This window comes from Podarcis melisellensis, assembly GCF_964234715.1.
Source record: "Podarcis melisellensis genome assembly, chromosome: 6".
NCBI lineage: Eukaryota > Metazoa > Chordata > Lepidosauria > Squamata > Lacertidae > Podarcis > Podarcis melisellensis.
Window position 1 is genome coordinate 257,479 of NC_138538.1, and position 139,540 is coordinate 397,018.

Below are 139,540 nucleotides of genomic sequence, written 5' to 3' on the forward strand. Positions count from 1 at the left end.
GCCATGCTCACATGGTGGCAGTTTTGTGACTGGTGCCCACTTCACAGTCTTAAAAGTGAACAAAGGCATTCGGCCAGAGATGTGGAAACTCAGATTTTGTTCTTCTAAAACCGCAGAAAGCACAAGGTGGGCTTCCTTCGGGGGCTAAGTGAGCACCAGGTGTTGTCAGAGAGCAGGTTGTGATGTGTGGGGTCATGGAAGGAAGGGGGCAGGCCTTGAGGAATCCAGCCTCTAGTGACCCAGCCTAGGGGGGGGGGGTGGCGTTTCATCCTGGGTCTCCCTGTGCTGCTCCCACAGCCACTTGACACAACCAATTGTGCCTCAGCTGGCAGTTGCCATTAATATACTTGGGAGCACAAGTTGTCTGCCAGAGTCGCTGTCGGAGGAACTCCATCATTTCCCCAGCGATAAGACTTAGTCTTTACAGAGCATTTCCTCTTAGGTATTCCAGGTGTGTTCCATGCCATCATTTCAGCAACCCTTGCAGCACTGCTGTGAAGGCAGACCAGGCTTCCTACCTCCACTGGGGGGGGGAGGGGGGGCTGTGAGGCCGATGGAGGCTGCCTGCCTGAGGCCACACAGTCTCTGGGGCCTGGGGTCAGCCTGGCCCTGGGCCCCCCATGGGCTCCAGGCAGACGTCTCCCTCCCTGGCACCTCCTTCAAGGGGCAGAGAGAAGGCTTTGCCTCCCCAGCTGCAGTGCCCTCGCCTGCCAGTTTCCGAGCAAGAGATGCTACCTGGTCCTGGTCCTCTTCTCTGGCAGCCAGCAAGGCTGGGGCTAAGGCAGTCGGTCGCCGCAGAGGCAGCCGCCTTGCACTGCCCTTTCCTGCCCCATGAATTAAGCAGCCCCTGTGGGGAGCTTGGTAATACTTTTATTAATAGTTAATTACTCCCTCTGCCTTGCCAGAGAAATGAGACTCACTCAGGCCTCATAAATCCAAGCAGTGATCCTGCAATAAAAAGCAGCAAGGAGACTTCATTCCAGCGGCTCCTTCAGCAGACTTGCCTACAGCGCTGGCATTTAGGGAATGACAAATGTCGGCACCAGGTGCCTGGGCGCAAGGGCGCAGAGGAGAGGGGTCTGGCTCCCGTCCAGGAACAGGCCTCCCTCTGCTCTGGGCTGGATCCATGGCAGGCTGCAAGTGACCTTTGCTCTGGGGATCCTTGTGGGGGGACAGCAGCCCCCTGTTGCACTGGCATGAGAAAATAGGATAGACTACTCTGGCTTGGTGAAGTTCTCCATCCTTGGGCCCAGAAACTAATAGGCAGCCAATGCAGTTGGACCAGGATCGGTGTAAAATTCTCACACCGTCTTGCCCCAACGAGCAGCCTGGCTGCCAAATTCTGCAGCAGCTGAAGTTTCCAAGAACAGTCTTCAGAGGCAGCCCCATGCACAATGCGTTGCAGTAATCAAACCTGGAGGTTACTAGAGCTCAGTTGACAGAGGTGAGGCTATCCTGTCCAGGTAGGAGCGCAGCTGGAAGAGGGCGGCTGGGAGCTGAGCTGGGGAATCCAGTCTTGCCTGCCCTGCACGACCCTCGGGGGTCTTCTTCCCCAGGCCTCTGAGCGCTTCCTGGCGCGGCTTCTAACGGGGGTCCCTGCCAGCTTTAGGGGGGCCTTGCATGGCGCTGGTGCCTCTCGCCAACAGCGCACAGTGGCCGGGGAGCATCCAGACCTGGAGGGCAGAGACGGCGGCCGCCCCATCCAGTCCAGGCAGCAGGTCAGACGCCACGCTCTGTCCGGTTCCCATCAACCTGGCAGCCCCGCGGGAAGACGGGGCAAGGGAGTCCCCGGGAGCGGCTCTGCAAGCCCCCGCCGGCCCGCGAGCTTGGCGACCCCGTGCTTAAGAGGGAGGCGCCGCTGCTTGGACGGGGGGAGAGGGAGGGGCGGTTCGGCTGGTTGTCCGGCGTCCGCTTGGCTCCTCGAGGGTTTCGAAGGCCCTTCTGGCGAGGTCGTCGCCACGCGGCTGCGCCCACGAGCCCCCCGACGCCCTCTTCCCGGAGCCCGGGGATCTCTGCGGCTCCGCGCCTGCTGGGGGAAGCCGGAGTCCGACGGCAGCCGCCCTGCGCGCCCGCCCCTCGGGGAGGGCGGCCGCGCCTGGTCTGGGGTCGCCAGCGGACAACCGGCTCGTCGCGGGCGCGCCTTGCCTCTGCCGAGCGAGCGCGCACGGCACTTTGGGGGGGGGGAGTCTCCCTCCCGCCCCGTCGAGGAGCGAAGGTGCCTTTGGCGAGAGGCTCCGCTCGTTGCCGCCCCCCGGATTTGCATAATCCTGCATGGCGATATGATAATGATGTTTGTTAAAGACAGAACGCAATAAATTAATCCCGTTAAGTTGTTGCTGCGAAAGGCAAAGAGAGTGATTTACGGCGGCGGTGCGGAGCCGCGTCGAGGCTGCGGCAAGGCGGGCGGACCACGGCGGGCTGCCTGTGCCGGGAGACCCCCCAGTGCCCCCACCCAGCCATCGCCCCCCAAAGGCAAGGGCGGCGGAGCCGGGCGCCGAGTCCTGAGACCCCTGGAGGCCCCTCCTCTCCGGGCACCCAGCCCCCCACCCGCCTGGCGGGGCCTGGGCGTCGCTGCCCGTCCAGCTCATAGATCCCACGGTTACAATATCTGGGCATCTCAGAAGCATCATTCCAAGGAATGGTAACCTATTTATTAAAATGGAAATTTGGAAGCACCTTCTTCCGCCAGGAACAACTTCGTGGCCTCTTGAGTTTGCCAAAGGGCCTTTATGGCAACTTACAAATCTGACAAGAGGGAGAGAAGGCAAGGAAAGGCAAGAACTGCATTGGAAAATGTAGCTGGTTCCTGCTACACTGGACCAAGGAGGAGCAAGAAAGAGGAAATCTCTCTTCCCTGTATATAGACATTGTAGAAAGTTTTATGCTCTTATATTACAAATTAAGCAGTTTATCAAGTTATATTAAGCTAGAAATGTGTAACATACTGTAAATATTTTTTCTATTTATATACATAGTATTTATAAAATCAGGAGGGAGGAAAGAAGACCAGAGAAGCCCTGCAGCAGCAGCAGCACCAGCACCAGTAGGAGGATGAGGCCAAGGGAGGCCCATCGAGTCAAGGCTCCTCTTCTCAGCCCGGTTGACCCTGCAAGTGGCCCCCAGAGGCCTCTGGCCCCAACAGGGGAGGGCCCCACACAGCCGTTTCCTCCTGACTTTGGCTAAAGCTGCCAGGCACCCATGAAATCTGGATTATTCTTTTAAGGAAAACACCCCCCAAAGGGGGAGCCCCCTAGCCAGGGTGTGGTTCTGCTGGGCATGGCGCCTTGAAGGTAGCAGACCTGGGCAGCGCACTGCCACCAGGGGGTGCAATGGCAGGTTCACTGGGTGGCAGGGAAGCAGGGACCGGGCCAGGCCTGCTCTTGCTCCTTGTTGTCCTGATCCGCAGGCCCAAAGGAGGGTCTGAATGAGTGGCTGGATGCAGGGAGACCAGAGGGGTCAGGAACGCCAGAAGGGAAGGACTGCTTTTGTTGCTTCATGAAAGAAAGGTGAGAGCTTTCAAGGCTCCCTACAGAGCCCGGCTGCCTTTACAGACTCCAGGCAGATGCCAAAGCAGCAGGCAGGTGTCATGACTCATCTGTGAGGTGCTAATATGTTAAGCATTACTTATACACCCAGCAAGCTAGGAAGTTGGCATCAGGAGCCCAGATAGCTCTCTTCTGGCTTGGAGGCCCCTTCCCAGCTCTCCAGCATCTCTCAGGTCAAGGGAAGAGTGTCAAAGCCTCTCCTCTCCCAATGAACTGAACCAAAACTAAGACTTGGAAGCGTCAGGGGATACAAACCTGTGTGAATTTATTTTTGCAGCAACTAACACTTTGTTTCAGGGTTATCTTGATGACCAAAGCGGCATTTACAGGCCTTCCAGGACATTTTCTCCTTTGGGTTCTAAGCAGCCCTCCAGCCTTCAGGTGCCAAGAGGCCATTTGGACCAGGGGCAACCCCTCCCTTGGCTCCCCCAGGACGGAGCGGGCCTCCTCCTCCACCAGAGCTGGGGGTGAGCAAGAGTGCCAGGTGGGGAGGTGGGCAAGCTGAGAGGGCAGCTCTCCGGGGCCTGACCTGGATGGGTGCAAAGGAAAGGGAGCACCAAGGACCTGCAATAATGAAGAGGCAGTGAAAATAGGGAAGTTTTTCAAACAAAGGTTGGCTGGCTCCTTTTCGGGGATTATTGAGTTGTGGGTCCTGCATTACTGGGGGTTGGACTAGATGACCCTTGGGGGTCCCTGGCAGCTCTGTGATTCTACGATTCCATGCAAGGTTTTCTTTCCAGAATGGAATTAACCAGGGTGCTTTTAGGGAACCCCATGCGCCCCTTGCCAGGTCTGGAGACACTTATGGGGATGTGGCCACAGCAGGGCAGTTAGTGCCAGAGGCCCCCTGCCCACCCCAAACTGTTCCTGGTGCCAGTCCCAAGAGAGGGGGCAGAGTGAGACCTGGAAGCCTTTCCTGGGTGCAGAAATAACTAATTGCAGCAGCAGGAGGAGGAGGAGGGAGGGAGGGAGTGCTGATTTACACCTCGTCAGGCCTGGGCGGCCTCCCCTCATTACCAGCCCTTGCCTTGTTATTTATTCCTGTCTAAATATTTCATTGTCTTAATTGTGACAATCCAGTGAGCAGGAGCAGTCGCAGTTCCAGGCTGGAGTGAGTGTCTCTGCTGCTGCAGCCAAGCTGGGGGTGCCTAAGATAGCCAGGGATGGGGGTGGGGGGTGAATTAAGAGGTCCAGGGAGGGGCATGCCTGCCCATGCCTGCCCCAAGTGGGCAGCTGGTGCAGGAGGCACTTTTCACCCTGAGCTTGGCAAAAGCGCCCCCCCTCCTGCAAGCCTGGCCCCTTCTGCATACGCCACAGGGCTACACTGTGGGGGGGAAGGCCTGAGGCTGCCCCACCCTGTTAGACACCTTCCTGCCCCCCCACCCTCAGCTGGTCCTCAGATTCTGGAGGGGAAGAAAGGGGGTCCTTTGGGCCTTAAAGCCATTTGCAAGCCCCTGCACCTCTTTCCAGGCCTGGCCCAGTCACAGCCTCCTTTTGTCTTCTGAAAAGCAGGAGTTAAGGGGAGTGGGGTCCGAAAAGGAGACTGGTCCAGCCTTGCCCAGTTTGGGTGCTGGATCCATTGCACCAGGCTGCTCCCCCTTCCCCATTTCTGCAGTTCCAGCTGCTGGGAGGGAGGGAGGCTGGGGGGGGGGTCTCCCATCTCCAGAGACAGCTGCCCTGCCCCCCTCCCTTCCCTTCCAAATGTTAATTTTATGGAGACCTTTATAAATCTTGCTGTTTCTGCTGTCCATGGGCTACATAGATTTCATCTTGTTGAGAGGTGACACTCGTGGCCTTTGGTAACAGGCTATCAATTTAATGCACTGAGTGTAATAAAAAACACAGGACCGTATTAACTCCCAATTACTCTGCTCTGCTCCTGGCATTAACCCCTTGTGGCCAGAACCTCATCTCTCCCAAGTTTGGGGGGGTGGCAGTGCAAGGAGAGGGGCTGTGGACTGAACCCTCGTCTCCTCTGTGGCAGGTTGGGGGCAGCCTGAGCCTTAGCTGGGAGGTTGTTCCAGAAGATCCTGGCCTGGCCGGGGTCACTGGGCACAACTTGTGAGAGCTGACCCCCCCCCACTGCAAATGCACACACCTTGGAGTCAGGGACCCCTAGAGCACCACCAGTGCCCCCACCCCAACATATTTATTTATCTGTGTGCTGCTGTTGGTAAAACAACAATGACACAGTTAACAACACACAGGTATACAATAAAGACCACGCAAAGATTCAAATGAATCACCTGTTACAAGAAGAGGTTTTGTTATTATCTGCATAAACCTGGCAGCATGGAAAAGTTTTCAGCCGGCATCTAAAGGTTAAATGTTTTTAAATGTTTGATTATGTTTGATTATGTTTTAATGTTCTGTTGAAAGCAGCCCAAAGTGGCTGGGGAAACCCAGCCAGATGGGTGGGGTAAAAATAATAAATTCTTATTCTTATTAAAGCAGCTCAGTGGGTGATGGAGAAGAACATCAGCCCTGTTTGTCCTTCTGCTATTAATAATAATAATAATAATTTATTATTTATACCCCGCCCATCTGGCTGAGTTTCCCCAGCCACTCTGGGCAGCTCCCAATCAGTGTTAAAAATAGTACAGCATTACATATTTAAAACTTCCCTGAACAGGGCTGCCTTAAGATGTCTTCTGAATGTCAGGTAATTATTTATCTCTTTGACATCTGATGGGAGGGCGTTCCACAGGGCGGGCGCCACTACCGAGAAGGCCCTCTGTCTGGTTCCCTGTAGCCTCACTTCTCGCAATGAGGGAACCGCCAGAAGGCCCTCGGCGCTGGATCTCAGTGTCCGGGCTGAACGATGGGGGTGGAGACGCTCCTTCAGGTATACAGGACCAAGGCCGTTTAGGGCTTTAAAGGTCAGCACCAACACTTTGAATCGTGCTCAGAAACGTACTGGGAGCCAGTGCAGATCTCTCAGGACCGGTGTTATGTGGTCCCGGCGGCCACTCCCAGTCACCAGTCTAGCTGCCGCATTCTGGATTAATTGCAGTTTCCGGGTCACCTTCAAAGGTAGCCCCACGTAGAGCGCGTTGCAGTAGTCCAAGCGTGAGATAACTAGAGCATGCACCACTCTGGCGAGACAGTCCGCGGGGAGGTAGGGTCTTAGCCTGCGTACCAGGTTGGGGAAGGTCCATCTGAAGAGGACCCCCGGGGCCCCCTCCCCATTATTGGACCCATTTCATAGGAACTTACATGGACACAGGACGATGCCCTGTACCAAGTCAGATAAAGGGTCATAGAATCATAGAATTTTAGAGGGGGGAGGGACCCTCGAGGGTCATCCAGACCACTCCCTGCAATGCAGGAATGATGGCTACATAATCCCTGACAGGTGCCCACCTCTGATGAAAGAGAGTCTGCCACCTCTTGAGGGAGACCCTTCTACTGCCAGGCTCCTCTTACCCTCAGAAAGTTCTTCCTGGTGTCTCGCCACCTGAGTCCATTCATTCAGGGCCTGCCCTCTGGAGAAGCAGAAAACAAGCTTTCTGCCCATGAAAGCCCTTCAGATACTGGAAGGTATTGCGGAAAAATCTAGGTGTGAGGCTGGTCAGGCAGAGCCCGCGGTCCCTGCGGAATAAAGGAGGAGTCCAGCCACCAACCGGAGCAAATAGCTGTAGACCAAAGTTTATTGCGCAATAGGTTCAAGAAGGAATTTTGAACCCCGAGGATGGGGTGACAAGGACTTTTAAAACTTTCCCACCATATCCCAGAATACAGTTTGTACAGCATCATTGCTACATCACTGACATGTCACAAAAGGGGAGGAGTAGACAGGGGTTACACTAGTTTTACCTTGGCAAACATGTCCAGACAAGTCCTTGGTACAGGATGAGCATAAGCAGACATGGCAGGGCAAGACTCAGGTGTAAGATTAGCATAGACAAATATGTCTTAAGTACCCAACACCCCAAAGTACAAGAGAACTTCCTTTGCATGTCTGGACCCCCTGGCAAGTCTGGGGATGGGATTAGGCTTTCCTTGGCCAACAATCAGCTCAGCAATTGCCACCTCTGGGAACTTCCTGGAGTCCTTTTTCAAGGTGGAAAATAGCTTTGGAATGGAGGAAACTGGCAAAGGAGTTGATTTTATATTACTGTATTTTTAAAGCTAGGTAACTTCCCTGAGCTGTCATGTTGAAAGGATACATTCAGGCATAATATTTGTAACATTTAACAACTTTAAAGATGTGCCCCCCCCCGTAATTTCCGTAACAAAGGTGACTCTCATGCCCCCTCCCAGTCTTGTCTTCTTCATCCATGCTGAGTGGCAGCAGTGGCTCTTCCAGGGTTCAGGCACGAGATGGTCGCATTCCTCCTTGGAGATGCCACCATGAGGGACGGAGGCCGTGACCTTCTACCTGCAAGGCAGCTGCTCTGCTGCTGAGCTGCAGCCCTTTTGCTTGCAGCGCCTGGAGGATGGAGGCCTGCTTCTGGGACAGGTGTCCCTGACCACCTGCATGCTTGGCCTTCCGGGGGGGGGGGGGCTCATGCCACTGAACTCTGAGGGACAGGCTGGCTGGGGAGCTGTGGGAGGGGCTAGTCCCCACCGCCAGCTTAAAGGAGGCAGCTGTTTGCTTGAAAAAGACCTTTCTTAAAATGAGAAGCCTCACTAACTCAAAAGAGAAATTTCAATAAAAAAACCCTGCAGTTTAAAACTTGTAGTGAGGAAGATGTCAAAGTCCAGCCAAGCAATCTACAGAATTAATTAAACCAATTAAAACACAGTTTAAACCAGCAGTAAAATATCCATTAATATCATCTATAACCGCCCAAGTTCTTAATGGGGAAAAGCTCATCTCAGCTAAAAGCAATGGGAAACGAATGAGGCTTCAGCTTTGGTTTAAAAGCTGGAACCGGTGTGGGAAACCAAGCAAGGGAGGAAGTTCCACCACCGGGGACCCAGCACAGAGAAGGCCCCGTCTCTAGCTGCTCTCCTAGGCGGGTCTAGCAAGAGGGGCCTCAGACTCCGCTCTTGAGGTTTTGGGCAGGGTGGCAGGCAGGTCCTTGGCTCAGCCCGGCCCCCAATCGCTGGCAGCGTCAGAGGTCAAGAGTGAAGCTCAAGTGACTGGCTCAGTATCAGCTTTGCATATCCTGGCCATTCAACCTGTTAAGGAAAAATCTAGGTGTGAGGCTGCTCAGTCACCCAGCTCCTGGGGCAGAGCCGGGGGTCCCTGCAGAATGAAGGAAGGAGTCCAGCCACCAACCGGAGCAAATAGCTGTAGACCAAAGTTTATTGCGCAATAGGTTCAAAGAGCAAATTTTGAACCCCGAGGATGGGGTGACAAAGACTTCTAAAACTTTCCCACCACATCCCAGAATACAGTTCGAAGGGGAGGGGTTAACCTTGGCAAACATGTCCAGACAAGTCCTTGGTACAAGATGAGCATAAGCAGACATGGGAGGGAAGACTCAGGTATAAGATTAGCATAGACAAATATGTCTTAAGTACCCACCACCCAAAAGTACAATAGAAGTTCCTTTGCATGTCTGGAGCCTGAGGCGAGTCAGGTGATGAGATTTGGCTTCCTTTGGCTAACATTGAGCCCAGCAATTGCCACCTTTGAGAGCTTCCTGGAGTCCTTTTGCCAGGGGAAAATAGCTTTGGAATGGGGGGAACTGGGAAAGGAGATTATTTTATATTATTTTTAAAGTTAGGTGACTTCCCTGAGCTGTCAAGTTGGAAGGATATATTCAGGCATAATATTTGTAATATTTAACTTTAAAGATGTGCCTCCCCTGTAATTTCCGTAAGAAACCCCAGAGAGCTCCTAGGTGACCACATTCTGTGACTCTTGCCATCTTCAGAAGCAGACCCACAGAGAGCCCATTGCATTAGTCCAGCGCAGAAGTAACTAGGAAGTACTTCCTGACAGTAAGAGCTGTTTGACAGTGGAATTTGCTGCCAAGGAGTGTGGTGGAGTCTCCTTCTTTGGAGGTCTTGAAGCAGAGGCTTGACAACCATATGTCAGGAGTGCTCTGATGGGGTTTCCTGCTTGGCAGGGGGTTGGACTCGATGGCCCTTGTGGTCTCTTCCAAGTCTATGATTCTATGAACTAGTGGTGGGCTAGGCCCACTTTCTCTAAAGGTTCTCTTAGCTGCTGCTGCTGCTGCCACCTCCACCTGTGGCTCCACAGAGGGCATGGAGCCCAGGAGAACCCCAGCACCACGTGCGCATGGGGGGGTTAAGAGGGAGCTTCCAGAGCCTGGATTTAGAGCACCTGCCTTGGAGGCAAGAAGCCCTAGGTTCAGGCTTCAGCATCTCCAATTAAAAAGGATAAGGAGGAAGATGGTGCCGAAGGGTCTACTCTGCCCAAGACCGCCCTGGAGAGCCTCTGCCAGTCAAGAGTTCACAATCCTGGGATAGATGGACAAATACCTGGTGTAAGAGAAGCTTCTAGGCAGTCCTCAAGGGCAGCCCCATGTAGAGTGCATTACAGTAGTCTAGGCAGGAGGTCACTAGAGCATAGACAACTCAGGAGAAGCCATAGCTGATGAATCAGCCTGAACTGGGAACAGATGCAGAAGCCAGTTGGACTCCTGAGGCAAGCTGGAATCCGGGATGACTCCCCAAGCCTGTTTCTTAGTGGGGAATGCAGGCTCTCACAGAGCAGGCCGTACAGCTAAGTCCTGTGCCTCCATCTTATCGGGATTCAGCCCCACCCAGACCCTGGTCTGACACCTTCATGGCCTCTCCTGAGTCATATGGCACAGAGAGCGCTGTGCCCTCAGCACATTGGTGGAGCTGCCCCAGCCTCCTCAAATATTTTATTGGGGGCTGAAGCCCCCTCGGCCCCTAAGAGTCGGCTCTTGTGGCTGTGGGGCCAAGCAGTAGTTGCCCAATCCTAACTTCTAGTGATGACCTTTGAGGAAGGAGAGGAACAGTTGTAGCTCAGCCTCCAGCTCCCACCCCCTGGAGTCTTTCCAGAAGGATGCCATGGTCAATGAAGTCATCCACTTGCCATGGATGCTTCTGCTGAGATTCCTGCATTGCAGGGGGTTGGACTAGATGACCCTTGGGGAGGCCCTTCTGACTGCAGTTCTAGGATTCCCCCTGCCTCTCTCCTGTTATAGGTCATTATTCAGGGGAACCAAGGTTATTTAGGTGCTAAAACTAGGCCTTGAATGGATCTAGACAATTTGCTTTCTCCATGCAGGAGTTATCTGTCAGGGAACCAATGAGAAGGGGGCATTTTGGGGCTTTATCCTAAAAGGCACTTAGGATCTGGAGTGAGGCATTAAGTGCCATTAAATCCATCTGGGGGGGAAAGAACATGGTGCTGTTGAGTTCAACATACATGGAACTGGACACAGTTGCTGAGTACCGTAAGTCCAAAACAGTCAAATTTGACCTCAAAAGAGGAAACTTCTAGAAAATGAGAGGATTTGTATAAAGGAAGTTGAAAGGGAAAGTGGAGAGGATCAGGTATCTCCAGAGTGCTCCAGGGTCATTGAAAACAACAGCAGTAGACGCTCATCTAGGCTGTTTTCTGCAGATCAGGAAAGGAGCCCCTGCCAAGCGCAAGAGGATGCCAGCATGGTTAATGAGCAGAGTCAAGGAAACCGAAGAAGGCAAAAAGGTTTCTGTCAAAAATGGAAGTCTTGTACAAATGAGAAGAACACAAAGGAAAGGCAAATGTTGGCAAAAAAGAAGAGCAAGCAGACAAAGGAGAAAAATGAGATCGCAGAGCAGCTGAATGAATTCTTTGTGTCTCTCGGCACGGCAAAGGATGGAGGGCAGTTCTCCGAGCATGAACTAACTTGCTTGGGAAAGGCTTCTGAAAGGCTTCTAATTCAGCGGTGAAAAGAAATTAAGTTCTAACCCTTAGTCACTAAATAAAAACACAAGCAGAGTCCAGATGGCATTGACCCAAGAATTCTTAAAGAACTCAAATATGAAAATGCTGGTCTTCTAACCAAAATGTTGCTACAGAATAGGGGGTGGGGGAGGGGTCCATGGGATGATATCCTGGGGTCCCTTCCAGGCCTGGGATTCCTGCATCTGCGATTTGGACTATAGGAGAAGGAGCTGCAGAGAGCCAGCCCAACCAATTTCTTTGTTAGGCTAATGGCCTTAGCCGCTCAGCTAAGCACCGCATTTTGCATGACTAAAAGAGTGGCCATGTTGCTGTAGCAACAGCCAAGTGATGCTGTTCTCTGGGGAGAAGGTAGGCATTTCTCACCCACCTCACCTGGCTGGATGCCAGTGATCCTGGCAGGGGAGCAACCGGCCTGGAGGGGGCGCTGTGTGTTTGGGATACTGCTGGGAGCTGGACAGACAGAGGCTGGTCTTGCTCTGTGCCAGACCCCAAAGCTGTGACTGATGGGGAGGCAACACCTGTTGGGGTGTTAGTTTTGTGAGTCCCTCCATCCTATGCTCAGGTTGTATCATTGGCATCCGTCCGTCTCAAGAGACAACAGAGTTCCCCTCCAGGAGGGAAGCCAAACCACTGCACTGGCAGCAATGAAGTGACCTCCCCCCCACCCCCCCGCCGAGGTGCAAGCCTGGCCAGTGTGTCTGGAGATCCTGGGCTGCCCAGACAACAAGACCCCCCACCTCTGCCTCGCAGAGCAAGATGTTTGGCACCAGCTGGGGAGATGCAGGAGTTGCCAGAAGAGGTCTGGTGGTATATATGTGTAAATAAAAGCATATAGAGTGGCACCTTGGTTTAAAAACAGCCCTGTTTACGAACTATTCGGTTTACAAACTCTGCAAAACCAGAAGAAGTGTCCCAGTTTGAGAACTTTACCTTGGTCTAAGAACAGAATCCGAATGGTGGAAGGGCACCAGCAGTGGGAGGCCTCATTAGGGAAAGCGCGCCTTGGTTTAAGAACAGTTTCGGTTTAAGAACGGACTTCCAGAATGGATTAATTTGTAAAACGAGGTACCACTGTATCCAAAAGGCATCACCGTCTCCGCACTGAAAGGAAACCCAACTCTGGGGAAGTGCAGGCCCCTCGGAGTCTCTTGCCCCTCGGGGTCCCTCCCCACTCTCAGCTCATTGACTCGGGGGGGGGGGACTGAGAGGGGAGAGGATCCCACAAAGGAGACTTTGAGAGCTCCTCTCTGCCCCTTGGAGCCTCTGCGCAGCTGTGGGGATGGGGGAATGATCAGTCTCACCTGCTCCTGGGGCTGCTTGGGGCTGTTCCTGAGCTGCTACTCACGTCCTCCTGCCCCCCCCCTTGGCCTCCCTCCACAAGGCTGGCTCTTGCACAATGCCAACAAGCATTAATACAAATGCTTTGAATGTGTTAACAATGCTAATAGTATTTCCGTACTAATTAGTAACGCTGTTCGAACGAACTCCTCTTTTAATGATATAAATTACCAGCCAGCCAGAGTGAGAGGCTGAAGCTAAGAGCCAGGCTGAGGGAGCATCAATGACCATGCGTGTGTGCTGGGGGTTTCCTTCCCATGGAACCAGCTCATCAGGGGGGTTTGGGGGTCTACTCTCCACCCCGCCCCCAAAGCTCACACCTCATAGAAGCCTGTTGAGCACACCTATCCCCCACCCCCACAACACAACTTGGGGAATTGTATGTGGGACCATCTCAAAGAAAGGAGGTGCTGGGAATGCCTTCCTGGGACAACTCAGGGCAAGAACCCTGAAGATCCTGCTCCTCCTGAGAGAAGAGCCTCCTGGATCAGGCCAACCTGTGGGAAACAAGCAAGGAGAATTCAAGCGCAACTCTCCACTCCAGACGTTTCCAGCAACTGGGATTCAGAGCAGAGCCATCCTGGCTGGGGGCCCCCAATAGCCCTCTCCTCCTCCCTGATCCCCCTTCTTTAAAGCCATCCAAGTTGGCAGCCATCCCTGTTTCCTGCAGGAGGGAGTTCCACAGTTTAACGGTGGTGCCTTCCTCTGTCCTGAATCTTCCAGCATTCACCTTCATGCCGGTGGGTTTTCTGGTAAGAGAAGGAAGAAAACTTTCCCCCATCCCCCCTCTCCATGCCATGCAAACTTTTATCAACTTCTATCTTGTTAAAACCAATTACAAGAAATGCAAACCTAAACACCTCTGCAGATAGAAGATGGGTCTTAGAGATCCCACCCCACTAAGAGAGGGCTGCTCTTTAACCAGTTTCTGACCCCTCGGAGGACCCTCTCCTCTTATTCCACAACTACTTGAGACCACCAAGACTCTTTTCCCTCCATTCCTGTTGGGGGGGGTGTTGCTGCTGCTGCTCTGCCCCCCGAAGCTGCTGTCCCCTTGTATGCACCTTGGATCTCATAGTCTCTGTTCTCAAGAGGTTTAGCCATGCTGGCAGCACTTGCCCCTCATGCCAGGTGGTGAGATTGCAGGGGGTTGGACTAAATGACTCCTGGGATCCCTTCAAACTCTACAATTCTGTGATTCTGGGTCCTGAGATCAATGGTGCCAATTTTACAAATGCATAATGTGTTTTACAAATGCCGCCACCCAAGTCATGCAGAAGGAGAATTCAGTCCAGAGAGGAAGTTTTTAGAAGAGGTTTCAAGGCCCTTTCTCACCTCCAGCTGGAACACTAATGTGGAAAGACCTTCTTTCTGAATGTGCTCCCTTTCACCCAGGTGGAGCCATTTGTGTACTCTGGCTGCCCTCCTGAGCCACTGGTGACCCCCCTCCAGTCCACAGCGCCAACCTTGCAGTGAGCGGCGTCTAAGCCCCCAGCCCCACAAGGAGCCCTCCCTTTTTAGCAGGCTGCTGTGCGCACGGGCTGGAGCTAAGGAACATTATGGATTTCCAGGGCGTTTGCTAAGCTGAAGTGACTATTCATGTGCACCAGGCCCACTTCCTCTGCCGAATCCGCAGCGCATCCCACCGGGAATTCCACACAGATGTGCTTTGCTCGGCTTAGCTGCTTTGACTCGGCTGCCACTTCTGTGCAATCAAAGGGGGCAGAATCAGGATCCCTGGAGGGAGCGCATGCACGCACGCTCTGCCAAGCACCGCTTGCACCCGTCACAGCTGGCGAAGGATGCGCAGGAGTCTCCTCCTGCCTGGTCTGACATCTCCCCTCGTGCAGACCGGGGGGGGGGGAGGAGGAGGAACCCCAAGTCCGCTCTGCTGCAGCTCTCTGTGTCCAGGTTGCAAGGAGGGCCCCCTGGCTCTCTCTGGGGCACCCAAGACCCACAGGGCAGCTGGAAACAAACCCTCAGCTGCACAGCGGAAGTAGAGGGGCAAAGTGCCAACAAGAAGGCACCTAACTGAAGCCATAGAATCCAAAAGTGTCGAGTTGGGAGGGAGCCTGAGCGTCCTGCAAGCCAGGAATCATGGCCAAAGAATGCCTGACAGGAGGCCACCCGAGCTCTGCTTAAAAACCTCCCAGGAAGAACAAGGTGCTCTGGCTGTGCAGTTGGAGCTGGAAAGGGCAGGAGAGGAGAGCGTGGCTCTTGGGCTTGGATCCTGCCTGCTTCTTCCCCATAAGGGGCAGCTGTTCAGCCACTGTGAGAATAGGAGACTGGACTGGGTGGGCCGCTGGTCTCCTCCAGCAGAATTCTTCTTATGCTGCTATGTTCTTGAACCCTAAGCACCAGGCAGTGTGCTGGAGAGAAGGCAGAGAAGCCATGGCAATTTGCTGCATTGCATGGGATTATACGTTTGGGAGCGAACTTCTGTTTGTCCTTTTAACATTAATGGAAAGGCAGGGAGCTGCAATTTGCCCTCCGGATGACGATACTGTATGGCTCTCGGCCGGATGAAAAGCTTGCCTTGGCTGTGGCGAGTGCTGGATGCAAGGTCTGAAAGCAGCCAGGCCCTTTTTAAGTGAATGCTTCTGCATCCATAAGGAAAATAGATAAAGGAAAACAGAAGACAAAGGGGATTCCTCTTCAAGTAAAAGAAAGAGCCTTTGAGGTCTTGGGCAAGGCGGCCAGTAACAAAAGCGGCTTCGGAGAGCACTCTAAACCTCTTGCTGGTCAGCTGGATGCGCGGGTGTCTGTGGGCACTAAAAAAATAAGTACATTAGGGACCCAGCAGTGCCCCCCCAGCCCTAGCCCCATGGACACCCAGTCCTCTGAAGGCCAGGCGCTGGGAATGAGCTGCAAGGGAGATCTGCTGTTGCCTCAGGTCCTGCTTGCGAGGTCCCAAAGAAAGCTCTGTAGGAGCAGGGGACACGGGACCAGGTGGGCCTTTGGTCTGGCCTGGGAGTGGGATGGGGGGGGGGGAAGCTCTTTGTAAACATGGTTGGCCAAGCCGGGCTACTGATACTGATCCACCTCGTGCAGTGGTGCCCACGTGGGCCGGCACTGTCTCTCCAGGGTCCTGCAGCCAGAAAAAGCCCTTTCTCGTATCCTGCTCCCGGAAATCCTGTGAGCTGGAGTGTGTATGTATGGTTGGGGGGGGGGACACGGAATGAGAGATCTTCTGCATGCAAGGCGGGTCCTCCATCCCTGAGCTGCCCCCTCCCCCCGGGCACTGGGGAGGGGGCGATGCGGAGCCAGAAGCTTCCGTGCTGACAGTCCCTTTTTGAAACAAGATGAATGAGCTGGAGTTGCTGAAAATGATTCTCATTTATAATCTGCCGCGTTCTGGAGCTCCCCAATTAATTCTCTATAGATACATAAATAGGCCTCGTGTTTATTTTGCTTCCAACGTAATCAACATTACACTTTGGTGCCCGTTCCTGTCAGAGCCTCTCTGCCGCATCGGATGCCTCACACACCTGCCTGGCAGGCCCTGGGGAGCCAAGCGCATGCTGCGCTGGCTGAAGGATGCCCCCTGGCACAGCCGCATGAGGGGCCCCTGGACCTGCCTGCTTCAGACCCCCAGGCCACACGCCACTCCCTGCCTATGGGCTCCACAGCCCCACAGGGGCAGCTGGCAGGGCGTGCCATTCACGGCCCCCCTTTCCTGCTTTGGGTTGGCACAACATTCCCACCTCCCTGCGCTCCTTGGCTGGGATGCCCCCAGAGTGGGGGCACTGGTCAGAAGGCCAGTTGGAGGAGGCCTTCTGGAGGCCCCTTCCTGCCAGAGGCCCCTTCCTGCCAGATGTTTGCAGAGTCAGACCCTGGGGCAGCCAGGATTCAGAGCCTGCTGTGGGGCTTCTCCTTGTCCCCCTCTCCACCCAGGGCAAGCACTGGCCTAGTCGGGGCCATAAAATTGCAGAGAGGGAAGGGACCCCCGAGGGCATCTAGTCTAGCCCCCTCCTATGCAGGAATCACCGCTAAGGAATACCTGACAGATGGCCCCTGACCTCTGCTTAATGACCTCCAAGGAAGGGAGTCCACCACCTTCCAGTTTCAACTCTACAATTCTATGACTGTGCAACTATTTCAATAGGTCTCCTCTGAGGCAAACTTAGTTGGATACAGCCTAGAGAACCTCTCCCTGAACACTTAGGCCACCAGGGGTGGAGTGGGACCCCGGACTGGCTGTTTTGCGCTGGCTGCAGAAGAAAGAGGGCAGGTGCCAGAGAGGCAGAAGACGCAGAGGCAGGAGAGTTTCAGGGTCTTTTCCAGGAAGGGACAAAGCATCTTCTGCCCCACGAGGAAGAAGAAGAGGAGTTTGGATTTGATATCCCGCCTTTCACTTCGCTTCAGGAGTCTCAAAGCGGCTAACAACCTCCTTTCCCTTCCTCCCCCACAACAAACACTCTGTGAGGTGAGTGGGGCTGAGAGACTTCAGAGAAGTCTGACTGGCCCAAGGTCACCCAGCAGCTGCAGGTGGAGGAGCAGGCAAGCGAACCCGTTTCCCCAGATTGCGAGACTACCGCTCTTAACCACTGCACCACACTGGCTCTCACACTGGAGGGAGGACAGTCTGGGAATATCTTCTGGGCTGTTTGAGAGAGTATGGAGGCTGAGACCTTTTACCTTACATATAATTTGTGGCCATGCTATCCCTGACATGGCCTGTTGTTTATGTGCTTTTTAAGCACATCTGCCTCATTTCACTCGTGTTTTTCCAGTTGCGTGATTTCCCCCCAACTGCTCACTTGAACAAAAATCAACCCGGGGAGGCAGTTGCCCCTGCCTTGCCCTTGCCAGCCGCCTTGCCTTTTCCGAGGGTGGCTGAGAGGACTTGCGAGAGCAGAGGCCTCTGGCCAAAGAAGCTGCTGGGCAGGCTCAGTTCCTCTCTTGCCCATAGGAGCTTCCAGATGAGCCTGGAGGAATAGCAGAGCAGGCTCTGAGCTGGTCCACGGAGGTGGCCCATCCTAGAGTCCGGAGAGAGAGAGAGAGAAGCCCCTCTTCGCAGCCTGCCCTATTGGCCAGGGCAGCCCCCAGCAGTTCAGCCTTGGCTTCCCGTTTCCCCTCCTTGCAACATGGGATGTTTCTTGAGACAGGGAGAGAGGGAGGACTGCTGAGCATTGCAAAAGTGGTTGGGGCAGCCCAGTCAGATGGGGGATGCATAAATAATAAAAATGACAATTAAATATTATTAAGCATTCCTGGAGGAGAGGCCAGTGGGAGCTCCTGGGCAGAATGGCTCCACAGTCAGAGGCAGCGATGTTTCTGAAGGCCAGTGGCAGGCAACTGAAGGGGGGCGAGTGTGGCTCTCTTGCTCGCCTCCTGCACGCTGCTCTCCCCCCGGCATCTGGCTGGCCATGGTGGGAGCAGGCGGCTGGACAAGATGGGCCCCTCTCTGGCCTCCCGCAGTCCGGCTCTTCTGATCTTCCCATGTTCTTCGGCCAAAGTGAAATGCAGAGATGTGTGCTGGGTGTTTGGTTCCAGGATTTGGCCTTCTGTGGCCAACAGCGCCTGCCTTGGCTTCCTTAGCCCTTTGCTCCACAAGCTCCTTCCACCCCAGGGCCTGGAGTCTTTTGGGGGCTGGGGGTCCACACAGCTGCTTTGCCCCTGGCTAACCCCTTGTGCCTCCCCACCACAGCTCTCCCTCCTCCCCTTCCGCCTCTTCTGCGTTTCTAAATCCTTGGTGGTTTTTACCATTTTATGTCCTCCCCCCCCCTTTCCCTTTCCCTCTGTCTCCTGCTTGCACCTGCTGGAGCCTCTCGGAGCTGCTGCCAACTCCAGGGATTACGAGTGAATAATTCAAACAGGACGGTGGGTTTGAAGTTTTGCGGAAGGAACTGGATGTACTGCCTGCGCCCCCCTCCGCCAGCCCAGAGCCAATGCAGGACTGCAGAATGCAGCAAGGGGGCAGGTGGGGGGCTCTGGCATGGTGCTCCCACGGAAGAGGGGTCTGCTGCTACCAGCTGGGATAGCAGCATCCTGGCAGATGTCCCCAAAGCACCCACAAGATTGGCTCTGCCAGCCCACTGGAGGCAGCGGTGCTCTTGAACACCAGTTGGTGGAAGCTGCAGGAGGGGGGAGTTGCTCCTGTGCTCAAATGCTGCTTGTGGGTTTATGCAACTGGTTGGCCACTGTGACTAGATGGGCCACTGGCCTGATCCCACTGGCGATTCTTCTGACCTCCAGCTCCAGGGCCCCTGAGGGTGTATGCCCAGTGGTTGAATGGATTCCCAGGAAGCCTAAAATATCCTCTTGCCTGAATCAAACATGGCATTCTGCAAGTGGGGGCCTCCAGAGACCCATTCCGTGGGAAGCGGGGTCATCAATTGTGGCCCCTTTCAGTGGGGCTGTGGCTCAGTGGCTACAGCGTCTGCACTGCGTGCCAAAGGCCCCGGGTTCAATCCCCGCTGGCAGCATCTCCAGGCAGTGCTGGGAGAGAGTCTCTGTCTGAATCCCTGCAGAGCAGCTGCCTGTCAGCGTAGACAGTATCAGGCTCCATGGGATCGATGGTCTGGCTCATAAGGCTGCCTCCCGCACCAGACTGAGCAGCTGCATGCTGTGGGTGTGCCAGACCTGGCCAGAAGGTTGGCTTTTGAAGGCTGGGCCTGTGTGAGGATGCTCAGGCTGAGGTGGGGGCCAGAGGGGGAGGGGGCTGTGTAGCCGAAGAGCCCTGGAGCCGCTGGAGCATCACTAATTCCTTCCATGTAAGCAGAAGCCATAGATCAATATGTGACAGCGCTGAGGACGCAGGAGAAGGCGGGACCCATCTGCGGGCACAGGACGGATCCTGAACAAGCCAGCCAGAAGGAGCATGGCAGGACCCCCCCCAAGGAGCATGGCAGGACCCCCCCCCAAGGAGCATGGCAGGACCCCCCCTCCATGCCACCCACATGCATGTATTGCACCTGAGAATCTCAGAGGGTGGGGGGCTTGTTTGCCGGAGCCCACCTGAGCAGACATCCCCACCTGCCCAGAAGAGTGGAGGCTGCCAGCAGCCCCAGGGAGGCAGGCAGGTGAGGGCAAGCCAGGAGCGGGGGGGGGGGGGCAGAATCCCCGGAGCCAGGAGTCAGGAAGAGGGCAGGAAATGGAAAAATCTGGACCAGGTAAGGAGGTGCCTGAGTGTCACCTGGAGCTCTTTGAGGAGGGGGTGGGGGGCAAACTTGGCAAGAGAAAGAAGCAGCCTGTGCTGCTTTGAGGGCCCATCTCCTCCCTCAGAGTGTTTTCCATTTCTGTACAGACATTTACGGCGCTGGCTCCGCCCAGCCCCAAACTGATGCTTATTTTTTAAACAACAGCAACAACACATGTGCATCCAGTGCTGGATTTATGTATGAGCTAAACAAGCTCTAGCTTAAGGCCCCACTCTCTTGGGGGCACCCAAAAAATTTAAAGGGAAAAATGGATGTACATTTCCAAAATATAAGATAAAAAACAAATAAAATAAAACCTACATACAGCAACAGTTGTGTGTTGTGTAGGCTCCTATGATGTTAAGTCATGGACCCCGCCTGCTTGCCCGCTCCCTCAAATATCACTGGTTTGCTCATTTCTATATAAAGGGTGCAAATGGCTTTAGATACCTATTAGGTCCATAAATTACCATCAAGCACATATTCAACAACAAAAAACAACAACAAAAACCCAGCAACCATTTGTTGTTGACAAAGGACAGCTGGACACAGAAAGGGCCCCATTCCCTTCAGGAGCTGAGGGCCTCATCAAACCTCAATCCGGCCCTGTGTGCAACTCTCTCCCTGTTGGCCACGCTGCCCAGAGGGGGCTCAGCTCCTCTCTCTTCAGAGCAGATCCATCCCGCTCTCCATCCATCTCCTCCTCTGACTTGTAAGGGGGGGGGGGAGAGGCATTCCTGCTCTCTTGGCCCAGGATCTGATGTGGGAGGTGGCAAGGATGCCCCCCACCTTCTGCATGCGGAGGCCAACTTTGCGCTGAGCTGGCTGAGAGTGTGACCATGAGCAGAGAGCCCTGGGAGGGTGTCCTGTGCCCCTTTCACCCATGGAACTGGACCTCTGCTGCCATTAGCAGGGGACTCACCTGCTGTGGGGTCAGGGCAGGACAACCAGCCCCTGTACCTTGTGCTGAAGACTTGCTTGCCCCATGATGGTACCATCCTGCACCCAACAGACCCAGGACTCCTGGCCCAGACTCTGCCACGGCAACCCTCACCAGCCAGGCATGGGACGGGCACCTTCAAAGGTGTCTACACCTTGTGTTCGAATTCTCTGAGGGGGACTATTTTTTTGGTATGTGAAGCAGTGCATGGTTGGGGAAAGTGAAGACTGCTGACTTTTAATAACCGGAAAGGGGCTCTCTGCCACAAAGGGCTTTGAATGGGGAGCCTGGTGGGCTCAGCCTGGGAGCACCGAGACCTTCAGAGGTGGAAAGGCAGGGCCTGCTCTGGGCTTGCCTAGGAGGCAGAAGACAGACCCTGGGGTGCCCAGGGAGGGAGGGAGATGCCACCCCTCCCCTTTGCCAGCCAACAGAGCAGGCTAGGGCTGGGGGGCTACCTGGGCGCATCCTTCCAGGCCCAGATGGGCAGCTCCCTGCACCTGGCTCAGCAGGACCAACGGGGAAGGAAGGAAGGAAGGGAGGGAGGGAGGGAGGGGGCCTGCTGGTGATGCTTCACAGCGGATGCTGGCACCGGGCACATCCCCCACCCCAAAGCCACAGGAGATTCAGCAGCACATTTTACATAAAGTTCAATTAAATATTTGCTTTGTAATTGCACAACAAATTATTCATAAAGGCCTAGGAATCTAATCATACAACTGCTCCGCGGAGCCAGCAAACGGCTTGGCACTCGGGGAGAATGACGATTGGGGAAGTCCTCTCGGCTCCCCAGTGCCAAATGTGGAACAGGCATGGGGTGTTTGTGTGTGCGCTTGCCAGAGAGCCAGCTCCATCGGAAGGACAGCGCAGGGTGCGCTGGAGGGGGTGTCACTCTGCCCGTCAAAGAGGGGGTGGGGTCCTGCCAGACAGAAATCCCCAAAGGGGCAGACTCTCCCTGCAGATACAGATAGGTAGCCGTGTTGGTCTGCCATAGTCAAAACAAAAAAAATTCCTTCCAGTAGCACCTTAAAGACCAACTAAGTTAGTTCTTGGTATGAGCTTTCGTGTGCATGCACACTACCCATCCCCACCTTATTTCTCCCTGCAGAATCTTTCTTGGAGATGCCAAACCCCAATAGTCGTTTAAGGCTGGGATGTGCTATCATCCCCTAATGAAAATGCTCTTGGAGATCTGGAGGAGACTAATGGAAGGATCTGAAAGAAGAGACAAGGCAGTGAGGGGCGACTTCACCTGCCCTCACATGGACTGGCTACAAGCATGTTCTAGGCAGGACAGAGGGGGCAGCCACCTTGGATCTAAACCCGAGTGGCTCCAGGATCTGGTGCCAGGCACAATTGTTGCTGAACCAGCTGGGAGCAGGGACCACAGAGCTATTAAACTGGATATATAAGTAAATGGCCAATTGCCAAGAAAATCCCACATGGTCGCCTGTGATTTCAAGAGAGGAAATGTCCCCCAAATGAGGAGATTGGTAAAAGGGAAAATTGGAAGGCAAAGTCAAGAGGGTCAAATCACTCCAAGGCTTGGGAGTTGTTTAAGAACTCAATCTGAGGAGGTCAAGTGGAGTGTAGACCGCAGACCAGGTCAGGCACCGGGAGGCCAAGGGGGCGAGAGTGGTCAACAGGCAGGGGCAGAGAAGCTACAGCAGGCAGGAAGGCGTCCTTAAAAACATGGAAGAGAACAAAAAGGAAGGGAAAGCTGAGTGTAGCCGGACCCACACTCTGGGCTTTAAGAAGGCCAATTCTGAAAAGCCAAAGGAGCTACTGGGTGTGATTCATAAATACTCAATGAAAAGGGAGTCCAAGAAGGATAGGAGTTTCTAAAAGGAGAAATACCGAAGGCCCAAATGCAGACAATACCAACAAGAAAGGAAAGTGGGAGGCATCTAAGGAAACCGGTGTGGCTCCATAAGGAGTTTACAGATGAGCTGAGAGTTAAGAAGGGCATGTATAAGAAATGGAAGAAAGGGGAAATCACAAAGAAGGAGTAGACACAAGTAGCCAACAGTTGCAGGGGGAAAGTCAGGCTGGCTAAAGCTCAAAATGAACTCAGGCTTGCAGGAGAAGTTAGAAATAATAAAAAAAGGTTTCTTTGGCTATGTCTGAAGTTAGAGGAAGAACAAGAAAGTGGTAGGTCCTCTGTGTGGGGAAGACAGAGAAATGCTCTTGGGTGAAAGAAAAAGCGGAACTACTCAATACACTTTGCCTCTGTCTTCACCCAAAAGAGAGTGATACGCAACCTGGCGATAACAGAATAAATGATTTCAGGAGGAAGCTGCAGCCCAAGATAGGAAAAGAGGTAGTAAAGGAGTACCTAGATACTTAAATGAATTCAAATCTCCAGGGCCTGATGAGCCTCATCCAAGGGTGTTAAAGGAGATTGCGGATGTAATTTCAGAGCATTTGTCTATTATTTTTGAGAATTCTTGGAGACCAGGGAAGGTCCCTACAGACTGGAGGTGGGCAAATGTTGTCCCCATCTTCAAAAAGGCAAAAAAAGAAAACCCAGGAACTACCAAGTGGTGAGCTTGACATCAATACCAGGGAAGGTCCGAAAAACAGCAGGCGGTCTGTGAGCATTTAGAAAAGGATGCTGTGATTACTAAGACCCAGCCGGGGTTTCTCAAAAATAAGTCATGCCAGACCAATCTGATTTCTTTTTTTGATGAAATTACAAACTTAGTGGAACGGGGAAATGCTGTGGACATAGTGTATCTTGATTTCAGTAACCTAGGCCCCCACAATATTCTTGCAGAGAAGCTGGTAAAATGTGGGCTGGATGAGATTAACTGTTAGGTGGATTTGTAGCTGGTTGACTGACTGAACCCAAAGAGGACTCATGAATGGTTCCTTGTCGTCCTGGGGAAAAGTGACAAGTGGGGTGCCACAGGGTTCTGTCCTGGGCCCATTGTTGTTCAATGTCTTTATAAATGACTTGGATGAAGGAATTGAGGGGATGCTCATCCAATTTGCAGATGACACCAAACTGGGAGGGGTAGCTAATGCTGCAGAAGACAGAATCAGAATTCAATATTGCCTTAACAGATTGGAGAACTGTGTGCAAGCTAACAAAATTAATTTCAGTAGGGACAAATGCAAGGTTTTGCACTTAGGCAGCAAGAACCAGATGCACAAATATAGGATGGGGGACACCTGGCTTACTAGCAGTGCACATGAAAAGGATCTAGGGGTCTCGGTGGAACACAAGCTGAACATGAGTCCACAGTGTGATGCAGCAGCAAAGAAAGTTAATGTTATTCTCGGCTGCATCAACAGAATTCTAGTGTCCAGATCAAGGGGAGTCATAGTCCTGCTCTATTCTGCCTTGATCAGACAAACATCTGGAATACCGTGTCCTATTCTGGGTGCCACAATTTAAGAAGGATGTTGAAAAGCTGGAAGGTGTGCAGAGGAGGCCAACCAAGATGATCAAGGGTCCGGAAACCAAGCCTGATGAGGAACGCTTGAAGGAGCTGGGTATGTTTAACCTGGAAAAGAGGAGACTGAGAGGAGATATGATGGCCATCTTCAAATATCTCAAGGGCTGTCACATGGAAGATGGAGGAAGCTTGTTTTCTCCTGCTCTGAAGGTAGGACTCGAACCCATGGCTTCAAGTTACAAGAAAGGAGATTCCGACTAAACATTTGGAAACTTTTTGACAGTGAGAACTGTTTGACAGTGGAAAAGGCTTCCACAAGAGGTGGTGGACTCTCCTTCCTTGGAGGTTTTTAAGCAGAGCTTGGGGGGGGCACCTGCCCTGGATGCTTGAGCTGAGATTCCTGCATTGCAGGGGGCTGGACTAGATGACCCTTAGATCCCTTCCCAGTTTAAGATTCTATGAATAAAAACTTTGGCAAAACAATAATAATGTGCAAGTTTTTAATATTGTGCAATATTGTGTTTTAATATGAATGCTGTGTTTTAATTGTTGTAACCTGCCCTGGACCTTAGGGTGAAGGGCAAGTAATCAATTGTAAGAATAATAATGAATTTGAGGAGTGCATTGCTAGAAACATCAAGACCAAGAACAAGGAGTTCTTTATGTACATTAGTAGCAGGACGTGGTTGGATTCTTCGATGACCAGGGAGTCCAAGGAGGACCAAAGGAGGATAAGGAGATGGCAGAGAAGCTGACTTTCTTTTTTAAAAAAATAATATTTATTCAAAGTTTAAAGTTACAAAAAAGAAAAAAAGAAAAAAGCAATACAAAATACAAAGAAAAAGAATACAACAATAAATAATAATAATAATAATAATAAATTTTATTTATATCCCGCCCTCCCCAGCCGAAGCCAGGCTCAGGGTGGCTAACAACACCAAAATAGTGCGACATTATAAAAACATTATAAAAATTAATTAAAATCAAGATTGATGGCAGCCATAAAGTTTTGTAAAGGTTGCCAAAGGAGGGAGTCAGGCTACGCCCTAACCAAAGGCCTGGCGGAACAGCTGTCTTGCAGGCCCTACGGAAAGATGTCAAGTCCTGCAGGGCCCTTGTCTCTTGTGACAGAGCATTCCACCAGGTTGGAGCCGCAGCCGAAAAGGCCCTGGCTCTAGTTGAGGCCAGCCTAACCTCTCTGTGGCCTGGGACCTTCAAGATGTTTTTGTTTGAAGACCGTAAGTTCCTCTGTGGGGCATACCAGGAGAGGCGGTCCCGTAGGTACGAGGGTCCTAGGCCGTATAGGGCTTTGAAGGTTAAAACCAGCACCTTAAACCTGATCCTGTACTCCACCGGGAGCCAGTGCAGCTGGTATAGCACCGGATGAATGTGATCTCGCAGCGAAGACCCCGTAAGGAGTCTCGCTGCGGCATTCTGCACCCGCTGGAGTTTTTGGGTCAGTCTCAAGGGCAGCCCCACGTAGAGCGAGTTACAATAATCCAGTCTGGAGGTGACTGTCGCGTGGATCACAGTAGCTAGGTCAGGGCGAGAGAGGTAAGGAGCCAACTGCTTAGCTTGGCGGAGATGAAAAAATGCCGCCTTTGTAATAGCTGCAATCTGCGCCTCCATGGAGAGGGAGGTATCGAAGATTACACCCAAACTCTTAACGGACGGTGCTGGCACTAATTGCGCCCCCGCAAGAGATGGAGTTGCCCTCTCAATCCCATATCGTCCTGTCCCAGCCAGAGGACCTCTGTCTTCAAAGGATTTAACTTCAACCGGCTCCCACGTAACCATCCAGCCACAGCTTCCAAGCATCTGATCAGTGTGTCTGGGGCCGAGTCAGGATGGCCATCCATCAACAGATAGAGTTGGGTGTCATCAGCATACTGATGGCAGCCCAGCCCAAAACTCCGGACAAGCTGGGCGAGGGGGCGCATGAAGATGTTAAAAAGCATCGGGGAGAGAATCGCACCCTGAGGCACTCCACACACCAAGGAGTGGCGCGATGACAATAACAGAAAAAGAAAAAAAGAGAGAAAAATGTATAAAAATGCATTCACTTAAAATAGAAAAAGAACAGATTAAACCTTTACAAATTTTCTTCCTTTACTTGTTTCCTTGACCTCCTCACACCTCCCTTTTTTGTATTCTAGTTCAGTTGATTATTTCAGCAAATCCTTCCAACCTTATTTTCATTTAAGTAATTTAATTTAATATATTATAATTTAACGTCCTCTCTTTCGTCAATTTCGTCAACTCATTTTTATTTAATCCTTTATATCATATCTACCAAAACTACCTAATTTTCTTTTCCCAACATCTTTCTAACAGTCCTTAACTTTACAATATTTTTGAAGATATACTTTAAATTTTTTCCAATCTTCTTCCACCGACTCTTCTCCTTGGTCCCGGATTCTGCCAGTCATCTCAGCCAATTCCATATAGTCCATCACTTTCGTCTGCCATTCTTCTCGGGTGGGTAATTCTTGTGTCTTCCAATACTTTCCGATGAGTATTCTTGCTGCTGTTGTGGCGTACATAAAAAAGGTTGACTTTCTTTGCACCTGTCCTGGAAATGGGAGATGCAGGGCCGATCCCAGTGCCTGAATTAATTTTTGCAGGAGAGGCATCTGCAGAACTGAGGCACATAGTGGTGGCGAGAGATTAAATTCTAGGTCTAATAGGCAGAATAAATACTGACGAATCGCCAGGTCCAGATGGCATCCACCTGAGAGCTCTCAAAGAACTCAGATGTGAAATTGCTGATCTTCTAACAGAACTAGGGAACTTGTCCCTCAAATCAGCCTCCATACCTGAGCCAGCTGTGAAAAGGGCATTAGGCCTCTGAAAGGCAGTTGCTGGGAATTGCAGGTGGGCAGGGGGCTGTTGTTGCAGGCTCCCCCCTGAGCCTTGTGGCCAGCTCCGTGGGGACGAGATGGGCCATTGGTCTGATCCAGCAGACTTGCCTGATGTTCTTATGCGCTGAGCACAGCAGCACTTTCCCCGCTTGTGATTCTGGAGGGAGAACACAGTCGCCATAACCAGTAGCCATCACTAGCCTTCAGCTTGTCTAAATGCCTTTGTGTGCCCCTGGAGTCAGTGGGCAGAAGCAGCCAGGCAACCACAAATGCCACAGGTGTCTCCGGAGAGGCGGGTCTCACTTGTGTGGGAAGACCAAGGAAGTAATGGAATGTCTTCCAGGAAAAGGAGGAGAGCAGAGTGGCAACAGGGGCTTGATGCTCTGGAAGCACATTCTTGGTGTGAGGCATTGCAAAGGGTGATGGGCAGAGCCAGTCGAGAGCTGTGGATGCACAACAGCAGTCACGGCCAGGCAGGTAGCAGGTAGCAGCTCAGCTCAGTTTGTGTTGCAGAGAATGTCCAGCGGAGGTGTGCAAGCGCTGTCTCTTCCTTTGGTTTTGATTCCCTTGGGAGCTTGTGGCCTCTTCTTCCTTGGAGGTTGTGAAGCAGAGGTTGGATGGCCATCTGTCTGGGAAGCTTGAGCTGAGATTCCTGCATTGCAGGGGCCTGGACTGGATGACCCTCGGAGTCCCTTCCAACTTTACAATTCTGTGACCACCACAAGAACCACAGGAGAGAGGCTGGCTTTTGTGGATAGGAGGGCTTGCTTGGCGAGGAATGGAGGCGGGAGGGCAGGGGAATCTCCCCAGAGAACGCCACTCACTGCAAAGTTCTTTCACACACTGGTGGGTGATCTGAAGGCTTAAAGGACATATACTGGGGACTGATAGACCTTCTGTCCTGCAGAAGCATGGAGGGCACAGTGAGGGACGGACGCCCCTCGCTCCCAGGCCAATGCTGGGGAGGCAGATTTGCCTTGGGTGCCTCAGCAGGAATCTGTGGGGGCAGAACCCCAAAGGGAGCCCTCTCCTCCCCCCACAAGGGAGCCCCCACTGGTGCCCCTGAGCAGCAGCAGGGAGCAGGAAGGGCCCTGCAGAAACCTTTCCCCAGGCGGACGCCACGGCTGGCGCAGCTGCCTCCCTGCTCATCAATCACGTGGACAAGGTGGGCGGGGAGGCGGGCACAGAGGCTGCAGATCCCCTGGCAACTAGGCTGGCTCCCCGTCCCCAGCAGGCAGCTCCCAAGCACGTCAGAAGAGCCTGCAGGATCAGGTCACCCAGCCCAGCATCCTGTTATCACCGTGAATGTTGGCCCAGTGACTGCGAATGAGAAACCAGCAAGCAAATCCTGAGCAGAAGAGCCCTCTCTCCTCCTGCAGTTTTCGGCAGCTGGGGTAATGTAGGAGGAGGCTGAAAGCCGGGGTCTTCATTGCAGGCCCCCCCCCTGTGTTCTGCAAGGCAAAGCAGGGAAGGGCTGCAGTGCCCCAGGCTGCTCTGGTGTGGCACCGGAGGCTTCCCCAGGCCACACTGGCATCTCCCTTCTGCCACGGAGCAGGGCCACTGCTGGGCTGAATGGAAGAGGGCCCTTGAGAGGCCTGGCAAGGTGCCCTGGGTGAGGAGCAGCCTCTCTGGGCTCTGGCTGGGCCAGGAAAATCAGCCCAGCTGCCCCCTGGCACCAATGCTGGCTGGGTGGAAGGAGAGCATGGCTGCAGCAGAGTCAGGCCAACAGGGACCCATCTAGCCATAGAATCATAGCATTGTCGAGATGGAAGGGATCCCAGAAGTCATCGAGCCCACCCCCCGAAGTGCAGGAATCTCCGCTAGATCATATACAACAGATGACCACCTACCTCTGCTCAAAACACCCAGCATCCAGTTCTCTCAGCGGCCAACCAGACACCTCTGGAAAACCAGGGAGCAGAAGGCAAGCCCTCGCTTGCTTTTCAAGAAATGACTTTCAGAAGCTCTGGGGGCTCCAGCCATGGAGGCAGAGCCCAGCCGTCCTGGCTAGGAGCCCGCCCTGGATTGCTCCAAAGCCATTTCCCTCTTCTGGGGGAGCAAGTGCCCTGGTCTGCCTCTGTGCTGCATGAAAAGGGGCTTCCTTTTAGCTGCCCTGAATCTTCCAACATTATTATTACTAAATGTAGATGATGTCCATTATGGGAAGAAGCCCCCCAGGACACAGCAGCCCCCCACCCCACTGCCTCCCTGGCAGGCACCCATCCCCCACTCCCACAGGGGCGGGTCAGGGGATGGGAGACCCCCCTTTCCTGGTGCCTTCTGGGGGCAAGCCACCACTCCAGCAAGAGCTCCTCCCTTCTGGCTGAACTCTTCCTCTTCCTCTACGGGATAAGAAATAATCAAAACACAATACAACACAACAACCCCCCCCCTGCCCTGCCTTCAGCATCGGGACTCCTCTCCACGCCTGGGGCAGGAAGGGCCTCTTCTGGGGTGTCTGCAGCCTCTGCAAACAGGCCTTGAGGAGTTCGTGTCAGGAGTTCAGTCAGAGCCGCTTTCCCAAGGAGCAGGAGAGATGAAAGCAGCCTCGGCAAGTTGAAGGAAGCCTTTGACTTTCAATTCCGGCAGACAAAGGAGCAGAAAACGAAAAGAGAGGTGGGGGGGGCGAGAGGAGAAGGCCAGGAGCAGCCACCACCCAGCAAGAGGACTCCTGGGGGTGGGGTCCTGCCCACACAAAGTGGGGAGCCATCCGTGGAGACAGAGCCAGGGGGCAGGAAGAGAGATGCCTTTGGGGTCCTCAGGAATTCATGGCAGCAGCGCCTGGAAGAGGAGTGGGTACGCGGGGGGCTGTTTGCCAAGGCTGCCTCCTCCTGCCCCACAGAGCTCCCCCCCCCGGAATGGGGAGGAGGGCCCCTTCCCAGAAGGCCCTGGCCAGGATGGCTCTGCTCGGCCTCCCCACCAGTGATGCTTCCGGGTACCATTCCCTGGAAGTCTTGCCCTCCAGTTCTGCTTGCAGGCTTCTCCCTCTGGGGCACCTGCTGGGCTGCTGTGAGGAGAAGATGCTGGATCTGAACCAGTCTCTGGGCTCTCCTGTTGAGGGGGGGGGAGAGGGGTAGCAAAGGGGACCACCAGAGCTCCCCCTGGACAGAGCTGCTCCCTCTCCTCTGACTGCCAGGGATATTAATTTGAGGAGGGGGTGCCTCATGCCCAGGAACGAGGGCTGAAAACATGGGGCAGCAGTGGGGGGCTGGGCGGGGAGGAGCAGCTGCTCCCTCAAATCAATAAAATGCAGTGGCTAGCGTGGGGGGGGGTGCAGCTCTCTGCCCCTACTAAAATCCACGGGTTAGGGGGCGCAAATTACTTGCCTTGCCCCGGGTGCTGACAACCCACGCTAAGCCACTGATAAAATGTAATAAAAATATATAGCAAACTGAGATTCAGACCACCCTAACAAAGGCATTGATTCCCCCCCCCCCCAATTCCTGGCTACCCTCATGGACTGAAGCGCTGCGTTCCCCGTCGGAGGGCGAGTGGCTCCCGCCGGGCCGCGAAGGAGACGCAGCCCAAGAGCGCGGAAAGGAGGCTGGGCAGGCTCGTTCTCCTTGCGCCCGCAGGGGGCGCTGCGACACCGGCAGTGAGCGGCCTCTCGCCTGGCCCGACCCGCTCCTGGCCCACGGCGCGGCCAGCACCGTTCACACGTGACGCAGAATCAACACTGGGCAGCCAAGCCGCGCTCCACTGCCGCCGTTCCCGCGTGACACGCGTTTACTTGCTTCGTCCTCAAAGGTAACTAACCCTGGAGAAACAGGCAGAGGTCTTGCTACTGGGCAGCTGCTCCTGCCGTTGGGGGGTCCGGAGGAGAGAGATTGGGGGCAGGGGGGGCGCCAGAGGCGGCTCTCGGCCACGGCGCCCATGAAAGACTCGGTTTCCGTCCCGCCCGACACCCTTGGGCGCTTAGCCCTCGAGGAAGCGCGGGCCGGGACCCCTAAGAAGAATGGCGGGCGTGCTCTTGAGCGCGTGCAGAGCGGAGGAGGAGGAGGAGGAGCTTGTCCGCCCGGGCAGCCTCTTTTTGCGCGGGTTGTTTGGCGACGGGGAGGGCGCCCGCCGCGTGGGCTCGACGGGGCACGAAGGCGAGCAGCGCGGCGCCCCGTGGCCGCTGGAGGGAGCCAAAGACCCGCCGTGGAAGCGCCGCCGTCGGCGCCAGAGGGCGCCAGGGAGCGGGCGCAGCCCCTCCGGTTGCCTGTGGAGGGCGGGCGGCGGGCGGAGAAGGGCCCCGGGCGGCGGAGAAGCCGGGCCGGAGCGCAAGAGGCTCTCTCCTCCGCCTCCTGCTTGTCCTGCGGCGGCGCCAGCCCCGGCCGCCCCACCCGTCCCCGTGGCTCCGTGCCGGGTGCCGCCCCCGCCGCCCGCCGAGCTCCCTCCTCCGCGCGCCGCCGCCGCCTTCGTCCCCGGCGGCGGGCGAAGCTGGGCTCGTGGATCCCCGGACCCGTGCGCTCTGCGCGCTCCAGCGGCGCCGGGGCTGGGCGAGGCGAACGGAGGGCTGGCCTCGCGCCGCGCCGACTGCAGCTCGCCTCGCGCTCCGCCCGCCGCCGCCGCCACCGCCACCGCGGCGCTGAGCCGGTGCCGATGCCGCCGCCACGAGAGGAGCTGTCGCCGGAGCATCGCCCGCCGCCCAGGTAAGAGCAGCCGCCGCCGCCGTGCCGGGAGGTGGGCGCCCGCCCCGTCGGGCAGCAGCGGAGGGCGTCGCCGCCGCCGAGGAGCGCAACTTTCCGCCGCCGCTCGGCAAACTTTGGCGCCGCTTCCGCCGCTCTCGTCGCCGGCGCTGCTCCCGGAGGAGACGGCCCCAGGCCCCTTGGTGGGCTGGGGGCGTCGCTGGGCCCCTGTCTCTCGGCAGCGCCCCTTTCGGGAAGGGGCGAGGCCCCTGTGGAGGGAACCCTTCGCCTTGCCCGCGCGCCCCTAGCCGGGCCTGCCGCCGCCAGGTAGCCTCGGGAGAAGAACCGGGCGCTCCGGTGCCAGGCCTTCGGGTGGGGCCCCGTTAGTCTGCGGGGAGGGTCCCCCGAAGCCTGGATTAAAAGCCCCTCTCTTTCCACTGCTGCTTCTCAGCCGGACCTACCTCGCAGGGGTGTCGCGGGGCTGGAAACGCTGCCTTCGCTCGCTCGGGAGCCGCGGCTTTCGCAAGCTCGCTTCTTGTTCCGACGGCAGCCACGGTTCGCTTCACGTCCCTCCCCGTCCCGCCTCCGGTCGCCCAGCAGAGGCCCTGGCCGGAGCCCGGCTGGTTGGCTGGGGACCCTCGGCCAGACTGGGGGGACATGGGCGGAACAGGGGGGTCCGCAAGCGGGGAGGGTCCTGGCCGGCTTGCCGTGGTTTGGATGCCCCTGCGCGAACGCTGGGAGCGGAAAGGAGGGGGCTCTTGCCGGGAGGGGTCCCTTTGGAATTCTTGCTTGCCCCTCCCGCCTCCCATGGGGTGTTTTTGGGCCTTGGAGGGAGGAGCCCTGCCAGCCCTCCCCTGCATAACCAGGAGCCCCCCCCCCCGCAAGAAGCATCCTGCCTTACCTAGACTCTGGGACGCCCCTTCACAATTCTTTGGGGAATGAGAGGTGGGGGGGGGGGTCTCCTTGGGACATTTGGTTCTCTGGACGCTGTGGGGCATCTTTGGGATTCCCCCTGCTCTCCGGGGGGGGGCGCACCCCGCAGTTAGGAGAAAGTCATTTTGGGGAGGAGTCCTTAGCGAGGGTGGGGCATCTAAAGTGTGCCCAGCCAAAGGTGTGTGTGTGTGTGGGGGGCTGACTGTGGCAGGGCCCACTCTCCCTCCACGCACCACTTTGGGGGGCGCTGGGCTGGACTGGTCAGCAGGTGCTCCCCCCAGGAAGGGGGCCACTGAGCCATTCTCTCTGTCTGCATGTGCTGTCTCTGGGGGCGAAGAAGAGGAGCAAGTCCTGGTGGGGGGGTCCTGTGGGCAGGAGGGCCAGGCAGTTCTTCACCTGAGCAAGCGTGGCCAGAGAGGGACCCCCGCCCGCCCCCGCTGGAGACTTCCAAGTCTTCTGCAGTGCCGCCCAGGTAGCACCAGGACCCCTCACCTGGATTGCAGGGGATGCTTCTTGCGGTGGTCTAGGGGGGATTTACGCCGCCCCCCCCCCGCCGCACGCACGATCCCCGTCCAGGTCTGCCCTCCTCTCCCCACTCCGTCCCCGCCTGTGGATGTTCCCAGTCCCCGCACGTGCGGATGAGAGGCAGAGACCGAGCCGTTCCATGTTTATTTTTAATCGGTTTCTGGTGAATTTGACTTTGATCTCCTGGCAAGGAGCTGCCGGGCTCTGCGGGGCTTCGGAGTCCGCTCGCTTCCCTCCGTCTGCTGGACCCTCGCGAGGAGACCCTTCGGAGCGCTCCCCGTCTCGGTAGGGGGAAAAGAGCACATTTTTTGAGGGGGGAGGGAGGCTGCTGCTTTGGCTGACCTGCCGCCGCTCCTTCCAGAGACACCCGCCTCGCCTTGAGGGGGAAGAGCGGCCCCCTCCCCCCCGCCTGGAGCAGCCCGTCGCCCCACAGCTTGTGGGGCGCTGGTGTCTGTGGGGCTGGGAGTTGGTGCTGCCGGGGCACGCCTGCTCGTGCACCGGCAGGCGCGGAAGCGGCGAGGCTGGCGCTGCTTGGGCGTGCGAGCGCGGCAGCGGGCGGCCAAGTTGGGTGCGGATCAACTCTGCGCGGCCGCGGGAACTCCGCGCTCAGCCGGGCCGCTCTCCGGCGGCTGCCCTGGATGGGTGAGTCCGGGTGAGTCCCGGCCGGGCCTTGCTGGGGGCAGGAGGGCGGCGGCTCTCTCTCTGGGCGCGGGGTTTGCCTTGCGAGCATGCCTTCTCCTGGAGTGGCAGAAGCGGGAAGGGGAGGCTGCAGCGCCCCTCCTGGAGCTCCGTGCCCTGGGGCTGCCGGCTTTGCCCCCTTCGGCTTCCGCGGGGCGGGCAGGAGGAAGTCCTTGACTGGCTCCCAGAGTCAGGCTCTGAATTTGAGGCAGCTGGGAAGAAAGCGGCAGATATAAATTTGATAAATAAGAAAGCCTCTTTTGGCCTGCTGAGGGGCTGTGCGCGCGTGTGTGTGCTTGGGCACGTGTGTGAGAGAGTGTGTGGCTGTGTCCACGCGCGTGCCTGCCCACACCCGCCAGACCCCCCCCCTTGCACAGTGTTGTTGCTCTGTTCTTTGCGCTGGGGGGCGGGATGCGTTGCAATGATCGCCAGTGTGAGCGCTGTGCTTGGCGGCAGAACAATGTGGTGATGGATCCGCGGAGCTGAAAGGAGCCTCCATCTTCAGAGGCAGTCGATCTTTGCTTCTCAGATGCTGGGGACACGCAGCAGTGTGTCTTTGTGCCCGCCTGAGGGCTGTGGCCCAGGGACAGAGCAGGGCCTGGCATGTAGAAGGTGCTTCTGGAAACCGAGACTGGAAACCCCGGAAGGGGAGAGCTGCTTTTGTGCTCAGGTCCATCTGGTTGGCCACTGTGAGAAGAGGATGCTGGGCTGGATGGGCCCCTGGCCGGATCCTGCAGGCTCTCCTTCTGTTCTTCTGCCTGGGTTCAATCTCTGCCCCCCCCCCCAGGCCCGGGAGAGACTGCTCTCTGAAACGCAGGGAGCCCTTGTTGCCAGTCTGGCCTCGCCTGAAGTCTGCTCCCTGGGCTCCTGTCCTCTTGGGCCTGGGAGGCCGCTTTCCAGCCAGACCACTCTTCCGCTCACAAGACCCAAGGAGGCACCCAAGTGGCTCTGGCCTGCTTGGCTGTGCCGCTTGAGCGAAGGTGCCCCCCCCCCGGCTGGGGCTGGAAGTGATCTCTCGTGGGGCGGGGAGACTCGCCCCTCTCCTCAGAGGGGGCTGGGGGTGCTTCTTGTGTGGGCGCAGCCGTGCCAGGCCGCTTCCCTGCTTCCTTCTTCATGCCCACCTGGGGCTTCCTCCCTCTGGGCTTCAGGCTTTGCAAGAGTCCCTCGGGAGCGATTCAGCTGAAGGAGGCACAATTGCCAGAAGCCACACGGGGAAGGGTCCCTGGGGAGTTGGGAGAGGCAGAAGCAGTGCTGGCAAATGCCCGCTGCTCCTCGAGATGGAGGGGTGGGTGGCACCCGGGGGGAGCAGGGCAGTGGGAGGGAGCAGGGCCTGCGCTTTGGTGCTGAGCCTAGAGGGTCACAGTTGCTCAGGGCCATTTTCTGATGAGCTGGCAGAAACGCCTTCCCCCTTCCCTGTGCAATTCTGTGCTTCCTCTCTCCTGGGTTCTCCTGTTCTGACCACTGGCAGATGCTCCCCTTGCATTCATGTTGGGTGACTTCTTGTTGCTTTAAAAGCCCCCGCATGCATGGGAAGAATTGTTCCTTGGGCGGGGCATGCTTCAGGCTCTCTGAGTGAATCAATCAGCGGGGGGGGGGGTAAGGGGAGCCGGAGCCTGCCCCAGACCAGGAAAGCCATGTGGGGGACCCTCAGTCTCAGAAGACTGCTGCCCCCACCCCAGCTGAGCTGGCAAGTTGGAGGCTGTAAATGCTTCTGAATCCCAGTTGCTGGAAACTACAGAGGGGAGTGGGCTCTCGCACTCCGGTCCTGCCTGAGGGTTTCCCGTTGGGCCGCTCTGGGAAGAGGACGCTAGACTAGGTCCCGCTGGGTCTTCTGGTGTTCTGCTCCAGCAGTGGGTTGTCCTGGGCAGACGGCGGCCGCTCAACCTCTCTCAGCCCACCTGGTCCCTGTCATTGAAGGGGTTGGACTGGATGTCCTCTGAGGTCCCTTCCAACTCTGCAAGTCTAGGTGCTGGGGGAAATGGGGGTGCTGAGCCGCTCTAGAGGCTGCAGGAGCATCCTGCAGGAGGCATTGAGCAGGAGAAGCGGTGAGGGAGGGGGAGGCTGCCTGCCCCCTCCTGCTCCGGTTGGGTCCTTGGCCCGCTGACGACCACGCTGGGCCCTTGTGGGTTATAAAGACTCTGCAGAGTTTCAGCCAAATGACAAGAGAGGATGTTGGCGCCGTGCCTGCTCCTGAATCATTCATATTGGGTGATAAATTTGAAGAATTGTTGCCGTCTTGAAGCGGGTGAGGAAGAAGCTCCAGAGCAGGAGGTCAGGGAGTGGCGAGTTCACAGGAAAGACTTGGGGTTCTTTAAGCAGGACAGGCTGGGGCTGGGCGGGGGGGGGGGCTCTCCTCCATCCCCAGGAGGGGAGCAGCTGCATGTCCCCAGCGTGGGGGGGGGGAGATCCCTGGAGAAGGCTCCAGGGAAGCTCCTGGTGAGAGCCTGGGGCTCCAGGGCACTGGGTCTCGCACCCCACCCAGCAGGCTGGCAGGAGCCCTGGCAGTGCCCGCCTGAGCAGGGCTGGGACCAAGAGCAGCAGGGCAGGGATGAGGGGTTGGGCCGTGGTGGGTGGACTGTGGGCCGTCCTGAGAAGGAGCAGGTGGCCAGGATTTTGGGAAGGGAAATCCAGTGTGGCTGATCTGAGAATGGCTTGCGGTTCTCCCATGAATCTCAAGGAGGGTCCGGGGGGGTGGGGGGTGAGAGACCTGGCCTTCTTGGGTGGGCCATGAAACCTCTGCTTCCACAGAAAGCCTCAAACCTGTGGCTTAATGGGCACATGTTTTGCAGCTGGTTGCAGGAGCAGCGCAAGTTGCATAATGCCTTGCAAAGAGACTTTGCAAGGCGTCTGTTCCTCAGGTGAAAGTTGGGGACCTAAATATGACTGTGTAGTTGATTGACCTATGTTGAGAGGCCTGCATTGCAGGGCGTTGGGCTGGATGACCCTTGGGATCCCTTCCAGCACTAGAATTCTATGACTCCACAGAGCCACGGATGCTGAGGGCCACATTAGGAACCCAAGGGCCAGAGTTAGCTGGGGAATTGATTGGCTGCCATGCTGTGAGCCCAAAAGCCCTCCATGGAAGGAAGGGGTGCTGGAATGGGGGAGCAGGCAGGTAGAAAGGGCAGGGAAGGGGAGGCAGGCTGGAGCAGGATTCAGGAGGCCTGCAAGGAAGGGCGGGCCTCCCTGGGGAGAGCGTTCCACAAGGGGAGCCAGCACAAAAAAGGCCCTGTTCAGAAGCCTTGCTGCCTCCAACAGTGGAGACAGAACATACTCATCCTGTCTTTATTTTATTTTATTAATAGCCCACCTTTCCCCCTGACAGGACTCAAGGTGGCTTGCAAGAACTGCTAAAAACATAGAAAAACCAATCATTCAAGTACAATTAAACATTGCTAGAATTAAACTATGTATAAAATATGTTTAAAAACCATTAGTAGCCATCAGCAACCCTCTCCTGTGCCTGGATCCTGGCCCTCTCTGACCACCCTGGTAGCCAAGTGCCTTCACTTATTCCTGAATTGCAGGGGGGTGGACTAGATGACCCATGGGGGCCCTTCAGACTCTACGATTCTAAGATTCTGAGGAAGTTTCATGGCAATAAGCATGATTAGGGTCAGGCTGCTGGAGAGCTGACAAGGGAAGAGCACCTGGAGCGTGTGGTGATGTTTGTAAGACGAACCCCCCCTCCCCGCGGCCCATTCCCTGGCTGAATGCTGCTTGCAGACCCCGCGGTCAGATCCCCAGTTGCCCTTGGCTTGCTCTCGGAGGCTTCGTGTTTGTTTATTGCGTTTATTTCTCACCCTTTTCTCCAAGGAGCTCAGAGTGGCAGACTTCTGGCCAGGCCTGGGGCTGCGGAGGGCTCCCTTTCCCCACTGGACTCTGTGCCGTGGGGCTCAGTGGCTCTGGGGCAGAAACTCTCTTCCAGAGGCCCCCTTTGCCCACGCAGCCTGTTCTCCGAGAGGCTCCCACACGGTGCCTGGGGGAGGCAGAGGGGGGGCAGGCTCTGCATTTGGGTGCCCCCTACCTGTCCTGTGAAGCCCCGTCAGAGCCTCACCCCCCCCACGCAGCCAGGGCTGGGCTGGCTTGCCTCTGGAAGGCCCCTTTTGTGGCGGCTGTGGCATCCCTATGGCAACTGCAAGGCATGCTCAGGCAACGAGCCAAGTCTTGCTGCTTCCTGGGCTGGGGGGGGGCGCTGCCAGAAGCCGCAGGTTCAGCTCATTCTTCCACAAACAATAGACCCACTTGGCCTCTGTCTCAGGAAGAAGCAGCTTTCTGCTGGGAGGGGTGGGTGTCTCTGCCTGAGTCTGTGCCCCTGGGACTTTCTGAGCTAAGTGCCCATTTTGGGGAGCAAAGGGACCGCTGCCTCTTTTCAACAGGCCTGTCCCAACTATGGGGCGCTGCCACCTGATGACATCGCCGTTGCCCCAGAAGTTGTCCCTGCTGACCTCTCTCTCCATTTCCCAATCCCTCCCTGTGTTCTGCTGAAAACCCAGGAAGGTGAAATTCTACAGGCCCCACCCTCTGGGCAACAGTTTCCTCCCCCCCCCAGGCCAGAATTGGGTGCCTGAGGACCCTGGGCGTGAAATGGGGCTGTGGAGGAGATGCAGAGGCCCATCTCTTGCTGCTATTCCAGAAAAGACCTTGTGGGTCTCCTCAGGGAGAGATCCGTCCTCCTGGGTCCGTAAGCCTCTCGTGGCCCTGGAAGGCCAGCACCTCTCTTGGTGAAGAGAGGGCGACTTGAGCCCAGCAGCAGCAGCAGCAGCTGTCCCAGGCCTATGCAGTTGCTGCTGTGCACCCCAGGGGCTCCCCCCCCCAGTGGCCGGGACGGGGCAGAGACGCCACCCTGACGAGGTGGTCCTGCCCTTTGCCAGCGCAGCCCAGCTGTCCTGCAGAGCTGGCGGCGGCTGTGCTCTGGCCAGGTGACCCGCAGCGCCTGCTAACAAGCTGCCCGGAGGGTCACTGGCCTGCCCCCCACTTTCTCGCTGGCTGTCTCGCTCGCTTGGGAGCTGATGAGCCAGGGCCGGGCCAGGCTGCCGCTGCCTTGCTCTGGGTAATTAGTGCTGGACGGCAGGCAAAGTCTCTCCTCGCAGCCGAAAGTGGATCCGTCAGCAGGCAAAGCTGCCCAGGCTGGGTCTGCTCCAAGGCTGGCGACGTGCACTGCCCCCCCGGGGGGGGGGGCAGGGAGGCGGCTGGAGCGGATGCTTTCCAGTAAGTGGCCTGCTGAGTGCGGTGCCTCTTTCTGAAGCTCTTGCCCCCAGCAAGAGGGAGGGAGAAAGGGGCATGGGTTTTTGTGGGGGGGGGCATTTGGGCTTTAAGTTCCCAGGAGCCTTTTTGTCACTCCTGATTCTGCAGAGGGGAAAAGGGGTTGGGGGGCAAGAGGGGATCCTGGCAGAAGCCCTTAATGAACCTTCCAAGGCAGCAAAGTCTCTCCTTCCTGTCCCATCCCTTGCAGGAAGCACCACTGCCCAGCTGTGGGGCAGCCCACCCATTGCAGGTAAATGCCAGCCCCCAGATGCCAAGGGCTCCCAGCTTCCCTCTTCCTTTCCCCCGGTGAAGCCTCCTGGCCAAGGGCTGTTTGGAGGGGGAAGGCAGGCAGGAAAAGGGAGACTGCCCCCCCCCATTTGCTCCAAATGTTTTCTCCACTCTCTGGGGCATTGTGGTTTGGGGAGGCACTTCTGCTTGCTCTCATTGTGATGCCAGTCCAAAAACCGATGCAGGAGCCTTTGCATATTATTCCAAAGTGGGGCCCGTTTCTCTTCCCACATTGGAACTTTCTGCAGAAGGAGGGTAAATGGCTGCCTTCATATTTAAGCAGTGTACAGTGGTACCTTGGTTTAAGAACAGTCCTGTTTAAGAACGATTCGGTTTATGAACTCTGCAAAACTGGAAATAGTGTCCCGGTTTGTGAACTTTACCTTGGTCTAAGAATGGAAGCTTTTTCTTTTTGTAATTTTCAAATCCTTAATAAATATTATTAAAAAAGAAAGAAAGAATGGAAGCTGAACGGTGGAAGCGCACCGGTGGCAGGAGGCCTCATTAGGGAAGGCGCGCCTCCGTTTAGGAACGGTTTTGGTTTAAGAACGGACTTCCGGAACGGATTAAGTTCGTAAACTGAGGTACCACAGTCTAAATCTGTGAGCTAGCAGGAGCTGCTTTGGTGCTGGGGATGGCTGGCGGCTGCGTGGACTCAACTCAGCCGTGGGGACTCCCAGCCCGGCTCACCCAGCCCAAGTGTGTGGGGGGGCTGCTCTGCTTCTGCATCCCTGCTCATGTCCTTGGTTTTTTTGATTCCTCCCCGTTTCAAAGTCAAGAACTTCTTCTATGAATTCCAGCCCCGTCCTCCAAAGGGGCTGCAATCCTTTCTGAATTTGCTTGGCTTGGCTTGCGGGCTCCGTAATGATCAGCCCTGGAACCAGGACACATCCCCAAGGAAATGCCTAGGCTGCTGCCTCGTGATCTAGCTAAGCTGTTAACTACCGTGGATCTAACAGTTGCCCCCCCCCCGCCTTTGCCGCTCTCCCCCTCCGCGTGGGGTCTGAGCAGGTCAAGGCCTCCGTCTGCCCCGGTGCTCAGGGCGCTGTGGGAATGCCGGGAGAGATGGTGGAGCAGTTGTGGCTGTTGGCGTGGGGGGTCCTCTGGCTTGGCTTGGCTCACCTTCCTTCTCTGTGGGGCAGCTATACTGGAGGACGCTACCCAGAAAAATGGGGTGATGGTACCCCATATGACTGTGTCAGCTGGTGGGGATGGTTGGGCTTGTGGCATTCTTCCGCTGCTTCTGGGGTCTTCCATTTCCCAGCCCCCCCCCCCGATATTCAAGAGAGACAGGAGACTTCTTGTGACCTGCCAGCCTTGGATGCTGCCTGCAGCTTGTGCCCCCTGGTGGCACTTCCTGGGGGTGGGGGTGGGCTGCCTGCCTCTCTTGCCCGCCTGTCCTGCCCCCAGCAGTGGGCACCCGAAGCTCCCCTCTCTCTGGTAGAGCTGCTGTGGCTGTGAGAGCGAGAGGAGGGGGGCTCTTCTGGGGTGCCTTCCCCTTCAGAGGAGGCCGGCTGCTTGGCTGCTTTGTGTGCAAAGAGTTCTGACGTTCTGCTCATCAAACAGGCTAAAGAGGGACAAGGGAGGTGAGAGCAGCCAGAGGAGGAGGAGGAGGAGGAGGAGGTAGCAGCGGCAGTGGCAGCCGCCTCTGGAACAAAGGGAGCCACTGCGAACCAGCCAGCGAGCCGAGGCAGCAACAACCTGCGGAGTGGAATTGCAAAGAGGCAGAAAGTGTGTGAGGCAGAGGCAGGCAGGACCGTGCGGGGAGGGGGGGCTGCTGTCTGGCGTGCATGTGTGCGCACAGTGCTCAGGAGGCAAGAATCGCCTCCATGATGCTCTCCCTCTGCGATGCCTGGAGAGGGAGGGAAGGAAAGGCTGCACCTCTGGGGGTGGGGTGGGGGGCAGGCAGGCAGGGGAGGGGGCTGGGGGCCCACCTGTCTCAGCAGACCCCTCTCTCCTGAGGACGGGGCTGCCTGGAAGGGCTGTCCTTTCCTGCTGGCATTGCCCAGGGGCCTGGCTGGGGAGGGCAGTTTGCTGCTCCCTTGCCAACACCAATCGGGTGGGCGGGTGGTGCCTGGGGTCACACATCTCTCTTCCACAGGCTGGCACCTGCCTGGCATCCATCTTCAGCCCACCTTCCTCCTCCTCCTGCTTGCAGCCTTTCTCCTGCCTTGCACACACTTCCTGCCCCTTTGCATCTCTGCCCCCCACCATGCTGCTGCTGCTGCTCCAGCAGCCCCCTCCCTCCCCTTCTCCCCCCACACCTACCTTTTGGTCCCCCAGCCTGCCTTGGGTGCTCTTGCATTTAGGATTTTCCAAAGTGCCCCTCAGATGGCTGTGACGGAGATCACAAGAGATCAATCGCCATCGCGCAGGACTCAAGGGTTCTGCTTTGTGAAGGTCCACCTGCCAGCCCCAGAAGGAGAAGAACACTAGGGGGCAGTCCTGGGGCTCAGGGCCGGGCAGAGCCTGTGCCAAGATGGCAGCTGCTGCCTGGTGGGCGCTGCATGGCAAAGGTCGCAGCTGGGCCCCCTTGTACTTCCCAGGCCTGTTCTGCTGCGAGGCTGTTATTGCTTTTATCTATGGACGGCTTTCAAATCCCACCTTTTCCTCCAAGGAGCTTAAGGGGGGGAAGCATGGTTCTCCCCCTCCTCGTTTAATCCCTACAACAACCCTGTGAGGTAGGTTGCTAGGCGGAGACTGGTCCCCAAGGTCACCCAGTGAGTTGCATGGCTGAGGAGGGTGGATTTGAACCCTGGTCTTCCAGGCCCTAGCTTGACTCTCTAACCACTACACCCCACTGCCCCATTCCAGGTGTTGAGGACTAGCTGAGGTGCCGAGTGCCCAGGTGGTTGTGCCAGGGGTGCCTGGTGACTTGGCTGCCCCGCCCCAAAATGGAGTCCTCCTGGTGCTGGAGCAGAGCTTGGGTGGCCACCTAGCAGGGATTCCTGAGCTGAGATCCCTGCATTGCAGAGGGGTGGACCGGATGACTGTGTGGGCCCTTTCCAACTCTGCCATTCTGTGCTTGTATGGTCTCCTCGGGAGCCAGGGAGTGAAGAAGATGCAGAAGCTGCACCAGCCCCACAGGCTGGTGGCAGAGGGAAGTTGAGTGGTGGCTTGCGCCAGGCAGACCAGGCCTTCCTCTGCCAGGGGCTGCCACCCAGTTTGCCTCAAAGCCCGTTCTTCGGTGCAAGCTCCTCCGAGAATGGGCTGCCCTAGATTCCAGTGGGTCCTGGAGGGCATGGAGTCCAGCCAAACAGGGTTTCTCCAGCTCTTCAGTAGCCAGGAGTTGGGCCAACAGTTGGCGTCTTCTCCAGCCTCATCTCTGCTTGGCTTGAGATGCTTTGAATCTTTAGGAAGGGGAAATGGGGGGGGGGGTGTTGATGGGGGGCTGTTCCAAGTGAGGGCTGATGGGGTTCAAGACGAAGGTAAGCTATGTGTCCAGGAGCCCTGTGGCTGGAAATGCCCCCCCCCCGCTTCAGTCCTGGCACCCTCTGCCCGCTGGGCCTCTCTCCTTCCCGCTGGGCCCCAGATCTGCCCCACTGGCTGCTTTCCTGGCAGGCCGCTTTGCCCAGCCCCTCTCTGCTATTCCGGGCTGGGGAGCACCTGCTGGCTTCTCCCAGGGGAGCTGGCTAATTACCGGAGAGAGGGCTGAGGGATCGATTCCGTCTCTGCCTGGGGCTGGCTGGGGAAAAATAAATTGGATCCGGTCAGGTAAAAGCAGCTGCCCTCAGCGGGGCTGGTTCTGCCTCCTCAGTCTGCACTCTCTCCCCCCGTCTCTGGGTGAGGAGCAGCAGCACCCCTGGCCCTCCTGGTATGGGACGGGGGGGGGGGAGGGAGGACCCCTGCTTCAAGGGGGGCTTTCTCCTCCTCTTCTGCCTCGGAGGCCTGGCAAGACCCTTCTCCTTCCGGCTGGCATTAGCATTCCGTTAGCGGACGGGGTCCGTGCAATTAAGGGGCGGGTGCAGCCGTTCCTCCTGCCTGGAGCCTCGGGGGACGGTCGCGCTGGGGGCCAGGAGGCGTGAGCGTTCTCTCCTGGGGGACGGATGCCACAGCACAGTGGCCGCCGAAATGGAAAGCTATTAATAATGATCTTGGAACTTCACTTCCATCAGCTGTTTATTTAAAGGTGCTCTGTATTCCCCGCCACCTGATTTATGTGGGCAATAAGAGGCGTGGGGCTGGGATCACTTTTTTAAGGAAGGCTAATGGGGTGAAACCATCACACTGCGACAGCTGAGATCAAGCTGGGAAAATGAGACGGGAGACGGGTGTAAGCATTTGCCGCCGTTATCGGGGATCCGCGCGGGCGATGGAGCTGTTGCCGTCGCTCTGTGTGTGTGTGTGTGTGTGTGTGTGTTGGGAGGGGCCCCTCCGCTCTGCTGCTGGCAGCATTTACGAGGGCTTTTACGCCCCTTCTGCCTCTCCTCTCCCAGCTGGATTTATTGGCCGTGAAAGGATATAAAAATTTGATTCTACTAGACAGGACGCTAAAAGCCTGTTTCTTGCATCAGGAGTGCGCAGGGCGTCTGCAGCTGCTGGGAAGGAGGAAGGTGATGTGCTGGAGAGCGGGCGGGGGAGGGGAAAGGGGGCGGGCGCTGCCACAGACCCCCCCCGCCCTGGTTGCCATGGGCTCCTTCAGTCCGCAAGGATCCGCACCCCTTGGCCCGGATCTGGCTGTCTTGAGCCTACAGCCCAAACCACATTCACAACCTTATGAGTGGTGGGCCAGTCTTGCCAGGGCCGTCTGCTCAGACTGGCAGCAGCTCCAATCCCTCAGGCCCTTGCGCCTGTTTCTCTGCCTGGCCCACGAGATTCCCTCGGGAGGTGGTGGACTCTCCTTCCTTGGAGGTTTTTAAGCAGAGGTTGGATGGCCATCTGTCCTGGATGCTTTGGTTGAGATTCCTGCATCTCAGGGGGTTGGACTGGATGACCTTTGGGGGTCCCTTCCAACTCTACCATTCTATGATTTCTCTTTGAGCCTGGAGTGGATGCCCAAGATTGAGCCTGCAGCCTCCACTTCTGAAAAGCAAGGCCTCTGTCCTGGAGCTCCAGCCCCTCTTGCAGGGACTTTCCATCCTTTCTAGGGATTAGCACCTGGGACCTTGCAGAAATAGTGGGCAAGTGCCCAGAGGCTGGGGCTGCTGCCCAGAGGTGCCACCCAAGGCCAGCTGCTTATCCAGTCCCCAATGGCTGAGGACGACACCATGTAGGGGGCTGGATTGCCCCACCCGTCTCAGTGTTGTGGACCCTGGCTGGCAGCCGCTTGGCCTCGGGGTTTCAGCCTTGAGGGTCTTCCCCTCCCTACCTGGAGACGTCATCAGGGCTTGACCTTTCTACAAGGGCCCTTTTCCCTCAAGGGCCACCTCCTCCCGCCAGGGACCTGCCCGCCCTTTTACTGAAGGAGGTCGCTTTATGTTAAAGATGTATAGCCCTCCTTTTGCCCCCTTCTAATAACAAAAGAAACGCTCAAATTTAATTGGAAAGAGCCCGGGGGGGCTTTCCTTGAGCCCACCCTGCCTGCGCCTGGCCGTCCTGCCGAGTCCATCCACTGCGCAGGTGTGAGATGGTTTTTAGATTACTAACCAGGTTCAGCTCTGCCTTAAAAAATCATAACAATTATCTGCTCTTTCGATCTTTTTTGTTTTAATTGGAGTTGTTGGTGCTGTTCTTTGCTGTTTTTGTCCTGACTGACGTTTGCTGCTTTGGAGTTCTCTGTGTGGAAAGGAAAACCAAGGACACCTTTTGCTTGTAGGTATAAATACGCACAGAATCCAGCGCTCTGCAGGCCCGAGATTTTTCTACGCTCAGCCTTTGTCTCAGACCTGCAAGTGATGGGTGGGGGGCTTTTCTTCCAGCTGGCCATGGGATCAAAGCCCTTTGGCAGGAAAGAAATCCCCCAAGCAGGGCAGGAAGGCTGGTGCTTTGCAGGGAGTTTGTCCTCAGAGACCTCTATTCCAAGGTAGACTGCCTTTGGCCATGGAGGTTCAATGTAGCTGTGGCGACTTCTCGCCTTCATGCCCTGCTTGTGGGCTTCTCTCCCTGAGGCATCTGGTCGGCTCCTGCAGGAGGCAAGGCTGGATGGACCCCCCTTGGTCTTTGTGTGGTGGTCAGAGAGATGGACTAGGGTTCAAATTCTCACTCAGCCATGAGTGACTTAGCCTAACCTACTTCACAGGGCTGTGGTGAGGATGTGATGTGGAGGAGCACAGCCATGCAGGCCACTCTGAAGTCCTGGGAGGAAGGAAGGTGGGATATAAAAGTGGAAGTAAACACCCTCCTTATTTTCTTCCTATATATATTAAAATGTAAGGCTGTCGCCATGCTGCAGTTAGCGTGGCTGCCAGTAGAGGGCCACACCAATTCCAGCATGGTGATTCGGGGGCAGTCAAGCTGTTTCATGGGGAAGCGAGGGTGGGAGGTGCTTCACAGAATAGTTTGGCAAACCTTAACTTTTGCAAAGCAGGCTTCCTGTTCCGCCGCCTGATGGCATCCTGGTGCTTTGGACTACAGCTCCCATCAGCCCCGACTAGGATGGCCAAATGAGTTCTTGCTTTTGCCAGCCCTGGATATTCTGCTAGTCTATGTTGTTGAGCATCCCCCGCCCCATGTCCCTCTATTAGAACAGGAGAAAAATTGTGTCTTTACACTTCTCATAACTTTATCAAGCCCTCTCCCATCGTGTCCCTCCCCAAATTAAAACCTAGTTGCTTGTCCTTCTCCTTGGGGGGGGGGGGAACTCCTCAATTTGGGCTGCCCTCTTTGGCACCTGGCGCAGAATCTGGATTTCCTTTTCCTTCTTTTTTTAAAGCGAGCCACCCCCAGTTTCCTTAGTCAAAGACTCCCCACCAATACTTCGCGGAAGAACATTCCCAGCAGTCTGCCTTGCGTTGTATTTCCCCTCCCCATGGCTTGGAAGGAGGAAGCTGGGGGGGGGGGGCTTCCCCTTGGCTCCCCCCGACCGGCGAAGGCAGAGGTCAGTCCATGTTGCTTGAGGCAGCGCGGTGGCATCTTGGCACAGAGGACGAATGTTCAGACATGAATGGATGAACAATTTGCCCAGTTTTGCTAATGAGAAAAGGGAAAAGGGGTTTCATAGACTCATAAAATTGTAGAGTTAGAACTCCCGCCCTGTGGCTCCAAGTAACTACACCAGGATCTCTAATTCCACCCCCAGTCCTGGGGGGGGGGGAGAAGCAGGCAGAGGCATCCATGGGGGGCATACACAGACCTGAGTCCACTCTCTGGTCCCCTTCCACTCGTCCCTCGGGCGCTTGGGTGGGCTGAAACCCGCCAACTGCACTGCAGGAAAGCACTCTGCAGGTGCTCAGAGACCCCTGCTTCCAGATCTCCCCGGACCACTCTTGGCAAGCACTCTGAGCCTGGCACTCAGCTGGGCCTTTGGGCTGCTGAACTGCCAAGGGCCAGGCTGGGGCGAGTGGGCAGGACTTTGGGCCCGAGGGTCCTTACCTGGAGATGGGCTGATGCCTCCCTCCCACTCTGGAGAGCCAGGAGGAGACAGCAGCCAAACTGCCCTGTTTTGGCAGGATATGGCGGCAGAGCTAATTTTCTTATCTACTATCGTATCTGGTTTCTAATTCTTATTTAATGAGTTCCCCTGAAAATAAGAAAATCATTGGAACAATTTTCCTAAGTGTGAAAGATTAGGCTGCAACTGGCATTAAAGCGGCTAATTACCTTCATTCTTCCACATGCCTGACAGTCTCCTGCTCCTTGGCTGGGGGCCTGGAAGACTCCTGGGTGGGGCTGGGACCCCCCCCACCAGGGCACTGGGCATCTCGGGGGCCAAAGGAGTTGGCTTCTGTGGGGTCTCCTCTCCCACCCCTCACCAAATGTCTAGCTCAGCCATGAGTGGTCCAAGGAGCCTGGAGGTTCCCCAGAAGATCCAGCCTGCTGTGGTTCCATCCAGGTTGGACTGCTGCAGTGTGCTGTACGTGGGACGGCCCTTGAAGACTGATCAGAAACTTCAGTTGGCCCAGAATGAGGCAGGAGGGGCATGACTGGGCGCTTGCCCATGGGGTCACCTTTTGGGTGATTCTTGGGTGTCTGGTGGGCTGGTGGTCAGTTTGTTTCTGGGTCCAGTTCAGAATCCTGGTGATCATCTGACTTGGAAGGTCTCCTCCTCACCCCTTGCATCCCAGTAACCTTTCCCCCTGACCTTTGACCCCTGAGATAACGGGAGGTGTAAGTTTTACTCTCCATAGGCCCACTGAAATCAACCTATTCAACTCAGTCATTATTTCAGTGGGTCCCTCTGGAGTAACTCTGAGCTGAATACATTTGAGGGGCCCCACCCTGCTCTCTTCCCTGAAATCTCTTCCAACTGCTTTTAACGTTGTGTTTTTCAACTGTTGGAGCTTGAGCCGCATCCTTGTGGTAAGAGAGAGAATGATTTTGCAGAGGCAGTGATGGCCACCAGCCTTGATGACTTGAAAAGAGGGAGGGGCAAATTCGTGGAGGAGGATCAAGAGATCTGTGGCTCCTGACCAGGATGGGCCTCCCCCCCCCCCTTGGAGGCACAAGTGGTTTTGAATACCATTAGCTGGAAGCCCCAGGAGAAGACTCTCTTCTCCAATCCTGCTTGTGGGTTTCCCTTGTGAGAACAGGAGGCTGGACTGGATGGGCCACTGGCCTGAGGTTACAGGCTCCTCTCATATTCTCCATCTCCCGCCTGTGGATGATGCTGGCCATGCCCAGGTGGGGAGGCACCTTTCCCCACCTGCCTGGCACCCGCCTGACCCTCTCTGTGCTGCTCCAGCAGCTGCCAGGACCAGAGCTGACTTCCTGGGCAGCCCTTGCTCCGGTTCCCCTGGGGGGGGCACTTGCCCCTTCAGGCTGCTGCTGGGGAAGAATCAGAGGATCATGCGAGCTGTGGAGTTGGAGGAGGTCCCCAAGTCCCTGCAATGCAGGAATCTCAACCCAAGCATCCATGACACCTCCTCCTCCTCCTCCTCCCTGCTCCCCCCAGACATTTCCCCCCCAACGCCTCCACCTGCCTGCCTGCTCCTGCTCCTGCTCCTGCCTTGTGCCCACAGAGCTGCCTTGCTGCAAGTCAACAATTAAGATTCCACTGCCAGGAAAGCAACATCCTGCAAGTTTGCTGCATGCAAAATGAACCCTGGAAATGATGCATGATGCAGATGTGTGGTGACTTGATGGAAATGTGAATTGCGTTAGGTTGGGGCCGGATGGCGTTGGAGCCACCAGGGAGGCGCTGGTTGTGACAGGCCCCAGCCATGCTCATGGGGGGTGGGGAAGAGGGCAGGCCCTGTGGGGCTGGAGCCTGGGCCGGCCACGGGGGCTGCTGTGCCCACAGCATAGAGGGCTTGGGGAGTGATTCCTCCTGTTTGACTTGAGAGCCAACAAGCCCCCCTGGCCTGGAAGTCAGGGAGGCTGGAGGGCATCTTTGCCAAAGTGGGGGTGGGGAGCAGTGTCTGCCCCTCCCTCCTGTCCTCATCTGAAGCAGTCTTCACGCTGCCTGCCTCTGGCTGGTCTCTGCCTCTCCTTCACCAGACCCCCTGGCAATGGGGTGGGAGTGGGGTGGGGTTTTCAAATAATGGGGGTGCATGGGGGGATTAGTGGCCTAGAAGAGGCAGGACATCCCCCACCCCAATAGTGCTAGCATGTCAATCCTCTGGCTGCTTGATGCTGAGAGAAAGAGAGAGAGAGAGAGATGGGGGGGGGAGGGATTTTTAGGAGCTGGACCTGGCCAAAGGCCAGATGCTTCTCTCCTCTCTCACTCCAGAAGGCCAGTTAAGAACACCAGGAGAGCCTGGCTGCTGGATCAGGCCCAAGGGGCCCATCTAGTCCAGCACTCAGTCCCCACAGGGGCCAACCAGATATCACTGGCAAATCCACAAGCAGGATCCGAGCGCAAGAGCCGCTCTCCCCTCCTGGGGTTTCCAGCTTCTGGGATTCAGGCGCCTGGCTGCCTCCAGCCGTGGAGACAGAGCAGAGCCACCCTGACTGGGAGCCACTGGGAGCCCTCTCTCCTCCTCTTCCTCCTCCTCCTCCATCATGGATTTGCCTGATGCTCTTGGAAAGCCACCCCAGTTGGTGGTTCTCCTGCCTCCCGTGGGAAGGGGGGGCGTGTTGCTGCTCTGCTGGGTCCTCCTGGTGGGCTTCTTCCCAGGGGAGCTGCTGGTGGGCTACTGGGAGGCCAGGATGCTGGGCCCGGCAGGCCCCCGTTGGTCTGATCCAGGCGGCTCTCCTCACCAGCCGCCCCCTCTGCAGTTTTCCGGTTCTGGGGGCCCACCGGGGCCCATGGCATGTTCTGACAAGATGCAGGACACGCTGGAAGGCAGGACCAGCTAGGTAACATTTCACTCCCCCCCCCTCCATCACCTGCCATAAAAAGTGGCATTTGCCTTCATTGCTCCACCCCTTTTGCACCTGGCTTTGCCCACCCTGGCATGTGACCCTGGGAAGGTTGTCCAGAAGGGGATGGGGCCCTTGGGCTGAAGATGTCCCCCCTCCCCTGAGAAGGATGACTCTGGGTCCTCCCACACCCCAGGGGCTTCTCCTGGGAGCTGCGCTTTGTTCTAGGGATTGCAGCTCACTGGGGGGGGGGGTGAACTACGGTTCCCAGGAGTCTTCTGAGGAGGAAGCCACAGGCTTTGAGGGTTCTCTGCCGTACGGGGCAGCCGTGACCTCTGACCTTGAAGCCTGGGCGGTGCACTGGGGAGCTGGGGACGGTTGCCCACCCCTTGCCTGGCTTGAGTTCCTCGCTGCTCGCCCCCCTGCAGGAATCTGGGGGCATGCAGAGGTGAGGAACTGCAGGCACCCAAGCTGTGAACACGGGTCCATTTTCTATTTAACCAGGCCATATTGGACGATAAATAATTCATCTTTCTGCCAAACATTTGATTAAAAGAAGCCAATTCCTTTTGCGCTTGTCAAGGGGCACGAAATCCATTTCGTGTTTTAATCTGTCCTTTTCATTCTCTGAATATTTTAGCTTCCTCTTGGACAGCCTTTGTCCCCTTTCCTGCCTGCCTTCCAAGCCGGGGCTGCTGTGGGCTTCCCTCTGGCTTGCACTGAGTGCTGGAGCTTCTGCTCTTGGTGGCTCACGAGAAGCCCAGTCCGTGGCCCCTCCCTGCAGAATGGGGGGGGGATCGAGGCGAGTGCAAGGGGTTTACCTGCACTAGGCGCTGCAACAAGGAGGGGAGGGGAGAGGTGGGGTGGGGGCCACATTTTGGCTTCGCGCAGGGAGCTGCTGAAATCTTGATGCCACTGGGGGGAGCATAGGAACCTAGGCAGAGCCTGCAGGATGAGGCCAAGGGTTGGACATCCATGTCTCACAGGAGCCTGTGGGGAAACCTGCAAGTGGAATTTGAGCCCCAGAGCAGTTCTGGCTGGAGGCAGCGATGCTTCTGAACGCCAGCTGTTGGGAACCCCAGGGGGGCAGAAAGTGCTCTTGCGCCCGGGTCCTCCTGGTGGGTGTCCCATGGGGGCAACTGAGAGAAAAGGAAGCTGGACAGGACAGGCCACTGGCCTGCTCTGGACGGGGGCCTCTTCCATTCGCAAGTCTTCGCTTTGTATGGCCAGCTCCTTCCTACACACAAAACACACCTTCCGGTACCTGAGGAGCTGTCCTATGGAGCAAGCTTGTTTTCTGCCACTTTGGACTCCTGCATTGCGGATGGTCCTTCGGTCCCTTCCATCTCTGCAATTCCATGACTGTACGATTATTCAGTGGATTCAATTTACAATGGAGGAGATTCCGTCTCAACCTCAGGAAGGGCTTTCTGAGGGCAAGAGCTCTTCAGCTGGGGAATGGGCTCCATCGGAAGGTGGAGGACTCTCCTCTCCTGAAGGCTTCAAAGCAGAGGTTGGGGGGCCACTTGTGGTTCCTGTGGTGCAGAGACCCCTTTCTGGAATTCTCTTTTTGTGGTTCGCAGGCCCCTTCCTGGCAGGCCAGGGAGAGTGTGGCCTCGGGAGAGTTTTGAGGGCCAGACCGAGAAGCCGGGGGGGGGGGAAGCTGTATTTGCCCCCCGCCTTCTGAGGTGCCCCCTTTGCCCGGTCCCCCTCCTTCCTGGAAAGTTTCTCCCACTTCGTAGGACAAAGAGTGTACAGGTGACTCTTCTCTCTCCTCTGCCTCCTGCCCAAGTTTACGTCTTTAAAGGCCAATTAAAGTATTGTATCCGTGTAGCTGAAGCATGAAAATTCCCTATTTGGAGAAGAATTATTGCCGAGCGAGACGGTTCTGGCTCTAAAAGCTCTTTTCCCCCCAGGGAGACACCGAGATTTTCTTTTGCAATTAAAAATTTCTTTGAAACTCGGACCAAAGAAGATCTGAAAAAGAAATATTGTGAGTTGGAAATACGTTCCCCAAACAGTGGCTGTGTGAGAGATTTAACAAACACCTCCTGCTTCTTCTCCCCCTGTGACCAGGAGGGGTCTCTTCCCCAGCTGCGGGGGGCACCCTCCTCCCCTGCTTCCTTACTTGGGGGCCATCAAAGCCCCGATAATTAACTTACTTGGCATTAAGGCAACTTGCCTGGCAAGGAGGGAGGGAGGACGGACTCTGGCTCGGCATCTTTCAGCAAGGAGAAGCAGTGGGACCAGGTGGGGGGGGGGCTCCTTGGAAGGGGCTTTATCCCACCTCTTGGTCTGTTCCAACCCAGCTGAGGAGAAAAGCTTTGGAGGAGGAGGAGGCCCCCTGCCGAGAAAATAATTCCAAGGAGCCGGAGAAAGGAAGCTGGAGATTTACTTCAAGGACAGGAGAGATTACACTTTTAATAAGTACAATGGGCTTTTTTGGTCCCTTTTATTATTAAAACTGCAGTTTCCATGCGATTAGCGGAGGGGTCTTTGTTCTTTGCTGCTTCCGCCTGGTCCCTGGACAAAGACTTTTGGGGGGAGGCAGTAATAAGGGAGGGGGGTCAGGGAGGAGTGAGCCCCTCTGCCTCCCCTTGGCCATGCATGTTTGGCACTCAACCCTCCTGCTGGCAAGTCATGTCAGAGGGTTCGACTTGCTGAATCCTAGAGCTGAAAGGGACCCCCAGGGGTCATCTAGTCCAACCCCTGCCATTCAGGAATCTTCACTAAAGCATCCAAGACAGATGGCCACCCAACCTCTGCTTCAAAGCCTCCAAGGAAGGAGAGTCTACAGAATTTCCTTTCTCATTTGGGTCCTCCCTTCTGGAGCAGGAGAAAACAAGCTTGCTCCATCCTCTCTGCGGCAGCCCTTGAGATGTTTGCATGTGGCTCCCCTGTCGCTTCTCAGTCTCCTCTTTCCCACCTCCCTCAACCATTCCTCATCAGGCGTGGATTCCAGGCCCTGGGTCTCCCTCTTCTGCACCCCTTCCAGGCTCTCTTCTGAGCTGTTTCAAAGGCAGGAAACATCCCTTTGCCTGCTGCCTCCTAGGCAGGAGTTGTTATTTTGAGCCCAGCCCCTTGCAGGAGTCCACAGCCAGGCTTAGCTCCCCACATCTATAGTTGGGGGTGTTATTTTGGGGGGTGGGTGGCTTGCCCAGCAAGACTGGGCAGTAGATGAGCAGTTCCTCACCTGCTCTGGAGTGGGTGGGCAGGGAATGTGCCAGGTTGCATTTCGAAGGAGGAGTTTAAGCAGAGCCCAGGTGGCACCTGTCAGGGGTTCTTGAGCTGCAATTCCTGCAATCCAGGGGGCTGGACTGGATGAGCCCGGGGGTCCCTTCCAACTGGTCCTTGCCAGAGGCTTGGTCAGCTCCTTTCAGTTTGGCCCTTTCAGTATATGCTGAAGGATCTGGGTTCAAGGCCCCTTTCCTCCGCTGGCCTCCCTGCTCCCCGGGTGTGTTTGTGATGTTTGTAGCATTTGTGGCTCCGTCTCCTCGCAGGAGGCAGGAGAGAAATTGAATTCCACCCCAGCGGAAGCGTCCGCCTTGCTGCCTGCGCAGGTGCTTTGAGGTGGCAAGTGATAATAAAGTTTCCCAAGGACTTTGCCTTGGTAACGGCGCCGGCGCCTGCCTAGCAGATCCCGGGAAATGAATTCCGGCCTGCGTGTCCTGCCCCCCCCGCCCTCCCCGAGGAAGGGGAGAGTTAAGTGGAATTGAATCTTGTTTAAGGAGAGGAGACACAGTTACATGGCACTGCAATTTGCTGCGCTGTTGACAATCTGAGAGAGGAATTTGCCGCTGGAATAATACAGGCTCCTTGGCCCATCGCGGCGAGATCTGTCGGCGGCCGGCCTCTCTGCGCCGGGCTGCCTCCCCGAGATGAGATGCCAGGCAGGTGGTCTTGCTGAGGCATTAAGTGGGATAGAGTGCTGTGATCCCGCACTAATGCACTGGAGGAAAACAGAGTCCAGGGGAAGCCACACTTCTTCCGCAGGGGCCGGAGAAACATGGAGAGTGGCAGGCAGGGTCCCTCCTGAGGTCTCGGCTGGCAAATCCAGGAGGGTGGGGGGGGGGAGGGCTGGCGAGAGCTCTGCTCTGGAGGCAGCCGGGCTTCTGAATTCCAGCCGTGGGAAACTGGAGGAGGGGAGAGTTTCTCTTGCGCTCAGGTCCCGCTTGCAGGTTTCCCATAGTGGGTGTCTGGTGGGCTGGGTGGGCCTCATCCAGCAGCCTCCTTTCATGTTCTTAGGGAAACCTCAGAAGGAGAGAGGGCTCCTGTGCTCGGATCTTGTGTTTGGGCTTCCCTTTGAGGCATCTGGTTGGCCCCTGGGAGAAGAGGATGCTGATCTAGGTGGGCCTGATCCGGCAGGCTCTTCTCGTTTTCTTGTGGGGAGTGTGTGGGGTTGGCAGAGGCTGAGGGAGTCTCCTGGGCCCCTCAATGCCACCCTGGAGGAACTGCAGGGACTGGGGGGGGGGGCTGTGTTGGCATTCCTTGCCCGCAGCCTCCCCAGGTGCCCAAAGGTCATTTGTGCTCTCTCTGTGTGTGTGAGTGTCTAGGGGCCTCTGTGGCTGCCGCCTATCCTGCCGGGCCTTGCCAGCGCAGGCTTCCCAGCATCCCTCTGGTGTGCCCCCCCCGTCCCACGCGCCAGATGAGCAGGTGGTGTCTCCCCTCCGATTGCCGGCCGCCGCATTTGTGAAATGAAATAAATATTGACACGGACGGGATGCTATTCAATTTGTCCTGATCACTGGGCTGCGGTGAGTTCTGACAGGGCAGAGTGTAAAACATAAGCTCAGGATGTAATTTCTACTGTCAACATGATGTACAGTACAGCTCTGCCAAACACACACTGACGAGAGCAGAGCGGGAGGAGGGGGAGGGAGGGAGGGAGGGGGGAGCACGTGGGGGGGGCTGGCGCTGTGGAGTGCATGGAGTCCCTCCCTCTCACCTGCCTAGCCCAGGAGTCCCTTGGTGCTTTGGCTGCCAACTGCTGGGCTGGGGCCTGGATCCAGAGACCCTCTGCCCTCTTTGGAGTGGGGTGGGGGGTGAGAGGAGAGAGGGGGAGCGGCCCACCCCCATCCCGCTGGCAGGGTCACTTTACGGAGGAGATGGCTGAGCACAAAAGGCAGCCGGGAGGAGGGGGAAGGATTCTGGAGGCAGGTTGGCGTTCCCACAGCAACCGTTGCCTGGCCCTCCACGTGTGGGTGGGGGACACGGCGGGAGGGAGCCGTTGTTGTGATGATGGGTGTTTGTGCGCCTGTCTTATCCGTGGAGAGAGGGGGCTGCCCGCCCGCCTCCTAGCTCCATGGGGCGCTTGCCTCGACACCTTGGACTGAGCCCCACTGCACATTGGGGGGCAGAGCCCTCTGTGGCTGGCACCCTGCTCCTTCCCATGGGGGGTGTGCAGAGAACAGGGTGTGCTGGCCCAGGAGTCTTCCCCCCCCTTGGAGAAGGGTGCCCCCTGCCTGCTCTGCCTGGCTAGGTTTTGGGGGTGCCTCTCTCTTCCCTCCACCCAGGTTCCCTTAGCAATTGGGGAGGGGGATGCATTGGGAGGGGGAGAGCAACAGGCTGCTGAGAGAGAGGCCAGAGCAGCCCACGTAATCCTGGCCACGGAGAGCGCCAGCCGTGGAGAGTGGGCTGCCGATGAGAGACACAGATTAGATTTATTCAGTTTATGCATCCCTCTACACAAAAGGAGTCCCCAAGCTGAGAGGGAAAGCAGTGGGCAACGCACAACAGAAATTCCTTGGAACAAACAAACAAAAATCCTGGTCCGCCAAACTGGCCCAAGTCACGGGTGTCGGGGGGGGGGGAGAGTGGGGGCCTGGGAAGGAGAGGCAGCCATGGGAACTCACCTGCCAGGGAAGCAGAACCCTCTGTGAGTCACTCTTGTTTTCTTTTCTTCCTGCCTTTGCCCCTCTTCCGTCTCAGAGCCCAAGGTGGCATTCCCAGGGGTGCCAACCAGATGCCCACTGGGCACCAATCACACCTGCAGAGCCCTCTAGCTTTGGCACGTGGCCTCCTGGGCCCCTTCAGACCCCCCCTTGGGTCTCTCTCTTCCTCCAAGTCCCGGGGGGGGGTGGAGGAGGGGCAGAAGCCAGTGGAGCTCTTGCTGACCTGAGCTGGCTAAGGGGTGGGTGGTTCCAAGGACAGGTGGGTCCTCATCTCTCCATGCTCTTCAGATCTCAAGTCTACATTTGGGAAGATTGTAATATTTGCAGATTGCTTCCCGGCACCCACACGCATTGACTTCTGCCAACCTTCCTCTGCTGCTTTTCAGCCCCAGCTCAGCAACCGCCAGCGCTGTTGGGGTGGCGCTGCCCGCCAGTGCCCAGCACCCGCCCTCTTCTTTTGTTCCCCAGGCCGGCCACTTGGTGCCCACAGCACTTTGACCAAGGTCTGCATTCTGGCACCATAGTTCTCACCAGAGCCTTTCTTGGGTTAAAAATCAATAAACCTTGATACAAAAAAATTAAAAACTGCTTAAGAATGCAGAGTAAAAACAGGAAGACGGGAGCCAGTCTGGCCCCTCTTGTGGGAGGGAGAGATCGGTAACTGGGGCTCTGCCACCAAGAAGCCCCCCCCCATCTCATCCCACTATCTTCCAGATGATGGGCAGGTTCCTGGGAATGAGGTTGTCCTTCCTAGATCTCAGCCTTAAGGCATTTAGGGCTTTATAGCCCGACTGCACGGCCTGCCGATGAGCTATTGGGCCCAATTCAAAGTCTTGCCTCTCCCTATACGAATAGACCTGGATCCTGCCGTCATCCTCTGAGGACCTTCTTTGTGTTCCTCCTCCCTGTGAAGTCTGGAGGGTGGCAACGCAAGGATGGCCTTTTTTGTGGTGGCTCCTCTGTGTGGAACGCCCTTCCCAGGGAGGTTCATTACATATCTTTAGGCACCAGGCAAAAATGTTCCTCTTCTCCCAGACCTTTGGCTAATTGAACCCTAACCCTTAAAACTGCATGGTGTTGTGGGGTTTTTTTGGGGGGGAGGGTGGTTTTTGTAGCTATGTTATCTATTTTTGTGCTTTGATATAATAAACTGCCTGGTGTTGGACTTATCCTTGCAGAAGCCATGCTGGTTTTTCCTCAGCAAAGCTTGTTCTTCCATGGGCTTGGCAATTATGTGTTTAGTCAATCTTTCCGCCTGTTTTCCTAGAATAGAAGTCAAAGTTAACCAGCCAATAATTTCCTGGATCCCTTTTCTAAAAATGTATTTCTTGTGGACTCTGCCTGTGACTTTGGCTAGGCTGCTGCTGCTGCCGTTCAGAGTCTGCTGCCTTTCTCTGCAGCCTCACTTTCCTCCCTCCTCAGCTAGGGTGCGCTTTTTGACAGGGAGGTGTGAGGGTGGTTCTGGGCGAGCGGCCCTGGCATTTTGTGCCTGCCACCTGCCCTGTGCAAGAGAGCAAGAGTGCCAGCCCAGGCAGACAGCTGCAGAGGCCTCTTGGGCAAGCTGCTGCTGCCATCAGGTCCACTGAGTCGCACTCTGGGGCTGGAACAAAGGGGCTTCCAAGCAGCCCCCTTTGTGGGGATGGGGGGCAGAAGCTTCCTGCAGTCCCTTAGGGGTGTTTTTTTAGGGATTTTGTTGTTGAAATCAAGGTTTAATTTTGGAGTTGTTAGTTTTGCAGTTATGGATATTATTTTTTTGAATCTATCTTTAGGTCTTATTATGATGACATAAATGGGGATTATTTTGTTCAGATATGTTTTTATTGTTGTAGTTTTGTAGTAATGGGAATCATTTTATGTCGTGAGCCGCCTTCAGTCTGGTTTTAACTGAGGAAAGGGGGCCTGCAGATGAACGAGGATGGCAGTGACGGGGAGGTGGTGGGGCTGGCACTGCCCCGGGGGCCATGTATGCCCTGCTCTGCCTTTGTAAGATCTCCGTTGTGGCAGCAGCAGCTTCACTTGGGAACTCCCTGCCTGTTGACAACACATCCAAGCAGCCGCCTTTCTTCTTCTCTTTGGGGCCAGATGAAAACGTTCTTGTTTCAAAAGCAGATGTGAACTTTAACCTGTTCTAACTGCTGTATGTTTTATTAAAGCATGGCTGCAAAATTGCTTGAGTTTCTTCTTTTATCTTTTTGTAAACCACTTCAAGGTTTTGTATTGTTTCAAAAAAAACCCAGGTGGTGCGTAAATTTTATGAAATAAAATAAATGAATTGCTGTGTGTGTGACTGTGTGTTCCTCTCTCCTCGATTCCCAGCGGCCTCTCGCAACTGACAAGTCCCCATAAATGCCGCCCAAACCCGTTATGGAGGGAATATATTGTGTGCTGTGGGGTGTGCCGCTGGTGGCGCGAGAGACTTGCCCATGTGTGGGGCTGCTGGGAGCGCTGGGCTGCCTCAGGGTAGCAGTGTCTGGAGAGCGGAGAATTCCCTGGTTTTATTTTATTTTTAAGAAGTGAGGCTGCGGCCTGCTTCCCTGCAGGGATGCAAAGGATAAGGGGCAGGCAGGCAGGATTCCTTCCAGAGCCGTGCGCAGATTCCTCATGTTGTCCTGCCCCACAGCCAACCTGTGGGTCGCCCTCTGGCTACTGGTGGGTCTTACAGGCATCCTGTTCAAATGGCACGATGGCCCTCGATCCTGGCATGGCGGGGGGGGGGTCTCCTTTGTCTATTCCCCCGGAGAGTCTCCCGAGGGACTTCTGTGGCCATCAGACCACAACTGACAGCCGGACAGCTGGACGTTTGTGGACTTGGCTTCAGTTGGGCATGCAATTGAAACCTTGTGGCCTGACGGGTCCCTGCAAGGCCCCCACGTCTGGGACTGCAGGTCACGGTTTCACTTCTTCACCCGCCTGGCAATGTGAGGAGGGGGTTGTGCCTTCAGAGGGTCTCGGAGTCGTTGCAGGACAGGTGGCTCCAGACCTGGCAGGGGTGTGGGGGGGTCTGTGGGGGGAACTGAGGCAGGCAAGAGCACAATCCTGCTGCCAGGAGCACCCGCATCCATCAGCCCCTCTCCTCACCTGGAGGGGAGGGGAAGGGCAGAGTCGCCCCCGCAAGCCCCTCACTCACCACCCCTTTTTCTCTCTCCCAGGTCCCTGGGGATGGACGCCAACCTCGCCTGCCAGCCTCTTTGACCAAGCAGAGGACAGAGGGCATTGCCAGCAGCTGCTGCTTGGGATGGGCCCCAATGGCAGGATCTGGAGCCACGACACCTTGGCGGAAACGGGACCTGCCAGATCCTTCGCCCTGATCCGCCGCGCACCAGCCACCACCTGACCACACCGGGTGCTCCCAGCGAGTTGGGTGCCCGAGGACCTTTTTGGAAACTGAGCTGCTGGGGCCCACCAGCCCCCCTGGGTGCTCAAGAAGCAGGCAGCTGGTTCTTGTGCTAGACTCACCTAGGGCGAGCGGAGCCAGCAAGAGGCGCCTGGGTGTACACAGACTTCAGGAGGAGCAGGATTGGGCCAGCCTCAGAGGGTCCCTTCTGCACCAGGAGAGGCCCCTTGTGTGGGTGCTGCGCCCAGCATGGGGCAGGCCCCATCCTCACGTTGTCCTGATGCCTGACTCTCCTGGTCCTGGACAGCTGATCCTGCCGGGAGGGAGGGGGGCTGCTGGGACTGGGGCAGGCATGTGATCCTCGCCCGCTCTCTTCCCGAGGATGCCGAGACTGCTGCCCCCCACGGACGGCTGACCCACAGCCTGTGGCTGCCCCCTCCCTCTGCAGAGGATGCCCACCTCCTGCCTCTTAGCTGCCAGGGCTCTGTGGTGATGGCTTCCCGAGACTCCTTCTGGATCCGACCGCTGCTGCTGCTGCTTCTGTGGGGCCTGGGCTGCTGCCCTGCGGGGGTCGTGTCCATGCACATGGAGCCTGGGGGCTCCGGCCCAGAAGAGTCCGGGGATGGGGGGCTGCCGGGCAGCGGGCGCGTGAAGAGAGGCTGGGTCTGGAACCAGTTCTTCGTGGTGGAAGAGTACACCGGCACGGAACCACTGTACGTGGGGAAGGTAAAGGCAGCCGGGTCGTGGCGGGCGGGGGGCAGGGGCCGTCTGCTCGGTAAAGAGGGAGGGGCTCCCCGCCTTCCCCAGGGCTGGGAACATGGGGCTGCTTAGAATCATAAATGGGAGAGTGGGAAGGGACCACCAAGGGTCCTCTAGTCCACCCCTGCAAGGCAGGGATCTCAACTAGAAGGTCCCTGACAGATGGCTCTCCGGCCTCTGCTTAAAAGTCTCCAAGGAAGGAGAGTTCCCCCCCCCCCCGGGAGATGGATCCACTGTCAAACAGCCGCATGCACATGGGCAGCGTGAAACCCTTCTAAGGCTGCCTCTCCCTCCTCCTGCCGTGGGTCCTCTGAGCTGACCTGGAAAGTTGGCTGGGACATGCCTGGGCATTAAGTTTGGATCGGTGCCTCCTCGCCTCGCCTCCCCCGGCAGGACGCTCTCTCCTGCCCCCCCCCCCCACTGCTGATGCCGCTGCCGTTCCAGTTAATTCACGGCTCCCCTGGGGAGCGACTCGAAGCATCAGGCCTTGGCGAATTCCAGAGGTAGCCTAGCAACAGCCTCCTTTCCAAAATGAACTCTGGGAACCTAAAACTAACCCATTTTACAGCCCCTTTGCACGCTGCTTGCCACAGCGGCTGCCAGCGCCAAGGAAACGGCAGGCGGGCTGCGCAGAGAAGCGGCTTCTCCCTCGGAGGGAGCGTCTGGGCCCTGGTGCCTCCTTGCCCTGTGGGCATCGCCGCCGGGCGCTTCCCCTTACCCCTTACCCCCTACCCCTTACCCCCTTGGCACGGCGTCTCTGCCAGCGCCGCCTCCTGCTTCTCTGCCCTGGCTCTCCCTGCGCCTCCTGCCCGCTCGTCCGCCCGCCCCTTGCCCAGACGCGCCAGTCAGGACCAATAACATTTTCATAAAATCTGGGTACTTGAGCTAATCCTTTTTCTGAAGTGTAATTTCCCCCGAGGCCCCTGTCAGTTTGATGTGGATTTCCGTGGTTTTTTTTAAATAATAAAAAATAGAATTATGGGGTCAGCATGAGTTACAAACTTGTGCCTGTGGACAGATCTATTTTAGATAGAGGAGGGGATTAAAGGGGGAAAAACAGATTTAATTAAGTTGCTAATATTTAAAGGAAATTGATGAACTTGGGCTTTATGAGTTGGAGCAAACACCAGAAGCGCCTTCATTAAGGGCGAGTTCTTATTTGATTTCCTTTCTTCCACCGTCCCAGAGTCGTTTTTTATTTGTGTATCTGTGCTTTCTGTTTAATCGTTTTAATAAGGAAAATGCACCTCTGCTCACATTTAATTTTGATTTAATTAGTAGGAGGTAATTAATGGCCTCGTAAAATCCCAGATTTCTGGCCCTTTAGGGCAAGGAAACAATTTCCCTTTTTAACAGACGGAGGAGATGAAAGGCTTTTGTCTCTTTTCCAAAACCCTCTTCAAGCCCCTTTCCCAGGGCTGGCGCCTGGGTTTCTCTGCCCTTCCACTCAGTGCCCCCCTTCCTTCCCCGGATGCTGAGCTGGGCTTCTCTGCTGCCCACAGGTGGACCTGGGAGCCAAAGATGGGGAGGGGGTGGCAGTAGGGTCACATCTGCTCCCCCCCAAATGATCACACTTATCCCCACTCCCCCCCACTCCCCTTCAGCTGCTTTACTTTGGAGCAATTCTTTTTAAAAATCCCCTCCGTGGGTGTCTGCTGACACCCTTGTTAGCCCCCCCCCCATGTGTGAAAGGCTCCAACTAGGGAGGAGGAGGAGGAAGAGGCTTCAGGGCTGACACAGCAGTTGACCCCCAACTTCTGTCCAGAAGACAGATTCCTCCTGGGGAGCTCAGTCCTTGGGGGGGGGGGCGCCTGTGGCTCATAGCTGTGGCAAGTCCATTGCACGGTTGGCACAGAGTTGACCTTGTAGAGTCAACGTTTGCTTGCGCCTCCGCATTTATTTCCTCTGCAAACTGACTTGAAGACTCCCCTCCTGTCACAAGCTGGGGGGGGGGGGCAGACCCTGCTGGGAGCTCCAGGCGACCCCTTTCTGCAGGCTTGGGGAAGTGGCAGCAGGGATCTGCTCTTTGCAGAGCCAAAAAGCAAGCGATGGAAAGGTCACGGAGGTGGGAACGCAGGGAGGTGGTCGTCCCCCCTGCCTGATTTGAGGCAGGGGGTGGGCAGCGCAGTTGCTCGCCTTCCATCTTTGCCAGGCAACCGGGCGCAGGTGGCTGCCTGCCGTGGGTGTGGCTGTCTCTGAGGTCCTTCTGGGGATGCTCTCCGAATAGTTTGGCCCTGAGGCTGGTTTCCCCTCCCCAGCGAGGTAAATAGAAACATAAACTGCCCCTAACGAGACAAATCTAACGAGGGCCTCGTAAAACGTGGCAGGTCTGCCATCCCTGCTGGCTGCGGGAGCCGCGTCTGTGTCTGGAGGTGGATTATGGAACTGCAGTTTGGAAGATTGAGTGGGCCATAAACATTTTCATATTTCATTAGCCGATTAATGGACGTCTCCCTTCTCTGGCAACTTTGCTGATTCTCAGCAAAAAATGTTGGGGAGTAAATGAAGGCGTCTGGCGAGGCCTTTCCGGGGGCCCGGCCCGTTATGGATGGTCCCAATTAACGCCTCTGCCGTGCGCCACCGCGCTGGGCTCTGCCCGTCCAGTTACCGTTAATAGATTTCTCATAAGTGGCTGGATTGTAAAAACCTCATAACTCAGTTTAATGCCACCCATAAAATTATCTCCGGACATCTGGCCCAGATTCCAGGCACTCTGGGGCCGAGGGGAGATGCCGGGGACCCTTTCGCTCCCGGGTGGCGCAGATCCCTTCCGCAGGACGGGGGGGGGGGAGAGCTCTGAGCCGGTGACGGTGGGAGCCAAGACCTCCCCCAGCCCCCCTGCCTGGCTCCAGCTTCCCCAAAGGGCCACCAGCTGAGCTGCCCCCCTGAACGTGGGTGTCCTCATCCACTGATCTCAGCTGGAATGTGGAAAGGGGCTCCATGCCCTCTTGAGATTGGGCACTTGACCTTGTTCTTTGCTTGCTCCCTGGCGGCTGAGCAGGGCCAGGCTGGGGCAGAGGCAGCTGCTCAGCCCGGTGGCTCAGGGAGAAGGTAGGTCGGGTGTTTGGCATGCAGAAGGTTTCCGTTTTGATCCCAAACCGTCTCTCGCCTGGCTCTCCTGTGCTGCTCTTTTGCTCTTTGGAGAATTAGTTGGTTTTTTGTGGTTTTTATTTAAAGAATTTAATTGTGCATGGCGCTTCAAAAAAATGTCATTTTTTTTCAACCCTGCCCTGGGGCTGTTTGCTGAAAGGCAGGTACAAAAAAAGGGACAAGTGATTCATCCCTGTTTGTCTGCTTGTTTGATCTTCGGTAGCAGGTAGGGAGGAGGGGGGGGGGCTTTTTTGCCTGAGACGCTGGAGAGGGTTGGAAGATTTGGGAGGGAACAAAGAAAAGAGCATAGTTAAAACTGTGGCACTTGCTCCCACCGGAGGCAGCGATGGCCACCGACTCGGAAGGCTTTAAAAGAGGACCAGGGAAATTCGGGGGGGGGGGGAGAGGACTGGGGAGGCTCCTGGCCAGGCTGGCTCAGCCGGCAGCCCTCCTTCTGAATCACTGGAAACCGCAGGAGGGGAGAGTTGCTCTGGGGCTCGGATTCTGATTGCAGTTTCCAAAACTGTCCAGCCGCTGTGAGAACAGGATGCTGGGCTAGACGGCCCATTGGCCTGACCCAGAAGGCTCTTCTCATGTTCTTAGCAGAGCTGCTGCCGGCCAGTGCAGGTGAGCTGCTTTGTGGAGCAAGTCCCCAAGTGTGGCATCTCTGTTCCTCTGGCAGGCAGAGTCCCCTCATCACTGCCCCCTGAGTAAGGGGGCCCTCTTGGAGTGTGGGGGGGCCCTCCTGCTGGCCGCAGGGCCCCCTTTCTAGGCCACAGTGACCGTGTTGGAAGGGGGGCACAGAGATTTGTGGGCACCTGAGCATCTCTGCTTTCCCCACAACGCGCATGGATCTGCTCCTCATTCCTTTTCGCTCCTCGCCAAGGAAAAGGCCCCTCCCCACTTTCCCTGGGACCTCTGAGGTGGCCTTTAGGGGAACCCAGCCCAGAGCGTGGGGTCCCGGCTGTCACTGCGCTAAAGCTGAGCGCCAGAAGAAATTCCGGCAGGGATCAAAGTCAGACAAGCTTGTTCAGCCTCTGAGCTCATTAGGAGTCCTATGAAGCAGCCGGGAAAAGGGCTGGTGGCAGAGGGACCCCAGATAATCCAGCAACCGGGACCCCAAACCTGTGTTTGAGGTGGAGTGGGGGGGGGATGCTCCTGCTAGTTACTTTCCTTTTTGAAGTATTTTTTTAAATTTGATTTTCAAAAAGAAAGAAAGAAAGAAAAAGAACAGAAAAGAAAAATAATTGCATCAAAATATCATACACATTCACGTATCAAGATAACTTTGAATCTCCTGACTTCTCCCCACCCCACCCCATCCATGGTTCCTCTTAATTCTGTTTTCATCTGCATATCAATACTTTCCCCAATTTTTCATCTTCCTAAATTATCTGTAGTGTCTATTACATTACAAGTGTATTTAGAATCCTGCTAATGTTTTGACCTGTTTGCAATGAGTTTGTAGATACATTATAAACATTTCCCATTCTTTTTAAAATCTCTTGTCTTCTTGGTTCCTGAGCTTCCCAGTTAATTTTGCCATTTTGGCAGAGTCCATCCACTTGGTTGGCCATTCTTCTCTGGTGGGGGCTGTCTCTCCCTTCCATCTCTGGGCTAGCAACTTCCGAGCGGCCGTTGTAGCATACAGGAACAGTTTCCTCTGATCTTTTGGAATCTCGGTACCTATAATTCCTAGTAAAAAAGCTTCTGGTTTTTTAAACAAAGGTTAATTTTTTTAAATAAAACATTTCGTTATATATCATTTCCCAGAATTTTTTAATTCCATTACAATTCCAGGTACCTGCTCGTTACTTTCCAAGCCCCCTCCCTCCAAAAAGACGGGCTTGAGGTGGTGGGGTTTCCACCAGTGGCTCTGGGCAAGCCTGGGGAGCTCCTCTTTCCTGGTTGGCAGGATCCTGGCCACTGCCCAGGGCCTCCCAGCAGAATCCGATCCTGGTCCCCAGAGCCGCCTTCCCAGGCCCTGCTCCAGGTTGCCCAAGGGGGCATACATGGCTCCCTGCCCTTTGGCCGCACAACAACCCTGTGAGGTGGGAGGGGCCAAGAGGCTGTGTGAACTTGATGGCTGAGCGGGGATTCAAACTCAGGCCTTTCCCAGGCTCTGGTCTGACACCCTTAAGCTCTGTGCCATGATGGCTCTCAGTCAAAAGAGAGGCAGAGTCACTCCAGCAATTTCTCACTTGGTGAAGGTGACGATGGGGTCAACAGGGTCACGTTCAGCTGCTGCCCCCTAGACGGCAGACCCACATATGTCGGAGCCAAGGGCCTGGCCATTGGGAGCTGCTGCCACTGTGAAATTGCCACATGCCAAGGCAGGCCGCTGGGTCCATCTATCTCAGTATTGGCTGCATTGACTGGCAGCAATGGCAACTCGGAGGCAGGTCTCTCCCAGCGCTCCTTGGAGATGCTGGCGGAGGGATGCTATTTGCCCTCAAAATAAAGGAAGCCGCTAGTCCTCATGGTTCTAAGTAAGGGGCTGGTTTGAATGGGAACATGAAAGGCTGCCCGAAACTGGCTGGCAGCAGTAACTCTCCAGGGTTTCCGACAGGGGGCTCCTTCCAGCCCTGCCTGGAGATGCTGCCGGTGGGGCTGACCCCGGGGCGCCTGCTCTCCTCCCTGCTTGTCTCTCCCACACCAACCTCCCCGTCTGGGTTCCCCGCAGATCCACTCGGACTCGGACGAGGGCGACGGCTCCATCAAGTACACCATCTCGGGGGAGGGGGCCGGCACTATCTTCCTGATTGACGAGCTGACGGGCGACATTCACGCCACCGAGCGCCTGGACCGCGAGCAGAAGACCTTCTACACGCTGCGCGCCCAGGCCAGGGACCGCCAGACGGATCGGCTGCTGGAGCCCGAGTCGGAGTTCGTCATCAAGGTACAGGACATCAACGACAGCGAGCCCCGCTTCCTGGGGGGGCCCTACATCGGGAGTGTGGCCGAGCTCTCCCCCATCGGTGAGTCCCTCTGCACGCCACCCCCAACCCCCACCCACTGCCCCCACCCCAGGGTCCCTGCGGAGCAGGCCGGGGGCTCAGGGCTTTCCAAACGCCTGCCCTCCGGTCCTGTGCCCCCCCTCCTCCGAGGGTCCGGCCTCTGCTTGTGAAAGGCCCTTGGGGGGTTTCTTTGCCTCCTCCATGCTGCCCCCTCTGGGGCCTTTTTGCCCTGCTTCCTTCACCCCCAGGCTCCCCCCTTACCCCCCTGCTCCATCTGCAGTTCCTGGCTCCAGGCCATGCAGGGGACGTCCTTTCTGCTGCCTGGGAAATACCCCTTTCCCTTGGGGTGGGGGCTGAGGATTTGTCAGAATCGTAGAACTCTTGAGTCGGATGGGACCTCCTTTGTCATCTAGTCCAACCCCCTGCAATGCAGGAACTGCAACTGAAAAGCATCCCTGAAGTACAGCAGTTTCTCCAAACATTTAGGGGGAAGTTCCTCTCTTGCCATTTGAACTTGCCGCACCAGCCTTTGCCACCTGGCGCCCTGCTGAGTGGTGCTGAGTGGTGCTGGGCTGCAACTCACAAGGTTGGGCCATTTGAGCAAAACTGTTTGGGGCCGACGAGACGTGAGATTTTGTTGCATGGGCATCCCTTGCGTTGCAAGGTGGTTTAGAGGTCACAGAGCTGTGGGGTGAGGGGGTGAGACCTACTCTGGATCGGGGCACTGTGTCGGGGTGGCTGGGGCTCTTTAACCCTTTCAGCCACCCAGGGTCCCAACTGGAAGCAACCTTACGCACGGCTCCCTGGGCTCTTTGCTACCTGCTCAGGTTCAAGTCCCTCAGGAACTGGGGCGCAAGACCCCTCATGAACCAAAGAGAGGAGTCGCTCTTCGTGGCTCAGAGGCACAGGTCATGTCCGCCATGACGCAGACCATACTATGTGGCCAATTCTGTGCACTCCCTTCCTTTTTCTATGATTTTTTAAAATTAATTCTTCAACAAAGATAACAAAAATAAAAAACAAGCAGCAACAGAAATTTATACATAAAAGCAATATCAAATCCATAAAATAGAATTCTCCGAATCCCGTGACTTCCCTCCCCCACCTCCCCAGGTTCCTTAATTTTCTTTTTCAACTGCATATCATTTCAACTCCAAATTATTTTTCTACCTCAAATTTCTTACCCTATTTCTAAAATTACAAGTGTACTTAAAAGCCTATCCAATGTATTAACCTGTTTACAATACTTTTGTAAATACATAATCAACATTCCCCCTTCCAGTGGGGGACAGACGGGCCTCTCTCTCCCGGCTGAACTTCCAGCACTTCCAGAATCTGTTTTCCTTTTACTCCAATGGGCTTTTATACAGAATCCAGATTTTATTGTTTTAACTCTTTTTCGGTTCCATTGTATCAAGTCTTCCGCCCACCACTTAGAGGCCAAAGGGATTAAGTGGTACCTGAATGGTTGAAGTGAATAACTAAATAAATTTGTAATGGGGGGGTGTGAGGGTAAAGTGGTCGAACTTCTGCTGTGGCATCGAAATGCGGCAAAGCGTTTTGCAGGATCCCTTGGGCTTTGGCGGTGAAATGGTTTTGGGGCTCAGCTGAGATCAGCCCCAGAATCTGTCTCCTGAAATGGAAGGTGGAATCTGTAAATGAAGACGTGGTCCCTGAGCACGTGCAGACTGCCTGCCTTGCTCCTCTGAGCCCCCACCGCCTGCCTTCCCCACCCTCCTTGCTTAAGGAGCTGAGCTGCAGAGAGAAGCTGGGGGGGGGCAGGGTTGAGCCCCGGCACTTATTTCTGGAGAGGGGCTGTGAGCCCCCTTGGCCCTCCCTGGGCGGGTGAGAGAGAGAAGGCAGGCTGTGTGTTTGGGGAGGGAAAGAGCTGCTTGGTCCTGGGGGGGGGGGGAGATATTAGCGGAGGCTCTGATTATTTGAAAATCGCTCACAATTATGGGGTGCCTGATCAGGAGCTGATGGAAACAAGGCATATCAAAGGCGGCGGCGCCTGTGCCAAATTGCAGATCACAGGCAGGAAGAGACGCTCTTTCCCTACATGAAAGGAGGCGATTCCTGCAAATTAAAAGGCTCAGAAGTTAAAAGCAGAGCGAAGGGTTTGGAGCGGCAGCTACGTGCCTTGGCGGCGCAATGGGCGTCCTGGGAGGCTTGCGTGCGGACGCCAGACACGCTCCGCGGCGGAGGAGCCCCAGGCCCTTGTCAGAAGCGCTCAGACCTTCCTCCTCCTCCTCCTCCTCCTCTGCTGCGGAGGCAGAAACAGAGGCTCCTTCTGGCATCTCTGAGCAGGGAATGGGCATGGGGGGGAGCAGGGTGACTGGCACCCGTCTCCAGGGCGCCTCCTTCGCACCCGGGTCGCGTGTCTTGTTCTTTCCCTTCCTCCCCCCCCCCACATCATTTTGGGTCAGGCTCCAGGTATCCCGGGTGCACCAAGAATGGCTTTCGAACTGTCACCTTCCACATGCCGCTCCTGCGTAAGACACTGTGGCTCAGCAATTTGAGCTCCAAACTGGGGGAGACCTGGGTTCGAATCCCCACTCAACCCTGGGGGGGCTGTCATTGCCTTCTCTCAGCCTAACCTACCTTACAGGGATGTTGTGGGGTTGAAATGTGTGCGTGGGGGAGATAGTGACATGTGCTACTTTGAGCTGCTTGGAGAAAAAAGAAGGGTGTAAATGTGCCCAGGCTCAGGGGGCCAGGATTTCAGGAGGGGCTGCCACTGCCACCTCCCCCCCATCCTTCCTACCAGGAGGACTTGGGCAGCAGCGGGCGAGGTGGGGGGGTCTTGGCTGAAACCTCTCGGCTGGGATTGTGAGCTCACGCTGGGGGTCCTGAGCTGGGGGTGGGGGGGTCTTTCAATCTGGGGTTCAGCTTCCCTCTGCCCTCCCTGCTGAGTTGCCCCACCCCCCCGTGCTTCTTGGGCGGCCGCAAGCTTCCTCCACCAGCTTAGAGAGGCGATTTGGCGGCTGGGGGTCAAGACTTGTCCTGATTATCATTGCAGAGGGAATTGGTTAATCTCCTGCAGGGAGGGGGGCCCTGCCCATCTCCCTCCCTCCCTCCTTTCCTAGAGCTGATTTGCTTGCTTGGCCAAGGCTGGGGTGGGGGAGGAGTGGGGGGAAGGTGCTGTCATGAGTCCCAGGACCTTCCGCTGTGGCTCCAGCAAGCCCAAAGCCCAGCCAAGAGGGACAGATGGCTGTCTGGGGAATGCCAAGCTCTGCCAGCATGAATCCTCCCCCTTTCCTGGGAGAGCGTTGGCATTCCAGGCTCCTTCTGGCCACAGGTGTTCCTAGGACTCTGGCTCAATAATAATAATAATAATAATTTATTATTTATACCCCACCCATCTGGTTTCCCAACCACTCTGGGCGGCTTCCAACAGAATATTAAAAGCACAATCAAACATCAAACATTAAAAACTTCCCTAAACAGGGCTGCTTTCAGATGTCTTCTAAATGTCAGATTATTGTTTATTTCCTTGACATCTGCTGGGAGGGCGTTCCACAGGGCAGGTGCCACCACCGAGAAGGCCCTCTGCCTCGTTCCCGGTAACCTCACTTCTCGCAGGGAGGGAACCGCCAGAAGGCCATCGGAAGTGGACCCCGGTGTCCGGGGTGGAGACGCTCCACTATGAATTGTGCCCAAGGATTAAGACATTCTGGGAGATGATCTATAATGAAATGAAAAAGGTATTTAAATATACCTTCCTGAAGAAACCAGAGACCTTTCTCCTGGGTATGGTCGGCCAACTGGTGCCAAAGGATAGAATTTTTTTAATGTATGCAACAACAGCACCAAGAATACTCATCGCGAAGTATTGGAAGACACAAGATTTACCCATCCGGGAAGAATGGCAGATGAAGTTGATGGACTATATGGAACTGGCGGAAATGACTGGCAGAATCCGAGACCAGGGAGAAGAGTCGGTGGAAGAAGACTGGAAAAAGTTTAAAGACTATTTACAGAAATACTGTAAAATCAATGAATGTTAGGAAAATGTTGGAATGAAGCTATATGGCTTTAGTAGAAATGTTATAAGGAATTAAGTACAAATAGATTATTAATGTATTAAAGGGAAAAAATAAGGTTAGAATGTGTTAAGATAAATTACAGGACAGAAAACAGAGGAAGATGGAAAGGAATTGCTGAAACAGTTAACTGAAGTGGAATACGAAAGGGAGGTGTGAGGAGGTCGTTGAAACAAGTGAATGAAAGATAAGATATTGAAATTATTGGATGTGTCTTAAATTGTTTTTGTTTTGTTAGTTTAATGTCTTAGTGTTAGTGTTACGTAGTGTCTTTGTTTTTGTATTGTATTGTTTTGTTTAATTCTTTTTCTTTTGTAGTGTTTAAACTGTTAATAAATATTATTATTATTTTTTTAAAAATGAATTGTGCTCAGAAACGTACTGGGAGCCAATGCAGGTCTTTCAGGACCGGTGTTATATGGTCTCGGCGGCTGCCCCCAGCCACCAGTCCAGCTGCCGCATTCTGGATTAGTTGTAGTTTCCGGGTCACCTTCAAAGGTAGCCCCATGTAGAGTGCATTGCAGTAGTCCAAGCGGGAGATAACCAGAGCATGGTATCTAGCTGGGCATGTGTATTTCTGCTTGGCGCTCTCTCTCTCTCTCCTTCTTGGAGGTTTTGTGCCCCTTTCCCCCCAGCTCCCTGGTCCTGCCATCTCCTGCTGTTGAAGTGGCAGAACATCTGCTCTGCATTCAGAAGGTCCTTGTCCTAAGAGGAGGCTGGTGGATCAGGCCCAGGGCCCATCTAGCCCAGCCTCTTGTCCCCGCAGTGCCCAGCTGGACGGCCCCAAGGGAAACCCGTAATCAGGATTCGAACACAGAGCAGCCCTCGCACCTCCTGTGAAAGGTCCTGCTGGAGGAGCGTGGGGAGAATTATTTGCCTCTGATGCTCCTCACTGTAGGAAGCATTGGATACAGGCGCCGGCCTTGTTTGTGGAAGGACAAAGGCGAAATTCTCATCTGGACTGCTGTAATATGTGGAGCCTGGGGCTGCCCCTGGAGACAGCTTGGAAACTTCCAACGGGATTGCTTGTTTGCTCGGTGGAGATGGTAGCTGGGTCCACAGAACCCCAGTTCTCAGCAGCATCCATTGGTTTTGAACACCACACGCCGGACTTTGTGACCCCTCAAGCTCTCCCGGGCTGGGGGTGGCTCTGCTACCTGTGATGGGGTGGTCTCCTGGGAGGCACAGAGCCTTGTCAGTAGAGGCTCCCGGACTTTGCTGCGCCTTCCCTAACGAGGAGCATCAGAAACCTCCCTTCTGCCTGGCCAGATTGTTCTTCCCTCCAGAGTCTTCTCTGTGTCCTTCCACCTGCTTCTGCCTCTCACTAGAGATGCTTCCAAGGAGGGAGTCTGGGTCCTCCTGGGCCCATTTTGCCACGACCGGAGTGTCTTGTAAGCCTCTGCTGGGAGCTTTCCTTTCCCAAGAAGCCCTGCATGGAGTCGGTTGGTCCCTGTTATCCTGTGGATGCCTTAATCTGGTGCGTTTCCAAACCGTGTTATTTGATGAAAGTCTTGGTGTGTGTGTCTTGTTGCCTTGTTTGCATTCTGCATTTTCATCTTGCTATAAGCTGCTTTGAGGGGCCTTTGGGCCAAAAAGAAGAATAAAATCTGAAGAGACAAGCAAACAAACCGGAGGGAAATGAACAAGCGACTTGCAGGGTCCAGATGGCACCCACCCGTGGGCTCTTGCCACTGAAAGTGGCCTCCCACCCCAAGGCGGGAAGAGAGCCCCCACCACAATGCTGTTTCTCCCAAAGGGCTCCTGGGTCCCTGCAAGCGAGCCAGGAGGAGGGAGCCCAAGTCTGCTGCAGGCAAAAGGGGGAGGCCTTTTCCCAGCACCTAAAGGAGCAAGACTCCCTGCCCAGGGCACAGCAAGTCCTGCCTCATCGACCATTCTCTGAGCAGCAGGCAGATGGATTGGAAAGATCTGGCGGACGTCGTCTGCTTGCCAGGCCTGTCAGAAGCCTCTGAAGGACTTTGGCAGGACAGGCCATTGCATGGAGCAGGACACGGAGAGAGAGTCTGAGCTCCCAGGCCATTGTGGGAGGGGCATTCTTAGGTGTCAGGGGAGGGAGGCAGGGGGGCCTTGGGATACAGAGAGCCTCCGAAACTCCTGAGGAGCAGTTCCTCTTCCAGCGGTGGGAAAAGCCACACCTCCAGTGGAGAAGAGAGGGAAGAGCCAGCCAAGTGAGGAAAGGGCTGAGGACCCCAGCGCCTCACCTTGCCAGGCTGGCCAGGAGGGACGGCCAACTTGCACAGAGGGGTGAAATGTAAGGGGGGGGAGGAGGCTTGGGGTGCCGAAGTTCTTCTGTTGGGGGAGAAGCCGGAAGGGGCCACTCCTGGATTCTGCAAGTGACTGAGACGGACATGAACTTTGTAGATCTGCACTGTAAATAGTTTGCACAATAAAACCTGTAAAAGACAGGTCGGAGTCCTGACTGGTTACTCACGAGCAACCACCACCAGCACCTGACATTAGGGGATGGGACTCAAAACAGAAAGGGGCGGCACCACACCTGGGCTGCACTCTCTGGATTCTTCTATGTGGTTAAACAATGGAACTCCCTCTCACAGGAGGCAGGGACACCACCCAACCCGGACGGATTTAAAAGAGGATTTGACAAATTGGTGGTGGTGGAGGAGAGGGCTATTGATGGCTCCAGCCAGGATGGCTCTGCTTCTGTCTCCACAGCCAGAGGCAGCCCTGCTTCGGAATCTCAGTTGCTGGAAACTGCAGGAGGGGAGAATTGCCCTTGTGCACGGATCCTGCTGGCGGGTTTCTCACAGACCGTGAGAACAGGAGGCTGGACTAGGTGGGACCTTGGCCCGAACCAGCAGAGTTCCTCTTCTGTTCTTGCAGGGTTCTGTCTCCTGCATCTCAAGAAGGGTGTTGTTTTATCTGATGATATATTTAAATGTTCATTGGCTGCTCTTCTGTCATGCCTCGCAGAGCGGCATGCAAAATGCCATAAAAATGCCAGATCTACAGCAGAACATTTCAGCAGCACATTCGTAAAAGCTGAGTGGAAAAGCCTTTCCCTCTCTGAAGGGTTTCACCTGATGCTGGAAAGAGAGTCTGAATGACGCGGTCCTTGCATGCTCTTCTTCAAAGCATTTTTACCCCGCTCCTCAGCTGCAAAGGCCCCCAGGTGAATTGCAGGAGAATGAGTGCAACAGGGGCCACCGCAAGAAAGCCCTGCTCCTGAGATCCCACCTTGCCTGACTTCAGAGGGGAAGGAGGGATAGGGAGACGCTGAGCCCCACTGTCCTCCTGGCCAGGCAGGTTCTCATGGGCACCCTGCTGTCTCCTCAGCCCAGGTCAACTTGCGGCGACTCCTCATGGCTTCATCTCGATTTTTAGTGGCAGAGGGGACAAGATGGGGCTTTGCAGCAGCCTGCCAGGGTGCCAGGAGAGAGCTGCCCAGTGCTGCCCTCTGACATTGGCCCCATAGTTCATAGTGGAGCCACTGTGACTCCTCCCAAGTCTCACAGGCCCTTCTGGAGGATCCCGTGATCCTCTGCATTGAGTTGCCGAGAGATCGAGTGGAAGCAACAGGGTCACCTCCTGCCTGGAGAAGACCATCGGTCAGGGCAACCCAGGCTGCTGCCGCCCCAGTTGCACCCAGTTGATGGAAAGGGGTGCGTGGAGGGAGGTGGGGCCCCAGAGTAGTGGGGTGGGGGGCATTTTGTCTCCAAGCCCTGTTGCTGTTCCCTCCACAGCGTGAGATCCTGGCCAGGCTTTGTTTTGGGGGGTGGGGGGGTGCCTGCCTTGGGCCTTGTCTTGTTCCTGCAAATCCCCCTGATTGATTTAGATAAAAGCAGGAGAAAAACTCTCTATTAGTGAACAGCAAACAGAGGAGAGAAAGCTTCGCGTCAACCAAATCCTTCGCAAGCACCAGCTAAACCGTCTCTGGGGGATGTGAGTCAGACCACAGGCAGCACAGAGCCAAGCAAAGCCGGGGATAAAAAAGCCGCCGTCGGGGGAAGCAGCAACAGTTGCCCCCCCCCGGCACTGCTGTGTGTTGCCCAGGCTGGCAGGGCTGGCGGCTGGCAGGGTCCCGGCAGGAGGGAGGGGCTCTTGAAGCTCAGGCTGGTCTGAGTGTGAAGCAAGGGCAGCCGCAGAGGGGGAACGGGCCCTGGTCCACGAATTCGGAGGTTGGGCTTCAAGCAAGAACGATCCTGGCCCCACTGGGACATCTCCTGGCTTCCCTTTGTACTTGGGGGGAGAGGACACATCCTGCCTGGTGAATAGGCATGGCATTTTGGTCCTCCAGCTCAGGAAGTCCTCAGAGAATCACAGAATAGTAGAGGGACCCTCAAGGGCCATCTCGTTCAGCCCCCTGCCATGCTGGAATCTCAGTGAGCATCCCTGGCAGATGAGCACCCAACTTCTGCTGAAGAACCTCCCAGGGAGGAGAGCCCACTGGACCTGCTCTAGCCATGATTGTGTCATCTGGCTTCCAAAGGTGTCCGAGTGACACTCGCCTGGTCCGATGACCAATGGCCATTCACCACTTGGAAGAGCTGCGCCGGACAGCTGCTTGCAGATGCAGTGGTGCCAGAGAGGTTCAAAGACTCTCTCAAGGCAAATCTGGAAAAAATGTAGTATAAACACTGGCAACTGGGAAACACTGGCCTGCAAGCGCTCCAGTTGGAGAACAGCCTTGGCCAAAGGTGTCATGGACTTTGAAGACACTCAAACTCAGGACGAAACGTGCTAGGAGGAAGGCACGCTTGGGAAATCCACACTGCGATCAGCTCCCGCCCGGAAACCAATATCCCCATGTGTGGATCCAGAATTGGACTCCACAGTCACTTATGGACTCACTGTTAAGACCGGGTTCATGGAAGACAATCTTACTTGGCTACAAGTGATCGGCGAAGAAGACGAAGAAGAAGACGAAGAGATGAAGAAGATGAAGAAGAAGAAGATGAAGAGAAGGAGATGATGAAGTAGAAGACGATGAAGAAGAAGACAAAGAGAAGAAGAGGAAGGAGAAGAAGAAGAAGATGAAGAGAAGATGAAGACGAAGAAGAAGAAGAGGAGAAGAAGCCAGAGAGGTGAGCTCCATTTGCCACAGGGCACATGGTAGGCGTGGTGGTGCTTTCAGGTTCAAGCCAGGCTGGCACCGCAGCCAGGGGTTCCTCCCCAGAGCCAGCCGCATCTGGCTCACCCTCCAGGGGACTCTGGGAGGGGAGGGGGTCCCTCCTCTGGCCTCCAGCCTTGTGTCTGTGTGTTTGCCTTGTGCACCGATGGCCATGCATTTCATTTATGACACTTCTGATTCTTCTAATCATTGGAAGGGGTGGAGTCTCCTTCCTGGGAGGTTTCCAAGCAGAGGTCTGAGCGCCGTCCATCAGGGATGCTACAGCTGTCATTCCTGCCTTGCAGGGGGTTGGACTAGATGACCCCCTGGTTCTCTTCCAACTCTGCAATTCTAGGATTCTATGGTCGCATGGGAGGTTGGGGGGAGCCTTGCCTGGGGTGGGGGTGCCCTGTTGGGTTCAGCCCAGTCGGACCCTTCTGTGCTGCTCCCCCCCCCATGGATGCCCCCTTTTAGCAAGGAGAGAGAGAGGGAGACCAATTTGCTCCGACTTGTTAAGTTTTATTGCTTTGGGGGCCCCCCTGGTGTGCGCTGGAGAGGAGGTTGGGGGGGAGAACCTCTCTTTATCCACTTTACGTGCCTAATTATCTCTCTCGCTTGGGGGGGGGGCTTCTGCAGCTCATTGCCAATGCTGAGGGTTTGTTTGCTTGCGAGTCTTGTGAGATTTCCGCCCCCCACCCCCGAAAAGGCAGAGGCTGGGATTTGGGGGAGGAAGGCGAGAGCAGCTGCCTCCTGCTTCGTGCTGCGAGATCTGGAGGTGCAACGCAGACGGAAAGCCAAGCAGCCGAGTCTCCCTTCCAAGCGGAAGGAGGGGAACCATCAACAGAGCACAACACCCCCCCCCCAGATTAAAACCTGTCTGTCAAAAACCAAGGACAGGTGGGGCAGGTGCCCCCTGTGACTAGGAGGGAGGGAGGCCAGAAAAGTTGGAGGGGAAGATGGGCACAGCCTCCTCCTCCCGGACTGTTTGCAAGCAGGAAGGTGAGTTGGGGGGGCTGGCTGAGAGAGCCCCCCCTTTTGCCACCCAGGAACCAGCCTGCAATGCCCAGGCCTGGGCGAACAGGAAAGTCTTCTTTCCCTGGCACCAAAAGGACCAGCAAACGCTTTCCAACTCCTCTATCAATGGTATTTAGCGCCTTCCAAATTGAATTTAATATATAAATTAGGATCGGATAAATGTTGGCGACGTGGATTAAATAAAGCAGATTACAGCCATCTCTTCTGGAATGGTTCTCAGATAGAAATATTCTGAAAATCTGTTCAGGCTAATAATCTCTGATATGATAGGATATCATATATAGCCTTGGAACCTCAAGGATTTCTGCTTGGTTATCTAAAAGATGTCGTACTGGAAAATGATCAAGAAATAGCGTTCAACCTTAAAACTGCTTCTAAGATTATAATAGCTAAAAACGGGAGGGAAAGCATACCTCTTTCGATATCGGAATGGAGTGAGAAAATGTGGTCGAGAGTCACTACCATCAAGCTAACCTCTTATAAACCAGCTTAACAGGTTAATGGAAAAAATGTATTTATTGTAATGTTTTGGAACAACAAGTTCAATACTGTAGCAAGATTTCTTTATGCTTTCTATTTAATTTCTTTATTTTTGTTAATAAAATACTTATTCTTCTTCCAAAAAGAGCACCCCCTCCCTGGGGTCTTTGGGGGGGCTGTTGAGATGTTCGGTGTTTCCCCGAATCTTTTGCCCCTTGCTCTCTGCCTCCTTGACCCGCTTTGCAAGTGGAGTCCATGGTGGTGATTTCTGAGTGGTGTGACAGGCAGCCTAGAGGTGGCGCTGGGGGGGGGGAATCTGGCATGGGGGCCCCGGGTTCAACGCGGTAGAAGGAAGAGACCTCTGTGACTTCCAGCCCCCACCGTCAAGGAATGACCCATTGGCCAGGACTGAGGCAGGACTGGGGGTGGGCTTGGCATGGCCGGGGGAGAGAAGGGCCAGCCCCGCCCCACGCTGCCCGTTCAGACCTCCTCCTCCTCCTCGTTTTGTATTTCTCTACTGCCTTTTCCTCCATGGAGCTCAAGCTGGCGAACATGGTCCCCCCCCCCCCGCGCATTTCATCTTCACAACAGCCCTGTGAGGTAGGTTAGACTGAGAGGCCGCTCAGGGAGATCTTCGCAACCGTGTGGGGATTTGAACCCTGGTCTCCCAAGTCACTGTGCTGCCGTTACCCTACAAAGGAGCAACGCGGCACTCCGACCATTATGCCGCACTACCTTCCAAAGCGGGCTTGGCGCTCACACAGTGTTGTTGGGCTTTCTGGAGCTCCCTCCAGTTTGCCAGCCTCAAATCCCCCCCCCCAAGCAGTGCATTTAGGCAACAGTTGGCAGGGGCCCTTTGGCATTTAATGGCGCCTGGTTTTACGGCCGGTGCCATCTGTGTCTGTTTTCCTGCGTGGCATTTTTATTCCGTTTTAAACGGTTATGATCTTGCCGTTTTAAAACTCTGCTGGCCACCTCAAGAGGCTTTCTGACTGACAGGTGAGATGGGGGGCAGATCCTTCCCTGAAGGGCTGGGCCCACCTGAGCGATCCCTACCTGGCGGGGGACCTGCCCACCTGCCCGCCCTGCTTTCCTGGATGGGCACTGCCAGCTGGGGAGGCCTCTGCCTTCTCCCTCCCCCCCCAACTTGCCTTGTCAGTCTCTGGGCCATCAGCAGCCTTCCAGCCCCCTCCCCAACACCCCCTCCTGCTCCTCACGTCCAAGGGTCCCACTTTGGTCAAATTGAACATGATGTCAAATTAGACCCATTGCAGGGACACTCAGAGTGAAGCCCCCGGTTTAATGAGGCAGCGTTGAAAATCAATAACTTAATTGCAGCCGTTTGATGGACTTTTATCCAATTTGCACTCTCTCTGCCCCCCCCCCTACGTGTTGTGCATGAGGACCCTGGGCTCTGTCTGGGGATGGAGGAGAGCAGGCTGGGTGGGGAGAGAACCCCCACCCTATGGGTCCTGCCCCCCCAGGGGGCCTTGCACAGATCTCAGCCTGCAGGAAATTGTCCCGCCCAGGACAGGGGGAGGCTGTGCACCCGCCTTGGTGGGGCTGTGGAAGTCGGGGGTCAGGGCTGCTGCTCACGTGGGGCTCTTTCTGTCCTCCCCCCAAGGGACATCGGTGATGCAGGTGATGGCGTCCGATGCCGATGACCCCACCTATGGAAGCAGCGCCCGGGTGGTCTACAGCGTCTTGGAGGGTGAGCAACACTTCACGGTCGACAGCAGGACGGGTGAGTGCCAGGCAGAGGTGCTGGGGGCACTGGGGGGCAGTGAGAGGGGTGGGAGGGGGAGCTGGCTGTGCACAAGGCTTTGGCCCCCAACTACCATCCCCTGGCTCTCCTGGAGCAGAAGCTATCCCTTTGAGAATCGGGGGGGGGGCAGCCAGGTAGCCTAGCAAATTGGGTGCTGGGCTTTTGGAAGGGGCAATTTAACCTGGGGGGTGTAACCTCGGGTCTGTCCTGCTTCATGGTGGGGGGGGATGCAGGGAAAATCACCCAAGAACGCCAGCCTGGCAGAGGCGTCTATGGGGTTCTGCTGCAGCAGCTCTCCCTCGCGTAGTTAAACGGTGGAACTACCCGCCACAGGAAGCAATGATGCCCTCCCCCAATTTAGGACCAATTCATGGCCAAGAGGACTGTCCATGGCCCCCCTTATGCTTCTGAACCCCAGTTGCTGGAAAGCACAGATGGAGAGAGTTGCTGCGTGAGGCTTTTCCACCCCCTCCTCCTCTGTGCCCACCTGCCTGGTTGCCAGGGAGGGGCTGGCATTAGGAGACCGCCTGTGGGCATCTGACCCAGCGGGGAGTCCGGAAATGTCAGGCTGGGCCCACCTTGGAGGAGAGCGCTGACCCTTCCCGGGTGCAGGGGGGCGGCTGGCACTCTGAAGGGGCACAAAGGCTCCCCCTGCCAGGCTCTCCAGCAGCGTCTTTGTTAGCACCGGGCCTTTGATTAAAGGCAACACTTTAAATTAAGGATTGCTTTATAAATGCTCTATTAATATTTGATGGGCGAGCGGTGGAATCCGCTCCATCCTTTAATAACTTCTAATAAAGGCCTGCTGTAAAAGGACCCGCGATAAATCCCCAGCAGATGATCCCGTGACGGGGGGGGGGAGGGGAGGGGCCTCTCTCACTCGCTTCCCTGGGCCTGGGGGGAGGGCAAGACTCCGAAAAGGGGCCGTTGGACCCCACGGCAGTCGCTGTGAGGGCAGGCACCCCCCGGGCGCTGCTGGCGGTACCCGCGGTGAGAAGCAGCCAAGAGGGCCTGGGCTGGCAGTCTTGGAACCCAGCTCAGGATCCCCGCAGGGGTGGCAAGGGGTCAGCACCCTTGAAACCCAGAAACGGCCAGCCAGGATTCCGTGGGGCATCTGTGGGGCTCGAGTGTCTCTCCATCCATCCCCCTTTGCTTCTTTCCGTCCTCAAGTTGAGTGGGGAGATTCAATGCGCGGCGATGCGTCAGATTCACAGGCCTGCCCACTCTGGCTATTCCTGGGCAAGCAGCTGCCTCTGCCCACACCCCACAAAGTGCCCCCAAAGGTCCCCAGGGATCCTTGGAGGAGGCTGGTTCTCTGCTTGGAAACGGAAGCCACACTTTTTCTAGCTGCAGGAGTCTTCTTTCCAATGTGGCAGCCTTGGTCTGTTTCTGGGCAGGAGATGTCTCCCCCTCTGCCTGCCTGCAGGGGGCGCTGTGGAGGGCAGGGGCAGGGGCTGCAGGAATTACCTGCGTGAGATGGAGACCTGCTCCTTCCTCTCCTTCCTCGCCTGGGGGTCTCTGCCGCTCCTAACTTGGGCTGGCCCAGAGGAGAGTTCTTCTGCCTTGGCTTTCTGGGCCCGCTGGCATCCTGGCATCCCACGAAAGCCCTTTGGAAGTCAGGCAGCTTCTGTACCCGCTTCCCCCTCCATTGAGCGTGGCATCAAGAGCCCTCCTCAGAGCCAGGGTGGCAGCAGTTGTTGGTGGTCCAGGAGCAGGCTGCCAACTTGCGCTGGCTTGGGTGGCATGGGAGCTGGCAGAGCCGCCGGGGAGCTGTTTGTCCTGCTGAGGGCAGAGGCCACGGAAGGCCCCCCCGACTCCGGCCGGGTCCCGTCATGCACCTGGCAAGCTGCTCCGCCTGGCAATTCCTTCCTGTGCTCGGAGCATCAGGTTTAATTGCCCAGATCAGCAGCTTAACTTGCAGAGCCATCGTGATCATTAATGCTGTAAAAGGAGCCATAAAATCTGGCACCTTCATTTTTCGTAATATACGATAATGGAGAGCCGTTTGCTTTTCCTTTTTGACTTTGACCTGCTTTCTCCCTCGCCTTGATCACACGAGGAGACCCAGGCGGGGAGCAGCCCTGCTGGCTGGGCTGGCGCACGCGGGTGCGAATCTCCTGCGCAAGGCTTGGCGGGACCGTGCGTGTCTTTGCACAAGCGGAAAGGGAAAGGAGGAGCTCTGGCCTTCTCTGAGGGCCTCCTGCTCAACCTTCTCCAAAAGGAAAGCCAGCAGGATCAGGCCAATGGGCCGCCTAGCCCAGCATCCTGTTCTCACTGTGACCCAATTCTCGTAGAAATCCAGATAGACTTCATCTGGACCTGGAGGTTCCATAAGAGAATATGAGGAGGTGGCTGCTGGATCAGACCAAAGGGGGACCATCTCGTCCAGCCTTCTGTTCTCACAGTGGCCAACCAGATGCCCCACCGGGAAACCTGCAAGCAGGATTTGACCCCGGAGCCCTCTCCCCTCCTGGCATTCACAAGCATTTTGGCCTCCAACCACCTATGATGGCTTCTTTCTCCTTCATGGATTTATCTCCTCCTCTTTCAAAGCCATCCAAGCTTGTGGCCCTTACAGCCTCCTGTGGCAGGGAGTTCCATAGGTTAACTCTGCTCCGTCCTTCCTTTGGTCTACCCTGAATCTCCCAGCATTCAGCTTTGTTGGCACTGCCCAGGTCTTGGCACTGAGCCTCCCCCCTCCCTCCCAGTGCTGCTTCTGGGCAGAGGGAGGACCTGGCCTGGTGCCCCTGGGCGTCTCCTCCTTTCTGCTGCTGTCTGGGGGGGGGGGAGGCTGAGGCGGCTGGGCTTGTCCGCTTCTGCAGAAGGCGGTGTCTGAGTCTGGCCAAGGGCACTGCCAGCGCCTTCCGCCCCAGGGGCTCTTGCCCTGAAGGGCTCCCAGGTGGGCAGAGCCTTTGAAGCCGGGGTGAGACGCCTCCCTGCCTGCCGCCTCCTTGGAAAACGAGGGTGCATTTACGGATGTAAAGTGGAAATTAATCCTTAACGACCAGAGGGATTTGGGATTTGGCTTCGTTTTGTGGCGTCTTAGGCGGAGTCCCCAGGCCCCATCTATTGGGGGGCAGAGAGGGGACCCCTGGGCCGAGAATCTGGCTCTGGAGAGGCCAACAGGTGGGGCCGCTGCTCCTGCGGGAATTGGCACACAGGGCAATCGGGTTCCCCTGCCAGGGGCCACTGGGTGAGGCTTTGAGGAACAGAGAATCCTACAACACAGAGTTGGATGGGACCCTCAAGAGTCATCTAGTCCAACCCCCTGCAATGCAGGAATGAGCTGAGCCAGGATGAGGCCGCTTGGACTCAGTGCTGGCTGCCTTGACTGGCCACGGGTGGCATTCAGGCCACAGGGATTCAGAAGCGTTGCTGCATCTGACTGTGGGAGCCACTGAATTTGCCTGATTCTCTTTCATAGCCATCCAGGTTGGTAGCCATCTCTGCCTCCTGTGGCAGGGAGTTCCAGAGGTTAACAATGCGCTGCGTGAAGCAGGACTTTCTGTTGTCTGTCCCAGGTTTGGGGGCAAATTCAGCCCCTGTGAGGCTCCTGGCAAGGCAGGTTGAAAGAAGCAGCAGCCCAGCAGTTTGCAGTTGTCCCTCCCTCCCTCCCTCCCTCTCCCTGCCCACCCTCCCGATTTCCACAACCCTTGTGTGCAAGAGATGGGCACGGAGCCAAAGGCGGGGAGGTGGAATCACTCGTGCGAGGGGAGAAGTTATTTAAAAGAGAGGCGATCGGGTGTGGAGGGGGGCTGTGGAGATAATGAAAGCCAGCAGACGCAGCTGCGCCCCCCCAACTCCCTGGGTTTCCTCCGAGTCTTCTTGGCCTCGCAGTGAGCCCAGAGTATGTCACAGAATTGCAGAGGGCACCCCAGGGCCATCTAGTCCAACCCCTGCCATGTGGGCAGAGGTGCCCACCGAGGGGAGAAGCTGCGTTTGTTAGAGTTCTCCCTTAGACGGCACCAGCGGAGAGGCAGAAGGTCGGCATATTCTGGGATGGATGTGGCCCCTGGCCTCCTTCTCCTTCCATGGGGATGACATGGGAGGCGGGTCCAGCTCTTCCTTGGATTGCATGCATAATTATGGGATGGAGTCCGACTGGTGGGAGGGTTTTCCCCGGGGCTGGAGTGGAAGCTGATGAGCCGGTGGCAGAGCAGGGTCCCTGCCAGCATCCCAGCACCCCCCTCATTCTGCCCGGTGCTGAGGCCTCGCTGGAGGGCCCTGGGCTCCCTTCCTGCTGGGAGGATGATGAGCTTCTGTCTCCGCTGAGCGCCCCCCCCCCGTGACGTCCCTCTCATCACAGCGCTGCTGACAAGAATCATTTTCATTATAAAACGCTTCAGACCCTTTAATTAACGGAGCCGTTTCCATTCCAATGAGACGCCGCCTGGCTCTGGTGCTGCAGCAACTTGCAGGAGCCACACGCCACCCCCTTCTGAACAGGAGAGGACCAGGAGAGGTGCAGGATCAGGCCAGCGATCCCTCTCCTCCGGTGGTTTTGGGCAACTGGTATTTTGGGCAAGCTGTTCCATTTATCATCATCATCATTAGAATTAGAATTTCTATTCCCCCCATCATCCAAAGATCACAGGGAGGTTTACAATATAAAAACACAAAAATAGACACCATGCTAACAAACAGAAGCAATGCCCCCCCCCCCGGTTGTAAAGGCCATAGATTGTTGAATAAGCCAAAGGCCTGGGCAGTGAGGAATGTTTCTGCCTGGTGCCTAAAGCGATGGAGAGAAAGTGTCAGGCCAGCCTCATTATTATTATTATTAAATTTTATTATACCCCGCCCTCCCCAGCCAAGACCGGGCTCAGGGTGGCTAACACCAGTACAAAAACAATTGATTAAAACACAACTTAAAAACAAGATTAAAATACAACATTAAGATGCAGCCTCATTTCAGTAGGAACTCAAATCAAAAACTTTTGGGGGATGAAAATGTCAAATCTTCACCAAGGCCAACTATCCAGACTGGTCCTACATGGGCCAGAAAAAAGCCAGGGAAGTCCCCAAATAGGAGTTCCATCACAGAAGGAGAAAGGATAAAGGAAAGAGGGGGAGGGGACATAGCTGTCAACGTTTTCCTTTTTTTAAGGGAAAATCCCTTATTCTGAATAGGATTCCTCGCAAGAAAAGGGAAAAGTTGACAGCTATGGAAGGAGATCAAGTTGATTCCAAGCCAAAGGTCAGGCGGAACAACTCTGTCTTCCAAGCTCTGCAGAAATAAATCAGATCCTGCAGGGCCCTGGTCTCATGAGGCAGAGCGTTCCACCAGGCCGGGGCCAGTGCTGAAAAGGCCCTGGCTCTGGTTGAGGCTAATCTGACTTCCTTAGGGCCCGGGACCACTAGGGTGTTGCTATATATGGACCTTAAGGTCCTCTGTGGGGCATATCGGGAGAGGCTTTGCAACTGACCAGTGGTTAGATTTTCCGAAAGCAGAGAGGGTTTCAAGCAGGCAAGGAGCGCCCCTTCTCCCAGGAAGGAATTCCTCGCCATCATGGCCCAGCCAGCTGTCCCCTCCTGGCTGGTTTTATCGGGGTCGAGAGTGCAAGGGGTCTCCCTGAGCAGTCCAAGCCCCCTTTCCACATCCTTGAGCCTTTCCATATACTCTACTCTGGACCTTCCTTGAGATGCATCTGCTGTAACAGCGGAGCCAGGATCCTGGCGGGTGCAAGTGGCTTTCTCCTCTAGATGCTTTGCAAACGAGTCATGTTGAACTGCCTCCTTTGGCCAGACTGTCAAGCGCCCTGCATGCGCGATCTGGGAAAGCTCTGCCGGACGGCACAATCAGGATGCAATGGAGGCAGCAAAGTGCACCATCCCGGTTGGCAGCCATCCCTGCCTCCTGAGGCAGGGAGTTCCATAGTTTAATTCTGCCTTGCGCAAAGAAGGATTTGCTTGAAGATAAAAAAATTCCTTCCAGTAGCACCTTAAAGACCAACTAAGTTAGTTCTTGGTATGAGCTTTCATGTGCATGCACACTTCTTCAGATACACTTCCAGACCCTTCTATATAGTGAGAAGGTGGGGAGGGGTATTACTCAGAAGGGTGGTGGGAATGGGTGATTGGCAGATAGCTGTGATGAGCCTGTTGACGACTCTTAACGACTGCAATAGGTTGCTTGAAGATGTTCAGGATCCTCCAACTTTCCGCTTCTTTGGATGTCCTGCATCCCAAGGGCTCTGCCACCCGGATGCCAGCTCTGACCAGGAGGATCCTTGGCCAGGCCCTCTTCCCAGCTCTCTCTTGCCCCCCACCCCCGTCCCAGGATGGCAGTGCCCTCCCCCCTTGTTCCCCAGCAGGGCGGGACCAGATCTCCAGGGAGGCAGCAAGTGCAGGAGGCCCTGCCTGCTGGTTTGGGAGGTGCCATCTGGTAGCCCTTTGCTGCAGGAGCGCTCTTCCCATGCTCAGAGGCACACAGCTGCTGTGCCTTCGCATGGGCCAGGGATGAAGAAGGAGGCCTGGGAGTCCCTGCATGTGGGAAGGCTTAGAGAGGAATGCAAGGAGCTGCTTCACACAGAGCCAAAGCCTTGGTGTGTCTAGCTCAGTGTTGTCTGCACTGACTGGCAGCAGCGGCTGACAGAGGTTGAACCTGAGCCCTTCTGCATGCAAGGCAGCTGCTCTGGCTCTCTGGAAAGGTGGCGCTGAGCCCCTTCTGCTTCTCTTTGCAAGCTCAGCCCCAGCAGGATGGGCAGCGAGGGGGAGAGAGAGCTTTTTGCTGGACTTTGCAACGTTTTGCATCGAGCAAGCAGTGTGCCCCCCCCTTCTCTCCCTCTTTCTGGTGGCAGGGAGGGCAGCCAGAGCTTTTGGGGTGAGGCGGAGGTAATTGCAGGGCACGGCGGCTGACAGCTGTCAGCCAGGGAGAGAGGCCAGGAGCGGCTTTGGGTCCAGCCAGCAGTGATGCCTCCTGACAATCAGCCCATCAGCGGCGGGATAATGAGCAGAGCCTTCGGGGCTGCCAAGCGTCTCCTGGGAAGAGCTGAGAGGCAGCAGCGGGGCGGGGGGGGGGGAGCCGCACAGGCCTGGCCTCTCCAGCACTCTGGCCCCCACTTGGCTGCGCCCCCAAACCAGCCCCAGGGAAGCACTGAGCAACCAGCAGGCTCCCTGCCCCAAATGCAAGGGCTCTGGAGAGACGCTGCCAGGAAGGACGTTTCCCTGACAGCAGAGTGACCTCGTGGGACCCACCGCCTTGGTTGGGGGGCTGGGTCTGCAGCTCTGCCCCATGCTAGAATCATGGGAGGGTAAGTCCCATGGGAGGGTCACGAGGCTCATCGCGTCCAACCCCCTGCCATGCTGGCAAAATCACATCTCCCCACTCCAAGACCGTCTACCTCCGACCCCCCCAGGACCCACAGCCTGGCTCCCCCATGGCAGTCGGGAAACAGGTGGCTCTTGAAACTGGGGGAGGCTGCTGGGGGCCAGCGGAGTCCTATTTGGCACCGTGTTACGAGGAGGCCATTTTTCTTCCTGCCCTTTGTCTCCCTGCATTGCACAGAACCACAGAATTGTAGATTTGGAAGAGTCATCTAGTCCACCCCCGCAAGTGTAGGAGGTGCGGGCAATTGCATGAAGAGAAGTAAAAGGGCTGGGCGGGCGCAGGAGTCGGGACCCAGGCTGCCAAATGGCTGGCGGAGGAGCCTGGTGCCTGGTGGGCGACGGGGATGCCATCCTGGTCTGGCAGCCTTTGAGCAGCTGAGCTAAAACTGGCCCCCGCTGCCCCCTCCCCAACAGCTGCCTTTCCTGCAGCTGGCTGGTTGCCAGCCTGGCTCCCCTGGGTGCTCAGCCAGCTCCTTGCCATGGGTGGTGGTGGGGGGAAGGTGGCATCTCTGCCCCTCCCTGCCCGTTCCCTGCTTTCCCCCAAACTCTCCTGGCTCCTGCAGGGCAGCAGGCAGCTATTTATAGCGGCTTCAGCAGAGTTCATCAGAAAGATCTTTATTTTGATCTGACGAGTTAACAAGCAGCTGGTGCTTCTCTGAGCTGGTGAGACAAACAGGCAGCAGAGATCCTTGGATCTCGCCCAGCACCAGGCACAGCCTCATCCTGCCCCCCTGCAGCAGCAGCAGCTGCAGCCAAGAGATGCTGGGGGGGGGAGGGATTCCCCCTGCAGCTGTGCCCCCCCTTCGCCCGCACTGCTGCGTCCCAATTAAGGGGACTTCCAGGCGGGACTTGGTATGGCAAGCGAGTCTTTGAGATCCCGCAAATGCTCACTGGCAACATGTGACACGTGTGTTTTCCAACTTGTTGGATTTCCCCATGAAAAGGGAAAATTGGCACCAAAAGATGGCAAAATACAGGTTGCCATTTTGATGCTAGCAATGCTGTCATGTGGGGTGTGCGTGAAAAAGGCCTGAGGGGGCCAGGATTAGGGCCTGCCTACCCAAGGCGGCGGCTGCCCCACAGGGGACATTCCCTGCCCCCAAAGATCTCCCGGGTGCATATCCTGCCCCCTTATGCCCCATGACCCTTGGGCACCACCTCTTCCTTGCTGTGGGGCAGCCAGCTGGTTGGGGGCTCTTTCTTTAGCCGTGGGTCCAGGCCTCCTGCATTTCCCAGTATGCTTCCAAGTACCAGTTGTTGGAGACTGGGGCGGAGGGAGCGTTGGGCTTGTTCCCACATCCACCTTGGGATTTGCCCCCTGCCAAGGGAGTGCTTTGTGGGTCTCCTCCTTGGCACAGTTTCCAGGGGGGGGCTGAGGGAAGGCAGGGGTGTTGGGGCTGGGCGTGGCCCCGTGAGGCTCCTTGGGGCCCACCTGGCCCCACACTGACATGTTGGGGCTTTCTGCAGGTGTGATCCGGACGGCGGTGGCCAACCTGGACCGGGAGACGCAAGACCGCTATGAGGTGGTGGTCCGGGCAACGGACATGGCCGGGCAGCTGGGAGGCCTCTCGGGGTCCACCACCGTCACCATCGTCATCACGGACGTCAACGACAACCCCCCACGCTTCCCCCAGAGTGAGCGTGGGCTGCGGGGCGGATGGGGGAGGGTGGCAGCAGCCGGCAGCTCCTTTGCGGGGGGCAGCTGTCCAGGCAGAGCTGGGTGCCCCCCTTGGGCTGCCTTGGCAGTGGGCTGCTGGACCAGGCAGCGGGATGGGCCCTGCCAGCTGGGCACTGGGGCCACCTTGCCTGTGCCATGCACGCTCTCCCGGTGCCAGGCTGGGGTGCCCCTGCTTTTAGGGTGCAGGCTCCGTGCAAGCTGTGAAGGGTGTGTGTGCCCCTGAAAACTCTGGTGTGGGACAGGCAGATTTACACAGGACTCTCCCCCCCCCCCATGAGAGATTCCCTTTCCCGAAATCTCAGAACCAATGACTTGATGACAAATGCAAATCCAGGATTAGGCGAGCTGGGCCGTTTGGCAGTTTTTAGCTTTGTAAATTATGAGTAAAATGCAATGGGATCTCTTTGCAGGGCATTAGAACATTATCCCACTTCCAAGTTCTTTTTTTCCTAGAAAATCCATATCACTGCTTTTTATTATTATTTTCCCCTAAAATGGAAGTTTATTAAGGTAAAGGAAAAAAACAAAGAGAAAATATACGGGGTGGGGGAATGAAACACCATGCCATCAACTCTGGGCACATTGGAAATGCAAGAAGCATCAATGCTTCCACCCAAGATGGACATACAACATCCAAATGTCCAAAATGATGTCCAGGAGTTTACAAAAAAGAAAAAGTGGGTGCAGATGTAGTCGGGACATCCTTTTTTTTTTTTAAAGGGACATTCAGGTCCTCAGACCGTTGCCCGGCAGACGGCGAGTATTAATCCTTCCAGTCGCTTTGTGACCCAAAGGGCTCCTAAAGTCCATTTTTCTCATCCTGCTGTTCATCCAAGGGGCCAAGGGGATAGGATCTGAAAACGCCCAAACATCCGCAAATATCCAGGATTGCTCCAATACAAAAGTGATGCAGACTCAAAGGGAAATGCCACTGGACCTGCCAACATCGTGACAGGGACAGAGTCCATCTGAATTAGACCGTCCCTAGAGAGACATTGTGCAATAGACCTGGAAGATCAATTTTTGCAGAATGCCTCTCAGTTCCACGTTGATCGGAGGGGTTGTCCCATCCAGAGATCCATGGTTGAGGTTATGCCACCCACTCAAACTCCTTGTTTCATCCGTGCTTTGAAGATGGGTTCCTTTTTTGGGGGGGGGGATGTGAGTGTGCCGGGGCTCGGAGGCAGCGATGGGGTGGCTCTTAAGCAGGAACCTTCCTCCCTGCGAGACCCTCACCCAGCCTCTTCCCCCCCCAGAGATGTACCAGTTCAGTGTGGTGGAGACGGCCCCCGTGGGGACTCTGATCGGGAGGGTGAAGGCCGAGGATTCTGACGTGGGCGAGAACACCGACATGACCTACCAGGTCAAGGACGAGGAGGGGCTGGGGGCTTTCCGGGTGACCACCGACAGCAACACACAGGAAGCCCTCATCTCCGTGCAGAAGGTGAGCCGGGGTGTGTGTGTGTGGCCCTGGGGGGGCTCCCCTTCTCCCCCTTGTGGGTGTTGGGGGAATCTGGGGGGGGGATCCTCTGGCCACAGCAGGACCTCAGGGGAGCTGCCCCAGCACTCACAATTCTATACAATTCAGATCAGTTCTGGACGCCTCCCAGTTCTGCTTGGCTGGCAGGCTTCCCTCCGCCTGGGAAACGGGGATCTCGGGACTCCTCAGCTTTTTCAGAATTCGGAGCATGCCAGCCCGTCTGCGGGATTCTGCCTGCCTCCATCTTCTGGGCGTCTCGCGTTGCGTCAGACTGGGGCCCCCTCCTTCCAGGGAGGAAGGCAGGAGACGGAGAGCTGCCTGCTGCAGAGCCAGTCCATGGGCCCTGCTCTGGCCTGTCTGCCCTGACTGGCAGCCGCTCTCTGGGGTTGCCCCTCCCAGCCTTGCCAGGCAATGCTGCCATGCCGGTGCACCTGGGTCCCTCTGCATGCGAGGCAGCTGCTCCCCACAGAGCTCTGCCCCCTAAAACATAGAGCTGCTTATCGGTGCCTCTTTGCAGAACTGGCCCCAGAGGACCCGGCTGGGCGCTGCCACCCTTAAAGGGATCAGTTCCTTCCGCCAGCCTTTTGCAAGAGGGAGGTGCCCCTGACTCTCACCTGGCTCTCAACCTTGGGTGGCCAAGGGGTGGGGCAGGGCTTGGGGGGAGCCTGGATGGTGTCAGCCCACTGCTCACCCCACAAGAAACCCTCTTTTCTCTGCAGCCTCTGGACTTTGAGGCCCAGAGTGTGCAGACAGTGGTGGTCGAGGCCCTGAACAAGTTTGCAGACCCCCGCTTTGTGGACCTGGGCACCTTCCGGGACCAGACCATCGTGCGCGTCTCCGTGCTGGATGTGGACGAGCCCCCCGAGTTCCAGCCCCCTGACGGCCTGATGGAGGTGCAGGAGGATGCGGCGGTGGGCTCCTTGGTGGGCATGGTCACCGCCCTGGACCCCGATGTGGCAAACAGACCTGTCCGGTAAGGAGGGCTTCCTCTCTTCCGTCTGGGAAATGGACGCGTGGTGCCGGGAGAGGGAGGAAGTGGGGCAGGAAAGGGGGCAGTTGCAAAGGCAAGTGGGGTGCATGGGCAGTTGAGGTGGGAGACCCCAAGGGGACAAGAAGGGGGAAGAGGCAAGAAGGTTCTGGGCACCTAAGCCTGGGAGGAGGCAGAGAAGGAGGGATCCGGAATCTGCAAGGTGGCCGTGGGCTTCATGTCGCACAAAACTTTTGAGGAGAGGTTTCTGCAAAGTCCTTTGGCAAGAAATAAGTTTTTATGTTTGTGAGATGAACTTGGGGGGGTGGTGGAAGGCCTTCTGTGTAGTTCGTGGATCTTTTCCTTTTTGCACATATCACATACATGCGCATCTTGAACCACTTCCTTGCCTTTTCATGCACATTCCTGAAAATCTGGTTGTGCAATTGGTGTGAGATTATATATCCCAGTTGCTGAGTTTCTGCTTTGAGTTTCTGACTGTGTCTCAAGAGAGGCAAAGGGGTCTGGGGATGGGGCAGAGGGGTCCAGCAGAAGTGGGCCATGCAAAGTCAGCTGGCTGTCACTCAGAAACGGGTGGGCTCTGGGTGCCAGCGGAATGCCAGAGGCATGAAGGGAGACAAGGTGCAGGGGTTCTGGCGGGGGGGGGGGGAGAGGGGGAGGCGGGCCCAGCTGCTCTGCTCTGGTTCTGGGGCTCAACCAAGATTGGCCCAGCAGAGCCCAGGGGCCTCTGCGCCACAGGTGAGCAAAGAGGGCAGATCAGCAGGGCCTGTGCCCAGGTGGACCCCCTTCCCGTCACCTCTGTGCAACGTTGGCACTGCCCTTCCCCAGCTGGCCTGACAGACGGGGGCCACTGGAGAGAAGCCTTTCCTCTCTTCTCTGGGAAGATGGTGGACTCCCCTTCCTCGGAGGTTTTTAAGCCGAGGTCGGATGGCTGTCTGCCAGGGATGCTTCAGCTGTGATTCGCTGGGAGGAAAGACAGGCCCTCCGCTCTCGTCTCTGCCCAGGACAGAGCCTTCCTCCCCGCCTGCGCCCGCTGGAGCCCCTCTTCTGTTTCCCCCTGGGAAAGAGCTGCAGGCTGGCACTCTGTAGAGACGCTGTTGCTCCTTGGCACTTGCTGGCGCCGCAGACATGTGTTGGGCACAGGCGGTTTGCAGACTCCCGCGACGCCCGAGAGCGTCAACCTGCTCCGGCACAAAGGCGGCAGGCAGGGAAAACAAACACCACAAAGAGCTTTTCACACCGCGCTTGAAAAGCTTCCCAGAGCCCAGCAGCAGCAGCAGCAGCAATGCACATGCCAGGTTGCCAGGATGAGCCCCTCGCTCGGCTGCCGCCGCTGCCTTTGGGGGTGGCAAGGAAGGGCCTGAGGCAGGCGAGTGCCAAGGAAACCGCCAAAGCGCAGGAGAGGGAGGAGGAGAAGCCGCTCTCTGCTCTGCCCAGCCAAACAACAGGCGATGCCGTTGGGGGGAGGAGGAGGAGGAGGAGGAGGAGGAGAGGGAAGCTGGCAACACCAGCAGCCTCCCAAGCAGGGGCTTCTTGCTCCGGCTGCCTCAATGGAACCAGCTGGGCATGGGGCGGGGGGCAGATCTGCTGCCTTTGGTGGTGGGGGCACACCACTGGTTTAGCTGGGGCAGGGAAGGGCTGGGCAGGGCAGGCCTCGCTGGAGGGCGCTGCTGGGGGGGGCAATGGGGCACGTGAGGGCTGAGAGAGCTGGGCTCTGGGGGGGCAGAGAAGGGCATCCTTTTCTTTGTGTGTATCACTGACGCTGCTTTCATACAGCATGCAAAACGTAATAAGTCCGGCTTCCCTCAAAACACCCCTGGAGCACCTGTAGGTGTTTTGGACCTGCAGGTGACATGTCTGCCTCCGCTGAGCTCTGCCTTGCAGGGGGTTGGACTAGATGACCCCTGGGGGTCTCTCCCTGTTCTACAATTCTGTGAGTCTGTGAATCCTCAGTTCGGGAGGGTTGGCAAGACTGAGAAAAAAGTGAGGGGGCTTCTTTCTTCTCTTTGGCAGCAGTGAGGGAAATGCACTCTGCACATGCTCAGCCCCGGCATGAAGTGGGAACTGGGGGAGGTCTTCAGGCTGAACTGTGACCTGGAAGTAGCTCCCGAGGCAGACCCCTGGGGGCCTTGGCTTGGGCCAGGGTCTGCTCCTGTGCCCTCTTCCCTCCGAGGCAGGATCAAGCCCTGCGCTGGGTGCAGAGCAGCTGAGGCCAAGGTCCCCTCTGGACAGGCCCACCCTTTCCTCCCCACCTTCGGCCCCCCGGGCAGCAGCCCCCATGCAAACACGCCATTGCAGGCAGCAGCAAAGCAATTGGGCTTGTTTCATAGCCGGATAAAAGACGCTAAATCCCCCAGAGACAAAGCAGACCTGATTGAAAATAATCTTGCCAGCCAGGCAATTAGGAGGGCAAGCGGAGAGGCGAGGGGGCCGTGACCTGCCGCCTCTGGCCTGGCACCGCTGGCGCAGCATCTCCCAGCAGCCGCGCCGGATGCCGCCTGGTGTTTGCTCCCCCGCCACCCTGGAGGTGGGGCTGCTCTCCTCGGCTGCTTGTGGGGGGCAGTGGGAGGGGGCAGTCGTGGGGGCAAAAGGAGGGCCAAGAAGAGGGAGACAAGGCAGCGGGAGAAGCCACAAACTCCTAGCAGAGCTTGGCTTGCAGGTGGCAGAGGGCAGCCAGGCAGAGACTGCCCTCTGGGGCTGCTGCTGGGAGATCAGGCCTGGCACACCCAGGAGGGTGACTGTGCCATCACCTCCGTCGCAGAATCCAGGGGGCAGCTCCAGTAAGCAGCAGGTGCTGAGCACACATCCCGTCGGGGATCTGTCCTGGCTGGGGCAGAAGGCACAGCCCAGGAACAGAGAGGAAGCGCCAGGAAGCATCTGGCTGAAGGTGCCTCCCAGGAGCCCTTGGCTTCCGTTGGTGGGACTCGTAGTTGGCAGGGACCCTGAGGGTCGCCCAGTCCAGCTCCCTGCATTGCAGGGGAAGCCCCTCCAGCGCTATGGGGCTCTCGCAAGGCTCTTCTTTCCCAGGGGGGACACTTGTGGGGCTTTCCTCTCTCCCGGGGGGACGTAACACTCTGCAGTTGTCCCTTCCCTCCCCGCCTGGCCTTTCTCTCTGTCAAGGTCGTTTGGAACCTGTAGCCTCCTGTCCTCTGCAATATTTACAGTTCCTCCCGGCTTGTGTCATCCTCTGCGGATTTGACGAGGGCCCCTCGCTCGGCGCTCCTCCATCCGAGTCATTAACTTTATTGCGGAGGAAAAAGGAGGCAGCACAGCGGCGCAGGCAGATGCCCGACCGGCCTGGCAGGGGGTCGGAGGGGCTGTGCAGGGTGCGGCCGGGGGCTGGGGCTGCTTCAGGAACACCTGGTCGGCAGAGGGTGCTGCTTTTTCTGGGAATGCGTCCACAGCACGGATCCGGATGGAGGTGCAGAAGCCTCCAAGGCCTGGCAGTCTCGCTTCCTTGGCATTTCCCCTCTGCTCTTTGCTGGGCCAGTCGCCTCACATCCCTGGCATGGAAGCCGGACCAGGATGCCCGTGACCCCTCTAGTCCAGCATCCTGTTGTCCCAATGGCCAAACAGATGCCCATTGTAGGAACTCTGCAAACAGCCCCAGAGCAACTCTCCCCTCCTGTGGATTCCAGAGACTGGCATTCAGAAACCTGGCTGCCTCCGACTGTGGAGGCAGAGCGGTGCCATCCTGGCTAGGAGCCGTCCAGCGCCCCCCCCCCCCCCCGCCATGAAAGCTTCCTGCCTGTTGGGGGGGGGGTGAAACAACAACAACAAACCTATGTTTACGTGAAACATACTCGATAAACACACAAGATTTCAACGGAAGTCTCATAAAGTTCAACAAGTAAAGCAGAAGACCCAGTGGATCCGTTCATTCTCTAGTCAGTTCATGCACCACTACTATGCTATCAGATCCACTATCCTGTAACATCACATATGAGCCTGGACTACTGAAGAAGCCTAGGATGGCGGAACAAGGCTAATATCCCGGAAATCCTTGTCTTAAACTCTGCAAAAGGATTCTGTGGAACTGGAACAACCCTTCGAGTGGATTATTGGACTCTGTGAACAGACAGGTGGAATAGACACTTAGACATGGATGGACCTTATGCATGAACAGACTGATCCACTGGGTCTTCCGCTTTTTCTGTTGAACTTTATGAGACTTCCGTTGAAATCTGCAATTTGATACAATGAATATTATACACAGTCTTGTGTTGGTGGGGTGAGTCAGCGCCCGGGGGGGGGGGCTGGACCCCCCTCTGCCTTTGCAGGGGCTGGAGGCCAATGTCAGAGGTGTTTGTGTGGACTGTGCCGGTTGCAGTGCCCTCGGAGCCCCCTCTATGGCTCTGTGATCTGAGGAGGGTGGTCTTCCTTTTCTGGGCTCTTGCTCTGACGTGGTGTCTTCTCCGTGAATGAATGAACGTTGGCAAGTTGTGGTACCCGTCTGAAAGTGGCAGCGAATGAGAGCAGGTGTGGGATGGGCAGGTTCTGTGCATTAAGACCTTTCGCAGCATCTATTGACAAGTTTCCTTTAATGGCTAAATTAAAAGGAGCAGGTTTTTAGTCCTCCTTGCAGCTGAAATCACAGAGGAGGAGGGGTTGACCAGTGGTGGAGGAAGCTTGGGCAGGGCCTGAGGGGCGGGGCAAACTGCTCGGCTGAGCATGCACAGCACCCATACAGACAGCGCTCAAGTGGCACCCATAGGGATGGCACACTCGCGACACCCATACCGACGGGGCATGCATGCCCTCGGCCACCCCACATCTTGTGTGTGGGGGGGAGGCAGCGGGTGGACAGTGTGGAGCCTTCAGGTGCCTGAGATGCATGGTTTGGGTGCGCTGCAGGGCCCACGGTGAGTACCACCCGCAATTTTGTCACCCCTCCTCAGGGTGACACCCGGGGCAGACCGCACCCCCTTCCTACCCCCCTGGGGTTGACATCAGGGTCCCAAGAGTTCCGTTGCCCCATGTGCCAGCCTCCCACCCCTCCCATTCATTCTCCTCACAGCTCCCTTTCCCACCTGGTGCTCAGGTACGCCATCGACCGCAGCACCGACCTGGAGCAGATCTTTGACATCGACCCGCTGACCGGCGCCATCGTGACCAGCAAGGTGCTGGACCGGGAGACAGCCGGCTGGCACAACATCACCATCTTGGCCATGGAAGCAGGTGAGTCCCGGGGGGGGGCAGGCGGGCAGGATGGAGTCAGCCCAGAGGGGGCCAAGAAGAAGGAGAAGAGCCCTGAGGCGGGAGGAGGGCAAAGGGGCGCGTCTGGACCTGAAGCAGCTCTCCCAGGTGCCAACAGGAAGCAGGAAGGGGCAAGCCAGCAGGAATATTAATCTGAGCTGGGATGGGCAGGCGGGCAGTGCTTCTGCCTCCGCTGCCACGCCTGACGTGGGGCCTCCTGGGGAGCTGAATCCCCCCCCCACCTCCCTGGCCTGTCTCTCCAGCTGGCGCCTCAGACCCCCTCTTGATTCCCCTGGAGGAAGGCAAAGGCAAAACCTCACGGCTGCAGCATCAAAGAGGGAGGGGGCAGGATTGTCAGGGAGGGGGCAAAGGAGGAGCAACACCCTCAAGCCCTTTTGGGGGCTTCCAGGAGGATTATGAGCGTCCCACCTTTCGCTTTTGAAGGAGATCAAGCAACTTTCTGATGGTGAGAGATGTTGGCAGTGAGAAGGACTCTGGGAGGTGGCGAATTCTCCACCACTGGAGGTTTCTAAGCAGAGTTCAGGTGGCCCCCTGTGATTCCTGCATTGCAGGGGGTTGGACTAGATGGCCCTGAGGGTTCCCTTCCAACTTCTAAAGCCATCCAACCTGATGGCCATCGCAGCCTCCTTAGTTTCACAATGTGCTGTGTGAAGAAGTTTAGCTAAAAGAGGGCAAAGGCTGCTTTCCTCGCTGCCGCAGTTGCAAGATCTTGTCCATGAGACCCTGCACAGTGCGCCAGTGGTGGGGCAGGCTGGATGTCCTCTGGGTTCCCTTCCTTCTGATTCTCTGAGCCTGTGCTGCTGCTGCCTGGCTGTCCCACCCCACTTTCCCCCTCACCCTCCCTCTTTCTGCAGCACCCAAAATTGCCCAATTGCTGCACCCGGGCAGGGGGCTCCCCTGGGCTCTGCTTATGGGGCGCCCACTCTGGGCTCCCCTCCCCTCCCCACACTCCCCTCCCTCTCTCTCCCACCCACTTCACACATAGCCTCTCCCCCCCCCCCCAATTTCTCTGCAAACCAGCCTGGTCCTTGGCAGGCAGGCAGGCGCGAAAGATGGTATTTTTGGGAGCCCTGCAGGAGGCGGCTGTAGCTGGGGAGGAGGCCGAGGTTCAGCACCAAGCAGATGGTGGGGGAGAGTGAGCAGCTCGGCTCCAGCCCCCCCAAACCCACCCCACCAGCGGGTGCTGCTTTTGGCGGGGGTCCTGTGAGGACCTTGGCTCTTGCGCTCCTGCTTACTGCCGCCTCCTCCCTGGTCCTCCTCGCCTGTCTCTATTTGGGGGGGGGCGCTGCTCTGTTCCATCTCTGCCGCTCTCCCCAAAGAGGAAGCCCAACAGCTTGAATGCTGCTTCCCCAAACTTCAAACAAGGCCGGCAGGAAACAAAGGCAGGCTCCCAGCAGCCGCCGCCTTTGATGCCTCCCTCGGCTGGGTCTCCGGGGTCTGGGCAAGCGGATTTCGGGAAGGGCCCTGAGACAGATTCCTTTCCTCCTCCTCCTCCTCGCCCCCCCTTCCCTCTCCTGGCAGAGCCGGCTGGCTGGCTCTGCTCTGCCAAAGGAAATCTCTTGGGGGGAGGAGGAAGGAGTTAGCCGAATAAATAGGAATAAATATGCGTGGCAAGTGCAGGTAGGAAGCGGCACCTGTCTGGAGGGGGAGAGGGAATGCTAATGAGGAGGAGGATGGCAGAGGGGCTGCAGAAGAAGATGCAAGAGCGTTTCCTGCATTGCAGGCAGGGGTGGGACTAGATGGCCTTTGGGGACCCCTTCCTGCTCGACAGTGCTGGGAGTCGAGTGTCCAAGGGAGCTGCCGCTTCCAGGAGGGCCCTCTGGAGAGGCTGGGCGTGAGGCGTTCCCAACTGCCCTGGGATCTTTGGATAAAGGCCGGCGTATAAACTGAATTATTCTTCGGAAGAAGAATGCAGCATTTGCAGCTGGGTGACTTGAGAAGACTATCCGACAAAGGCACAGAGGAGACAGGCACTCAGGGCTTCTTGGAGTCCCCAGGGGGCAGAGGCTGCTCTTGCAATGGGGTCCTGGGCCTGCTGCTGCCAGCCCCCCTCCCTCGCCATTTCTGCCCCTTTTCCAGAGAGTAGCGGCTGCTGCAGCTCAAGGCCTCTTCCTGCCCTGCCCGTCTCCTCTGCCTCGGTAAAGATCTCTCCCTTCATCGGAAATGTCCGTCCTTGCGGTCTGGGCCAGAGTTGGGCCCTTGCATGTTTGGGGGTCTTGCAATTACAGTGGTACCTCTGGATGCAAACGGGATCCGTTCCGGAGCCCCGTTCGCTTCCTGAAGTGAACGCAACCCGCGTCCGCACATCTGCACATGCGCGGGTTGCAATTTGCCCCTTCCGCGCATGCGTGTGATGTCATTTTGCGTGTCTGCGCATGCACAATCAGCAAAACCCGGAAGTAACGCGCTCTGTTACATCCGGGTCCAGAATTCTCGGTCTCTGCCGCACCCCTAATGGACTGTATTCTTCACAGCCAGCCCCATGGCAGGGATGCAGGGTTCAGAACTGTTCAGTAGGTCCAGTTGGCTTGCGGGGGGCCTGTGAGGGGCAGTGCCACCAGGGGGGGGGGCTTGGCGGGACATGCACCTCTCCTGCATTGAAGGGGGTGGACTAGATGACTCCTAGGGTCCCTTCTGACCCCACAGCCCAATGATCCTCTTGCCCTTGGCAGGGGAAGGCAGGGGCTCTGCTGCCCCCCGGCCCCCATTGCGTGGCTGGGGGGGGGATCCCTCTCTCTGCCCGCAAATACAAGGCGACAGGAATCAGAAGGGCCGTCTCTCCCCGCAGCAGCTCCCATTTCCAGACCAGTCAGCAGTCCCCGGCGGGCGAAGGGGCCTGTCAGGGCGCATTAGTGCCAGCGCTGGGCGGGCGCCTTCCCCGCCGACTCCCCTCTCCTCCATCAGGAAGTTCTGACTCATCCATTTTAACTGTCCAGACGCTCCTGCCAGGGACATTATCCGGAGCGCTTTGTAATCATGAAATATTAATGGCGGATATTGAATTTAAAGCGCCATTTATGTCGGGATCCTTTGCTGGAAAGGGCAGTTGTAAAGGGGCGGCCTTCAAAGGGGGGGGGCAGGGAGAGAGGGAGAAAGAGAGAGGGAAGGAGAGAGGGGGGGAGGGGGGGAGAGTCAGCATCTCCCAGCCGGGGACCCAACTGCTTTGTGGGTCTCTTGCAAAGGGCTTTTGCCCTAAGCAGGAACATGACCCCTCCCTCCCTCTTGGTGCTTCAAGGGGGGGGGGGGAGAAGGATGACAATGAATGACGCATATCCTCCCATAACTGCCCAGGAGCCTCATTCCAGCCCCGGCCCATCACTGCTGGAGGGGGACTTGCTGCTCTTTGGGTCTCAACCCCACTTTGGCGCAATTCAGACACGCAGAATCGTTGGGTTGGGAGGCACCCCAAGGTCATCCAGTCCAACCCCCGCAATGCAGGTTCGGCAGCTAAAGAACCCCCATCATAGATGCGCACACTTTCTGCACCCGCATGCACCCAGCGCTTCTTGATGGGGCTGGACGCCCAAGGGTGCCTCTTGACCCCCCTCCCGGGGGCGGGGACCTGCTTCCTCCCATTTCACAGCCCTGGGAGGCCCCTGCCTCTCCGGTGTCCAGAGACCCCTCCAAATGGGGCCAGGAGCTCCTCTCCCTTCCGGGTTTCCAGGCTGAACCTCTGCATGTGGGGAGGGTCATGGCCGGCTGGTCAGCGGCTGCCCCATCTCTGGCGCTGGCTTGGCTCTGGATGGCCTGAGTCACAATGGCCTCACTCTGGCTCCCCAGTCCAATGCTTCTGAATCCCAGTGGCTGGAAAGGGCTGCTCTGGCATAACCTCCAAGTGTCCCCGTTTTCCGGGGACAGTCCCGGAATTACAGAAGCTGTCCTGGTTTCTGATTTGATCCATAGCTGTCAATGTTTCCCCTTTTAAAAGGGAAATTCCCTTATTCCGAATAGGATTCCTCGCAAGAAAAGGGAAACGTTGACAGCTATTATTTGATCCCGGAATGTCCCGGTTTCCTCCCCTCCATGTCTCTGAGAACAATCAAAGTGGAGTGTGTGTGTCGGTGCAAAAACAGAGTCCAGTTTATACTGAAAATGAAATCCCTGCACCAAATGAAGGAGACAGTGAAGCTGGCGCAAAAAGCCCCTCCTAGAATTTCAAAGGAAAAGGTCACCAATCTGCTTTAAATTCTTTAATTGCAATGCTTCAGCAGCCAGCCGTCCTCAGAAACACCTGGAGTTTTTGTTCCTTTCTTGTAAGTGGCGCCTGACTGTCTACTCGGAAGTAAGTCCCACTGTAGTCAATGGAGCTTGCTCCCAGGTAACTGGGTAAAGACTGGGCAGCCTTTTGCTGCCATCCGAAGCAGTTCCATAGGATTTGCTGCATGGTATGTTCCTGATCATTCTCACAGATTCCATTATTATTATTATTATTATTATTACTACTACTACTACTACTACTACTACTGTTCCCCCACCTTTTCCCCTGACTCAAGGCATCTTGCAGCTTTTTTCTTTCTTTCATTCCATTTATCGTTTCCCTTGACCTCCAGGTATAAGACAGTATATAAATTCAATAAATGAATAAATAATAATATTTCTTCTCATAATAACAACAACCCTGTGAGGTAGGTGAGGCAGAGAGGTTGCCCTTGGCTCAAGGCGGCACGTGTAGGTGGGTCAAGATCCAGCAAGGGAGAAGCTTCCTGGTGCAGAGCAGGACGCCCCTCTTTTCATTGGAGAATGGCGGGCATGTGGCTCCTGTGCCGTCATTCTGCTTGCTGGCCTCCCCTGGTGGGCACCCGGTTGGCCGCCGTGAGAGCAGGATGCCTGGCCTGATCCAGCACGCTTTGCCTTCTGCTCTGGCTTGGTGCTCTTTGGGCAGCCGAGAGCATTTCCTCGGGGATGCGCAGGGCCGGGCGCGGCATGAAAGGGGCCTGTTGAGCCCGAGAGCCTCTTGGAGTGTTTGTGGAGATAAATCTTCATCTCCCGCACAAGCTGTTTACCTTCCTTGGGCTAATATTAGGGATTCTCTCCCTGTTTTCTCCGGCGCTCATGTAAAATGATGGGCCCTTGACTGCTGTGTCCACTGCTGGTAATTGAGATGATAAATCTTCCTGCCGGAGAACGGCCCTAATCGCAGACGGAGCTGGACCGCTCCTTAATTACCCTCCTGCCGCTGAGCTGGGGCAGCGCAAGAGATGGGGAGGGGGCCAGAGGGAGGGGAGCCCCTCTTTCCGAGGGAGACTCCTCCCCGGCAGAGGCTCACCTGCGCCAAGGGAGAGGCAGGGGCCAGGATCCAGATGCACCAAGGCCGGTCCAGCTGGTCGCTTTGGTGGCAGGGCGGATGGGGTTAGAAGGATCATGGAATCGGGGGGAGGGACCCCAGGGGTCATCTAGTCCAACCCCTGGGCATGAAGGGACTCGGCTAAGGAATCGCTGGCAGGTGGTTGTCTGACCTCCACTTAAAAACCTCAGTCGGATGATAGAATAATGGGGCAGGAAGGGACCCCTTGGGCTCACTGTGACCTTTGGAAGACATCTGAGGGCAGCCCTGCATAGGGAAGTTTTTGAGGGTTGGTGTTTTGTGGTGTTATATATTTTGCTGGAAGCCGCCCAGAATGGCCGGGGCAACCCAGTCAGATGGACAGCGTATAAATAATAAAAATGTTGTTGTTGTTCATGTGGGAGGTTCCTTTTAAACCAACCGGGCTTTCTCCTTAATCCTCAACTTTGGTCATCTGTTTGACTTTGAATCATACACTGATTCTTCTTCTTCTTCGCCGATCCCTCGTGGCCAAGTAAGATGGTCTTCCATGAACTCGGTCTTAACAGTGAGTCCTTAAGTGACTGTGGAGGCCACGTCTGGATCCCCACCTCCTTCCACAGTGGGGACATTGGTTTCCGGGCGGGAGTTGGTCACGGCATGGATTTGCCAAGCGTGCCTTCCTCCTAGCACGTTTCTCCCTTGCGTCCTGAGTTAGAGTGTCTTCAAAGCCCCTGACACCTTTGGTAAAGGCTGTTCTCCAACTGGAGCATTCGCAGGCCAGTGTTTCCCAGTTGCTCGTGTTTATACTGCATTTTTTAAGATTTACCTTGAGAGAGTCTTTGAACCTCTTTTGTTGACCACCAGCACTACGCTTTCCATTTTTAAGTTCGGAGTAGAGTAGTTGCTTTGGAAGCCGATCATCAGGCATCCGCACAACATGACCAGTCCAACGAAGTTGATGTTGAAGAATTATTGCTTCCACACGGGTGATCTTTGCTTTACCTTTTATGCTCCTTATAGAGGGTGGGTGGCTGTGGGTCAGGGATGCTCCCGCCGCGACCCCAGAGGAGCCGGGCTGGGGGGTCCCCCCAACTGTGCAGTTCTGTGATCCTGCTGGGAGTGGGGTAGGATTCTGTGCCGGAATGCATCCCCCATGGATCGCCTCTCCTTGGCAGAGAGTGGCTGCCTTGCCAGCTTCCCCTCGCTGCCCCACTGGGTGTGGGGAGTCCCTCCCTCCCTCCCTCCCTCTGCCTCCTTCCCCCCTTGTCCTGGCTTCCTGGCCCATCCCCTCCTGCCGGTGCCCCTCCTCACGGGCAGCTGACGAGGTCGGAGCCTTCTGGATGAGGCCGGCAGGTGCCCCCGGCAGGAGCCTGCAGCCCCCCCCCCCGGGCTGGGAGTCCCATCCTGCTTCTCCGTGCCCCCCAGCCCCCCTCCCCACCTGCCTCCCCCCCCCAACGGCGCTTTCAGATTAATGGCATTCCGACTCCTGGAGGAAATGCGGTGAAAAAACCGGCATGTTTAATTTTAATTTAGGAAAGCATTTAGGTAGCGGAGCCTCGTTTCCTCGCTGCTGTCAATCACGTTTTCTCAAGGCTGACATCAATTAGTTTAAAAATATTGAATGTAATTTTGCCTGACACAACATATTGCAGCCACTGCAAAATATAATTTATTTTAGAAGAAGAAATAATTAAACTAATTTGCATGTCAGTCAGCCGGGTTGGGATGCTGGGGGGGGGAGGGGCCGGTGGAGATGATGGATCCTCCGGGGAGGGGGAGGGGAGCCGCCTTGCCCCCTCCCTCCTTGCGACCCCCCCCCGGGCCAACTGCGGAGCCCCTTTGGCCTCGGAGTCCCAGCCCTGCGCCTCCCAGCAGCCTCTTGCCACAGGTGCCAGGGGAGGGGCTGGCAGGGGTTGGGGGGCAGCAGGACAGGAGCCGGCAGAGGAGAGGCAGCAGGAAGATGCCTCCCCCCAGGAGGGGCTAGGATGGCTTTGCTCCAAGACCTTCAGGAGAAGGGGAGCAAGAGAGGCTGTTAGAGGAGGAACTGGGGGCTGGAGGGCTCAAGCTAGGAGGCATGGCACCCCCCCTCCTTTTTATTTTATTCTTATTTTTTATTGGCATTTTTTAAATAGAGAGACAGAAAAGACAAAGAATACGTCCCACGTCCCCTTCCCTCCACCCTCTGGCTGCACAACTTTCATATTCCTCTCGACGAAATACCCGCTGACTCCCCTCCCACCCTGTTCCTGGTTTCTTTATTTTTCTGTTAAATCACGTGTTCAAAATTCTTCATCTTCAAAGTTCTTTGCCTCTTAAATTCTGTTATAAACCACCAGAATGCCTATATCACGCAAATCCAATTGAAAACGCGCGTAAACGTAATAGGCCGTATAGTAACAATAACGAAGTTATTTACTAGGACTACAGGAAAATACAAAAGAGATGAAGAAATTAGTAAAGAATGTACTATGGCACTGACTATATAGGACTTGTCGCTTGTACATACTGGACTTGGCGGTCAACCGAAAAGCTACATTTTTATTATATTATGTCACGATGTCGATTTTGACATTATTGGAAGTGATATCTAACTTTTGAGAAGTAGTTCTAGTAAATAACTTTGCAATTGTTACTATATGGCCTATTATGTTAAATTCTGTTAACGTCTGTTCTGCTGGAGTTACTCCAGACCTGCTGGGTTATTTCCTTGTTAATACTGGTTCTTAAAATATTCAACAATCCCTTTCCTCCCCTCCTCCTCTAAGCCCTGCAAGGACCCTGCCAGGGAGGCTGAGAGGCAGCGACTGGCCCTCAAGGCCCCACCCAGGGAACGGCAGGGCCGGGGGGGGGGGTTCGAACTCTGGTCTCCTGGGTTCTAGTCCTCCTCACAAGATGGAGCACACTTGTTTTCTGCTGCTCTGGAGGGTAGAACTCGAACCCATGGCTTCAAGAAAGGAGATTCCGACTAAACATACAGAAGAACTTTCTGGCAGTAAGAGCCGTTCTTCCGTGGGATGGAAGGTGGCCGACTCTCCTTCCTTGGAGGTTTTTAAGAAGAAGTTGAATGCTGAGATTTCAGTGGGTTGGACTAGATGACCCTTGGGATCCCTTCCAATTCTACAATTCTGTGATTCTGTCTGAGAAGACAGGTCACTGGGGGGTGCAGGATGAGGGGGAAGTTGCTGTGCCCCTTGTGGGCTTCCCATGGGGGTGTCTGCTTGGCCATTGGGGGACTGGATGGGTCTTTGAGCTAATCCACGGGGAAATGTGGGGATTAAGCCTCCATTCGTCTACAGGAGAAGTTCAGCTCTTTTCCGTTCTCGGTGACACTTGCTTCCCCTGAGCTAAAAAGGTAACGGATCCCTGGATGGTTGAGTCTAGGCCTTTTCTTTTTAATAATTTTTTATTAAATTTTATTATTTAATATTCAATACATTTATCATATAAAAAATAAAAATAAAACACAACTCTCCCCCCCCCCCGACTTCCCTCAACTTCCCCTTCTGGTTCTTTTAACTATTTGCTACTTCTGCTTCATTTTTGTCTTATTTTTCATCTTTAAATTTACTGCTCTTATTTTCTCATCATTTTTGTACCACATTTTCTTCAAATTACATCTTGCATTTAATTAATTTCCATGTTGTTATTTCTTAACCTTTACTCTTGTTTTCTTAGTTGCAAGTGTTTACTCAAACCCTGCTAATGAGTCCATTTCTTTACGATATTTCTGTAAATACAGCATGAACAGTTCCCATTCTTTTCCAAAGTCTCTATTGTCCTTGTCTCTGAGTCTTCCTGTAAGTTTAGCCATTTCTGCAGAATCCATCAGTCTTTCTTGCCATTCTTCTTTCGCTGGTATCTTGTCGTCTTTCCATTTTGGGGTAGTAAAACATGAATAACTTCTTCTGCCCTTTCGGTAATTCCTGGCCTATAATACCTAACAAGAAAGCTTCTGATTTTTCAACCAAGGCTATTTAAAACATCTTTTTCAATTCGTTATATATCATTTCTCAATAATTTTGGGAAAGGATGGCTGAATCCCGTCAAAGGAGACTATGGGGTCAGGTGTCTCTATTTGCACTGGCCTGCTTTCGAACTGCTAGGTTGGCAGGATCCGGGACAGTGCAAGGGGAGCTCACTCTGTCATGCGGATTTGAACTGCCGCCCTTCCGATCGGCAAGCCCAAGAGGCTCAGTGGTTTCGACCCCCGTGCCACCCAGGTCCCAAGCTTCCCCTGAACCCCGTTGGCGCTTCTGCCCCCAGCTGGCAGAGATCCTTCCTTGCAACCTGCTTGGGCACCTGGGAACTTGGCCGCCTCCCTCTGGCAGGCAAATGTGCGTTTTTGAGGGCTGTGGGAAGAAAAGGGAGGTGGCTTGTTTGGCTGGTTGAGTTGCTTAATTTGTAACCCTCGTTTTGTCTCCTGAGCCCCAAGATGAGCCAAACGTAAAACCCATTAAGAACATGATGTATTAGTAGGGCAGCCAGGAAATTGCCCCCTGACTCCCACAGCCCAGACCAGCTCCAGCTACAAAAGCTGAGGCTGCTGAGGAGACTCTTGCGCCGCTGTCTTCTTATGGTTTTTTTGGGGGGGGGGGGTTGCTGTTACTGCTATTAATTTTTTGCATCTTTATTTTTATTTTTATTGTTATTTTACTGCATCTTTATTTTTAGATTTTACGGCCATTGTTCACTTTGGCTGTGGACTTTTGATGCGTTTTATTGATGGTTTGTGATGACTTTTGCTGTGTTTGTAATTATGAACCTGTGCTCATCTTGTGAGCCGCCTTGAGCATGGTTTTAACTGTGGGAAGGTAATGCACAGTTAAGGTGAAGGTGACTGAGAGGCTCTCCTTGGGTCTGACTTGGAGCTACAAGGCAAGTGGGGGGGGGGGCTGAAAGACCGAGACCCAGAAGCAGAGACCCAGGGCAGAGATCTGAGTCAGGAGGAGAGGCTCTCGCCGGCATCTCTGGGGCCTCCCCCTCCCGTTCTGAACCCCGTTTAGTTCCACTTCTGGCAGGAACCCCCAGTCCCAGCGTGTCAGACACGGAGAGTCCTCCCCTCCCTTTGGTAACTTTACAGATAAGAATTAATGAGCAGTTGATATATTTATAGTCCTTTTATTACGGCATCATGTTGCAAGCACAAATACACAGCTCTCCGCACGGAGGGCAGTTGGCCACTCCAATCTTCCTTCCGGCTTCAGCAGCATTTTAGGCACCAATGAGAAGTTCCTCCCTCCCTCTGCCTCCTTTGCTCTCTGATAAGTTTGGACCTCCAAGTCCATGGTGGTGGTGGTGGGGTTCCCCACGCTCTCAAGAGGCATCTCAACTAGCTGCCCCCTCCCTTCCGGCTCCCTTGTCATTATCTCGTAACTGGGTAACTCCTCCCTAAGCTTTTCAGCTTCTGTTTCTCTCTGCTTCTGAACATGCTGTGGGTAAGGGGTGTGTGTGAACTCTTCTGCCTCCAGCTCTCCATCGGAGAGAAGCTGATCTGCCATAGAATGCCCCCCCCCCCCAGTCCTCGTCTTCAGACCATTCCCTGACACAACGCAGGCTTGGAAATGCTAAGGGCACCAAGAGCCAGAGCCTGCGTCCTGGGCTGCCCTTTGGGTCTCTGCTTCCCTCCAGCCATTAATAAACCAGCAGCCTGCGTAGTCCAGGCAGGGCCTGTTTGCAGGATCAGACCCGGGGCTCCTGAAGTCCTGCATGCTGCCCACCATGCGGGACCAGAGCGCATGGCCGCATCTCTCCCTGCTTGTCCTCTGCAGCAACTGGCCCCGAGAGGCACGAGAGCAGAGCAGAAACAGGGTCCCGTCTTCCTCTCTAAATCGGTCCAGTTGGCGGCCATCCCTCTGTCTTGTGGCAAGGAGTTCCAGAGTTTAATGGCACTGTGTGAAGAAATGCTCTATCTTGTCCATCCCAATGCTTCATCTGACGGCCGCATGGATTCCGGCGTGATGAGAGCAGGAGGCAACTTTCCCTTGCCAGCCTTGCATAATTTCACACACCTCTGGTTCTGCCACCTTCTACCAGAGTTTCCACACAACGGATTTGCTCCCTCCCCGGTATAATTTGGGTGGCCCTTTTCTGGGTACACAATCCTTGATCAGCTGGCTTTTGACCAAAATAAATAAATACAATATCCTTTTGGAGGCAAGGCAGCCAGAACTGTGCACAGTCCTCCAAACATGGTTGCCTCAGAGATTGGCAAAAGGGCATTGCGATGGGGGGGGGGAGTTTAATCTTCCTTCCCTAACGCTCCCCTTCAGGCAGGGATGGCGGCTCAGGAGTCCCTGGCGGGCGGCCAGGCAATCTCTCTCCCAGAGCCACCAGCCCAGGAGAAGCCACCGCTTTCTTGGATGTGATTTTCTGAGATTTCTTGTGAGCTACGCTTACTTCTGTTGGCTTAAATTTGTGCTGCCTCGTACGTGTTTTTCCTGAGCTGCCTTGTAAGAAAAGGCTTCTTAAAGAAATCTGAGCAGTGGCCAAGAGGAGGGAGGGAGGGAGTGGGCAATGGGCAGCCCCTGCCCCTCTTTCCCAGATCCAGCAGCCCCCCTCCTGTGCCAACCTGCCCATTTCCTCTGCCCAGATCCGGCCCCTGCCCAGCCCATCCTTGCAACTCCGTCTCTCCCACTCCTTTCGGTGGAGCAGGGCAGGTGCCAGGCGCTTGATGGATGGCGCTGGCCCCTCCGCCGGGACCCTCCCCTCTAATCAGCAAAGTGGCAGCCGCGGCAGAGCGAGCCGGAAGAGGGGGGTCTTTGAAGGCCGGCTCTGGCTGGCGTGATGCCCCTTTGCCCCCGTCCCCCAGGCCTTTGGGCAACGGCGGTTCCTTGCAAACTTATCAGCAAAGAGGCAGATGTTGGAGGCCGGGAAGGCAGAGCCAGGCTAGCTGGCCAGCCTGCGGGTGGCATTGCCAAGGAGTCGGGGATTGGCAGAGCCCCCCCCCCCCGGCTAGGCTGCTGCTGGGGCTGCACTTCCTGATCACGGCTGCATTCCAGACAGAATGCGGCCGCTCTTCCTGGTGCAAAGGGCTCCCAGAAATGGCTGCTGGTGGATCAGGCTCAGCACACCCTGCCCCTCCCAGCAGCCAACCGGGTGCCCCGTGGGCAGGATGGGGTGCAAGGCCAGCCCCTTCCCCAGCGACTGGCCTTCATGGCATGCTCAGAGGCTGACTAAAGCTGCTTTTAGCCTCAATTTCCTGGATTTATGGTGATATGAGAGTGGGGCAGGGAAGTCAGTGGGCAAGGCTTCCTCACCCTGTGGTGCCCGCATGCCCTCTCCCATGGGTTCTCTTAGCAAAGTGCCCTGAGGTGGAGGTGATGGTCTCTCTTGGGCATTGGCAGAGCTGAGCAGGGAGAGATGCCCCTCCTTGCCCGCCTCTCTCCAGCAGACACTCTCTGCCACGGAGGAGGGAGACTGGCACAGTGCCCGCCAGCTGGGCTTGCTGCCAGCCCTGGCCAGAGTGATGCTTCTTGGCAAAGGGCACCAGCTCTGGGAGTCAGAGGTGGGGTGTGTGTCTGTTCCTGGAGGCAGGGGCATTGTCCGCATTGCTCCCACCCTACAAGCAGGGTCGGACACCGTCTCCAGGCACACAGCTGGTGGACAAGGGGGAGAGGCAGCCGTGGGGTGGGCTGAGGAGGGGGTGTCTTTGCACCAGGTGGGGCTGGCAGGGGCATACCTGGAGGTGGGCAAGGAGCTTGGGGCTGGCCTGCATTTCTTCAGGGCTGTTGGCCAGAGGGATGGGGCTGAAGGCAGGGGCTTCCTGTGGTTTGGGGCTACTCCATTTGCCATGGGTCAGGCTCTGCTCCTTCCCCACGGCCTCCGTCCTCCCAGGCGGCTGCATCAGAGGGACTTTGGCTATGGAGGGGGGTCAGGGGACCCCTCCCTAGGGCTGGAGGGGCCTGGTTCCACCTTTGGCTGGGAGATGCTCTTGGGGTGCCAACAGCCCCCTCTCTGAGCTCCCTGGTGTGTGGTGACGGGCGGTGGCAGAGACCACCGCTGGGGGGTATTATCCTGCCAGAAAAGTGGACAGTCTAGATTCTGCCTTAAGTGGGCAGGAATGATGCAACCGCCTGGGAGGTCACTTTGATGTTCATCAGGTTCAACTGTAGAGGACACAAACTGGTACAGTGGTACCTTGGTTTTTTAACATAATCCGTTCCAGAAGTCCATTTGAGTTCCGAAACATTCGAAAACCCAAAACTGAAAGCGGAAGCCTCAAAAGGGAAGTCGCGTTTCCTGTTCAATTTCTGAGGCAAGTTTGAAATCCGAGGCATTGACTTCTGGGTATTTGGCGTTCGAGTTCCGAAACATTTGACTACGGAGGCATTTGAAAACCGAGGTGCCACAGTGTAGGTTTCTTTATGCCTCTGTTGAGAAGATCAGGAAGGAAAAGCCAGGAAGTTTCCATCTGGAAGCCACTTGGCTCCTAAAACTCACCCTGCAATTCTGTTTTTTTAAAAATAATATTTATTAAAGTTTTAAAGGTTACAAAAAGAAAAACAAGAAAACACCAAATTAAACAAAAACAAGGCAACATATCACAATAAGGAAAAAGAAAGGGGGAAAAAAGAAAAAGAGAAAAAAACCCCAGAAAAATAAAAACAATTTAAAAAACACACAATGAACCTTCCCATAATTTATCTTTCATTTGCTTGTTTCCTTGACCTCCTCACACCTCCCTTTTTTGTATTCTAGTTCGGTTAGCTTTTTCAGCAAATCCTTTCCATCTTTCCCAGTTTTTGTCCTATAATTTATCTTAATATAATGTAACTTTACTTTCCCTCCTTTCACCAATTAACAGTCTATTTTTTCTTAATCCTTTATAACATTTCTGCTAAAACCACATAACTTCATTCCAACATCCTTCTAACATTCCTTAATTTTACAATGTTTCTGTAAATAAACTTTAAATTTCTTCCAATCTTCTTCCACTGACTTTTCTCCCTGGTCTCGGATTCTGCCAGTCATTTCCGCCAGTTCCATGTAGTCCATCACCTTCATCTGCCATTCTTCCTGGGTGGGTAGATCTTGTGTCTTCCAGTACTTTGCAATAAGTATTCTTGCTGCTGTTGTAGCCTACATAAAGAAAGTTCTATCCTTCTTTAACACCGATTGGTCAACTATGCCCAGGAAAAAGGCCTCTGGTTTCTTCAGGAAGGTATATTTAAATACCTTTTTCATTTCATTATAAATCATCTCCCAGAATGTCTTAATCCTTGGGCATGTCCACCAAAGGTGAAAGAATGTACCTTCAGTCTCTTTGCATTTCCAACATTTATTATCAGGCAAATGATACATTTTTGCGAGCTTGACTGGTGTCATGTACCACTCACCCTGCAATTCTAGGCTTGCCTATGGGAAATTGTCCCGGGGGGTCATTGGGATTAATATAGTTTTAATGATTGGTTCTTTCTTGTTTTTAGTGATTCTTGTTTTTACCTGCAAGCTGCCTTGAGTCCCATCAGGAAGAGTATTAATAAAGATATAATGATGATGGTGGTGTTGGAAGGGACTCCCAGGGGTCATCTAGTCCAACCCCCTGCAATGCAGGAATGTTAGCTAAAGCATCCTTGACAGATTGCCGCCCAACCTCTGCTTCTAAACCTCCAGGGAAGGCGAGTCTGCCACCTTCCGAGGGAGTCTGTTCCCCTTGGCCTCAGAAAGTTCTTCCTGAGTTGCAGCTGGAATCTCCTCCATTAGTTCTGAAGCAGGAGACAGCCAGCTGGTCCCTCTTCCGAGAGATGCCCCCCCCCGGACCTTGGGAGGCGGCTCTCAGTCCCCTCTGCCCTTTTCTGTCTTCCAGACAATCACGCTCAGGTGTCCAGGAAGACCCTTCGCATCCGCATCCTGGACGTGAACGACAATCCTCCAGAACTCGCCACGCCTTACGAGGCGGCCGTCTGCGAGGACGCCAAGCCTGGGCAGGTGAGGGGGGCAGCCGGGGGGGCAGCCAGGAGAGGGGCTCTGAGCCCACAAGGCAGGCCCTGGACTTGGCAGGGAGACCTCAGGCATGGGCGGGGTGTGGGGCCCATATGGGGCAGGGACAGCCTTGCTGGGCAGAAAGGTCCCCCCAAAACTCTGGAAACTCCCCTCCCACCTGCTTGCTTTTGCTTAGGGAGGGGCTGGGGGGTGTCTTATGTGGCGTATGATAGCCCTGACCGCTGGCTGTGGGGAGCTGTGGTCCAGCAGGATCGGGGGGGGGCTGGTGCCTTGCATTTGGGGTGGGGGCTTTTCTCTCCCCTTTCTGTCTCTCCTTCCTTTCCCACACCCCAGCTCCCCAAGCTGCTGGGGTGGCTCAGCGGCTGTCAATCAGGGGGTGAGGCCATCACCCCTGCTGGGGAGGGGGGGAGGCTACCCTTCCTGTGTTGCCATGGCGGGGGGGCACTTTTGGGAGCTGCAGTCTCTGTTTGCCCCTGAGAGGCACCTGTGGCCCCACCTGCCCCAGACCCCACCCCTTGGGTGCAGCTTGAGGGGGAGGGGTTCTTCTAGAATACGTATATTTTACTGAGATTATTATAACAAATTAAAGGAAGTTTTTTAAAGAAAAGAAAAGGGAGAAAGAGAATACATAAGAGCAATATATGTAATTAGAGTTGCAAAGCTGAAATATAAACTTAGTATAGGTTGATTCAGGATGGTTTTGACAAATACATTTGAAACAGCATTAAAGACGTCCGTGGATAATCATTATCTGGAAGAATGGGCTGTAAGAGTTTTCATATCCATTGATCACAGGGGGGGGGCATATCTGTGTCTTTCCAACGTATCAGGATCAATCTATTTGTGGGGGGGGCACGGAGAATCCATTGGCGCTGAGCGATTGCCCAGCGCCCCGTCTTGGGCATGTCTTTTGAGCTGCTCCTCTGAGCGCTGCCCTCCTTCCCTGCAGCTGATCCAGACCATCAGCGTCGTGGACCGGGATGAGCCCCAGAGCGGACACCGCTTCTACTTCACTCTGGCCCCCGAGGCCTCCTCCAGCCACCACTTCTCCCTGCTGGATATCGAGGGTAAGCCGTGGAGCCAGAGAGCACGGAGGGACCCCCCAGGTCATCTAGTCCAGCCCCCCCACCTTGCCCCCCCGGTAGCCCTTCCACCTGCTCTCCCACACCCGAGGCCGGCAGCCCTGCCCCAGGGCCCCTCCCCACTCATACACGCATGCCAGCTCCTGCCCCATCCTTGGTGAGCGCCCCCCCCCCGTGCCCCCCTCTGCCCTGCCCACCTCCCCTCTGCTCTCTCCTGGGCACGGTATAAATATCGGCGGTGACAAACGGCCGCCAACGGCCCATCTGTTTCTTTGTACAAATTTGTAGCCAGTTTTGAGATGTGATTTATAAATATTGCTGCTGGAGCCAAGACAAGACACTGATGGATGCCAGCCCAGATGGAGACACAAAGCGCTCACTTAAATCTCCTCCTTTTACATCCTCGGCGGCGGCAGGAAGAGACCTCGGGCGCAAAGCTCCGCACAGCCCTCCCCGCCTGGCCTTGAGATTGCTCCCCGGGGTCAGGCTGGTAGAAGGGGGTGGGTGGGGAAAAGGAGGGGCAAGGAAGCTGCTCTTCTCCTGCCATGCCTACAAGCATTCCTGCCTTGCAGGGGGTTGGGCTGGATGAGCTTTGGGGGTCCCTGCCAGCTCTGCGAGTCTGTGAATCTAAGCTCCACTGGGGCGCATCTGGGTTTGGACTGAAACGCCCACCAAAGTGGGGCAGGGGGACAACTGCTCTCCTTCTGGGCTTGTGAGCTTCCGGGGCCTCCGTCTCCCTCCGTGGCCGCAGGGGCTGCATTCCTTTAGCCCAGAGAGTTCTGTGCGCCCCATCAGCAAAATCTCCCCACAGAGCAAGAAAACAGGAACAGGCACAACTGTAAGAGGCAGCAGCCGCTGACAAGGATAATTTCCTTCATATTCATTTATTTATTTCTTAAGATTTATATGCCGCTCGATTGTGGGGGGGGGGGACCCAACCCCCAAGGCGGTTTAGAAAATGATAAAACCCAGAAAGAATGTACAGCAATCGTTTAAAAGAGACAAAAAGTTAGAAATACCAAAACGATAAAAAATTCGCATCAACATTCTCAGCATCTGGGGTGCCCCCCCCCAAGAGTTCCTCATGTTTCCAGCTGGCCTTCTGGGATCTGGGCAGGCAGAAATCCGACCAAGGAAGCTTTTTCCAGCCCCGCTCCTATCTGATGAATTTCTGCCTGTTGTGCAGGCAGCTTGCAGGGTCGCATCGTCCCCCACCCACAGCCTGCAAGGGTGGCCCAGCTGCTGCTCTCTCCCCCACCCTAGGGGCAGACTGTGGGTCCGCTGGGTCCCCCATGTCTGGGGCTTGGGCCCTCCAATCTCCCCCCTGCCAATGCCATTGGGCCTTTCCCTGGGGAGCTTGAATGGCAGCTAACATCTCATGGGGTGTCTTGTGGGGGACGCACACCCCGCCAGCTTGTTGGGCGGGACTCGAACCCATGGCTGCAAGTTGCAAGAAAGGAGATTCTGACACAACAACAGGAAGAAATTTCTGCTAGTAAGAGCCGTTTGTGGGATGGAAGGAGACGGACTCTCCTTCCTTGGAGGTTTTTAAGAAGAGGCTTGGATGCCGGAGCTGAGATCCCTGTGTTTCAGGGGGACAGACTAGATGGCTCTTGGGGGTCCCTTCCAACTCTAGCATTCTGTGGTTCTATGAGCATCCCATTTCCCCCCTCCCAACGCAGGCAGGTGGTGCAGGTGGGGGAGATGGGGGCCCCCAGAAGCCCCTCTCTAGACAAAACACACAATGCAGAGATGAGGCAGGACAGATTGGGGTGGGGGCACATCCCAGAACGGCAGCCCCACCCCTCCCACTTTTGCAATGGGAGAAGAAGGTTTGTCTCCTGCCGGGCTGCTTTTTGCTCTGGAAGATCCTCTCTCTCTCTGTGTGTGTGTTTCTTGGCTGGCTGGTGGCTAATTGGGAGCGACACCGGACGGCTCCTGACTGCAGGCAAAAGGAGCAGATGCAGGAACTCTCTAAAGATCTCGTTAGAAGCAAGGTTTTTTGGGGGGGGCAGGAGGAGCTGGCAGCTTCCTGGGGACCCTGACAGCGAAGAGAGGAAGGCGGGAGAGGATCTGCAGAGTCTGTGCCTGCAAGGAGGGTGGGGGGGGGGGGAGAACTGACTCTGGCTGGGCTGGCCCCGAGGACGAATCCTGCTGCACCAGCTGCAAAGAGCACCTGACGGCCCTCAGGTGTTTGTGGAGGGGCTGCCTAGGGAAGGGGCCGCCTGCCGCTCTCCGCTCATCCCATGACCCTCTGCCTCCTTGGATTAGTATCCGTAGAAAAAGGACAGTCACGGAACCGAGAAATTACACAAAACAAATGAAATACCGTGAAAATCCCTGAAACGAGAAGTAATCGACTAGAAATTTGAATTTTGGTCATTTAAGGTTTATGATTTTTCAATTTCCTTCTGAGGAAACTGAAAAGTTCATTGAAACAAGGTTTGTAGCTGGCATCCCGTTAAGGCTTTGTACAATTCTAGTTTTTTTAAATTTCTTCCTTAAACTTTTTGATTTTTATTATTTAGTTTATTTCTATGAGATCATTTTTCTTGTCGGTTCATTCTTGTTTCAGGGATTTTCACGGTATTTCATTTGTTTTGTGCCATTCCTTGGATTAGAATGGCAGAACTGTCAGGTTGGGAGGGACCCCCAAGGGCCATCCAGTCTGACGCCCTGCGATGCACGATGCCCCTTCTGGGGTGACCCCTCCCTCTGCCTCCCCACAGACAACACGGCCGCCGTGCACACGCAGCGCCTGGGCTTCAACCGGCAGGAGCAGGACCTCTTCCTGCTGCCCATCCTGGTGGTGGACAGCGGCCCCCCCACCCTCAGCAGCACCGGGACCCTCACCATCCGCATCTGCGGCTGCGACAGCTCCGGCGCTATCCAGTCCTGCAACACCACCGCCTACGTGGTCTCCGCCTCGCTCAGTCCCGGAGCCCTCATTGCCCTGCTGGTCTGCGTCCTCATCCTCGTCGGTGAGTCTCTGCGCCCCACGGAGCCCCCTTCCTGCCCTCCGGGGGGAGGAGGGCCCAACCTCCAAGAACAGGCTTAGACGCACAACATAGAAATATAAAGGAGAACACAAATACATAAGGAAAGGAAACCGACGAAGCCCCTCCCATCAACACTTTAGAGGGCAGAGGCTGTTCGTCAGCCAAAGGCCGAGTGAAAGAGAAACTTTTCTCCTGGCACCTAAAGATCTGGAAGGAAGGTGCCACAGATGGGGAGCCACTGCAGAAAAGGTCCCGTTCTCGTGCTGCCACCCTCCGCACCTTGAGAAGGAGGCACACAAAGGCGGGGCTCAGAGGAGGATCTCAGGGTCCGGGTAGGTTCATATGGGGTATTGGGCTCCAGTTAAGGCTTTATAGGTCAAGAGCAGCACTTTAATGAATTGGGCCCAGAAACTAATCAGTAGTCAGTGTGGTGGGACCAGGATCGGTGTAATAGGCTCAAGCCGTCTTGCTCCGCTGAGCAACCTGGCTGCCGAATTCTGTACCACTTGAAGTTTCTGAACTGTCTTCAGGGGCAGCTCTATGCAGAACACGTTGCAGCAATCCATCCTTGAGGTTCCCAGAGCAGAGACAGCAGAGATTAAGACTCTGCCTGCAGGGGCTCAGCTGGGACACGAGGCGGAGCTGACGGAAGGTCCTCTGGGCCACTGGGGCCACCGGAGCCTCAAGCGACAGTAGTGGATCCAGGAGGACCTGCTCCTTCAGAGGAATGGGAACCCCATCAAGAGCAGGTGACCTCCCACCCATCTGGGCTAGGGGCCTCCCTCTTATCTGGGTTGAGCTTCAGCTTGTTGGCTCTCATCCTGTCCATGACCGAGGCAAGACACTGGTCCAGCACTCCCACTGCCATGTCAAGGAGAAAGAGAGCTGAGTGTCATCCGCATATTGCTAACAGCAGACTCCAAAACTCTGGATGACCCCACTCAGAGGTTTCACGTAGATGTTAAACAGCAGGAGGGACAATGTAGACTTTGAGGAACCCCACATTGAAGGCTCCGTGGGGCCTGAGCCCTTCTCAAGCCTCCCTCTCTGGAAAGGGGCCAGAGGAGGTGGGTTTGCCTTTGGAAGGAAAGGGAGACCCCTTCGGGTAGGAGGTGCTGGGAAGGAGCTTGTCTTGTCCTGGGGGGTCCCCTGCTCTCTCCCCCCCTCTTCCCACCTTGACCATCCCTCTCCCCCCCCCCCAGTGCTGGTCCTCCTGATCCTGACCCTGAAGCGGCACCAGAAGGGCCACCTCTCTTCCGAGGAGGTTGAGGACATGCGCGACAACGTCATCAAGTACAACGACGAGGGGGGCGGGGAGCAGGACACGGAGGCCTACGACATGTCTGCCCTGCGCAGCCTCTACGACTTTGCGGAGACCAAGGGGGGCGGGGGCGAGGGCCCCCCCGTCCTGCCCTCGGAGCTGCACTCGCTGCCGCAGTGGCGCCCGGCGCCCGACTTGGACTTCTCCGTCTTCAGGGACTACATCTGCAGGAAAGTGGGGCAGGCAGACGAGGACCCTTCTGTGCCCCCCTATGACTCCTTCCAGACCTACGCCTTTGAGGGGGCCGACTCCCCTCCCGCCTCCCTCAGCTCCATCGCCTCCTGCTCCACGGGCTCCGAGCAGGACTTCTCCTACCTGCGCAGCTGGGGGCCGCGCTTCCGGCAGCTGGCGGCCCTCTACGCCGGGCGCCGGGGAGGGGAGGAGGACGGCGGCGGCACAGAGTCCTAGGCCCACCAAACCAAAAAGACACCCCACCCACAGCGGAGGAAAGAGAGCCAGGCTGGCAGTCGCTTCCGGGGGGGTCGCACCGTACGGGTGCAGCCAGGTCCAGCCACACAGCAGGACTCCCCAAGTGCCCTGGCCTGCCTGCAAGGGGAGGGCCTTGGGGTGAGGGAGGGCCAGGGCAGGGGGCCAGGGAAGCCCCACTGCTTGCCCCCTCGCCTCCTCTTGCAGTGAAACTCTCCACGCCCCTTGAAGACTGCATCTCTGCCAGCCAGGACTTCTCCCCTGGCAAATTATCATTTAAATGGATCTGTGCAGGGGAGGGGGCGGCTGCCTGGGAGGGAGGGGAGCCTTTTGTTGTCGAAATTGATTTTGTCACTTGATTCCAACGTTTGACAAGCTTTGATTTGCTAAGCGGAGTCTCTGCCAAGAGGAGCTGCTGCTCCTTCTCCGCTGGCTGGCTCTCCTTCCCGGGTCTCCCTCTCCAGGACTTTCCCCCCGGGACCTTCCTCTCTGGCCTCATCCTCGGCGAAGGGGGGGCCTTTGGCTGTGGGTTCCAGGGAGGGGAGGGGGCACAGCGCTTTTCCAGTGGGGGGGGGACCATTTTGATTCCCTCCCTTGGCAGCGTTCCGTATCGCATTTTGGATTAGAACCTTCCACCCCTCTTGGGGACCAATCCTCAGGGTCTTCTAATTCTCCACAGCAGAGCGCTCCTCTCCCACACGCAGCCCCAGACACCCCCCGGCAAAGACACCCCCACCTCGTCCTCCCCAGGTGCTTGCAGTGTGACACCCCTCCCCTCCAGCAGGTGCATCGCTGCTCCGCAGGGTCTCCCCCCACCAACCGTCCCCTTCTGGCTCCACCTGCCTGTTTCCCTCTTGCAAAAGTTGTGCGCCGTTGGCAGACTCCTGGGACTCCCCCCACCTCTCCCTGCCATGGGTCTGAGGGAGGCAGCTCTCTTGGGGCAAATGGTTGCCCCCCAGCCTCATTGCCGGTCCCACTTCTCCCTACAAAATGCCCGGCTTTTGGGGCGAGAGACCAGCAAGGACCCATTGGGACTTGGGGGCAAGATGCAGGCCTGAAGGCTATGTTGGGGGGCTGGGAGTGGGGCAGCCTTCATGACTCCCCTTTCCCCTGGCACCTGCTGTGACCCCCAAGCTCCCTGTTCCTGGCCAGTCCCCCCCTCCTGCCCCCTTTGCAGGCCTGCCTGACTTTACGGCTCGGACCAAGCCGAGTCGCTGGTTCTCAGGATTCTTCCCAGTCTCCCTGGGCTGTTCCGGTAGTGGGAGGGGGTGGGATGGGCCTCCCCAAGGCAGCCTGGCCTTCACTGTGACTTCCCCTCTGGTTCTAGAGAGGCAACTGGGCAGATGGCAGCCTGCCCCCCATGCTCCTTGTCCAAAGGGCGGGGGCCGGATGCAGGGACAGCGGCTCTTTGCTCCCCTCCCTCTCCTCCTCAGGAACACCTCCCATTCGCTCCCCTCCCTGTTCCCTGGGGGCAGCCGGCCTCTCAGGCCACGGGCCAAACAGGGTATGTATCTGGCGCTCCCCCCCCCACTGCCTGCCCTCCCACCCACCTGCCCAGAGCTGCTGTCCTGGTGACACCCCCCACTCCTGCCTCTTCCCACCTGTAAATAGGGGTGCGTCTCCCCTGCCCCCCCAAGGATGCCCCGGCAGGAGGAGCTGGCAGGCCCATGGAGCACTGGGGGGGGGGGACAGCAGCTGTGCTTTGAGTTTTGAGCCAGCCGAGTTGCTCACCTTTGGTATTTTCACACTTTGGTCTTTCTGGGACCCGGAAATAAATGATCTCCTTGTCGTCTTCCTGGAGTCCTTTGTGCTGCTTTCCTTTGGTAAGGGGGGGGGCAGGCACCCACCCTGTACATGACAGGCAGACAAGGAGAGGGGCCCCCAGCACCTGCCTTGCTCCGTGGGGGTGAGGTGGGGAGGAAAACCTCCTGCTGCCCTTTGCAGCTGCTGGGCTTGGGACTGGGGGGCAGCGAGCTCCCCAGAAGGGGCCTGGCCTGTGTGTCCGTCCTGCGGGGATTTTGTGTCATTGGAGGTTTTCAGACAGAAGTCGGATGGCCGTCTGCCAGGGATTCTTGAGCTGAGATTCCTGCATTGCAGGGGGTTGGACTAGATGACCCCGGGGACTCCCTCCATCTCTACAATTCTATGATTTTAGGAAAGCCTTTGCAGCTTAGTCAGGAGCCTGGCAGGGACTTGAGCCCCTTTCCGGTGCTGCACAGGGGTGACCCCACAGAAGTGGGTCTGGGCCACTGGCTCCAGGCAGGCGTTCAGAATCCCCTTCCCGCAAAAGAGAAATGGCTCTCCCTCTCCTAATAGGGGTCTGGATCAGATCTTCCTGCAGCCCTTCCTGCCTCTTTGAATTGTCACGTGGCCCTCGGAGGTGTTGAATTCTTCACGACCCACATATTTTTGTAATGCGTTTAATTTATAATTCACAATTTGTAATTTGTAATTCATGACACTGTACTTTGCAATTCCCATTGAATTGAAGGGGCTGGGGGTCAGGCGAGACTCTTGGCTGGTCTGCGGGAGGAGGAGGGACGTCTCAGCCAAGCGGAGTCTCTGGCGTCTCCTGCAAGAACCCTTTTAATCTGCCACTAATTTGAGGTCTGCGCTTGAGCCTCTGAGCCAGCCCCAAATCCAGCGCCTCTCCGTCCCCCCAACGGCTGCTTACAGGGAAGGATCCTGGCAAGGCATCCCAAGAGGCCTGCTGCATTCCTTGGCAGTTTCTTGGGAGGGGAAAGTGGACTCAGATGGGCAGAGATGCTGGAAGGAGGCCGGGAGGGAGAGGATGAGAGCCCAATGTGGGGGGTGCCCTCTTCCGCTGCGTGCTGACCTCTGGGGTCAGTCCCCCAGCTTCCAGAGGCCCTCTTTTAAGTGTTCCTGGGCAGGTGCAGACGGGGGGGGGGGATCATGGCTTTCCCTCTCCCCTCTCATGCCCACAGCCAAGCTAGGCAGTCTTCCTGGGCAGCCAAGAGTCACTCATGGGGGCAGCTGGTCTCTGCCAGCCTTTGGAGCACCCATCGGTAAAGGTAAAGGGACCCCTGACCATTAGGTCCAGTCGTGACTGACTCTGGGGTTGTGGTGCTCATCTCGCTTTACTGGCCGAGGGAGCCGGCGTACAGCTTCCTGGTCATGTGGCCAGCATGACTAAGCCACATCTGGCGAACCAGAGCAGCGCACAGAAACACCATTTTCCTTCCCGCCAGAGTGGTACCTATTTATCTACTTGCACTTTGTGCTTTTGAACTGCTAGGTTGGCAGGAGCAGGGACCGAGCAACGGGAGCTCTCCCTGTCATGGGGATTCGAACCGCTGACCTTCTGATCAGCAAGTCCTAGGCTCTGTGGTTTAGCCCACAGCACCACGCACGTCCCCATGGGTGCAGGTGGGGAGCACCCATGGGTGCGGGTAATTAAGCAGCATAGATAAATGGCTTGGCCACACGTTAATCCTGCCTTTCACCAGAAGTCTTCCAGGTAACAGCTGACAGTCAATTAAAACAATGCAGCCGCATTAAAATGACACAAACTTGAAAACGGCAGAGATTAAAACAATAATTAAAAACACCCAGTTGGGCACTTAGAGCAGCTTCCAACACATTTAATACACTCCGCCAAACGGCTTTCCCCAAAAGGGAGGTTTTGCCAATGCAGTGTTTGGAGCGATGGAAGCACTGGGCTGCCTCCCTCGGGAGGGAGGGGCAGAGCCTCTTGCGGTCAAGGGAAAGCCCCCCCAAAAAAACAGGGTTGCTCATGGGGGGCATGGGGTCCCTTTAGCTCGGGTAGGAGATCAGGGGAGGGTTCATTCTGATATCCTGGTCCCAAACTGAACGGACCTTTGAAGGTTTCTTTCACCAGTGCTTTGAACTGGGAGAGGGCAAGCTGGGAACTGGGGCAAGAGCACTGCATCTTCTGGAGAGGCAGGTCCAGCAATATGGCAGCCACGGAAGTTTCTGGGCATTTTCCAAAGGCGGGAGCCCACATGCGATGCATCCGAGGCCTCTGTCATGATGGGCAGATCTGCCTTCTCCGGGAACAGAGAGAGCTGGCGCACCAGCCTGGGCTGAGCAAAAGTACATCTGCCTGTGGCCATCAGCGCGCCAAGGACAAGCCAGACTCCAAGTGACAAGCCTGCCTTTCAAATGGGGGTGCTGCTCCCTCCCTCCCCCTCAAGCCCCCCCCTGGTGGGGATTGAGCTTCATTGTGTTTGGCCACATCCAGCCTGTTTCCACCTCAAGGCATCAGTCCAGCCGCCGCCCTGACGGTGATGGAAGAGAGAGGCTCTCCCGCTTGTCATCTCCGTATTGATGGCTCCAAATCTCCATACAACCTTTTCCCAGCGGCTTCCTGCAGATACTAAACAGCCTGAGAGACAGAGCAGAGCTCCTGGGGCCACCATGAGCTTAGGAGCCAAGGCACTGATTGGCAGGTCCTCAGCACCAGCTTCTGAAAGATAAGAGGAGCCCGATGGATCAAGCCAACGTCCCATCTAGTCCAGCATCCTGTTCTCCCAGTGGCCAACCAGGTGCCTGTAGGGAACGTGCAAGCAGGATCCGAGCGCAAGAGTTCTCTCCCCTCCTGTGGTTTCCAGCAATCAGTGTCCAGAAGCATTGGTGCCTCTGACTGTGGTAGCCACTGGTAGCCCTCTCCAGGAAAGCGTCCCTGCAGGAAGAACAGGAGCCGCAGGCCCCAGATTCCACTCCCTCCATGCTCAGTTGGTGGAACTGAAGGCCACTGAGAAGCACCAGAGGATTTTCCCAGCAGGGCAAGCAAGGCTGTTTCTGTGTCGACTGTAAAGCTGGATTGGAATCTGCTCTAGATAACCTGAGGGGTCGTCCCACACTTGCACACCTGGGCCAAAAATGGAGCCAGGGACCAAACTGGTCCCACATTCAACCCCTGGGATTTCCAGGCCTGTTTTGGTTTGCCAGATGAAGTCCAGGCAAGTGATGGGGAAGTCCCTTTTGAACCCGAGACCCTGGAAGCTGCAGGTGCCCGTCAGAGTGGAGAAGAGTGGACTAGCCTGATGGGAAGGGCCTGAAGGGTGGAGTCAGTCCTCCTGGGTGCAGAGCGGGGTCCCTGAAGGAGACTTCTACCTTTTGTGGGGATTTCAAGGGGCCAGAGAAGAACCAGGGGGAGGTGATTGCTGGGCCACAAAAGGGTGTTGTAGCCAACAACTCAGAAGGCTGTGGATCCTTCTTCGTGGGCCGTTCCACTTCATACCCGTGGTCCAGATCCTTTAAGTCGGTTCGGATCTGGTCAGCATAAGCCTCTTCCTGGATTTGGTGTCCCTGGCGATCTGTAGGACCAGGAGAGTCCGATGTTTCCTGCCCGCCCTCCTCTCTGCCACGTGTCTGAATTGGGCTCAGCAGCTGCCTGCCTCTGTCTGGAAATCCTGTTTGGAAAGCAAAGGCTGCAAAGCCCCTGCAGCCCCCCACCCTGAATGCCTTGAATGGGGAGGGGTCTCTTGCTCCCGCTCCCGCAGGCAGACTCCACGGAGATGGTATGCTTTCCTGAACTGCCAGACATAAACTGGGGAGTTACGGCAGACCCTGCAGGTGATAAGCTGGGAGTTCAAATGGCCTTGATAAATTAGGAGGCTGTACCGAAAGCAGTATATTGAAATTCAATAGAGACAAATCTTCTGGCACCACCGAAAATCAAAACAAACGCTCAGGATTCCAGGAGAGGAATCGATAGCCAGGCCAAAGGAAGGCTAAGCTCAGCCTCGGGTCTTCCTGGGCGACAGGAGCCAAGCAGGGGTCCGAGGGGAGAGGGGTCGCTTCCTGGCAAGCGTCCGCCTGCAGCTGGCCTGGGGGGGTCACCCTGACAGAGGGTGGGACCGGGCACCTGTCCCTCTCCTGGCATCCTCTGGCCTCCTTGAATCCACTGCTTTTAGGATTTGGCACGTTTTCTAGTTACTGTGTGAGAGGGGGAGAGGCGCTCGATTGAGGCAGGGGCTGGAAAGGGAGAGCCAGGAGTGCAGCTGAGCATCCTAGAATGGTAGAGTTGGAAGGGACCCCGGGGATCATCCAGACCAGCCCCCTGTGATACAGGAATCTCAGCTCAAGCATCCATAATGGGTGGCCATTCAACCTCTGCTGAAAAACCCCCAAGGAAGGAGAGGCCCCCACCTCCCCAGGGAGTCCGTTCCACTGCCAGCTCTCCTCATCAAAAAACTCTTCTGGATGTTGAGTTCAAAAATCGCCCTTTAGTGCCAAATTTGCTGTCTGATGTACCGTAATTTAACCCTATAGAGAGTTTTCCCTGGGGAAGGAGGGGGCAGGGGCTTGCACCCGTGTTGTCTGGGCACATGGAAGTGAGGGGGAATCCTCAATATCCCCTGTGTGTGTGCTTGTGGAAATGGACTGTGGGAGCTGAAGAGGGGCAGCTGCCATGCTCCCCCTCCCCAAACTCGCAGTCCTTGCCTTTTGACACAGCAAGTGGTGTCAGGGGCCGCATCCTGACTAAGCCCGGCAGCTTTGCAGCTGGCAGCAGCAGAGCCTGCCTTGCCCTGTGCCTCAACGGGTTCCAGCAGCAGCAGATGCTCAAAGCAGCTTAAAGGTAACAAGGCCTTTATCTCTCCTCTTCCTAGAAAACAAAATTGAGGAATTAGTGTGGGCCACAGCCTGATAAGGCAGCAGGCAGGAAGATTGACTCTGTGTGTGTGTGTATGGGGGGGGGGGTGTCCTGCAGCGGCTTCTCACTGGACAGGAAGCAGGAGGGACTGGGTCAGGACCAGAGTGGATAATGGGGGCTGGTGGGGGGGGCAGCAGGAGAGGAAGTCCTGCCATCTGGGTCCAGCTTAGGCCAGGGGGTGGGAGACGAAGCTTCCCTGTTCGCTTTCTCAAGGCCAAGGGCACTGGGACCTCTTCCTGCCTCCCAGAGAACAGGCTGGTGCCCCCGTCTGAGTTCCTGCATGCAGGAAGCCCCTCTTCCCGATAGTCTCCTCTTGTGGGGCCCATCAAGCCCCCTCTGCAAGCTGCTCCAGATGCGCCAGGCAGAGCCCAGAGGAGTCTCCCGAGAGAGCTTTGGCAGAGACAGATGTGCTCGGCAAGCGAGATCTCTGTGCTCCCACCCCAGGAGGGAGATCCATCTTCTGAGCCTTTGCCACAGGGAAGGGCCTCCCCCTCCCCCGGGCAGTGCCAAGGCTGCGGGTGCTTCTGAGCTCCTGCCTGGTACAGATGCCCTGACCCCCTGCATCACGAGGATAATGGGGGCACAGGACACCTTCCACATCCGGTGCTCACGCCAGAGAGCCGCACACAAAAAAGGACATTCTGGGATCAAAACAGAAGCCAGGATTTGCTGCTTTGATCTGGGATGTGCCACTTAAAAGGGACAGTTGGCGGGGCTGCGCTTGAGCTGGCCCTCGCCTGCTCCAGGGACAAGCACGGAGGTGCCCAGAACTTTGCATCTGGAGACACCTGCCATCGCTGCCCCCCTCCTGGCTCCAGGTGCCCTTTCTGGGAGCCTCTTGCAGGGCCTGTGTGCACAAACACACCCAACCCCTTTTGCGCAAGGGGTGCATGAGGAATTCATCTGCAGGCTGGGCTGGTGGAAGGAGCGGCTGCTGTGGTGAGCTGAGCTGAAAAGCAAACAGCTTCTCCCAGCCTTGAAAGGCAAACAGACCAGGAGATGGGAGGGATGGCTCAGGTGGGCAGGGGCACAAAGAGGCAGGCGGATCTGCCATGAAATAAGGAAGCTTCTGCTTCAAGGCCCCAAACCCCAGAGGAGCCCCAGAAGCAACTTCGGTCCACACTGCTTTTAAAAAATGGGTCTAGCAGACACAATTTGAGCCTCACGACTCATTGATTTATTTTTTGTGGTACATATTTCAACGATCTCAGAGTTTGAGAGTGAGTAACACAGATGTTGCAATGGTCGTTGAAGGAGTTAGCAGTGGTTGCCCAGACCTCGTTGCTGGTTGCAAAGGGGCCCCCACAAGAGTTCGAGACCCCCAAAATGTGGGTCTGCCACTGCAAAAAGGGTCGAGAGTAGGAACTCTGCAGTGCTCCCACTCCAGGAACTGGAGCCAACGGAAGCCAAGCAAACCTCTTGACCAGGAAGTGGAGGCCTTGCTCAGGATACAGCCAGGCAGGCAGAATGGGGAACCCCAGGAGCAAAGCTCCCCATCCTGCCAGCCCCTGCCCCTGCCAACCCATTCGGAGCAGAATCCTCGAGGCCCAGAGGCCATTCACCTCTCCCAGGGACATAAGCAGAGCCTCTGGATCAGGCCCAAAGGGGCCCATCTAGTCCAGCATCCTGTTCTCACTGTGGCACAGGATTTGAGCACAAGTGTCGCTCAAGGCGAGGCTTAGCATGGCCAAGTCCCCCGATGCTCCTGTGCATTGGAGAGGCTGCTTGGCCGTCATGCGCTTCCTGAAGCATCGCCATCCATCCTCTGTCCGAAGGTCCCAGGACGCGTCGTGCGCACTTCGCCATCACAAGAGGGAGAAAGAGGGATGGCTCCCCCTCTTGGGCTCTGCCCTGCCTTGCTCCACATGAGAAGAGTCTGTGCTGGATCAGGCCAGTCAGCCTCCTGCTCCCCCAGGGGCCAGACAAGCCCCAGAGCAGGACTCAAGAGCAACCGGGATTGAGAAGCATCGCTGCCTCCAGCTGGGGGGCCCCCACGCCGCTCTCCTCCAGGCATTTGTCTCATCCTTTCTTAAAGTCCAGGGGGAGGGAGGTCCACAGTTTAACTGCGCTGTGTGAAGGAGGACTTTCTTTTATCTGCCCTGAATTGTCTTCTGCCATTTCCTCTGCTGAGACGAGAAGGGTGTGTGTGTGTGTGTGTGTGTGTGTGTGTTGGGGGTGGGGCTGCTGCAGCCCCAAGAGCCCCATTTCGCAAGTTAGAGGCTGCCGTTTGGGTCACTGAGCTGCCACCACCCCCAGCAGCTGCCCTGAGGATGTTTCCTAGTGCCATTGCAGGGAGATTCTCAGCACATGCCCCCCCCCTTCTCTGCCTGGTCAGACTGGCCCAGGGGCAGAAGTCTGTCCATCTGCCCACCACCTCCAACAGGGACATGAGCTGCTGCTAAACACCCCCCCCCCCATGCAAGCAGCCCATTAGAAATGCTCTCCTTCCCGGCCTCTCCAACAAGCCTCCCTCATTCCAGCCACACTGCCTGACAAGCTCAGCCCGTGGCTCTTCTGAGGAGGGAAGCACCCAGGGAAGGGCAGCCGTGGGGGGGGTGTGCAGTTTAACCCTCCGGTGCACAGGCTGGAGAAAGCACAGGGGGGCTCTGCCCTCCATAACCCCCTCCCCATGGCCCTCCCTTCCCCTGTGCTGCTGGGGGCTGTCAATCCATCTACTGGGGTACCTCTGACATTAAGAAGCCAGCCGTTAAGATGATCACATTTAGCCGTAATGGAGCACAGATTGTGTTGACATTTGGAAAGTCACCCAGCGCAGAAGCCGCCTGCCTCCTCTTTCTCTCGCACAGCAAGAACAAAGCGGAGATTGGGAAGGCTGGGCCCAAGATGGCCCCATTTTCTCCTGAAAAGTGGGGATGGTCAGCACAGATAGGACCGAGCTATAGGTGGTTCCAGGCTTTGTCTCGGGACAAGGCAGCGTCCCATGGTCCTTTCCAAAGTCTTGCAAAGGAGGCCAATAGGGCTGTTCCCCTGCGGCAGGGATGGCTGTGTGGGAAGTAGTGAGTTTGTGGTCAAGGCAAGAGCCCAATGGTGGGAGGGAGACCCCAGGCAGCACCTGAGGCCGGCAGAGGCGGAAATGGCCAAGACCCGCTTCCTGGAAGCCAAGAGGCCTCTTGGGACCCCTCCCTGCCTCTTTGGCTACTGGAGTTTTTTCCAATGCTGCGCTCCTTGAGGTCCAGCTCTGCCCCCAGGACTGATCTTGCCACAAAGCCAAGTGCAGCTGCCTGGACCTCTTCTCCTGCCTCCAAACTCCACCTCTCTTGGTATTATTGAAATGTCAGATGTAAAAAAAGTTTCCAGAGCAAGATGAGTGTTTTTGTGTTTGTGATTTTTTTGGTCTTGTGCTGGAGATGCATTTCAGGGGGTCAGATTAAGTGACTCTTGGGTCCCGTCCTACTCTGAAATTCCACATGGCGATCTCCCTGCTATTGCAAAGAACCAAGATGGCTGGCTGTGAACAGGCGTGTGTTGCTTGTACGCAAACTCACCCTCCAAACACAGCTGCTGTGAACCTCCTGCTCTCACCCCCACTTCCCTCCCTCTATGGTCTGTCTCACGTATGGAAGTGAGAGCTGGACCATCAAGAAGGCTGATCGCCGAAGAATGGATGCTTTTGAATTCTGGTGCTGGAGGAGACTCTTGAGAGTCCCATGGACTGCAAGAAGATCCAACCTCTCCATTCTGAAGGAGATCAGCCCTGAGTGCTCACTGGAAGGACAGATCGTGAAGCTGAGGCTCCAAGACTTTGGCCACCTCATGAGAAGAGAAGACTCCCTGGAAAAGACCCTGATGTGGGGAAAGATGGAGGGCACAAGGAGAAGGGGACGGCAGAGGATGAGATGGTTGGACAGTGTTCTCGAGGTTCCCAACATGAGGGAGGCAGTGGAAGACAGGAGGGCCTGGCGTGCTCTGGTCCAGGGGGTCACGAAGAGGCGGACACGACTAAACAAATAAACAACAATGGTCTGTTTCAGAGTGGAAGATCCTGCAGGCAGGGACCTTTTCCCGCCTGTGTAAAAAGAAGCCGGGTGCCCTGTCTGCTGACTTTGCTGCAAGCCTTCAAGACTGGGGTGGGCGGGCCCCTTTAACCAAGCCCATCAGTGCCCCCCTTCATCAGGGAGGGAGATGGGAATGGTGGGGCAAGGGAGGGGTGAGCCAATGTGTCCCCAGGGTCCCTCTGCCCAGCACCCAGTCCCTGTCCTTAGCACCCAGCACGCCGTGGGCTTTCTTCCTGAGACTTCACAGCAAGAAGGAGGGTGTGGAGTTGGCAGTGGCACAGCTGGCGTGGTGGGCTCTCCTCCAGCCCTGGCATTGCCCCAAGGCAGCCAGTCTCTGGCACCGGCTGTCCTTCTGTGTTCCCACACCCGGCAGGGCAGGAGGAGCCTGTGGACAGCGGAGGAATTACCTGAAATGAACTGATTAATCTCTTTAAATAACTGTGAACCCCCCACTCCCACCCCACCCCCAAGTTAATCTACTCTAAATGGTTGGAGAGCTATTCTTGGGCTCCAATCAATATGGGGCCGCCTGCTTTTCATATGTAATTCTCAGTAATTGCAGGAGCCTTTCTGGAGAAAATGACATTGTAGAAGCAGCCGGGAGGCCAGCAGGAGGAAGACCCGGATCAATTAGCTCGCTGCTCCCTGTGCCTGTCAGGTGCACAGAGGAATTGGGGAGGGGGAGAGGAACATGGAGGCCCCTTGAGGCTGTGGCGAAGGAGGTTGGAGCACCTGGAATGGGCATCAGGTGCTGGGAGGGGGTGAGGGAGAGATGCAGCCGGAGGGCAGCGGGGGAGGGGAGGCCGATGGGTCACTCTGCCCCCCCCAACTCCGGTTCCTGCAGACCCTCCTCTGGTGCCGCGCTCCCAAGCAAACACCTTGAGCAACAGACTTGCCCTCCTTCTGCCACCACCAGGGCTGCCCAGACGCTACTTCCATGCCCACAGCTCACGCACGCAGGTGCCCAGTGCCGAATCTGTCAGCTGCGGAAGCTGAGTGTCCGTCTGACAAATGTGTTGGTTCCTGAAGTCCAGAGTAGAGGCTGGCCAGAAACAGAGGCAGGAGAGCAGCTGAGTTGAAAACCAAGCAGGGCTGGAGGATGCAGGCTGCCCACACGCCAAGCTCCAGGTGGGAAGGGGAGCTGGACTTATTTACAACGCTGAACAGAGAACAAACGGCAGCAGGTGGATAAAACGGTCTGCCGGGTTTTAAAGGAGCAAACTGTCGCCATCAGCTCAAGCCAGCAACCTGCGTCCTCCACACAAGGGCATTGGAGCCCCAGAAGGACTCTGCACCCTGAAATATCCCACCAAGCTGCTAGTCCTTAGGGTGTTGGGCAGAGAGCGCTTGGGGAAATTGCTGGAGGCAGGGGAAGGTTTGGGGCTGGCACAGCCGGTTCCCCCTCATCCCTGGAGGAGCTGATGAAGAATAAAGGGTCCCTGCTAAGAGCCCATGGGAGGAGCTGGGTGGGGCCCAGAGAATTCTCCTTCCCAGAATCCCCCAGGGCCTCTGGTCCTGGTTGGAGGATGTGAGACACCTCCAGCGAAGGAGTCTGCCACCTTCTGGGCAGGCTGCCTTGGGCACTGGCTGTTTTCCTGTGCCACGGCTTCAGGTGCCCACTCACCATCCACACAGCAGTTCCTGCCATCGCAGGAGGAGTCGTGGCTTAGCCGTGTGGCAGCCTGATGAATCTTCTGCCTGGTGAGCTCCAGCTATCGCCCTAGTCGTGCCCCCTCCCTTGAAGCAGCTGTGCCCCCTCCCCTCCGCCGTCCTGCCGGAGCTCAGGGGGTCAAGTGGCACCCGAGTCGTGAGCCGAGGGCACGGAGGGCGCTGGGTCAAGGCAAAGCTGCTGGCTGGTGCTGAGCGGAGAGCCATTTCTCCCCCCCCCCACTCCACTGCCGGGGAGGGAGGGGGCCTGCCTGCGGAGAGGGAATCCTTTGCGCCTCCATCAGCCATTGTTCAGCCAGACTGTAATTTTCCAGGATGTCATTCTAATTCCGGAGGGGAAGCTTATTACTTGTGATCTCCCCATAAAGAAACTCGATGACTTACGAGGGGATGTCACTGCCTTGCCTCTCAATCCATCACACGGGGGCCGCAGGCCTGCTCTCCAGAGGGTCTGCAGGGGGGGAGTGACACGGGGGCGGGGGGGTTGCCATCTGCAGAGCTTCTGCCACGCTCCTCGTGCCTCAACGCAACATCACCGTGCTGCCGGGCTCCAGCACGGGTCCTGGCGCTTCTACGGCAGTCAGACGGGGCTCTGCCACAGAGACAGAACAGCACCACTGCTGGGGGGAGATGGAGGCTCAGGCCTGGCTTGGAAGCAGCAGGTGGCCCTGGAGCCAGGCAGGATGAGTCACAGGTCCTGGATCCTTAAACACACCCCGCTGGCTCCTAAGAACATGAGAAGCGTCCTGTCCCATAGTGGCCAGATACCCCTAAGAACCTAGGAATCCAGATTGACTGCCTCTGGACCTGGAGGTTCCACGTGAACATGCCAATGGCCCACCCAGTCCAGCATCCTGTTCTCACCCACAGCAAACCACCAAGCAGGATCCGTGCACAAGAGTTCCAGCAATTAGCAACCTCCTGCAGAAGCAGGGGGCATGCTGAGCCCTGCAACTTTGAGCCACCCAGCTGGGCAGCAGTTTGGGCTGCCCCCCACTTGCTGCCCACCTGCAGGAGCCACAGGGTCCCTCGGGGGTCCTCTGGCTTGTGGCCTGGCCTCTCAGGCACACCTGTTGACACACAGCTGCAGCGAATCTGAGGGGGGCACTCAGTGCAGCTGCGGCCAAACTCCTGCACCAGGCATGCAGCTGGGACTGCGGCGACATCGTCGTTCTCAAAGCTCTTCTGGTCTCTGGAGCTGTTTGCTAATTGGTGCTAATGCGGGGAGCTCTGCTGGGGCTGCTCCAGGGACCCCATTAGGGGCTCCCACCCTCCCAGCCGCCAATTACAGCTCTGCTTCCTCTGGTCCTGATTTCTGGGAGAAGAGAAGCAGGCAGTCTTCTTTGCCCTCACCTTCATAGGGTCATAGTTGGAAGAGGTCCAGGGTTATCTAGTCCAGCCCCCTCCATCCCTGACAGAGGACTATCCAGCCTCTGCCTCAGAACCTCCAAGGAAGGAGAGACCACCTTCCACTGTCCAACAGCTCTTGCCATCAGAAAGTTCTTCCTGTTGTTTAGTCGGAATCTCCTTTCCGTTGTTTTGGGCCTTCCCTCTGGAACAGCGGGGGAAAAGCCTGCTCCATCTTCCCTTTGACAGCCCTTCAGACATTTGAAGATGTCTTTTGTGTCGCTTCTCAAGTCTCCTCTTCTCCAGGCTGGGCCTCCCCACTCCCTCGGCCGTTCCTCATAAATAAGGTTTGGCTTCCAGACCCTCCATCATCTCTGCGCACCTTCCAGCGTGTCAGTTTGCTGGAGGGGAACGCCGTCTCATCAGTGACAAATGGGGGTCCATCTCCGGCGATGAAGCTGCTCTTTCCGGAGGAGCAGGACTTCAGGGCAGGCAATGGACCCGTTATCTGGATAGAGGCGCCTCTCCCTCTCAGAACCACCATTTTGCCAGGAGTGGGAGGGATCTTGGAGAGACCTTAAGCAGCACTGATGCTCAAAGCAGCTCTTCAGCCTTGCGGTGACCCTCCGAGATACTGGAGACGTGGGGGACATGGAAGGGGGGAACTGAGCAGGGATTTGGATGTGGACTTCTCACAGGCAAGGCAATGGGGCTCCCAGCAGCCTGCTTGCTCTTATGCTCCTCTATGCAGGGGGGCAGGATGGAGGGCCTTGGAAGGAGGGCCTGGGAGGAGGGAGAAAAGAAAGGACTTGGTTCCACTATGTGTAGTTTAGCCATGGAACTCCTATAGGAGGAAGAGATGGCTTTCCAAGAGGATCAGCTTAGCCTTCTTGGCTCAGCTCTGCCTCCACAGTCAGGGACAGCCATGCTTCTCAAATCAGCTTCAGGAATCAGCTGCTGGAAATCCCAGGAAGGGAGAGTTGCTCTTGTTCTCCCGCTCTGCTTGAGGGGCATCTGGTGAGAATGGGAGGCTGGGCTGGATGATAGACCATTGGCCTCACCCAGCAGGACCTTCTTAGGGTCTTAGAGTCACAGAATCACAGAATTGTAGGGCTGGACGTGTTAAGGAAAAAATCCTGGGGTACGGTACCCCCGAGGATCATCTAGTCCAACCCCCTGCAACACAGGAATCCCATTGGACAGATGGCTGAGTCTCTGCTTAAAAACCTTCAGTGACTATGCCAAATTGGGAAAAACTGATGGGGAAAATCCAGAACCAGCAGGATCAGACTTTTCTGAAAGACTGGAACAAATCTTTGTTATACTTGAAAGACAATTGTAAACAATTAACATCACTAGTAGGGTTACAAGAAGTTTTGTAAGTTTAAAACTATTGCTTATTACATTATAGTTAATTTAGTAGTTACACAAGATTGTGATTTAATAGTAATAAGAAATACAGGAAAATGCAGTCTCCAGAGAATCTCTGCTGGGGGGGGTTGCTCACCTGCCCAGGCTGCTGCCTCTCCTGCTTCCCACCCCATGCATTATCCTCCTGGCGGGCTGGGGGGAGGGGATGCACTTCCATTAAATAAAAGGCAGGAAGACCCCCCCCCAAAGAACCAAGCTTTTTGTGATGAGTGATGACCAGCCATCCAGCTGAATCACCCAAACAGAAACGGCAGCCACTTACACCACATTTGCATATTTGTTTAATATAAAATTATGGCTGTTCAAAGGCCGATAATTAATTGCCCGCCACATCTCTCCCCCCTCCGCTCCCCTCCCAAGCTCTTTTCCTGCTTACTCAGCACAATCCCCCCCCCCCACTGCCAGGTCCCTTTTCCGTGGGGCTGCGCAGAGCGATAAATATGCGCTTATTGTGTGTGTGTTGCGTCGGCTGCTGGTGTCAGGAGGAATAATCATGGCCAGCCCCGCAGAAAGCAGACATATTTATGCCTGGACCGGGGGCCATGGCCACGATTTATGGCCACCGAGGCGTCCCAAGAGAGGGCTGGGTGGCTTTTGCAGTCGTGAGGGAGGGGGCCTTGGGGGGACGTGAGCTTGATGGGACATCGCCAGGCCAAGGGCATGCCAGCGGGGGGAACAGGGCAACCCAAAATACTATAGAAGCACAGAATTGTAGAGTTGCACCCATCTCTTCCAAGCGCCTGCAGTCTTAATGTAGGTGGTCAGTTGCTGGAGGGGCAGAAAGGGCAGGGGGAAGCCAGGCCCCAGGGAGCATTCAAACAGGTGGGTGGGGTTGTTACCGGAATTTATGCAAAGGTTGGGGGGGAGGGAGTTTGCCTCTCCAGCGGACATCATTCACACCCACATCCACTACCAAAATCAACACAATCACTCTTGTATCTGTCCCCGCAATATCCGCCCTCCCTTCCCCACAGGTGGGCAGGGCGGGTGGCACCGAGCGGGGCTCACCTGGGCGGGTGCCACCTACCTGCTTGAGCCGGCCTTTGACCTGCCCTCGGCCAGGGAGGACAATGGACGGCCGGCCAGGGGTGGGCCTAAGGCCAAAAGAAAAGAGGCTGACTCTGGTGCTGAAGCCTCTTTTTCTGTTCTTCCTTCATCACACAGAAGAAGGAGGAGTTTGGATGTGATATCCCGCTTTATCACTACCCGAAGGAGTCTCAAAGCGGCTCACATTCTCCTTTCCCTTCCTCCCCCACAACAAACACTCTGTGAGGTGAGTGGGGCTGAGAGACTTCAGAGAAGTGTGACTGGCCCAAGCTCACCCAGCAGCTGCAGGTGGAGGAGTGGGGAAGCGAACCCGGTTCACCAGATTACCAGACTACTGCTCTTAACAGCTATACCATTCAAAGGGCCTCTGCTGCACATTATCAAATGTGACAATTCACTGATAGATCTATCTATGTACTGGCTCAATGGGAAAACTTTCAGATTTCTGCCATTCCAACTTTGTTCTGCTCTTGCGCAAGAGATAATCACTGGCATCCTGGCAGATGGGTACTAGACAGGTAGCCATCCCACAGACAATGGCAAACTGTCCAGAAATGGTCAGGACAAAGGAGGGTGATTACCTTGACCAGGAAGACAGGAACTTGTCAATGTTTTCCTTTGCATCACTTGATAGATTCAGGTGGGTAGCCGTGTTGGTCTGATGCAGTTGAATTTTATTTTTTTTAATGTCCAGTAGTTGGTCTCTACTTTGGCCACCTCATGAGAAGAGAAGACTCCCTGGAGAAGACCCTGATGTTGGGAAAGATGGAGGGCACAAGGAGAAGGGGACGGCAGAGGACGAGATGGTTGGATAGTGTTTTCGAGGTTACCAGCATGAGTTTGACCAAACTGCGGGAGGCAGTGGAGGACAGAGGTGCCTGGCGTTCTCTGGTCCATGGGGTCACGAAGAGTCGGACATGACTAAACGACTAAACAACAACAAGTTGGTCTCTAAGGTGTGTTAACGGAAACTTCGAGGGTTCTCTTGGACAAAACAAAGGCACCAACCAGGATAACTTGGAGCAAAACAGCAGCCTGTAGGCTTGGCCTTTATTGAACTGTTGCAACAGGGTGTTCCCCTCACGTGCAGGAGAGAGGAAAGACCCAGAAGAATAGTGTGCAAGGTCTTATAAAAACTTTTGAAATTCCCCCCCTCTAGGTCTAGCCCACCCCCAGAAACATCATGCATACATTACAGAAAGGAGGGGCTGAGGGAGGAGTTGGTGGTAACTTGAGTGTCTTGTCACCTGGCTGGTTCCTCCTTTCCCCCTCCCCATGAGTACTTTCCACAGGACAAAGGGGATTTTGCAGTTTCCTGCCCCCTGAGGGAAGATCTGATCAGTGTCCTTTGTTTCAGTCCATGTTGAATCCACTCCCATATGCAAGTTCTTTGTGATCTTGATTGTCTTCTGTCTGGGATCATCAGGGTTGGCATGGGCAGGGCTCCTGTGTATGTGCTGAGACAGTGAAGGGACCATGGCTGACCAGGACCAAGTCACCCCCCTTTGTTAGTTCTTGTCATATGGAGTAAAATAAAAATGGAACAGTGCAAATCCGATGTATGGTTGATTTTCTATGAATTTATAACAGAAATGTGGTGTATATAGTGTGTGAGTGTGTAGTTTATACAAACAGAATGATTGGGGTGGGGGTGTTCCTGCTACAGGTGCTACTGGACATTTTTTTAAATTTTTAAATTTATTTAGATCACTTGATAGGTGTGAGTTGGAGGTCAAGAGTGGGATGGGGACAAACTTGACACTCAGGTTTCTGTCACCAGACCCTCCCAGTTTGTGATGTACGGATGATGTGTGTGTGATGCTACACTGGGGTGCTGTGGGTAAAAAAGGGAAAACTTATAAAAAAGGGGAGCCCTCCTTTGTTCTGGGCTTCTTCCTGCTTCTTCCATGTGGTGGGTGGAAGTCCTGTTGCAACAGTCTTTGAATAAAGACCAGGATGCTGTTTTGCTCCTATTTCTTGGCTGGTGTTTTTGTTTGGCAATCCAAGTGAGCCCAGGAAATTCCCTTTGACAGGGTCAGCCCTGCAAGATCTGCTGCACATGAGTCTGCTGATCATGTGAAGATAAGAACACAAGAAGAACCTGCTGGATGAGGCCAAGGACCCTCCTGTCCAGCATCCTGTTCTCACAGGAGCCAACCAGATGCCAAATGACAACCACAGGTGGCTCAAATCAGGATTCAAACACAGAAGCCCCTCTCCTCCTGCGGTTTCCAGAAACCGGAATTCAGAAGCAGTGCTGCCTCCAATGCGCTTCTCTTGTCAGGTGTCTGAGAACCTCTGGCCTCCTTGAGGCTGCCCTGCACACCTGGACTAAGTCTGGGCAGAGCAAAGGCTCCAGGTGTGTGAGAGCTTGGGGCCTGATCCCGACATGGACTCAAGATGGCACATACAAAGTCTTAGAGGAATATTTAGCTCCGGTGCTATGTGATGTAATGAATAACATTCTATGAGGAGGGAGGATACCCGATTCCTGGAAAGAGGCACACATCACGCTGATACCTAAATTAGATGCTGATAAATGGGATATAAGAAACTATAGACCGATATCATTACTCAATAACGATTATAATTTTTTTTGCAGAAATAAGGGCGAACAGACTCAAGAAACACCTAATAAATTTTATTCATAAAGATCAAGCTGGATTCCTCCCTAACAGACAATTAAAAGATATCGTAAGGCACATAATAAATATTATTGAATACTTGGAATTCAGGAATGATATCCCCGCGGCATTAATTTTCATCGACGCCGAAAAGGCTTTTGACAACGTATCCTGGCAGTTTCTATTAAAATGCATGAAGACAGTAGGGATAGAAGGACCGTTCATGGAAGGAATAAAAGCGATTTATTCAAGTCAAAGGGCTAAACTGATCATTAACAACAATCTTACCAATTTATTTGTGATTTCGAAGGGTGCGAGACAGGGGTGTCCACTGTCCCCCCCCTTTTATTCATTATGGTGTTGGAAATAATTGCAAACAAAATAAGGAAAACATCAGAAATAAGAGGAATCAGAATTGGGGAAAAAGAGTATAAATTAAAGGCTTACAGCGATGATTTGGTAATATCGTTAGAAGATCCAGTAGAAAGCGCCGGAAGAGTTCTAGAGCTATTAGAGGAATTCGGAAAACTGTCCGGTTTTAAGCTAAACAAAATAAAAACGAAAATCTTGACAAAGAATACGGCCGAAGACTTAAGAAACCAGCTAGAGTTACAAACAGGAATCAAAGTGGTGAAAAAGGTGAAATATTTGGGAATATGGGTCTCCTCGAAAAATATAAACTTAGTAGAAGATAATTATACAAAGATCTGGAGAGAGATTAAAAAAGATTTAGATATTTGGAGTAGGTTAAAACTCTCCTGGTCAGGAAGAATGGCCGCAATTAAGATGAGTATACTTCCGAGACTGTTGTTTTTATTTCAGAATATCCCAATGATTAGAGGAACGGCAATTTTTAAGGATTGGCAAAAATCCCTTTCCAAATATATTTGGCAAGGGAAAAGAGCAAGAATTCAATTGAAACTACTCACAGATCGAAGAGAGAGAGGAGGGTTCGCAGTCCCGAATTTGAAACTATACTATGAAGCCTCATGCCTTTGCTGGATCAAAGAATGGATTATCTTGAAAAACACAGATTTGTTAGACTTAGAGGGATTTAACATCAGATTCGGCTGGCACGCATATCTGTGGCACAACAAAGAGAGGGTACATAAAGGCTTCTCTAACCACATCATTAGAGGTTCGCTGCACGAAGTATAGGACAGAAATAAAAGACTGATTGAAAAAGACACCCCCTGGTGGTTATCACCAATTGACATTTTAACAATTAAAAAATTAAATATGGAAAGTGAAAGATGGACCTACGAAGACCTCCTGGTAAGATCAGAAAAAGGATGGAAAATTAGACCATATGAAGAGTTAAAGGATAAATTAACAGGATGGCTACAATTTCACCAAATTAACGCCCTATGGAATGAACATAAAAAACCGGGGATGAATGTAAAAAAGTCCAGATATCAGGTGGAAATTTTAGAAACTCCAAACTTTTATCCAAAATGTATAACCAACTGTTAGATTGGGAGACTAAGGATGAAGAGATAAAGGAAGTTATGGTTAAATGGGCTCTAGATCTTGGACACAACCTAGAGTATGACAGCTGGGTGAAACTTTGGAACAAGGGTATGAAATTCACAGCATGTGTTGGACTCTGAGAAAATATGGAAAAAATGATGTACCGATGGTACATCACACCTGTGAAATTGGAAAAAATGTATAAGACCGGAGACAAAACATGCTGGAAATGCAAAACTAAAGAGGGTAATTTTCACCACATGTGGTGGACCTGTGAAGAAGTGAAAAGGTTTGGGGGACTTATTTACGATGAATTAAAAAAAAAATGAAATACACTTTCCCCCAAAACCCCGAAGCTTTCCTCTTGGGAATGATTGGAGAAGAGATTAAGAAAGAAGACCAAACATTGTTCCAAGACGCAACGGTAGCCGCCAGGATATTGCTAGCGCAAAATTGGAAAACCCCTAACATCCCAACTGTTAGAGAATGGCAAATTAAATTATTCGAGTATATAGAACTAGTAAAGATGACACAAAAAATCAGGCATCAAAAAGGTATAAAGTTTATTAATGACTGGAATAAATTTATAACATACATTGAAGCAAATTTAGGAAATATTAAAATCACAGTAGGTGGAATATAAAACCTGCAATGTACAGATATTGTAAAATAAAACTGCAGAAAGGTATTGTGTTTACATAGCCCAAACCGAGATGGAGGGAAGTCAATTAGTGTTATCAGTGTTGACCTGATTTGCGTTTGTTTGTTTGTTTGTTTTCTATATGTGTTGTTTTCGTCTCCTTTGTATGTATTTTCCCCCCAATGTCTTTATGGTTTTTTTGTTTCAAATAACTCAATAAAAAGATTTTTTAAAAAGAGAAAAGATGGCACATCTGGGCCCAGTGCAAGGGGTGAGGCGAGGTGGTACTGGCACCCCTGTCTGTGTGCCCAGACGGGCAGGGCAGGCTTTCAGCTGATGAGGTCATTTATTTGGGGAAAAGAGGACCAGGACCGCTGAGTCCCATCCCCACCTGCCTTGCAGCTGCAAGTGCAACTCTAGATGATGCTTTCAGGTATATATTGCCTTAATCTGAAAGCATTTAGCACTTCAAGCAAACCAAACTGTATTATTCTTCAGGGGGCTGCAGAGCAGAGTAATGGTCTGTGAAGCCGCCATTCAAATTGCCGCTCTTTGCATTGAGCCAGAGGAGCCATTTCCCAGGGATGGGGGGAGGGATGCTCCCCCACAGGCAACAAGCTGTCCTTGTCCTGTCTCATTCTCCCCCCACCCCCAGTGTAGTCAGGCAGCTGTTGTTGTGTTAAAAGGTAAAGGTACCCCTGCCCGTACGGGCCAGTCGTGACCGACTCTGGGGTTGCGCGCCCATCTCACTTAAGAGGCCGGGGGCCAGCGCTGTCCGAAGACACTTCCAGGTCACGTGGCCAGCGTGACGAAGCTGTTTTGGCGAGCCAGCACCAGCACCGCACATGGAAACGCCGTTTACCTTCCCGCTATAAAGCGGTCCCTATTTATCTACTTGCACTTTGACATGCTTTCGAACTGCTAGGTGGGCAGGAGCTGGGACCGAGCAGCGGGAGCTCACCCCGCCGTGGGGATTCGAACCACCGACCATGCGATTGGCAAGTCCTAGGCACTGAGGTTTTACCCACAGCGCCACCCGCGTCCCATGTTGTTGTGTTAGGACCCTGCAAGAGAAGCAGGGGGTGGCTGAGTGCTACCCACCTTGGCTCTTGCTGGCCCCCCTCTGTGGCAGGGGCCTCTCAGGGTGGGCAGGGGCAAAAAGGACACGGCAGTTGCAGAAGGGGGGCGCAGGGAAAGAGGAGAGGATACCTACCCTGGAGAAAGTAAGCAGAGAAAAAACACTAGAACTCACGAAGCTGGATGTTGAAAGATTCAGGATAGATAAAATTCAAGCAGTGTAGTCTGTGGAACTCCCTCCCACAGGAGGCAATGATGGCCATGAACTTGGATGGTTTTAAAAGAGGATTCCGCAAATTCATGGAGAAGGAGAGGGCTCTCGATGGCGACCAGGCAGGAGGGCTCTGCCCTGCCAGTTAGAGGCCGTAAATGCTGCTGAATCCCAGGGGCTGGAAACCCCAGGAGGGGAGAAGGCTCTTGCGCTCGGATCCTGCTCGCAGGCTTCCCTTGGGGGCATCTGGTTGGCCACCGTGGGAACAGGATGCTGGAGGGACGGGGTGGGTCTTTTGACTTGACCCAGCTGCAGCCAGCTGCCCTTCGGATGTCCTCCCAGGGGCCCCCTCTGCCCTCTCTCCTGTGGCTGCTCTGGACTGGCTCCCTGGGGTCTCCTCCTCCTCCTCCTCCTCCTCCTCCTCCTCTGCTTCATAAGGCCCAGGGCAACCCTCTGAGATGCCCCCAGTGTTGGGCAACCCGCCTGTGGCTCCCTGGGTCCTGCATCTAAACTCTCCGCTCTTTCGGAATTTGCATGCTTGGACCCCTTTCCTCACAAGGCAGGGAACTTCTAGAGTTATTTTATTAAATTTATATTTCACCCCCTTCTCCCCAAGGGAGCCCAGGGCAGCAAGCAGCAAGGCAGAAAGCAACAGAAACCTCTTAAAAACCAGTTCCAGGGAAGATGCAGGTGGGAAAGATCTCCACTTGAAAGTCTGTTTGGAAGAGGAAGGTCTTCCATCTGATAAGAGAGGAGACAAGCCGTCCTCTCAAGTCTCTGCTTGCTCTTTGGCTAAGGGGTCAGGCAGCTTCTGGTCTTTAGAAGTTGTCACACATCTTTGTTCTGGGTCCCCACTTCCTTGCAACAGAAAATAAAGATCTTTTTGGTGTTAAAAAGGCAGCAGAGGCGGCTCCAGGGGCAGCCATTGTGTAGGAAGAAGCTCCTGATAAGATGGTATCTCTCCTTAAAAGGGTTGTTGGAAGAGGAAAGCACAACAGAGATGGAGCCGGCCTGATATTCAAGGAGAGGGGACTCCAAAGGGTTGAGGTCACCACCCCTATTGTGTAAAATTGGCCTCCTGAGAAGATAGCACAAGCTGCGATCACTTCTGTAGGTGAGGGAGGGGGGAGACAACCTTTCAGGTCTCCTGGCCCCCAGGTCTAGAGGGCTTTCATGTGTGTTTCTGTGTACAATAGAAAGGGGGGAGCTGCACACAGAGAGAGAGACATTCACACCTGCAATCCATGAAGGGCCAGAGCTCAGTGGTGGAGCATCTGCCTCCGAAGAATCACAGAATTGCAGAGTTGGAAGGAAGATTTTGCCCAGTGTGAGGCTCAAACCCACAACCCTGACATTAAGAGTCTCATGCCCACATTCAGTCCCTGCTGGAAGAGACTCCTGCCTGGAATCCTGGTGCCTGCTTTGCACAGAGGCCGGCTGGCTGCTCTCTCTCTCAGGGCTCCTTTTCTCAAGAGCATGAGAAGAGCATCTTGGATCAGCCCATCTGATCCGGCCTCC

General features: G+C 55.6%; 1 protein-coding gene across 5 annotated transcripts; it reads left to right on the forward strand.

Moving 5' to 3' along the window:
- Nucleotides 1-30,728: 30,728 nt before the first annotated feature.
- Nucleotides 30,729-117,643, forward strand: CDH22 (cadherin 22). 5 transcript variants are annotated; one of them, XM_081916788.1, is made up of 12 exons: nucleotides 30,729-30,811; nucleotides 58,724-59,634; nucleotides 65,441-65,735; nucleotides 77,983-78,102; nucleotides 86,920-87,087; nucleotides 88,387-88,574; nucleotides 89,330-89,583; nucleotides 94,640-94,776; nucleotides 109,887-110,008; nucleotides 110,973-111,090; nucleotides 113,835-114,086; nucleotides 115,307-117,643. In XM_081916788.1, the coding sequence occupies exons 2-12, from the start codon at nucleotides 59,401-59,403 to the stop codon at nucleotides 115,831-115,833; spliced, it is 2,415 nt and encodes an 804-aa protein (XP_081772914.1). In that variant the 5' UTR covers nucleotides 30,729-30,811; nucleotides 58,724-59,400; the 3' UTR covers nucleotides 115,834-117,643. The 5 variants fall into 5 exon arrangements, with proteins under 5 accessions (XP_081772914.1, XP_081772913.1, XP_081772915.1 ...); XM_081916787.1 differs by lacking the exon at nucleotides 30,729-30,811 and adding an exon at nucleotides 31,618-31,698; XM_081916789.1 differs by lacking the exon at nucleotides 30,729-30,811 and adding an exon at nucleotides 43,599-43,618.
- The last annotated feature ends 21,897 nt before the right edge of the window (nucleotides 117,644-139,540 follow it).

Excerpts from the sequence above, each read along its gene's own strand:
- CDH22 (XM_081916788.1), top strand. The coding sequence starts at position 59,401 with ATGGCTTCCCGAGACTCCTTCTGGATCCGACCGCTGCTGCTGCTGCTT. Across the intron at positions 87,088-88,386 it reads CCCCCCACGCTTCCCCCAGA|AGATGTACCAGTTCAGTGTG; the intron begins GTGAGCGTGGGC and ends TTCCCCCCCCAG. Across the intron at positions 111,091-113,834 it reads CTCCCTGCTGGATATCGAGG|ACAACACGGCCGCCGTGCAC; the intron begins GTAAGCCGTGGA and ends GCCTCCCCACAG.